The sequence below is a fragment of the Chionomys nivalis genome, chromosome 13, assembly GCF_950005125.1.
Source record: "Chionomys nivalis chromosome 13, mChiNiv1.1, whole genome shotgun sequence".
Lineage (NCBI taxonomy): Eukaryota > Metazoa > Chordata > Mammalia > Rodentia > Cricetidae > Chionomys > Chionomys nivalis.
In genome coordinates, this window is record NC_080098.1 from 75,772,017 (window position 1) to 75,916,195 (window position 144,179).

Below are 144,179 nucleotides of genomic sequence, written 5' to 3' on the forward strand. Positions count from 1 at the left end.
GCCAAGGACGGGCCAAAGAGATACACCAAGTAAATGCGGGAATGGAAGCTGATAGAGGCTGGAGAGAAAAGGAGATACAAGGTAACACCCACTCTTTCCAAGAGAAAAGGAGATACAAGGTAACACCCACTCTTTCCAATCAACAGCTGGACTATGCAGCAAGCACAGTAAACTGGCTTTGTGCTGCCTGCCTGAGCTTTGGAACTCACTGAGACAGAAATACAAAAGAGATGCCATGGCTGAGCTTAGCTTAGTCTTAGTCCATTTTCTGTTGCTGTAACAGAGTACCGGAGACCAGTAACTTATAAAGTAAACAGGTCTATCTTGCCAGCATCCACCAGAATCTGATGATAAATGCAGGGCAGAAAGGGGGAGAACCAGAGTATCACATGACGGGAAGCCATAGAACTCTGAAGAGGGCAGGCTTGTTTTATAACAGCCGCTCTCATGATAGCTAATCTATTCTTGTGAGGACTAATCAGATTTAAGAGAAATGCATCAATCCATCTTTCAAGGCCCTGCCTCCCAAACACAGCTTTTTTGGCAACTGTATCACCCAGGAGTTTTATTAGTGACAAAACACATCCAAACTATAGCACCCACTTAAGAGTTAGTGTCAGTGAAGTCAGAAATATGTGTAGGTGAATAGTTAAAGGGGCAGAACAGTGGACAACCACTCTGTTCTTTGGCATAAACACATGCCAACACACACACATGTTCATGTGGGTCATATCTGGTAAGAGAGCAAGGCAACTGATTGCAAAGGTTTGTTGGGTTGTGAAGGAGTGGGAGAGTAATTTATAGTTCGTTACACCCTCTTTAAAAGAGTACCTGTTGCCGGGCAGTGGTGACGCACACCATTAGTCCCAGCACTCAGGAGGCAGAGACAGGCGGATCTCTGTGAGTTCGAGGCCAGACTGGTCTACAAGAGCTAGTTCCAGGACAGGCTCAAAAGAGAGACCCTGTCTCAGAAAACCAACAAAAGAAGAGTACCTGTTATCTACTAAATAGGCATCAAGAAAAGCAATGAGCAAAATATTTTAAATTTTATTTTTATTTATGTGCATTGCTTGTGTCTGTGTGTGTGCATACACATGTGCAGGTGCCCACAGAGGCCAGAAGAGGGTGTTGGATTCCCTGGAACTGGAATTACAGGCAGTTGTGAGCCATCTCATATGAGTACTAGGAACCAAACTGGAGTCCTCCACAAAAGCACTACCCAGTCCCCTACATAAAACACTGCGAGTCACTGAAAAGGATACACACAGGGAGAGCAGGACCTACATGGAAATTTTTATTCCAAACCCTGCATTCCTCCTGTTACCTCCAAATCCCACCCGAATGAGCCCTGAGATGAGAAAGCACAGAGCCATGGATGAATGGATTTCATCTTTCTCTCCTTTGATCCTCTTGGTGGCAAATCTTGACTTGAAGATGTATTATGTAAATTAAAATGATCTGCTCCAATGTGAATGCGCCTGGGTTTGCACATGTGCTGTGTGGAGTAATAAATCACGATCTCTCTACCATGAGGGGAAACACGGTGCCACTGAGCCTGGTTTTCTTTTTGTTCCCCAAGCATCTAGCTGTGGTTTCTTCATCAAAGTCGGAACTCCCTAGACTCTGCATTTCTATAACCGTTTAAGTGGATCATGGTCCAGACAACAGTAAATGACCACATATTTTTCTTCTACCAAAAAAAATTATTTTACTTTATTATACTGGGTTGCATAAGGGCATTTTCATGCAAGTATATAATATACTTAGAGCATACTCTTCCATACCCGCCACCCTCTCCTTTTCACCCCTTCTCCTTCTGTAATTATTTATTTGTGTATATGTATTGGGGTGTGGATACGTGTGCAGGTGCATATGTGTGCCCATGTGTAATGTGGAGGCCAGAAGTCGGTACCGGCTATCTGCCTCGGTCTCTCTCCATCTTGTTTTCAGAGAGAGTCTCCCACTGGCCCTGGAGCTCGGCTGGCTAGCCAGTGGGTCCCAGGGATCCGCCTGCCTCCACACGCTACCCTCAGCTCTATAAGCCTTACAAACATGCTACTGTACCAGATTCTACATGGATGCTGGAAACTCAAACCCAGGTCCTCATGCTTGTACAGAAAGCACTTTACCAACTGAGCCCCCTCCTGAACGCAGCTACAAGTTTCCCCCACCCATCTAGCATCTCCGTTTCTTCCTAGAAGCCCCTGTTCTATTTCTCAGTGTTAGTATTTTTTTTTCACTCCCTGTTGAATGTGGTTCTGTGTGTTCAATGTGTAAAGCAACACAACCTCCCCTGGTTGCCTCAGTCCAAGCTGAGAGGGAAAGAAGATTGTCCCCACCTCTGTGCAGACCTGAAGTGGATTTGCTGCTCTTTTGGATGGTAAACAACCGAACACACAAAAGGCAGACAGTAGGTTGAGTGCGAATGTCCCTTCCTGAGGAAAAAAAAAAATCTGCTGTCAATAATGTGAAAATGGGCCCCTCTAACAGTTCTCTGTGTGAGGAGGCATATGGTGGGCGGGCCCAGTTTTGGGTCTCTTCCCCCATCATTACTATTTTTGGTAAGCAGTAATTCACACCATTTTTTGGAAGTTTTTTTTGACTTGGCTGTGATGTGAGACAGATGGCCTTGGGATGTTCCCACTGCGGGTGCCCCTGGGAGCTCGGGTTCCCGGGCCGCTCGACTCTCTCTCTCGGTGGGGAATCGTACAGATGCATTTCTGGAGAAACTTGGACACCTTCTGATCTTGAAGATTCTTTTCCTACAAGTACATATGCAAGACACCAGAGTAACTTAAGCAATGGCAAGGAAGGCTGCCCAGCCAGCAGGAACTACAGATGTAAAATGCAAAACAGTCCTATAGACTAATCTAGACTGGAAATGCTAGACCTGGGGGAGGATCCTCCCTGTGCCAGCAAGCAGGGCCAGAAGAAAGGCATTTGCTAGGGTATTTTCTCTGTGGCCCCAGATAGTTTCTTAAGACAGTGGGAGGTGGGCCAGTTCCTACCACTGGTCCCAGCTCCCTTTGGCCACTTCCCCAGTTCTACCCTTGTTTTTTGTTTTTGGGTTTTTTTGGGTGTTTTTTTTTTTTTGCTGTTGTTGTTGGTTTTTGTTTTGTTTGGTTGGTTTTTTGAGACAGGGTGTCTCTGTAACAGCCCTGGCTGTCCTGGAACTAGCTCTTGTAAACCAGGCTGGCCTCACACTCACAGAGATCCACCTGTCTCTGCCTCCCAAGTGCTGGGATTGAAGGTGTGCACCACCACCGCCTGGCTCTACCCTTGTTTTAAACTCTCACCTTGAGATTGTAGCATCTTTTTAATAGGTCGACTTCCCCAAGTATTTCTACATTTCGGTACAGTCAGCTAATGCCAGTCTATGCCCAAAGCGCAGCCTTTGACTCCTTACTCTGCCTTGGCCAGAGTCTCTCATCTATCCTGGCTTGTAGAACCTTCCATCCACCATTTGCTGCAAGCCCCAAACTTTTAAGCAGAGACCTAATGACCAAAGAGAGACGATGAGGTGGAAAGCTGCGTAGACACAGTCCAGCCAATAGGGAAAGGTATTCAGAGTCTCTGGCGCTTGGAAATGATGGGGAATATCATTCTAAGGTGTGATACTTTCGTTTATGCTGTGGAACATTTGTTTAACCATGCAAAGATGTGTTGCTTTTGTTGATGCTGCATTTGTTTTTTGTTTGTTTGTTTGTTTTGTTTTGTTTTGTTTTGTTTTTTTGGTTTTTCGAGACAGGGTTTCTCTGTGGCTTTGGAGCCTGTCCTGGAACTAGCTCTTGTAGACCAGGCTGGTCTCGAACTCACAGAGATTCACCTGTCTCTGCCTCCCAAGTGCTGGGATTAAAGGCGTGCGCCAACCACCGCCTGGCTTGATGCTGCATTTGTTAAACTCTGTGAAGCTGTGGTTCTTTGCCTGTCTAAAACACCTGATGGTCCTAATAAAGAGCTGAATGCCCAACAGTGAGGCAGGAGCAAGGATAGGCGGGGCTGGCAGGCCGAGAGGTTAAATAGGAGGAGGAATGAGGAAGAGGAGGAGCAACGAGAGAACAAGGGGAGGAGAATGGCAAGGGATCAAGGGCCAGCCACCCAGCCAGTCACCCAGCCACCCAGTCACCCAGCCACCCGGTCACCCAGCCACCCAGCCACCCAGTCACCCGGCCACCCGGCCACCCGGCCACCCGGCCCCCCGGCCCCCCGGCCACCCGGTCACCCAAGGAGTAAGAGTGAAAGTAAGATACACAGAAGTAAGAAAAGGAAAAAGTCGATAGGCAAAAGGTAGACCGGTTACACTAAGAGAGCCTGACCAAAACAAAACAAAAATCAAAAAACAAGCCAAGGCCAGACATAACTTAAGAATAAGCCTCTATGAGTGAATTATTTGGGAGCTGGGTGGTGGCCCCCCAAAAAGCCAAAAGAGGAAAGATCCAAAAGAGTAAAATCACCAACAATATAAAATTGGGGGACTCCAAGCAGCCAGTGCTGCTGGCAGGTCCTAGAGGAATGGGGCCTGGTGGACCAAAATGGGGCAAGAAGGAGAGAGTCTGGTTGTTTAGATAAGTTCCCCTAAAGTACTATTTCCTAAAATCTTGCTCACCAGCCCAAGGAACTATCAGGAGGTGGGAGAACCTTTCAGAGGCAGAACCTAGTAGAAGAAAGGTCGTCGGTGATGAGTACAATGGACCCCATGCATCTCCTGCCTCTCTCTGATTCCAGGCTGACAAGGTGAGCCGCTTCTTACCCACATGTTCTGTTCGTGGTGTGCTATGCCACCACAAGGGTGACGCCTTGTGTCCAGGAAGCCAAAGCAAACCTTCCTCCTCGTAAGTTGTTGGTCCCATGTTATTTGCCACGGCAACAGCTAGCGGATACAGCCATGGATCTGTTCATGCGGACAGTGAGGTGAGCTTGGCTCTCTAGTGCCTGAAGGGTGGCCATCCCTCCTACAGCTATGGTCCAGTTTCTGTGGGAAGATCTCAGTGGCAGCTGAGCAGAGGATGGATACAGAAGATAAGACGAGAGTAGGGGGGGTTTAATAGTCCAGGGATGAAAATAGAAGGTTGCAAGGAACTAGCTTCCATGAAGGCAAAGAGAAGTGAAGAAGGGTGTCTAAGGAGAATCAGGAAAAATTTTCTGGTGGAATGGGTGAAGTATAGAGTGGACTGAGGAAAGGAAGGAGAAAACCAAAATTAATTCCCAGGTCCCTGCAGGGCCAGTGGGGGAGGTCAGTGAGTAACTTGGTAAAGAATGGCAAAAAAAATACAGGCTCGGGGCTGGAGAGATGGCTCAGAGATTAAGAGCACTGACTGTTCTTCCAGAGATCCTGAGTTCAATTCCCAGCAACAACATGGTGACCCACAACCATTTGTAACAGATCTGGTGCCCTTTTCTGATATTCAGACAAAAACATTGTATACATAATAAATAAATTATAAATTAATAATAATAAAAGAAAAAATATAGGCTCTAAGAAAAGATCTTGGTCTTGGCTGAGGATGTGGGAAGTTCAGATGGACACACTATACACACTATACACACTATACACACTATACACACTGTACCTGATGGGGACACCCAGAAGGGAATTAGTTAGAAAGGGTAACTCTGGAGCTGTAAGGCAGAAGTAGAAATCTGCAAGCTGTTGGTCCACGGATGACTTTTCAATGATGATAATGAGAGAGAACGGATCAGGGCGGCCTGATGCTAAGACTCTGCCCAGTAGTCCAGCCTACGGCTGAGGGTCTCCAGGATGGACCAGATTCCCCCAAATCCCCTCTCCTATTAATCACAAGAGCTTCTTCATGCTACATTTTCCAACATGCCTTTAACTTCTTCAAAGACTTGTTTTGAAGGATTGGTTTTGAGATTCAAAGTGTAGACGAAGCCTAGCAACAACAAGCCAGCTGTAATCCTAGAAACCCAAAATGGTTCCCGGTAGCCAGAGTGATTTCCAAATCCCCCTGTCCCACACAGGAACTGTGATGGGGCCTAAGAGCAAAGCTAGCTCTCCTCAGGGAAAGAGTAGACCACCTGTCCGATCGCATAGGATACCAATGCCCAGACTTCCTGCTCTTCCTTGGAGACGTCTCTCCCCACACACCGGGCCTCAGACAGGGACTCTATATGGCAATCACAAGCCAAGCTAGCAAGGATCCCGGCTGGGAGGACGTGCTGAAAGCAGCAGAGAGAGATTGATGTGCAGCCCGGCCGTCCCAGGCATGTGTTCACCATCTGTCAGGCGGAGGGAGCCCTGCCAGCCCTACATGGTTATTCAGTACTAAAAGAATATTCTTTAGTTTGACTGACACCCTGGGCAGCCTCCACCAAGATGGTTGGGCTCTGGGATCCAGATGGGACTGAGGGGCCTCTACTCTCCTGAGGCAGATGCCTCTGGAGGGCTGGGCCACCCAGGGTACACAGAGGGGGAGGGCTCTCCAGGGCCTGCAAGGAGAGTGTGGTTTGGCTCAGGATGGGCAGGCCTAGGCCTGAGCTGGAACTTTTATGTGTGACTGGGCTTCAAAGACTGTAAGAATGTTCTTCACACGTTATCCCCGCCCCACACCCACAGAATCCTAAAGAGAACACTAATGCCAGGCCTGGGGCACCGCCCACAATGAAATAATCAACTTTAGGCTTTCTCTTGAAAAAAAAAATTATTATATAGAGTCTCATCCATTAATTTAAAGCCAGACAAGAATAGAAAGATGGACCCTTTTCAGTACCAAACCTGTTATTGTCCCTGAACATCCAGACCTGAACAGACCTCCTCCAAGAAAGGCTACGGCACATGTTCCCTTCCCACTGAACACAGCCAAGACTGCTTTGAACCACAGAATGTGCACAAATCTGAGCTACGCTATCTCCAGGCAGAAGCCATCGAAGACAACATGTGCCTGACCATGTATCTCTTCCTCTGTCACATCAAGTTCCAGGAAAGTCATTCCAGAAGGCTGGATCCCAAGCCGACTTTACCTGGAGCAGAAGAGCAACCAGCCTTCCTTCCTTCCTTCCTTCCTTCCTTCCTTCCTTCCTTCCTTCCTTCCTTCCTTCTTCCATTCCTTCCTTCCTTCCTTCCTGCCTTCCTGCCTGCCTGCCTTCCTGCCTTCCTGCCTGCCTTCCTTCCTTCTTTCCTTCCTTCCTTCCTTCCTTCCTTCCTTCCTTCCTTCCTTCTTCCCTTCCTTCCTTCCTTCCTTCCTTCCTTCCTGTCTTCCTGCCTTCCTGCCTTCCTTCCTTCCTTCCTTCCTTCCTTCCTTCTTCCCTTCCTTCCTTCCTTCCTTCTTCCCTTCCTTCCTTCCTTCCTTCTTCCCTTCCTTCCTTCCTTCCTTCTTCCCTTCCTTCCTTCCTTCCTTCCTTCCTTCCTTCCTTCCTTCCTTCCTGCCTTCCTTCCTTCCTGCCTGCCTGCCTTCCTTCTTTCCTTCCTGCCTTCCTTCCCAGCTAGCCTGGAGTTGCAATCCTCCTGTCTCTGACTCTTGAATGTTGAGATGCAGCATCTTACATTCTTGTAAATCACTGAGATTTGGGGTCTGGTTATTTATGCAGCAAATCCCAGTTTATCCTGACACACAGGTGAACCCATTCCTGTTGCCATCATGCCTTCTCACACACGTTGTGTGGTATCTGGAGGCTGGAAAAGATGCCCTTGAAGCTATAAAATTGAAAGACAACCCAGAGGATGTCTAATTCAAGCTTATTGTGATAATCGGGCTTTTACAACTAAGTGTAGCACCAGACCTGGGATCACAGAAGGTATTTAAGATGTGCTGGGTCTTGGGCAGAATTGAACAAAACCTCAAGTCCTGGACAAGAAAGTCTCAGGCTGGGGAATATGACTCAGTGTAAGAACTCTTTTACTCACGTGTCAGGACCTGAGCTCAGACCCCAAGCACTCACATGAAAAACTGGGTGTTGCTACATGTGTGCCTGTGACCTGTGAGGGGCAGAGGCAGGAGAATCGCTGGGGTTTACCGGCATCCACTAATTCTGAGTTCAGTGAGAAATTATCTCAGGAGGATAGGGTAGAGAATGCGAGAGAAAACCAAACACCCTCCTCTACACATGCACACCTTCACAGAACACACACCCCCCCGGGGGGGGGATCTCTAACCTTTCCCACCACCATGGAGGAGCCAAAGAGCTGGAGACTCAGGGCAAGATGAAGGATCAGGCAGAATGTGCTCCTAAGTTATTTAATGAATGGTTCTCAGCCTTGTACGTGACTGTTTATCATCACACTGAATCTAATCTCTCTAAAGATAGATTGCAAAAAAGCAAGTTTTCACATCTGTGCCTATCATGGTGAGTGGGAATAAAAGAATTCTGATTCACTGAGCTGTTCCAGGCTCACCTGAGTCCTCCTCACAGCAGGAGGCTGGGGATGCTGAGATGGGCCCATGCTTGGATTAGTTTCCCTTTGGCCTCCATGATGTGGTTGCTGAGAGCCCCTCTTCTTCCTAGTGAGCTTCCCTAGAGATGCCCGCCTTGGCCCTGACAACCAGATCTCACATTTTCTACCTTGTCATCAGTTACCCAGACTGCAGGTTAGCCTCATCCAAATGTGGCTCCGAGAAGCCTGTGTCTGATTTAGTGATTCACTCACCGCTCAGCATGCCCAGCAGGTTGTTCCCAGACGAGCTGGGCACACGTGCTGTTTACACAAACACACATGGTTGTGTGTATCACATGACAAATGTTCCTCCTGCCACAGGGTGGGGGTGGGGATTGTAGGGCTGCTCCAGGGTGTTCTGCATGCCTGCCCACTCTGAGGGCATTAGTGGCATAAGCTAGGGCACATGAGTGCTAAGTAGCTGGAAAGAGAAAATACTTGTTTTGCAATAAAACTCTCATTTAAGACTAATATGATGCTCGTTATCCTTCTCTCCTTCCTTCCCTTCTGATGTGAGACTCCCCTCTGCATGCTGTGAATATGTTTCATTACCATTGGTTAATAAAGAAACTGTTTTGGACTGTGGCAGGGCAGAATATAGCCAGGCTGTAAGAATATAGAAAGAGAGTAGGCGGAGTCAGGGAGACGCCATGTAGCTATCGAAGGAGAAGGAACTGGAAACTTTCTGGTAAGTCACAGCCTTGTGGCAATACACAGATTAATAGAAATGGATTAATTCAAGATGTAAGAGCTAGCTAAAAATATGCATGAGTCATTGGTTGAACAGTGTTGTAATTAATATAGTTTCTGTGTGATTATTTGGGTCTGGGCAACCAGGAAACGTAAGAGCAGTCTCTTATGTTTACGGACTTATTTACTTACTTTTTCCTCCTTCCTTCCCAATGTAAAGGTCTTAGGCCATTTTGTGTTTCCCCAACTCCTACTTTTATTTAATATACACCCCATGTAAAGTCTGGAAGATGTTGGTAAAATACGAGCATGAGAGCCCGAGTTCAGATCTTCAGCGCCTATGTAAAAAACCAGGTGAGGTAGACATAATCCCATTAGTCAAGATAAACAGACAGGCAAATCTCTGGAGTTCACTAACTAATCTAGTAAATCAACAAGCTCTAAGTTAAGTGAGAGACTTGGTCTTTAAAATAAAAAGGGGATGGGGGACATGGGGAAGCAACTGAGGAAGACACTGTTGTCAACCTCTGGCTTCTATGCTCAGACATACACACATATACACATGAATTCACACACACATATATATATATACACACACACACACACAACATGCAGGCTAGGCTCAACCACCTGAACCCTAAACTACCCCATAGTCTTGTCTTCCATGTCTCCAGGACACACACACACACACACACACACACACACACACACACACACACACACACACAAAAGGCCTAAATTTCATAGCAGACAAAAAACAGGCACTCATATCCAAAGCCCAATGCTGTCTTTAAAATTAATGACTAGCAAACATAAGAGAGGATATTATAGAGAGAAAGTGTACCCCGTCATCATGTCTTAAAATACTTAGAAGCCTTAGTAAATGATGAGATCAAGAAGGAAGTTACCTCTGAAATATTTGGAGTGTGCGTAGTTACAATCTGCAGGCAGGTTTGAAAGAGAAAATTTCCACAGGGCTGGCTATGTCTCATATCCAAAGCCTGCAGCCGGGGAGTCAACTGAAGATTTTTTTCAAAGGGTCTCCGTGGGGCTGGGAAATGTCTCAGTCAAGAATTTGCCACACAACCTTGAGGACTCAAGTTCAAACCCTAGCATCCACGTAAAAGCTGAGAATAGTAATGTATGATTGCATTCCCAGCACTGGGGAGACAGACAGGAATATACCTAGGGCTCACTGGAAAGCCCGCCCAGCCTATCCAGGGTGTACAACGACAAGTGAAAAACCCTATCTCAGAAAACAAGGAGAACACTGTCTGAGGGACAACACCCAAGATTGGCCTCTGGCCTCCACATGCGTGTGTCCACATAACCGTGAGCTGTTCTGCTCCCGAAGACGGGATAGGGCTTGAGGTATCAGGTGCGGATAAGGAAATCTTCCCTAAGCGTCACTGAGACCCGCTACACTGACCTTCAGCACGGGAAAGGCCACTCCAAATCAGAAAACCCTGGAGGACACAGCTCTGGTGGAACAGTAGAGCCCACTGTCTGGGGCTGAGAGTCAGGAATCAGAGACCAGGCTGTGTGACTTTCACCAAGTAGCATAGCTTTTCTCCTTTCTCTCTGTAGAACAGGTGAGAGTACATAACCTCTGGGCTTGGCAGGAACAGAAAACAGAGTAAGGTATGCCCCCCACCTCAGGCTTGTCACGCACACCACCGCCATTGGCCTCTAGTGTGGTAATCATTAATAATGAAGTCTTTAGTGGGCGGATGTAAGGGAGGCAGGGGAAGGAGTGGCCAGGCTTCCCTGTGGGTGCTGTGGTCAGATGGCACCAGGTAGGAGGGACCAGTACCAGCCCTCCCAAGGCCCTTGCTGAGGGAAGAATGAAGGATCCACTCACAGGAGTAAAGTCCCCGCATCTAGCTTGTTATTGAAAGAAAAAGAACACAGAATAAAAGCTATGGAGAAGACAGAGGTGGAGCTGCTCTCGTTCTGACTCTGTTCTCTTGCAGACCCACTTGAGGGTCGATGTGTGGATTAGACAAGACGGTGTACAGAGTCCCGGCACACTGGGCACTCAGCTGCTGTTTCAAGGATTAATAGTCTGTGGTGCGAGAAACTCCTTGGGAACGGGGCTAGTCAGCACCTGAAGCTCATGGCTGAGGAACCTCATGAATCCTCCCATCAGTCTTGACCTGTGATTTTTCTGCTTCTCTCTGTCTTGGGCTTTGCTCCTAGAGTTTTGTTAAATTCTTGAGATTTAATTTTTAAATAGAGGGCTGGGGAAATACATATCTATTCTCCTCTGGATATCATAGGGTTTAGGATTCCTCTTCTGCCAGCATGAAATTCCTGAAAGAATTCCAGTTTCATGAGGTCCATTGGTTCACTAGTCTGATAGTCAAAATAAAGGACACAATATCTTTTAAAAATATGTTTATCCCTAACAGACTGATTACAGTGAGAGGCCCATGGTTGGTAACATTTTTATTAGCAATGGTCAGATGCTATTCACTAAACAATATAGTATGGAGACAATTTGTAACATATTTACACGGTATTAGATATAATAAGCAATCAAGAAATGATTTAAAATATATACACAGGATGAGCTGGGCATGGTGGTTCACACTTTTAATCCCAGAACTCAGGAGGCAGAGGCAGTCAGATCTCTGTGAGTTCAAGGCCAGTCTGGTCTGTCAGAGGCCATGAGTGTTACAGCAAGTGACAACTGGTGTCCAGATGTCAATCCACCAGAGAAATGATTATCTAACTGGAGGTCAATCCTGTCCAGATGAGATCTGTAGGACCATCGACTCTGGAAACTGTTGCTCACTTTTGCTAAATCAACTTGGTGTCTCCCCAATACCTGCACTGTAGTGTGAAATCTCTTGTGATGTGTATGTGTAATCTCATGATTACATCTCAGTCTTATGGGCACATATATCTGTGGGTGCTCAGGAAGATGACTCTTCATTTGGCTACATAATTTTGATATATAGAATATATATTAGGACATGATTCATGAGATCTATTTGTCCTATGTGGACTGTAGACACTTAAAAGCCTGCTTTGTTCCTTTTTACTCAGACTAAAATAAAAAAAAATCGATTTCTTCTTAATCTAATACAAACTGCACATAATTAGCTCACTTTTACCTCAGAGCAAGTTCAAACTAGACTAAAGGCTTTTTGTAAATAGATCATAAGTTTAAAATTTTACAGCTGTGCACAAGGTCAGAGCCACAGATGTCCAACCAATGTTACTACACAAAGCGCCCTTTAAAAAGCATGCCAATTCTTTGCTTGCCAGTCTGCTGATAACAGACCTATCTCTCAAATCTGTCACTGGGCACTGTGCCCCCCATAATCTGGCCCTACTACTATAATCTTGGAACCTTGTGTTGCTATGACAATAGCTCAGCTTCCTATTGCTTGCTCTAGGAATGTGCTTTTGACCAATGAGAAGCAACTCTTGTAATTTCTTTAACACTCAAGGCTCCTGGGGGAAAAGTTTTTAGGCAGGAGGAAAGAAGTCAGGAGGAGTTAGAAGTAGGACAGGAGAATTAGAATAATAAAGAAACTGGCACAAAGAAATACGGAGTGAGAGATTCATTTCACCCTCAGATCCCAAGCCTTCCAGGGCCTGGAGATTACTCTCTGAACCCAAAACTCCACTTTGGGAACTCCAGCAAGACTGTCCAACAGGGCTGAATGCCTGTGATGTTTTCAGTTGTTTCCGCCTGATTTGAAGATGTGTCTGTCTGTGTTTCCTTACTTGCTCTGTTACTTCTGCATGCTCTCAGTCACACTGCTCTTGTCGTTCCTGATGGCTGTTTTAAACGTGTGATTCCATGAGGCAGCTATGTAGAGTTCCCTCATAACGTTTGGTCTCTATAGCCAGACAGTGAGGTAGAGTGATCACGCCAGATTTACACATCTGTGAAATGTACAAAGCGCAGTGAAGGACAGGCCATTTGTAAGTTCTGAGTCTTGGTCAGCATCTACCACAGTCTACAGCAGGGGTTCTCAACCTGTGGGTCACAAGTGGGAGGTCCTGCATCTCAGATATATATATACACACACATGATCCTTAACAGTGGCAAAGTTACAGTTACGAGGTAGTAATGAAATAATTCTATCATCACCACATTGTAAGGAACTGTTTTAAAGGATCACAGCATTAGAAAGGTTGAGAGCCACTGGTCTATAGCATCTCTCTAACCAGGACTATAGTAAGAGGCTAGGTGGACCACGTGCCCTAATGACAGTAGCAGATGCTGCCATGCTTTCTCTCACACACACACACACACAAACACACACACACCTGCTCACACTTTATAAAGAACCCTGGGCTGACTCCATGGCTCCAGGAGTGTGAACATGAGACTCTTCACATGATAGCAATGACATCATGGGGCTGGGGAGACGGCTCGGTGGCTAAGAGCAATGGCTGCTCTTCCAGAGGATCTGGATTCTATTCCTTGCACCTACATGGAAGGTCACAACTGTTTGTAACATCAGTTCTAGAGGGTGCATTGTCCCCTTCTGGCCTCCACAGGCACCAGGCACACACATGGTGCACAGACCTACATACAGCAAAACACCCATACACATAACATTTAAAGAAAACAAATTAGTTAAAATTTAAATTTTAAAAAATGACATCATGCCTGTGGGAGACGGGATATGTGACCTCATTAAGTTTTGTTTAAAGCTAGATTGAGAGAAAGGTGCTTTTCAGAGTCTTTGTTTAAAAAGTCGAGGTTAAAATCCTTTGTTTTAAGTTTGTTTCTCGCCCAAGAAAAGCAACATTCCCCTTCTTGGGTTTTGTCTAAAAGGTCCTTGAAAGAAGCCATAAGAAATGTCAAAGCTGGGAGAGAAAGCAAAGAAAATCTTTTCCCAGAAGTACCCACCCCAAATAACTTCTCATCCCAAACTGCTAGACATAGATGTTATTCGGGTCCTGGGTCAATCGTGACTGACAGGCAGGAAGAGAGGATGATGGGCTTAAAAGCCCATGCATGGCAACTTAAATTTGACTCCTGGCAGATGCCAAGTGGCAGACCAAATCTGTAACGGTGGTCTCCAGTGTGAAAGCCTCATACAGAGCTGCTAAGGCTTCTGGGCCCACCATGGGCTGTGATTTAAACCAACTTCCCAGGAAAGGAACCTGAGATACTGAAACAAAATTTCTTTACCTGCTAAAAAGCATCAAGAAAAAAAAAATTCTGATGCTTATCAGGCCAAGCCTAAGTGAAGGGAGAGATTGCTGAGATCTGAAACCCTTCTGCCCTGGAGGTGTTAACAGAACTTGGCACATGTGAGCCTCAATTTTCACAACCTTCTGGAGCATCGGGGAAGAAGATGATGATAGCTAGGGACCACCCAAGGTGAGAAATTAAACACAAGTATCCACCCAAAGGCTGTCTCACCCTCCACTCAGGAGACTGAGAGGGGAAAAAAAGCTGCAACCAAACACATCCCTGGAGATGTGGCTTCAGTTCAAAGCATTCCAGGTGGAGAGTGGCCTCAGGTGTCAGAGACACAGTAAGTACAGATGCCCTCCTAAGAATGCTACCTGGTTCCAACCCTCAGCCAATTCCCTTCTCGTGAAGAAACTTCTAAAAATAACTAGAGACACAATGAGAGCAAAATGCGGTATGGGAGTGGGGACATGGTTAGTGGTTAGAGCTCTTGCCACACAAGCAAAAGGACCAGGGTCTGGGTCCCCTGAAACCACATAAATGCCAGAGTGTGTAACAGACTGCCGGTAATCCTAGACTCAGAAAAGGCAGAGACTAGGAAATAGGCCATCCACATCTGTGAGTTCTAGCTTTAACTGAGAGACCCCACCTCGAAGAATAATATGGAAGACCAATCAGAGAAGATTCTTGATATCAACGCTGGGCCTCTACACACATATGCACCCACATACATGCCAACGGAGTACACACCACACACACATGAAAAGAAGAAAAAGGGGGGAGAGAAAGAAAGCACCCAAGATAAAGGATCTCATGAGTGGAGAGCCCTGCAAAGAATGAGCCCCACCTGCAGGCCAGGTAGGCATCTGTGATGTGTGATTCCCCTCTGTGTGCTGTGATTACCATTAATGAATAAAGAAACTGCTTTGGACCTATAGCAGGACAGAACTTAGCTAGGTGGAGAAAACTAAACTGAATGCTGAGAGAAAGGAAGTGGAGTCAAAGAGAAGCCATGGAGCCCCGCTGGAGACAGGCGCTGGGAACTTTACCTGGTAAGCCTAGCCACGGGGCAATACACAGATTACTAGAAATGGGTTAAATTAAGATGTAAGTGTTAGTCAATAAGAAGCTAGAGCTAATGGGCCAAGCAGTGTTTTAAATAATATTGTTTCTGGGTGATTATTTCGGGTCTGAGCTGCTGGGCGCCTGGGAAACAAACAAGCGGCCTCCTTATAACATATGTGACATAGGCATTGATAGTGAGAAAAACACATCCTCTGCCTTCTATGATTGGGCTGGGGGTGGAGACGTGGGTAAGTTATATCAATCATATCCAAGCCGCATAGCCGCATCCTGTGTTGCAAAAAGAAAGAAGTACAGGCTTGCCTGTCAGAGTTCCCAGCTGGTAAAAATAAAGTCAGGGGCAATCTTGCTACTATGTACAAAAAAATGGCTTAAAATAAAATAAAATAAAGCTGACCTAAAAAGAGAGTCAATAATAATAATTGGGTAAAACAGAATATGCTTAGCAAGCATGAAGCTCTGAGTCCAAACCCCAGCACCCACAAACAGTAAAAACTAGAAATAAACAACAAAAAAGAAAGAACTAGATAGGACTAGTTATGGTACAGGTATCAATCCCAGGACCATGAAGACAAGCACAACGCATCCATTTAAGCTCAGGAGGCGTGAGGTTGGTAGGATGCTTGCCTGGCCAGCACAGAGCCCTGGGTGAACCTCAGCCGTACACATAGCAAGTGTGGAGGCACACACCTGTAGTTCCATCACTTAGGCCATGGAGGTGGGAAAAACAAAAGTTCAAGGTCACCCTCAGCTGCAAGATGGCTTGAAAAGCAAAAACATCTGAAAAAATACTCATTCCTGACTACTGGGCTCGATTTCCCAGATCCAGCCCTAGTGGGTTGGTCCCCAGTCATCTCTACTGCAAAAGCTGGGTCATCTGTGTTCTTCACTCCATGGGCCAGGGTGAATAGGGGCTTCAGTAAGCCCCACAACGCTGTCTCTGACTCCTTTACCCCTCTCATTTTCCATGATGTCATTCTTTCCTGAATCATGTGTCCTGTGGCCCTGCCTCTAGACAAATGAGGGCACCTGGAAATGATGTCCTCCAGACCACCAGGGCCCATCACAGCGTCCCGGTGACATCACTGTGGTGAACCTTACCATCCTCTTGCCTATCTTGGTTCGTGTAGTTATTTGGATATGAAATGTCCCCCGTAGGCACATACGTTTGGATATTTGGTCCCCGGTTAGTGTGCTGTTTTGGAAGGCTGTGAGACCTTCAGGAGGTGAAGCCTTGCTGGAGGAAGTGGTCTTGAAGGGGTCAGGGGTTGCCTTGAGTTGGCTTGAGTTTTCTAGTCCCAACCCTCCTCCCCACTACAATGATGATATTCCCTCCAACTGTTGGGTAGAATAAATGCCCCTTCATTAAGTTGATTCTTATCAGGTATTTGGTTATAGGAAGAAGAAGAGATATAATGCAGTTAGGGTGCAGTGAGCCTTGTGTACAAATGGTTTAGCCAAGGTGTAAAAATGCTGTGCACACTGGGGAATCTGGAACTGAGAAAATTCACGTTATTGCCTCCTGGGTCACAGCTGGTCAAGGAATGGGAGGAGCAGGAGTAAAAAAAAAAAAAAATGACTGATATGGAAAGAAGAACTTTTCAGAAAATGCCAGAGCTTTGAAAGAAAGAAAACTGTGAGGTAGGAGGGAAACCATCTCCCATGACAGCCAGGAAAGAGGGTTTTTCTACGGTCACTATGCTTTGATCCAAGACCTGAATGACAAGTAGTGACTGCCGGGTGGAATTTGGGATAGGAATGTTCCAGATAGTGTAGTAAGATACAAAGGCCCTGAGGAGGAGACAAGCTGAGCAGGTCCGTGAAGCACGCAGGAGACCAGTGCCTGGGAGGGAGGAGGAGGGAGGGAGGAGCTGCAATATTCAACAGATCTGTATGTGGAAGAGTGTGGCTCAAGTGTTGGCACCCAGTGTACATTCAGATGATTGCGATTTGTCTCCTTTGTTCGGTGATGTCACACACTCCCAAGCTTCTCGTGCTGAAGTCGTAGGGGAAGTTATGTAAGTCAAAAAGCCAGCCAGGTCACACAGGGACAAGAAGACCAGGGGAAAGCAGAGAACTTCCCCTGGAGCCCATGGAAAAGCTAATGGAGTATTTTAGACAAGGGTGGCTAACCTGAAATCCATTTATCCTCCACAGGGTATGTGCATGAACACGTATGTTGATCCACAGAAGGCAGAGAGGATGTGGGATCCTCTGGAGCTGGAGTTACAGGTAGTGGTGAGCCGTCCCGCACAGGTCCTGGGAACAGGAAGTGGGTCTTCTAGAAGAACAACTTAACCTGTGAAACCTCTCTCCAACCCTCCAGAGATTTCTGTTTAGCCCTGGTGATAGTTCTGCCGTTCTTCAGAGCCTCCCACTGCCAAGGAAGGGTGAGGAACAAAAGCATAGCTGCTTACCCTGCAGGCTGTCAGAGGCCCAGACACCAAGCTCAAACTCTGGGATTTTGCTGAAAGAGAAACACAGATAAAGCCTGCAGGTCACCTCCAGCAGCCAAGGCCTCCACGCTCCCTGGGAGGGGCTGGTGCTCCCAGAGCTGAGTCAACAGAAGCCAGAACCACATGTGTTTCTCTTCAGAGGAAAGCTCCAGCTGGCCACCCACCCTGGGTCTGAGTTACCCCTCGGTGGGTTCCCCCCACCCAGAGGGAGAGCATTGTTAGTGCCCCTCTCCGAGAGGTCAGGAGGTCATGGCCAAAATGTCTCCTGAAGATTGACAGGGCTACATCTGAACAGACCTGTTGCAGAATCCCAACCTCCATGTCCAGGGCAAAGTGAACCTTAGAAGTCTGTCTAAATTTACCAGAAGTGGGCAGCTCCTACAGGGCTGGGGAAGCCTTTGATAGTAGCTTTTTATAGGGGGTAAAAACCCACAAATTCCCCAAGACTAAATTATCATTAGAATGATGTGGGCATCCCTCCAACCTGACTCCGTGTCTGTGGGCTCCACTCCAAAGACCGAACTAGCCAAGGACCAAAGCTTCTGCATTTGGGACTGTAGATGGAGCTCAGTGGGTGAGGTATGTAGTTAGCAGGCACAAACCCACAGCGTTTGACCCCCACACCATGTGAGCAGGGCATGGCTTGAACATCTGCAGTAGCAACACTCCAGAGGAAGAGTCCAGAAGATCAGAAGTTCAAGGCCGTCCTTGGATATACAGCAAGTTTGAGGCCAGGCCAGGCTTCATTGGACCCCTGTCTTCACAAACACACATGCACACGCACACACACCACTCTTTGTCAATGAATCCAAATTCCCCCTGGCCTTGCAATCTCTGAATGAACTGGAAGCAGGCTTGCTCTCAGCGTAGCTAGCGCTTGCACGGAGCCACACTGCCCTCTGGTGGTTATTAAAAGACTGAACTCACCAGTGCTGCTCACTGAACAGGTTCCCACCAGGGACCCTCACTCCTGCTGCCTCCGCTCCTAATACAATGTGGAAATTAAACTCTAGTTTCTGCCTTCCCTAAATATAGGTAGAAGGTAGATTCTGGGCATCTGGTTGGTGTTCTTACATCTTGAGTTGGAAGCTAGTCTGCAATGCTGGGTAAGTACTTAAAGGCTGTTTGAGCAGCAAAGAAGGCAAAGAATTAAAACCTGTGCTGCGTGTGACATAGGACTTTTGTAAAGGCCGCACATGTGGCAAGTGTTAATAACTACAGGACACACAGCACAACTGAGAGCAAGAGCGACTGCCTAGTTTCACCTGCGAGATGGTTTAGTGAGTAAAGGTGCTTGCAGCAAAGTCTGAATTCAATTCCCAAGACCCACATGGTAGAAGGAGAGAATTAGCTCCCAAAAGTTGCCTCTGACCTCCACATGTGCCTGGTCTACACACATACTAAATGAATAGATAAATAATAAGGAAATGGATTAAGGTGTCTTCAAAACAGAGTCCCTTCTGCTGCTCTTCAATCCGGCAGGGTCAGGCTCTGGAATCTCGCCCACCTTATTGTGCTGTTAGGCACTCAGACATCCCAGCCCCGTCTGTGTGCTGTGTGTAGCTCAAGGTCTGGGACTGGGCAGAAACCCAAGGACAGAATCTGTCCTTCAGCTGAGCCCAGGCTGGAGCTCTACAAGGTCCTTTCCAGGCTCCCCCAAGTGGCCCCTCTCCATCACAGTGCTCTCAGCTCTGTGCCTCCTGGCTTTGCTGGGCCCCCAGTTTACAGAGGCTGTGCTGTGCTCAGTGGAGTAGTCTCTGGTCTCTCCATGCCCCACATCCTGAATACCACATCTGTTCAACCCTGCTGATCTTCTGGAGTCAGTGCCTTGGGTCAGCAGCTGGCCTGAGGCTGGGCTGCGTGTGTCGTGGAGGAACTAGGAAGATGAAGAGGGTATGTGCCATCCCTTGCTTGCATGCTGACTTTATGAGCATTTCCTAAGGCAGTCATAACATTTGCATTTTCCTTGAACACAGAAACTGCAAAAGCAGTTGAAGTGGAGCCAAGCTTCATGGCCATGAAAGATGGAGCTGAGCATCGACTCTCCAAAGTGCAGTGAGCCTGTAGGAAGAGCCTCCTCAGAGAGGGCAGATGATGGCAGGACTGCCGGAAGCCCCTGGTACCTGATGGCTGTGCATAGGGTGGGCTTGCCATCCAGCTGCCCCTTGAAGGGTAGCATACTTTACTAGAACCTCGGGAGTATTTCCAACGTACCAGAGTTCAGAAGCCAGACCAGGCTTCCCTCTGGATCAAAGGTTTTCTTTCATCTAAGACCAAACCATGGAAACATTGGAACGCAGCTTGGGAATGTCAGCCTTTCTAAAATGCTGCATCCGCAAACCTTAGCTACCCAATAAATGCACAGTTCCAAAAAAGGCCCATCTAAACTCTGCTGCCACCCAGATGACTGTATGTAAATTATATGCCTTGAGGTCATTTTTCTTCTTCAGAAATAAGTCATCTCTCTGTCAGTGAAATTCTTGTCACCATCAGTCACCACACCCTCTGAGCTGCTGGCCACCAGGGAGAACAATTACAGGCTGTCCCAGGTAGAGAAAACAGCCCTACATATGGGCTTCTCCTCCAGATTATCCCCATCACTGTCCCACATCTCAGACCCAAGCTGAATGCTTCTGAATTCTGCCTCTTAAGGAAGAATCCAGCCATCATCTTAATCTCATAAATTCCAACTGTCTCTCAGCATGGTGTGTTCTCAGGGCTGGCTTCCTGTAGTACCATTGCTTTGGCATAGCAAGACCCTCAGCCACTTCTGCTGCATCCAAACTGGTTTCATCTTATGGCCGAGGGAGGAGTCAGAAGCTGGGAGATCAGTTCAGGTAAACCACTACTCTGGATGCCAGCACCCTGTCAAGTGTCAGGTTTTAATGAGTTCCTCAACTGCTGAAAGACAGGCTGGACTGGGTGCTCCTGTGACAAAATACCACAGATTGAGTGGCTTAAACAGTAATCGTGTATACATGTGATTTATAAAAATACCAGAAGAGGGGGCTGTCTGTAGAAGAAATCTAGTGCAGAGAAAGTGGCAGTGGAGGAGTGAAAAACAACACGTACGTATAACAACACGTATGTATAACAACACATAAGTATAACAACACGTATGTATAACAACACTATGTATGGCAACACGTATGTATAACAACACGTATGTATAACAACACTATGTATGGCAACACGTATGTATAACAACACGTATGTATAACAACATGTACGTATAACAACACGTATGTATAACAACACGTATGTATAACAACATGTACGTATAACAACACGTATGTATAACAACACGTATGTATAACAACACATACGTATAACAACATGTACATGTGAAAGTACCGTATGGTACCCATCACACTGCAAGCTAACAAATTAATTTTTAAAGACTTAATATTTTCTATGTGTCTATGTGTTTGCCTACATGTTTGTAAGTGCACCCTGTGTATGTCTGGTGCCTGAAGAGGTCATTGGATAACCCGGAACTTGAGTTTAAAAAGTTTGTGTAGTTGTATCAAAGAGTTCCACGACAGCCTGGAATGGAGTAGAACAAAGGTTTATTTATTTCGGGGAAATCTCACAGTAAGGGTAGTGATCCACAGTCCTCTGCATGTGCTGGGAACTGGAACCGAATCCAGCAGAAAAAGGGGCCACACATGCTTTTCATCTGCACTAATGGATGTGGGATTCCCCTCTGTGTGCTATGAATATGTTTTATTATCACTGGTTAGTAAAGAAACTGTTTTGGCTGTGGCAGGGCAGAATAGAGCCAGGATGGAAGAATATAGAGAGAGAATTAGGCAGAGTCAGGGAGACTATGTTGCTGCCAAAGGAGACAGACGCAGGAACTTTACCAATAGGCCATAGCCTCTTGGTGATACATTGATTAATAGAAATGGGTTCATTTAAGATGTAAGAGTTAGTTAATAAGACACCTGAGCTAGTAGGCCAAACAGTGTTGCGATTAATATTGTTTCTGTGTGATTATTTGGATCTGGATGGCCAGGAACAAATGAACAGTCTCTGACTACAAAATGGTGCCAATACATTTGGGGCTAACCTGTGTGGCAAGCCACACACTCTGAGTTCAAGTGCTTGTATGCCTGCTCCAGGTTAGGAGGAAGGTAACGAGAGCATGCCTGCCGCTAAGCACCCCCTCCTGGGAAAGCAGCTGGATCGCGTCTGCTAGGCATGCACAGGCAGGAAAGCATGGCTGATTCCTGCTGCCATACACAGAGACATTTCCAGGCCAGGCAGTGCACTGCATTGCGGCACATCACGCCTGTCTGTGCTGTATGTGCCCATACAGTTCATGAACTGGGCAAGGGGCTGGAGATTGAAACACACAAAGACTCACAGACAGAGACACGAGTCATCCTTGATACAGGAATGCCCCAAGAATGCCCCCTTTATTGTGTCCTGGGACAGCTTATACAGAGATAGCCACATCCCAGTCAAACGCACCAGAAACCATTCCCCTGCCATCAGGAACTCCTGAAGGTCTCGTGCTCAGAGCAGCTGTAGGCACTCAGATCAGGGGAAAGCAAGTTGTTTACAAGAAATTCAGGATCTGGGGGTTCACAGCTCCCAACACTGCATGGCAGATTCAGCTTTTTCTCAGATTTAGAAAGGGTTTATGTGCTTCACGGTACTTCCCAGAGTTGAGGTGGAGAGCACAGCTCCCACCCAGCAGTTCCAGAGCCGGCAGTAAATGTACCTCTGCCATATTGAAAGACCAAGAAGCCAGCATCCAGGGCTGCTGCAACCACACTGCTTACCATTTTAAAATGATCCTGGTCAGAAAAGGATTTCAGATACACAATAGGACAGATTCAGACATAAAAGACTTCTAAATGAGATATGGTGTATTTAAAAACGTGCATAGTCTTGGGAGAAAGAGGAAAAAGAGTATAGACAGCTTTTTTAAAAAGTAAAGTCTTTAAAGAGACAGTAAAAGTAATAAAAAAGAGTACAGACAATCATAAATTAAAGGAATAAAGAAAACTAAGCCATGTAAAGATAAAAAATACACAGAGAGTCTGGATTATGCATATTATTGTGTTTTCTTTGAATTTTTTGACTTCAGAGAGACATTTGTTTCTGGGGGCTGCTAAGTTAAACCAACATAAAGGTATCTTGACTTCAAAATTTGGGTCTAAGGCTATGTTGCTTTGGAAAAGAGGTTCTGCTTTTGTTTCCACAGAAAATGAGAACCTGTGGATTTCTTCCAGGCTAATGTGATTTGACGGAACAAGACCCCCTTAAAGTTATCTGTGAACCCTAAAAATACTTCACCCCACAAAAAGCAGAAAACAGTTTAGAGAAAACTACACCCAAATTCCCAAAATGATTGTCTATAAATGTTTGTTTTTATTTCAAAGGGATTGAGTATAAATCGTTAATGGTCACAGTCAATCTCTTATTTTAAAAAAAGGGGGGGGCGAAATATGATATAGAGATGAATACTTTACATTGGTATGGACTTTGGTCTATTGATACAGATTTAAGGTCAATTTTGTTACATTGTGTATATGTATTTCTGCTCTTGTTTAAGGTATTTGTGAAGCTCATTTAAAATGTAATATATAATGAAAATTATGGATTAATAGATAGTCATTTATAATAGCCAAACTTGTACTCACGTTAGGTTTTCTAGATATATAGAGATATATTTCAGTTGAATAATCTTCAACACTTCAAAAACCTATAGAATATGGCATTTAAAATGTTTTAAGAATTTATACTTTTCTCAACAGTGAGATGTGTCTGCTTCTGGCAGCACCAATTACTTCAAGAAGTTGATGGGCATAAAAGAGATTCCTTATGTGCTGTGGGACAGTGGTCTGTATGTACCCTGTCACTTATATTTTAAATGAACATTGATTGGCCAGAAGCCAGGCATGAAGTAGAGGCAGGGCAAGTAGGCAAGAAATAGAGACAGGGCTGTGAGAATTCTGGGAAATGGGAGGCTTCACTCTGCAGTCGTGACCCAGCTGCAGAGGAAGTAAGATGTGACTGCTTCACAAAAAAGGTACGAAGTCACATGGCCAACATAGACAAGAATTATGAACTAATGTAAGTTATAAGAATTAGTTAATAAGAAGAGCCTGGGATACTGGGACAATCAGTTTATAATTGATGTAGACCTCTGTGTGATTCTTTGGGACTGAATGACTGCAGGACCCAGCAGGACAGAAACCTAGATCAACACTTATGAAGATTGCTAGCCATTTGGGCAAGAAACTGTTCTTGCCTGGACTGCTAGATGGTATGCTATATGAACTGTACATGCAGGACCCACAGGAAAGTGACTGCTAAACTTTCTAAAAGATGGGATGGTCCTTCAGGGTTCCTGCTTCACAGAGAAAATTGTCAGACATTCTGCAGGACACAGAAGAAAGTGACTGACAAACTGCCAACATAGGCCAAACAGTCTTTGAAAGTTCTTGCTTCATGGAAAAGTCTGCTGGATACTATGGGCCTGTAGGCTGGAGATGGATGCCCCAACATTACAGAAGAACTTTGGGTGACTGTTCAGGCAGAGAGATGTCTCTGTCAATTTTAGAGTTTTGGAAGTTGCTTACAATGTACTTCCTGTTTACTTAGGTAATATTATATGCACCTGGGGTCTTTGCAGAGTTGAAGACAAATAGTTATAGTTCTCCTTAGTTATAATAAAAGATAAATTAGATTAAAACCTTAGACTCACAAAGGTAGAATAGATGGTAGAGTATTTCCATTAATTTGCCAAATACAAATAGACTAAATATTGTAACTGTAATTCTTGCTTGATAGCTGTTTTGTTATATGTAACTTTACTATGTTAAAGTTAAAACCTTCCTTTTTATTTAGACATATCCCTCTGTATGCTATGAATATGTTTTATTGCCATTGGTTAATAAAAAAAAGCTGCTTCAGCCTATGGCAGGGCAGAATATAGCCAGGATGAAAGAATATAGAAAGAGGGTAGGCAGAGTCAGGGAGATGCTATGTTGCTGCCTGTTACCAGTAGGCCATAGTCTCATGGTGATACATTGATTAATAGAAATAGGTTAATTTAAGATGTAAGAGTTAGTTAATAAGAAACCTGAGCTAGTAGGCCAAACGTTGTTGTAATTAATATTGTTTCTGTGTGATTATTTGGGTCTGGGCAACTAGGAATGAGTGAACACTTATAGTACATGAGACCACGCCCAACTGGAGCAGATCTTAAAGGCTATTGACTGAAGGAGTTCCTGCAACAGTTGTGAGCCACCATATGTGTGTTGGGAACCAAATTCCAGTCCTCTGCAAGAGCAGAAAGTGTTCTGAAGTCTGAGCCATCTCTCTAGCCCTAGAAATTAATTTTAAAAGAAAATTTCAACATTCATTGAACCTTCAAAGTACTCATACAGTCTTTCCTGACCTAGGTTAGTGGGTATGTTAGTTGAATGTAGTTGGCCCCCATAACCTCATAGGGAGTGACACTATCAGGGTGACCTTGTTGGATTGGGTATGGCCTTGTTGGAAGAAGTGTGTCACTGTGGGGGCAGGCTTTGAGGTTTCCTATGCTCAGGATACCACCCAGAGTGTCAGTCAACTTCCTGCTGCCTGCAAGATGTAGGACTTTCAGTTACTCCAGCACTGCATCTGCCTGTATGCTGCTATGCCTGCCACCATGATGATAATGGACTGGACCTGAAACTGTAAGTGAGCCACCCCAATTAAATATTTTCTTTATAAGATTTGCTGTGGTCATGGTATGTTTTCACGGCAATAAAAGCCCTAACTAAGAGTATGGACAGGGTTAGTTTTTATCCTTGAAAGCTTTTTGGGAGCGGTGATATGGCCCAGTGAATAAAGGCACTTGTCACAGAAACCTAGAAACTTGAATTCAATTCCTGGAGCCCACCTATGACAGGAGAGAACTGATTCTCCTCTGGTTTCCACAAGTGGACTGTGGCACATATCAACACACACATACACACACACACACTTTTTTAAAAGAAAAAAAAATCCCTCACTGCTAAAATGCACAGTGTTCCTGCAAAGTAGGGTAACATTGTCTTACTCCTTCATTTGCGTTCAGTTGTGACCAGATCATGGCTGCCATGTATAATAGCAATACTCTTTGCTAGATACATAATATGCACATTCAAGAGACATGCACAGATTTTTTGCAATCATTTTTTCCATTTATGCTTATTATTGAAGAGTACTTCTCTATCTCTGTGTGTCTCTCTCCCTCTCCTTCTATCTGCCTCCCTCCATCCCCTCTCAGTTTTATTGATAGTCTCATATGCCCAGCCTGGCCTGAAGCTAGCTCTGTATGTAGTGACATTTTGTTTCTGTTTTAACAAATAAAGCTTGCCTGAAGATCAGAGTGCAGAGCTAAGCCACTAGGTAAGCCACTAGAGGCCAGGCAGTGGTGGCACAGCCCTTTAATCTCAGGACTCAGGGGACAGATGGATCTCTGTTAGTTCAAGGCTACCCTGGACTACAAGAAACTGATCCAATCTAAAAGAGAAAAAGAGCTCACACAAAGGTGATCCCAGCACTTGGGATCCCATGCCTTTAATTCTAGGACTGGGGAGATGGAGACAGGAGTGATAGGGCTGGGCAAAGAGGGGAATATAAGGAAGAAAGAGACAGGATCGTCCCTTTGGTGTGAGCATTGGTAGAGGTAAGAACTCTCTAGTTACTGGCCACTCTGCTTCTGATCCTTCAACTTTCATCCCCTGATAACTGACTCTGAATTTTTATTATTAAGACCAATTAGAATTCATGCTAAAACTGTAGTCAAAATGACCTTGGACTCATGATCCTCCTGCCTCTACCTTCCAAGTCCTGGAATGACAGGTGTGTACCACAACATCTGACTTGAAATATAATTTTATCTATCAAATAAATCTTATAGAAAAAATTATTCAAAAATAAACAAGCAAAAATAGCTATGCATTTTTTTGTGATTTGGAGGCTTTTCCTTTAGCTTGCAGATGGTACTTCTTCTGTTCCCTATGTGCACAGAGTTCTGATGTCTCAGTGTGCCCTGACACTGTCTTCTCATCAGAACACCAGCCAGACGGAGCCACATCTCCCACAAAACCTCTCTGAAGACATTCTCTCTGTATGTGGTTATTCTGAAGCACTGGAGGTTAGGGCTTCAGTTTGAGAGTGACATAATGTAGCCCCAAATTCTGTCAACAAGATCTGCAGAAGAGAAAGCTCATCTTCCACATAAGGTGGACTCCGGCGCTGACTCTCTGAAGAAGACTGGTGTCTATTTGTAGCCCAGGAGAAGCTCTCACATGCCAGTGCTGCCCTCTGCCTGCAGGGAAGACACCACAGCAGTCAGCTCAGCTCAGTGACCACAATGGATTTGGGTAATTTGTAGTACTCCTCTGGAAAAGTTGCATACCTGGAGATCTTGAGAAGGATTCGTTCTTCCAGCTGGTGATGACTAGAGAGAGACCAGTGGTTCTTGGGGAGACTGAATTCAACATAGTACTGCCTGTTGGGAAAGGCAGGGGCACACACACACACACCAACCCCCACCCATCCCTGGTAGCTCATCATCCAGGTGAAGCAGGGTGGAGTCTTGTAGAATATTCCTTTACACTGTGTGAAGCTGTATCACTGTGATTGGTTTAATATCAAGCTGAATGGCCAATAACTATGCAGGAAGAGGTTAGGCAGAACTTCTGGGGAAAGAGAAGTCTCGAAGGAAGGTGGGTCACCAGCTGGACGCAGAAGAAACAGGACATGCAAGAGGAGGGGTAAAAGCTGAGAGCCATGTGACCGCACGTAGATTAATAGAAATGGGTTAAGTTATAAGAGCTAGTTAAAAACAAGCCTAAGTTTAATGATAAGTCTCTGTGTCATGATTGGGGGACTGGTGGTCAAAAAAAATCTGCTACAGACTTCATTTCCACAATTCCAGAATGTGTGACGGGGGGAAACAAGAGTGGAACACCCTGCACATCATAAGGGCCAGAATCTGTACTAGACTTGGAGTCCCTGGGATTAGAAAGAATGATCAGAGTCCTGTGGAACTTTATGTTGCTTCCCACCAGAGACTTCATAAAACTGATTACAAGTGTTTGAATAGCTGCTAACACTTACTGTGTGCTATGAACTGTGCTCATGAAGAGCTTAGGAGAGAAATACAGTGTATATGGGGGAAAAGAAATGCTCTCTGTCCACAAACCAACAATGCTTAAAAACCCTGGGAGGCCCTGGAAGCCCCTAGATCAGCCCATTGACACAGCACTGCCCACCTCTGGAAGACTGAACTTGTAGGAAATGAAGGCAAATGGCAGTCAGAGCAGACAAGAAAATTCTCACAGGCAGCAGCCAACAAGCTGGGCTGTTGGCAACCATGGCAGAGCAGTTCTTCCCAGTACTTCCAGGAAGCTACAGATGAGGGGAGATTGCCTTCCAATTGCTGCCCTAGGGAACCCTCACACTAACAGATATTCAGAGCCATCCTGGCCAATTCTTTCTCAAGCGCCTCCCAAGCAATTATTCTACTTTCTCCAGAACTTTGAAAGTTCAGCATCTGTGGTTTGAATCATGATCTGGGCTCACAGGCGTATTCCTGGGCATTTGTATATTTTAAAAGAAGGAAGTTTCATTTGTATGTTACTTGTACAAACAAATGCGCAACCTCGGTGTTTTTAAAACTGGGTCTTGGACTCTGGGTGAGAGTCTCTGGTGTCAGAGTGAAGTTTTATTGCTGAAACGGAACCTGCCCATTTCCTTTACTTCCTTGGCCTGGGCAGGAGGGGCAGTTACAAACACTGCCATTCCCTGAGCAGAGCATCGTTCTCCAGACTCACTGAAATGTCATAAATTATAATGAAAAGAATAGGGCCTGTTAAATGTAAACAACAGCTAAGCTAGTACTCCAGAGTTTATATCACTGTCCAACAAGCAAGTGCAAACTGAGCAAAAGAAAAAGAGAAAAACGTCCAGTTAACTGCCGTATAAAAACATGAGAGGGGCTGAAGAGAGGGTAAGGGAAGAGGAAAATGATATAATTATATTTTAATTTTAAATATATTAAAACAAAAAAATATAAAAACTAAAATAAATCTTAAACACAAACACACAGAATCATTAATCATTTTCTGGGAAGGAAAGAAAGAAGAAAGGAAGGGCAGAAGGAAAGAAGAAGCCACAAATCTAAGAACCCTGCACAAAATTTATACTTTGAAAACAATAAAACTTGAAAGAAACAAAAGAGATCTGAATAACTGAAGAGAGATGAGTCAGGCATATGACTTAACCTAAGGAAGACAGAAGTTCTCAAACAGATCTAGAAATTTCAACACTGTTCCAACCAGAATCCTAACAGGCCTTGTAGTCACAAACAAGCTAAATATAAAGATTGGATGAAGAAGAAAAGTAACTAAAACATCTACCCAATTCTGAGGAAGAAAGAAGTTGGAAGAATGGCATCACTGATTTTTGTTGTTGTTGTTGTTGTTGTTATTGTTTTGTTTTGTGTTTTTTGAGACAGGGTTTTTCTGTGTAACAGCCCTGGCTGCTGGAACACACTCTGTAGACCAAGTTGGATTCGAACTCACAGGGATCCACCTGCCTCTGCCTCCCAAGTGCTGGAATTAAAGGCATGCACCACCACCGCCCAGTGGCATCACTGATCTTTAAGGGTCACCATAGCAACAGGTCTACAAAAGCCAGAGTAAATGAACAAAATATTGGGAAGCAGACCTACATGGTATGCTGCAGACGCTGACAAGGTGGTGTCTCACTGAGCAAAGACAGTCTTCTTGGCAAATAGTGTTAAATAATGGAACATGAACTTCAGCTTACACTGGGCTGATTGTACAAAAAGCAACTTAAAATAGACCATAGATCCAAAGGTCAAATATAAAGCTATAAAAGAGAAAGCATTTATCCCCTAGGGTTAGGTACAGAATCTGTGGCCATGGTGCCTGTAGAAGATTGTTGAGGGGATTTTTGAAAACTCAGACGCATTTTGGTTGCTTTTAAATGCCACTGGGTTCTCATTCTAGCTTAAAGAATTCAAAGCCGGGGGGGGGGGGGGCGGGCGGAAGCTGGAGAGATGGCTCAGTGGTTAAGAGCATTGGGTGCTCTCCCAAAAGACCCGAGTTTGATTCCCAGCAACCACATGGTGGCTCACAACCATCTGTAATGAGGTCTGGTGTCCTCTTCTAGCCTGCAGGCATAGATGCAAACAGAATATTGTATCCATAATAAATAAATTTTTTAAAAAAAGAATTCAAAGCTGTGTGTCACAGCTGACACACACTGGGGGTGTGATTTAGGGAAGAAAAGCATGCTGTGGTTCCAGGTGGCGAACCCAGAAGGGAAGGAAAGGACTTGGCCCTACATCAAAAGATTTGCTAAAAGAACGCAATTTTGTATGTTTTAAGTTAAAATAAAATGTTTAACGTACCACCCTTTGACCCAGTAAATCCATTCCCAAGGATAAACCTAAAAGAAATGAAAACATATGTCCACAGAATCCTTAGGCAAGCATGTTCCTAGCAGCCTGCCCCACACTGGGGAGCCAAACACCTATCAAGAGGAGAAAAGAAAATGAGTTGGGTATAGTTGTTTATGAAATAGATTCAACAAGAAAAAGACATGAATACAATGCTGTGGACAAGTCTCACAGACGTGAAACCAAGAAAGAGAAGTCTGACATAAAATGGTCCACACTGCCTGATTTCAACTATCCAAGAAGTAAACAACTGCGGAGCATTCTGGGATAGTGGTAGTGTTTGGGGATGGCACACCTGTTCAGACATTCCCATCTAGGGATCCTTATTCTGGGGAAACAACCAGTGTAAAGTGTAGAGACGCACAGGTCACTGATAAAAAAAGAAGCAATCTCAGTGTTTAAATGTTCACCTAAAGATTCACCTAAAGCCTCTGTCATACAATTACATACAACTGAACTGAACCCGCTATGACACCTAACTCTCTCGATGCAGTGATAAGACAAGGTATCTGTGTCTACAGCACATCCCAGGTGTGGACAAAAACAGTTGCTGGCCAGCTGGAGCTCTATAGCTTCCTCCACATCTAGGATTATGCAACATTAAGTAAGCTCTGCAAACACCAGCAAGCAAATGAAATCTTTCAGAGTCTACTGACAAAAGGCAAGCAGCCTGAAGAGAGGCTGCTCAGTGTGCAAGACCCTTTCTGTACAAGCAGGAGGGATCTGAGTGCAGATCCTAGCACCCACGCTTTAAAAAAAAAAAAAAGAAGAAGAAGTTTGGCATAGCTACATGTGTCTGTGACCCAAAGCTGTACAAAGTGAAGGCAGGAGGATTTCTGTGTTTGCCAGCCTTTCTCCAGATTCAGTGAGCAACCCTGTCTCAAGGAAATAAGGTCAAGATAGCTAACCTGTCTCCTCCTCCCTCTCCCCACCCTTGCCCTTCAGAAGAGAGAAATAATGGGTATTGGTTAGGAGGTTGAAGAACTGGGCCCTTCATGTCCATGGGTGGAAATGAACCCAGCTCAGCTCATTTGAACAATGGTCTGGCAGTTACACTAAAGGCTAATTGTGGAGCTGGCCATAAGGCCCTAAAGTTCGCTGATTGGGATATATCCAACAGAAGTGAAAAACATTATTAGTCTGTTAGTGTCTATTAGTGTTCTGAGCAACTTCATTCAGAGCACTGAAATCGGGAGCAAGCTGAATGTCCATCAACTCATGAACTAAGAAGTAAAAAAGACTACATTTTGGCAACAGAGAATAGAAAGAGGTACTGGTACGTGGTTCATCATGGACAAGCCTTTAAAATACTATGCTGCGTGAAAGTATGCAATGATGAAAGCCAGTTATGTTAACTTTTCAGGGTAGCCAGTGCCATGCTGTGGAACACGCCAGTAATCACAGCACTCGGGAGGATGGATATAAATGATGACCCTGTATTTTTTTTAATAGTGTGATCAAATAAAGAAATGAAACTCATTAGTGGTTGCCTTGTTCAGGCTGTGTCAAACGAGCATGGAGTGAAAGGTGACTGCTAACAGGTGTGGCGTTTCAGTGCAGGGCCACGAAAAATGTTCTAGAACTAGTTGTGATGGTGGTTACACTACTCTGAATGCACTAGAAACACTGAATTGTATACTCTGTGTGTGCCTGCGTGGTTTACGAATGCATGCATGTTTGTGTGTGCGCTCCTGGGTGTGTTCCTGGGGAAGACAGCAGTCAATACCCATCTCGTCCTCAATTCCTCTCCATGAGTTCCAGGGACACATCGGTCTTTGCCCCCTTTTCTGGAGCTACAGATGCACACACTCAGGGTTTTGCATGGGCGCTAGGGACCTTAACTTGGGTCCACTTGCCTGCAAAGCAAGCACTTTACCCATAGAGGCATCCTCCCAGACCTTGAATCACATATTCTAAATCTGAAAAGTGTAGCGTGCAAGTTGTTAGAGTTTAGACATTAACAGCAACAAAGTGGCGTGTGTAGAAGGACAGGTCATGCTGTGTCATCCATAAAATGTTAAAGCTAAAAAGTCATCTAGATCAAAACAAGAAGATACATGGTGAGTCATAAGAGCAGGTGTTACGATCGCTGCAAAACACCTCTTGCTTAGCTGTTTGTAATCAATAATCTGATGTCATTATCTTAATGGCAAAGGTAGAGTACAAAAACCTATGCTTCAATCTGCAGACGCATGAAGGAATTAGAAAAAGCAATCGGCCGGCTGATGAGACAGCTCAGCAGGCACACATGCCTGTCACTAAGCCTGAGCACCTAAGTTCAATCTCCAGGCTCCACAGGGTGGAAGGAAAGAACTGAATTCTGCAAGATGTTGTCTAATATCCACGTAGGGGTGATGGAGGGAGAGGAGAGGGAGAATAAATAAATACAATAAAAAAAAAATAAGAAAAAGCAAGTCACCATGAGTGAAGGATGGTTAATTCTGAGAGCTGCCTCTTTTTCTCCTTTTTTCTGTAGTTTCTGTATTTCTGCCTTACCTACTTGTTTGTAACTAGGAAATTTATCTTTCAAACTTGGTTTTAAAATTTGTTTATTTTCTAAACTTACTTGAAATCTAACCAAAAAAGAAAGCTTATGAAGTCAACCTTTGCCATCAGAGAGCTCAATCCAGAGAGACTAAGAGGTTTCACTCTTACCCATTGTCAGGCTTCTCATCAGAATCTATGCCACACACACACACACACACAAACACACACAGGGTGAAATTTCTAGGGAACTAGGTAGGTGCAATCCCACAGTTTCTCCACAAGACCATTAGAGGGCAGTATAGAGCCAGGGCCCTGAAATCTACATGGAGACCTACAGGGAGACCTACAGGGAGATCTGCCTCTGGCCTCAGGGGCAGCCCAACCTGACTAAGTTCTTCTGGCCCCAGGATGACCATCAGTTAGTTTTCTCTGGCTAACACTGGCTAATTGTCTTTGAAATGAAGTTATTGGTTTCCCAAACAGGTAGGTCCAACCTGTAGCCTCGAGAACATGTGTTCCAGCATCCTTACGTTTATGTCCTAATATGCCTTACAGACCACAGCACTCTGCTGTGCTAACTCTATCACTGTGACATAATGTAATTCCTGAGATAGCCGACTAAAAAGGAGAGGCTTAACACCTGAGATAGCCCACTAAGGAGAGGCTTAACGCCTGAGATAACCCACTAAAAAGGAGAGGTTTAACGCCTGAGATAGCCTACTAAGAAGGAGAGGTTTAACGCCTGAGATAGCCCACTAAGAAGGAGAAGCTTAACAACATCTGAGATAGCCCACTAAGAAGGAGAGGCTTAACACCTGAGATAGCCCACTAAGAAGGAGAGGTTTAACACCTGAGATAGCCCACTAAGAAGGAGAGGTTTAACGCCTGAGATAGCCCACTAAGAAGGAGAAGCTTAACAACATCTGAGATAACCCACTAAGAAGGAGGGGCTTAACTCCTGAGATAGCCCACTAAGAAGGAGAGGCTTAACTCCTGAGATAGCCCACTAAGGAGAGGTTTAACGCCTGAGATAGCCCACTAAGGAGAGGCTCATTTGGGCTCATCATTCCATTCTTTCATAAAATGGCCCCATTGTTTTAGGCCTGTGACCAGGCAGAACACCACGGGGTGTGTGTGGCCAGGGAAGGAACCACACACTTTCACAGCAAAGGGAAAGGTAAGAAGAGACAAATGTCTCACAGTCACTTTAATCCACACCTCCTCCACCAAAGCCCCGCCTCCTATGGCTTCCCAACAGCATCATAGGCTGGGGACCAACTTTTTAACACATGAGTCTTTGGGAACTCTTACCTAAACCATACTATGTGTGTTTTTCTATAGCTGTGATAAAACATTGACCAAATCTTAAGGGGGATAAGGGGTTTGTTTCATCTTACAATTTCCAGGCCATACCCCAGCACTACAGGTAGCCAGGACAGGACCTGGAGGCAGGAACCTGGAGGCAGGAACTGAAGCAGTGACTATGGAGGGAAAATGCTTGCTAGCTTGTTCTTTGTGGCTTTCTCAGCCTGTCTTCTTATATAACACAAGGCTATCTATCCAGGGGTGGTATCAACCCCAGTAGGCTAGTCTCTTCCACATCAATAATTAATCAAGAAAATGTTTTACAGAAATGCACACTAACCCATATGATGGAGGCAAATCCTCAACTCAGGTGACTCTTGTGTCCAAAAACAAAAACAAAACAAAAAAAAAACCAAAACCTAACTAAATAACACAATTAACCCCTTGTCAATTTGACACACAGATGCATCACTATTAAGCCATAACCCAGGATATCTTGTTACTATCACAACACCAAAACATAATAACTCTAAAAGTCCCACAGTCTTTAAAAGACTCAGTGATTTAAAAATACAAAGTTTCTTAACCGTGGACTCTTAAAATAAAAGTAAACAAATCCAATAGTTTCTTATATAAACAGGGGAGACCAAGGGCACAGTTACAGGCAGATCAAAGCAAACCCAAAATTTAACTCTGTAAAAAGTGCAGTGTCCTACCTACGTCTGGGACTCACACACAATCTTCTGGCCTTCAAAGAGCTTGGGCAGATCCTCAATACTTCAGTTTATTTACTGAAGTAGGGTCTCCTGCTGAGCTCAGACCTCACCAGTTCTGGCTCCTATAACTGTACAGCTTCCCCGGGGATCCCCTGTCTCAGCCTCCTGAGTGTTGGAGATATGGACAGGCTACCAAGCCACCCTGGCTTTAGTGTGGGTTGTATGCATTCAAACCCCACTTTTTGTGTTTTATCCACAGACCCATCTCCCTAACCTCAGAGCGATGTCTTAAAACTTCTTTCGGCGTGTTTATCTTTACCGGCCCAGCCTTACAGAATCTACTATGAATGAAACAGATAACACCCGGTGCTCTCACAGTAAAAGGAAGGGGGTTGGGAAAGACAGGACACTGGCTTGACCCAACTGTTCCCCCACCCAGTCTCATGGACCTGCTTTTGAGAAGCCACATTTTAAAAACCATGCTCTGGACCCACTGAGGTCCTGGCAAAGATAGCAGCCCCAGGTATTGTTTGAGTTTTGAGTTCTACACAGAGTTATAAAGTGACCCTTTAGGTGAGATCCTTCTCAGTGAGACTTGGAAGTTTCTTTTCAGCACATTTATTACCTTTACAGGGTTTTTTTTTTTTTTTTTTTTTTTTTTTAGTGTTGCCTTTAATGCTAAGCCTCCCTTTTATAGAAACTATACCCTTTTATATAGGTATAAAACCACCCCCATCCCCCACTCCCTCTATCTGTTGCTGGTGTTGCACTTCAGATAATCTGAGTAGCCTTTCAGGAAAAATTTTTGGAAGGTGTCGCTGTAGAAGATTCTGGAAGGGATCAGGTTCAGCAGCATTGCCTGGAACAGAAAAATAGGAGTATCTGAGCATAGCGAAGAAATTATACCTCAGCCAGTCCTTGGAGTCAGTCATTGGAGGATGACTTTTTCTGACTACTATGAAGATCTTGCGACACTTTGCAATGGGGAACTTCTTAGACACCTGGGCTGTCCCTTTAAATGCCTTCTGAAGGACTTGTCAAATCACTCATGGGCTGACCACCCCACCACACCTCTTTGTTGCCCTATAGAGCATTGGCTATTTCTTCCTGAAACCCCATCTCCCAGGAGGCTTTTGTACTCTTTCCTTCCCTGTTTACTCATAGCTAAGGAAAAACGTCCCTTTAGAGGCTCAACTTTACTGAAACACAGAGCCAAGGGAGGCAGGGGTCGCTGCATGGAAGAGCCAGGTGTTCCTGTTTTTCCTACCCAAGAACTCCCAGGAGCCGCTAAATGGGGCCATTCTAAGTGGAGAAGTGGAGTCTCGAGGTTGTTTATAGGCTGAGGGCATCGGCCTCAGTTCTTACCACTTTCTCCTACTGCTTTCCCCGGCTGTATTACAGCTGGCTGGCCCTGTGAACTTGCTGTGAAAGAAAACGCACACCCTTCCTCCCTTGCTTCAAAAGAAGTCATTGATTACCAAGATTTCATGAGCAAGACAGCCACAGGTTTCATCCCCAATTGTGACGTATTTCAAGGACTCTTTAACAAACTCATCCGCAGTCTTGATCACCATGTTGGTATTTAGATGCTTTGTCATTGGGGTTGAGACAGCATAGGGGGTCAGCACCTGCAGAGAAAGATGAAGAACAGTACACAGCACTGTAAAGGCCATCCGAGACTGAGGTGTGAACGTACACTTCACCATCCATCCCCAGCTCCTTCTGCCTGTGAAACGCTCCAAGGTCCTTGATAAAAGATGCAAAGTTGGCACGAAACTGGAGAGCAGGAGGTTTGGTTGCTCAAGATGAGGCCTAAACTGCTCATCTCAAGGGGCTCAAATGCCCTTCAGAGCACACACGGCAACTGGGAGACTCATTAAACAAAGTGCAAGGAAGCAGTTAAAGCTGAAGTTCAGGACTGGGGATAAGCTCGGAAGCAGAGCGCCCGCATGAGGCCCAGAGTTCGCGTCCCAGCACTGCACACACAAATAAAAGGAACTCAGAATTGAAGTCCAGACAAACGTAAATCACTCAACATAATTTTGTCCCAAGTATTGCATTGAATGGACTTACAGTAGACAGTCAATCAGTCAGAAGTGGCGGCACAGACCTTTAGTCTAAGGCTGAGCGATGGAATTGGAAGTCCAAGGCCAACTAGGCTACTAGTAAAACTCTGTCTTGACAGACAGATTTATTCACGTTCCTTTGGAAATCAAATTTAATTACATACCCGATCACACACGTACATACCTGCTCACATATGTACATGCCGGCTCACAACATACATACCTGCTCACACAACATACATACCACGCAGCAAAGGGTCCACAGCATGTTTCCCCAGACAGCTCAGGCTAACCTTACACTTTCCGTGTAGTAAGGATCAGCCGGAACTCCTGATCCTCCTGCTTCCACCTGCTGAATGCTGAGGTCACAGGCATGCACCACCATACCCATTTTTATGCAGCGCCTTAGATAAAACTCGGGGCTCTGTGTGTGCTAGGCAGGCACTCAACCAACTGAGCTACATCCCCAGCTCCCACAGCATCTTTGAGCAAACACATCCATATGCAATTCCCCTCCTCAACCAACACCAGCACGAAGGGAGGCCAACAGAAGCAGAAATCTCAGCAGTGGGGGGGGGGGCGTGTAGAGACAGCACTTGGCCTGGTCTTGGTCAGGGGAACCCAGCAGAATCACTAGACCATCTTCACATGTACAACCTGCATTGCAAGGAATGATGGACCACCAGCCAGCATTGCAAGGGATGATGGACCACCAGCCAGCATTGCAAGGGATGAGAGACCACCAGCCAGCATTGCAAGGGATGATGGACCACCAGCCAGCATTGCAAGGGATGATGGGCAACCAGCTAGCATTGCAAGGGATGAGAGACCACCAGCCAGTATTGCAAGGGATGAGGGACCACCAGCCAGCATTGCAAGGGATGATGGACCACCAGCCAGGATTGCAAGGGATGAGAGACCACCAGCCAGCATTGCAAGGGATGATAGACCACCAGTCAGCATTGCAAGGGATGATGGACCACCAGCCAGCATTGCAAGGGATGATGGACCACCAGCCAGCATTGCAAGGGATGATGGACCACCAGTCAGCCAACTGGTTCCCACTTGGGAGTTCCCACACTGTCCGCCTCACCTGAATAATGATTCCTTTAGCTCTGTATTCCACATTCAGGGCCTTGGAGAACGTATACACGAAAGTCTGCAGTAAGAGAGAAAACACCTCAGGTCCTGCAGTTTGCTTCCTCCTGCCCTTATAGACGGGCCCCTCAGGTTCCCGAGAGTATCACAGACACTTCCTGCTTGGAGGAAGAGGAAGATACCCCGATGGCTTGTCACTCACCTTGGAAGCCGAGTACAGGGCATACAGAGGCCAGGGACAAAGGGCTGCCCCAGAAGAAATGTTCAAGATGAGGCCTTTCCGCCTGTAAGGCAAAGGAGCAAAGGCAGCACTGTTGGTTGCCCCATCCCACTGCAGCAAACACACCTGAGGGCTGGAGCTGTCAGAACCCACCCTCTAGGCTTCCGTGGCTCACAAGGGCTGGTTTTGCAAGAACTGTGAGGAAACATCCCCCAGGATCTCAAGGAGGACACTGCACAGTGACGTCACTCTGCAGTCATGTAGGGCTTGGTCTCCAAACAGGACCTCTGCTAGGGCAATCGTTTCCCTGCCAAGCTACGAAAACCCAAACTGGCTCAGACAGGAAAGGAGGAAGGGACTCTCCAGTCTCCACGGGACCACATGCCCTGGAACCCTTTGGGCTCATAGGGATGGTGTCATGTGATGGGATCCATCTTAAACGGGTTGTGCTCACTCCAACATCCCTGGGCTCTTCAGGGCTCTTGCTTATACTTCTTGAAATTTAGTTGGTTTTGTTTATTTCATTTATTGAGACATATTTATGTTGCAATATCATCCAGGCTAGCCTCGGCCTTACTACGGAACCCAGATTGGTCTTGAATTTGTGATGATCCTCCAACCCCAGCCTCCCTATTGCTGGAAGAAATTCGATTATCTTTAATATTCCCAGTTAGATGCCTGAAGTGGGGTGGCAAGAAACCGCAATACAAAGCTACCCCCTTCTTACTCTAGAAAAAATAAACTATCAACTATTTGCTCTTAATGAATAATGGGTGATGAAAACCAGCCCCTCGTGAGTGTTGTACTAGGGTGCCCCAAATATGGACTATTAGAGAGACTGGGGGCGGGCAGTTTCCAGAGGAATGGGGTACTCATTCCGACAGAAGATGGAATTCACAATAAAAAAGGACATGGTCTTGATCTGAGGCCAACTTGCGTCTTTTATGTTCAACATGAGTTAATTTTCTTTGAAAGCCAATGTGTTTTCAAACAGCTGTTCTCAATCTCCTTCTAAAACATGTTACACTTGACCTTCACATACACACATGTATGTGAAATGCTGGCCTGGCCTTCCCCCCGTAATCACTGTGTTCTCTCTTCATAGGTTTTAGCCAACCAACTGAAGCAGCAGCTTGATGTGCTCCCTCCACCACCACCAAGACTCCAAGCAAGGTGGATGCCAGGACAGGAAGCCACCTTGCTCTCTGCTTCTCCTGTGACAGGCCTTACCTTGACTCCATGTGCTTGAGAACAAGCTGTGTCATCTATAAGAGAAGGCCAGGGTTAAGCCTTGAAAAGGAAACTAAGCAGCAACCAACAGGGTCCTTGGAGGAAGTTGGGGAAGCTTAATCTTTCCAGAAGACCTTGAAAGTTATTGGCCACCTTAGAGGCTATACTGGCAACCTGAGAATCTGGCTAGAAGCCACAGCAAGCAACCTAGGCAGATGGCAAACCTAGACTATTCTCTAGGCTCTTTCTTAAAGTAGACAATCTTCCTTCTAGCATTCTGGAAACATGACTGACCCAAGATAACTAAACCACAAATAACAAGAGATTATCGGGCTGGAGTCCGCCCTCAGAGGTTAAGAGCCTGCACTGCTCCTCCAAAACCCATGTCAGGCAGCTCACAACCGTAACTCCAGCTGGAGCTGACACATATGGCATTCAGTGCACCTAACCACATGCAGGAAAACATATACACACATAATTTAAAAATAGTAAAATAATCAATTAAATGTTTTTTTTTAAAAAGAGCCTAATCCATAGATAACTTTGAGCTCAATTCAAAAAATACGGAACAACAAACACCTAGAAAACCCAGCCCTCTATCATCTTTTCTGACATAATAAACGTCCTTCTCTTAGAGACTACTAAACATTTATTAAAATATTAACTTTTAGGGAATTGCTTTGAAATCCTGAGGAAATATTAGTATCTTCAGGCCTAGTGCATTCTGAATGCAAAAATAGGGTTTATATACTGGAGAGAATGAACCTGTCTCTATGTTTTCCAGATGAGAGCAGAGGCAGACTGTGGCTAAGAGCAGTTTAGTTTCAGTTCGAGAAATGTTTCAGCCTCTGTGTTTTGGTGTGTTAGCACACATGTTCATCACGTACCTTGACTACAGAGGTGATGTTGCAGTGGATGAGACTCTGCAATAGATAATCACAGACAGAAGTCAGTCCAGTCCTCGGAGAATTGTCCTGGGAATAAGTTGGCGCTAACCAAGCACTGAATGCGCAAAAGCTGAGTCCCCGTAACCCCGTTACATGCTCAAGCTGCATTCTGGCTCCTAGCTGAGGCTCTGTGGCATTGTTCTGCCGTCCTGCCCGTATGTGAGCCGTGGCAGAAGGAGAGCAGCCTTGAAAACTCAGGATGGAATAGAATCATAGGTGGTTAGGAAGTTTTTGATGAGCAGAGATGAAAAGGCACATCCTTTGTGTAGAGTTCTAGGGTGAGGAGAAAAATATCAAGACAGCCACCAAGCAGCAGAGTCTGCCCTGACCTGGCTCTTGTCTCTCTTCCCTGAATCCTGGTGATCAAACCAGGGGTCCATACCTGTCTGAGAGACAAAAGCAGACACAAAAGGGAAAAGCTCACCTGGATCTCACCAGGAGTGTTCAGGAAACGGCTTGGGAGCAGGCTGGGGAGCATTCCAACATTGTTGACTGACAGAGAGAGGTAAAGGACATCAGAGCAGATGGGAAATCTTTCTACAGAAACATGCACAAAATGATTTCTGTGTATGGGTGCTCATTGCAACATGATTTAATAACAACAAGGGAATGCAGGTCAGGGAGGTGACCTAACGAACAAAGTGACGGCTACACAAACACCAGGACCTTAATTAAAATAGAAAAGAAAGAAAGGGGCCTGGGGAGATGACTCAGTGGTTAAGAGTACTGACTGCTCTTCCAGAGGACCTGAGTTCAATTCCCAGCAACCATGTGGTGACTCATAATCATCTATAATGAGATTTGGTGCCCTCTTCTGGTGTGCAGGCATACATGCAGACAGAACACTGCATACATAATAAATAAATAAATCTTTTTTAAAAAGAAAAGAAAGAAGAAAGAGAGGGAGAAAGGGAGGAAAAAAAGGAGGGAAGGACTCAAAATATAAGAATGAGAATAATAGAAGATATCTGACATTGACCAGTGGCCTCCATATGTACACAGACAGACAGATACACACACACACACGTCCATTTAGAATGTAAAAACATTAAAACTTGTGATAGGAGAGTTTTTTTTTTTTTCTAGAGACAGGGTTTCTCTGTAGCTTTGGAGCCTGTCCTGGAGCTAGCTCTTGTAGACCAGGCTGGCCTCGAATCCACAGAGATCCGCCTGCCTCTGCCTCCCGAGTGCTGGGATTAAAGGTGTGCGCCACCACTGCCCGGCGATACGAGAGTTTTTAACCATGCACCTGAGGGTAAGAACTTCCGATCTCTTTCCTCCACCTCCTGAGGGTTTGGATTACAGGTGTGCACTAACATGCACATGATATGTAAGGTGCTGGAGATGGAACAACTTGAAGAACTCAGTTATTGCCATCCACAAATGGATCACTAGGTTTGAACTCAGGTCATCAGACTTGATGACAAGTGTCTTTATGCATCAAGCCATCACACCAGGTCACTCCCAAAAGGGGCTTTAATAAATAGTCACTGAGGTGATTATCATATTTACATGGAAAATCAAGATTTGCATTTTTAATATACTTACCTAGAATTCCAATTTCTAAACCTTTAAGTTTTTCTTTAATATGGTCATAGATGTCTTCTTTGGTAAAATCTGCTTGCACAATCTTCACATGGCTTCCAGTGGTCCCCTCTGTATGAGAGACCACAGGTGTTTCTAGTAAGCCTGAGTACAATCATCCTTCTTGACCATAAAGTCCACAGCAATACAATAGATTTTGTAGGACTGGAGAGATGGTTCAACAGTTAAGAGTACTTTCTGTTTTTATGGAAGACCCCAGGCTGGTTTCCAGCACAAACATTAGGTGGCTCACAACTCCTGTAACTCTGGCTTCAGGGAATCTGATAGGCACTTGCACACACTAGCACAGACATACACACATAAACACAATTAAAAATTACAATGAAATATCTAAAAGAGAGTTGGGACTGTGTTTCTCAAAGTCATATCAAAATCATCAGGAATCTTGTTAGAGACCCAGATCTGCCTCTACCCCAGACCTACTGGTTCAGACATACTGGCCTGAGTCAGACTGGCCTACATAAGCCACCAGGTGATTGACACAAACTCAGGTTTGAGCCCCTGGAGGAGGGCTGTGCACACCCTCGGATGCTTTCATAGCTCAGCAGACTCAGGTCCCCTCAGCATAGACACAGGAGTCCTATGCTCCAGAATCCACGTACATGGCATCTTGTCCCCCACAATCCTGAGGGAGCAGACACTCTTCTTCCCATTTTCCAGAGCAGCAAATTGAGGACAAGTTAATGGACTAACTTGTCCACAGAACCTATTCTTCACTCCAAGTTCAGCGCCTTCTCTGTGGTTTTACGCTCACTTGCCTGGGGAAGGCCTTTATAGGCAGTGATAACAGCTGCAGGTAGAGGTGTCCCAGTCTCTCTCAGAAGAGCCTTGACTTTGAGTCTAGACCCAGCTCCTCTGATCAAGCAATCAAGAGACCTAACGTAAGAGTCAAGGATCCTTTAATATAAAAGGCATGACTTGCTTTCCAATAACATGACAAAAAGCACTTTTAACACCATAAGACACTCAAGGATGTCTTGGTCCTAATCAGAGTGACTTCTAATATCCAGATGCCAAACAAAAGCCAAATTCACCCGTTCAAGGGCAGGGAGCCTCCACAGTTTGATCGCACAGCCCCCACCCCCACAACCTTCTTCTATTCTGAACCTCCCCCAAAGAAACAAGGCTGGCCCAGGACAGCCTGCTGTGGTTTAAAAAGCCTTCAAAATTAAAGATTCATACCTTTACCTTGATACTTTAGTTAATTATTAACTATGTAATTATTAAAATTTAATATCTAAAAATAAGGATTATGAGCATAGAAACAAATAACAGACACTATTTCTGGCTTCGAAGGAAGGGACGGAAGAGGCAGCTAGGGCTCTGACTGAGCAGGGCTGATTCTGAGGGTAAAGGCCCAGAGAAAACTCTTCCTTTATCCAGGCCACAGAGTTCAGGGTGACAGCCTATGCCTTATACCTTGTCCTTCCCTTTGTACACTGGGCCCTTCTGTATACAGCGGACAGGTGGCAGCCCAGGCTTCCGGCAGCAGACGTGGCATGAACAGGCAGGACAGTGCCATGTTTGACCAGTTCCATGCATACACACCCCCCTTGCTGTGTGGGATCACTCACCAATCTCCTCTGCAATGGCCTGTAGCTTTTCCAGTGTTCGGCTGATAAGTACAACGTTGAGTCCATGTTTGGCCAGCTGCAGACAGGAATGGAAAAACAGAAAGATGCTAAGCAGACGGGAGGCCTTCGTGGTGTAGGAGGTCCTTCTGTCCCTGGCTGCACCATGAGTCTCCTGCTTCCCCTGGACTTCTATGTGATGGAGGTTCCCATGCTGTGAGTGAAACAGCCATTGTGGGTAAGGCTGAAGCCAACACTGTAGCTGTTGTAAGTGTTGCTGTGTGCCCATTGTATGGCAAGAGTCACTGTGAGAAGTCTTGACAGGGGCCGTCATCTGAGAGAACCTGTTTGGAACTGGTGGGGCTCCCTGTAGCCAACTGTGAAGTCTGGGGGCTGCAATCCTTACTTTTTGATAGAGACTCTAACTGGACTGGGACTTATTCACTAGGCTTAACTTGTTGGCAGGCAAGCCCCAAAGGTTTACTTGAGTGCTGGGATCACAAGCGGGCATCAGATCACTTGACTTTTCATGTGTGTGCTGGAATTCAATCTCAGCTCCTTCATGGCAAATACTTTTATGTCTGGGCTATCCCTCCATACTTTTGAAGTGTTACTGGGAGACCATCAGGGTAGCAGGGTTTACAGGCAATGCCAGGCTGCCCGACGCTGTGAGCTCTGGTTCCCCTCTGACAAAGCATCTCCTAGATCTACATGGCACCCAGAGACTCAAGGTGTGCATCAGAGACTAACCAGACTCTGGATATTTTCACTAATAGTACGCACTCATTTCCTTACCCTCTTTGGGTTCCATGGCCCCTGCTACACTTTCTGCAGTTCCACCAGGTTGAGTTCTACTCCCTTGCAATAAACCAATTCCTCAGTCACTCAGCCTGAGCCCCCTCCTCCTTTCTTCTTTGGAACTCTGATGGAAAACTATCCAAATCTATTTTCGCAAACTGCAATTCATAAAAGCCTGATAAAAATCCTTTGACTTTTGCAGCTTTTCATCCATACTTGTCTCAAAGGTGTTTACCTGGTATTGGTGAAACCAAATGTGAGTGTGTTTTCAAAAACCTTTTCATCTTCCTTACGTCTTCCTCATGTAGTAAGTTAGTTATGAGGGTGGATGTTTCAAGAGAGGTGCTAAAAGAGATATCACTGGCACTAGCAGGATGCTCAAGTGTTTGTCACATAAACATGAAGACCCGAGTTCAAGCCTCAGTGCCCATGTAAAAATCCAGATGCAGCGCTGGGCGGTGGTGGCGCACGTCTTTAATTCCAGCACTCGGGAGGCAGAGGCAGGTGGATCTCTGTGAGTTTGAGACCAGCCTGGTCTACAAGAGCTCCAAAGCCACAGAGAAACCCTATCTCAAAAAACAAACAAACAAACAACAACAACAACAAAAGCCAGACGCAGCATGACCAATAAACTCAGTGCAGGGGAGATGGAAATAGAACTATTCCAAGAGATAACATGGTTAGTCAGTTAGTGAGTTTCATGTTCAGCAAGAAGAGACCCTGTCTCCAAAATAAAACAGGTGGATAAAGGATACACTCAGCATAAGTCTCTGGCTTACACACACACGTGCATACACACGAGTAGCACATTCACCTGAATACACACAAAAGAACACAAACACACTAAGATGTAATAGACAGCAGATCATAAGATGATTTGAGAAAGAGAAAAAAGCCAATATTTGTGCTATTGTGGTACAAATTATACATTCACTTCTTGTACCTAGCTAGCACTGAGCTTCCAGGCCTTGCAACTTCCTGCACATTGGGAATGATACGAGTCTCTTTCCCATGCAGGAGAGGATAAGAGCATCATTCCACATGAGACAAAAACTCCAGGAACATCTGCTCCTTCTTCTGTCTTGGTCCCTCATTCCTAACCCCCTGAGAGTCCTGGAATATTCTAAATACTAGGTGTCTCTCCGCATGCCAATGACTCAGCTGCTGTCTGGAGACCCTAGAGAGCTTCAGGGTTCAGGATAGAAAATTGCCTAACTTTGGAGTGTTTGTGTTATAACAACAAGAGCAAATGAAAGCAATAAAGACCAACCAAAAGAAAAAGACAGCTCTAGTAAGTCCATCAAAATCAGCATTAAAGCAATTAAATATTGTTAGAAACAGACATCGTGAAAGGCTGACTCCTACTGGAGACACACCAGTCCTTGTCCTAGTTACCTAGATGAAAAGCTTTACACGGAAGAGGTAACACAACAGGGGGTAAAAATACACCAGCTCAGCTGGAGATTTTAATTGTTGGACGAAGCAATAGACATTTGGTAAGGAAACAGAGTATAGAAACCACACAAATAATAAGCTTCCTCTTATGAATCCATACCAATATGAAGCAAGAGTTCATCCTCTGACCGCTGTCTCTGAAAATCCTGGTAAGAGCTGAAGGAAAGACTCAAATGTTAGAAGCACTTGCTGCTCTTCCAGAAAACCTGAGTTTTCCCTCCAGCTCTAGGGGATTGTCTGCAGGCACCTGTACTCAGGTGCACACACCCTTTCCCGGGCACATAAACATAATTTAGAACTTTAACTTAAAAGTTTATACTATACATGTTTTATATACATAGACTTATATATAGTTAACATATTCCTTTTTAATTGGCACATAGTAATTTTAATGTGACATTTCAGTGTGTGTGCACAGTGTGTGTGTGCACAGTGTGTAAGGATCACTTTGTGGGCCTGGCATATCTGGCATCTCAGACACAGATCACTCATTTGTGTTTGAATATTCAAAATCCTCTCTCCTGTTTCGAAATAACCAATGAAGTTGTTATCTAAGCCCCTGAACATTTTAAACTCTCAGGCCACACCAGCACCACAGCTGGGGCAAAGAAGCCAGATAAAGAGTACTGGGTCCTAGCTTTTCCTAAAGTCATTAGCCCAAGTGCCCTTCTCTCCCTTAGAACTGAGTGCATGCAGGGCATGTGTACAAAGAGGAGATGAGCCTTAACAGCCGAAACCAGGCAGGAAGTGAGGAAAGACTCCAAAACACCTCTCCTCCAAAGAGCACAAGGACCTGCACAACAGTATGCAGGGCAGACTCCTCAGCCCTAAACAGCTGACCCGGGAACATCTGTGGGAGGCAGCAAACCTGCCAGGCAGAGGATCCAGCAAAGGGGAAAGAGACCAGCAGGGAAGAGAGGCTGCCATCCTCAGAGGATTGAGAGAAAACCAGAAAGGCTGTTTCTTAAAGCTGTGTTAAGTGTGTGCAAGTGCACGCGCATGCGCGCGCACACACGCACACACACACACACAAAGTGTTCTCAGAAAGGGAAGGTATTCTTGATTTCTTTGGAAAGGGGCAGGCAATTAGACAGTTCTAGCCAGGTGTGGTGCATATGCCTGCAAATCCCAGCACGTGAGAGAGCAGGAGGGGTTGCTGCAAGTGTGGAGCTAGGCTGAGCTGTGTAGCAAAACCCTGCCTTAATTAAAGTATACCCTGGGCTATACAACAAGAACCTGTCCCCTTGTTTTAGTTATTTTTAATTTTTACATCAAAAAAGAACATAGTAAAATAAAACAGGGCTGAAAAGACGGTGCAATGGGTAAAACCATTGCCCTGCAAGCATGGGAACCTGGGTTTGGATCAGTAGAAACGTGCGAAGCCAGACCAGGCAGCACACATCTCTAATGTTGCTCCCACAGCAAAGTGGAGATGGGTGGTGGAGAAAGGCAAAGCCCAGAAGCTCACAGGCCAGCTAGGCTGCCATATGGAGCAGGAGATAGCAATAGACCCTGTTTCAAAAGAAGAAGAAAAAAAAAAAAACCCGAGTGTTAATAATAAGGCAATAAAGATTAAAAACAAGTGATTTAAACCGTCCCACAGAAAGAATTCCAGGAACAAATTATCTTCTGGGTAAATTCTACCAAACATTTAAAAAAAAAAAAAAAAACCCAATCAAATTCCAAAATTGCATAATCCTTTAAAAGAATAAAAAGGAGGTCAAGTTCTCTCTTTTCATGCAGTGCCTATAACCTTGACACCTCAGATTCTCTAGAAGACAAACACCGTCATTTAGTCCAGCTGTCAAGCACGGGTGTCTGTGGACTGAGGAAAGCGTGGCTACATTGGGACCCAGGGGATGCTACAGTAGAGTGATAACGGGACACCATTTCCTGCAGCCACCAGGAACATTGCCTCCAGAATGGTACTGTTCTCATCTGCCACACTGTGGGGGGAGTAGCCCCCAACTGTTCAGATAAAGAGGAATAAAACAAATGACTTTGCATAGTGTTTTTTGTTTCTGGGATTCTCTGGCCATTAACAACCAAAATATGCATCAGTGTGACCACAAGCCAACTCTATACTATTTAAGGCTATAGTTCAGTGAATAGGGTCCTCGCTTATCTTGGGTACTGTCAGATCATATCAGTCTCATAAGAACAAGTTGGCAGTGGAGTCCAATACTGAAGTTCAATACCAGCCTAGCTGGCAGGCTTCCTGATAAGGTACACTTGGCCAACACTGTAACACAGACACACAAACATACATAGACACACACACATGCATGCACCCCACCACAAAAACAACTAAAGTACTTAATGGCCATCCCTGAAGGCTGGCACCAGACATGAGACTTCCTTGAGATAATCCACCCTGAGAACTGTTATGGAGAGCAGGGCTGTCCGAATATCTGTGCTGGAATCACAGCCTCCAAAGAGAGAATAGTCAAATATCCCATGTAAATATTCATAGATGAAACATAGGATGCCAGGCAGAGGCTTTTCTTGTGACACGCCCAAACAGATTGCAATGCGACTCTAGCCCAGGGGGACCACGATGACTGGTACCTGGGAGATTCTCATCTGTATCACCTCAAATATATTGACAACCAGGAATATGCATCTCCTGTACCACCTCCCTTCTCCTCAGAGGTCCAGTCCCTATCTCCTTTTGCCCTACATAGAGTCCAGCCATTTTGCCCTCTTGTGAGTCTCACACATGCATGGCTTAGGATAGTTTGAAATCTGTGTCCTTTTGCATGTTATCTGTCTACCTCTGCCAACTCACTGACTGAAATACCCAGCCTTCTGAAGGAAACAAGTCCTCAAGTTGAGCCAGGCAGTGGTGGCTCACGCCTTTAATCTCAGCACTAAGGAGGCAGAAGTAGGCAAATCTCCACGTTGGAAGCCAGCCTGGTCTACAGAGTGAGTTTCAGGACAACCAGGACTACACAGAGAAACCCTGTCTCAAAAACACAAACAGCAACACCCCCAATAAAGGGAAGTTGAGAGCAGGATTTAGAGACAGAGAGCCCTCACCGTTGCTCAATGGGCAGAAGCTAAATTACAAGGTAAATTCAGACACTAGCAGCCCTAATAATGCTAGATCCCCCTTCTGGGCATAGGATTAGACAGAAAGTCGCAGTCTTCTCTGCCCAAGAAAAGATGAGCATGTGCAGTGGTTTCTCTCCTTTTCCCTTTACCCAGAGCAGACTACCCGTGAGGACCGGAAGATAGAATTCTACCCGGGAAAGCACCCATCACTGAGAGCCCTCTGAACGTTATCAAGGCCCTTTCCTACTGCCAGCCATATTCTCAACATCTGCATCTACACATAACTAAGAGTTTTCATTTTAAAAAAGATTTATTCATTTTTATTTAATGTGTTTGAGTTTTTCCTATTGTTTCCTTTATATCTCTTTAGACCAAAAACACCCAGAATCATTACCACCCCTCTGGGAAATGCAATTTAAAGTAAGATTTTACCAACCAGTTTTAGCTATAAATATAAATATATAAAATATATTAACAAAAATAAAATATTAATTAGGGGGGAAAAACCCAAAACCCAGAGTGGTGGCAATTCTGGGCTGAGGATGCCGTGGAGTCCCCACCCCCGCCAGAATCTGTCACGAATGTGACTTAAGAATGAAGGACTTTTGTCTCCCCCGTTCACTTCATCAGCTTCCTGGAGGGGAAGTTGTCCATTAAATGGAAAACAATTTGCATTTCCAGCACAAAGGGTGCTCTTTGCCTGTGGGCTCCAGCCTCTCCTTGGTGGCGCCTTTTTCTGGAGAGAGTTTCCAGGCGGCATGTGAAGTGGTCTGGGCCAAAGTCTGGGCAGCATTGTCCCCTTTGTGTGCTCAAGCAGGACTCAATCTTATTTTGAGAAAGTCGGGGCTGACAGGCCCCGTATGCGGGTCTTCAGCCCCTTTTCAGAGAGTTAAGCCCCCAGCAAGGCCTTTCCCATAATGCACTGCCCACCGGTCCCGGATCTCTGCCGCAACTGCAGGACTGAATGGGAGCCTGGGTCAAGGAAGGTACTTGTGGCTGCTAATCTACACGCGGGGGTGGGAATAAAACAGGGCTGCTTCTGTGTGGGAGAGAATAGAAGACAGGGCTGGAATTCAGGTGCAGACAGAGAGCCACAGAGGTGGAAGCCCACCCTCTGCCTCCCAGCCCAGCCCCTTCCAAAAGTATTTTTTGTTTTGTTTTGTTTTGTTTCCCACCTGCTTTGGTTGATACTTGAAATTCCTTGGACAGGAGGCAAAGCCTCCCCTACCACTTTAAAGGTGAATGCGGATTAAACTTAAATGAGCACAGAATAGGCTTCCGGAAAGCCGGAGAAGCGCGTTCCCCCGTTCCTGCCTTTAAGCACTCCCTTGAAACTTCCAGTTCTTTAATTAAGATGGAGCAGCGGATAAATCAGAAATGTGAACCAAATCCCAAGGAAGCTCACTTTCTCTGATTAAAGGATCAGAAGAGGGGACGTCTAAGGACAGAGTATGTAGGCAAGGCTGGAAGAATGTAAGGTGCCTGGCTGTGCAAGCCCAGGGACCTGAATACCCAACCCCAGGCCGCATGACGACAGCGATGTACATCTGTAACCCGCGAGCTGGGGAGGCAGAGACAGTTGAATCTTCAGGACTAGCTAGGTAGCTCCAGGTGCAAAGGGAGACCTTGCCTCAAACGAATAAATAAACAGACAAGTAACATTTTACTTATTTCAGGGACACCATTAGAGGAGACACAGTTATCAAGGTCAGAGAGTCTTCGGGAAGGAAAAATAACACTTCATAACAGAGCTGGAATGCAACATTTCAGATTCCAACTGCTTTTTGCTAGAGTAATAATAATTGTCAATGTATCATCAAACCCAGTTTCTTTGATTTAATTTTTGTATTTTATTTTATGTGCATGGGTGTTTCCTGTCTATAAGTGCATCATATGCATAGGGTACCCATAGAGCCAGAGGGAGGTGAGATCCCTTGCAGATGGAGTTACAGTTGTGAGCCACCATGTGGGTGCTGTGAGCAGCCAGTGCTCTTAACCACTGAGCTCTCTCTCCGGCCCCAAGCCTGTTATTCCTATGCTATATTTTGACATCCAAACATGCCAAGATCAACACCAATATATGGTGTAAAGAAACAAAAGTAATGACATGTATGGTAATAGAGGAAGACAATGATACCAACCTCTAACCTCCACGCATACTCACATGTGTCAGCACATTCATGTACACATACACACACCCCACACACAGGTAATAACTGTTATGATTAGGCCACAATATGGCTGACACATCTGGGTTCCATGGCCACCAGGCTTGTCCCACAGGCAACATGGTTGCATCACCTACGTATGATGCAACTGTGTGAGCTCTTGCCCACATGCGTGAGCTCTGTCATCTGCATATGATGTAACATGTCATCCCCTGTGCGCCTGCACTAGGCAGCCCTTAAAGGCTGGAAGTGCCATCTTCAGCGCTCTCTCTCTCTCTCTCTCTCTCTCTCTCTCTCTCTCTCTCTCTTTCCTCCCTTCCCCTCCCCCCTCTCTCCTCTCTCTCTCTCTCCCCCCCTTCCCTTCTCTCTCTCCTCTCTCTCTTTCTCTCTCTCTCTCTCTCTCTCCACCCCTCCATGAATAAACTCCTAAGCGGGTTTGTTGCGTGTTCCATGTTTCCTTCTCACTCACTCCAGGTAATTTCAATAACTACTCTATCTCAAGTACACACCTTAGAAAAAGTACTATGACCTCAGCCAAAAACAAAAGGTTTAGTGGAGATGAAACACATCTGGTTAGGTGACTTAATATGTAGCTCTAACTGGCAAACCCCCAGCAGTAGCAAGGAGACAGAGGCCTTAGTGGGGGCCAAGTAGAAAACCTGGGTCCCTTCCCCAGCTGCTAATGTGCCGTCAGTATAAATCACATGAACAGATTTAAGTAAGACCCAAAGTCTCATGACATTTTACCAGAAATGTCCAGGACATAGTTTAAAAAAAAAAATTTACCCAACATACAAAGAAGTTTAAGTAAGAAAAAAGATACTTAGATGCCAATATTTTAGAGTTCTCTGACAAGATTTTATGGGATTTTTCTTTTGTTTTATGTTGTTGTTTTGTTTTTTGAGATAAGATTTCTTTGTGTACCCCTGGCTGTCCTGGAATGCTCTCTGTAGACCAGGCTGGCCTCAAACTCAGAGATCTGCCTGCCTCTGCCTCCCTACTGCTGGGATTAAAGGCATGCGCCACCACTACCCACTTTTTTTTTCTTTTTTCTTTTCTTTTCTTTGTGGTTCTCTGACAAGATTTTGAAGGATAAGAATATTTCACAAGGGAACTGGAGAGATAATTTTAAAAATTCTGAATTCAGTTCCCAATACCACACACTAAGCAATTCACAACTGTGACTCCAGGGGATCTGACCCCTCTTTTGGCCTCCTCGGGTACCCACACTTGTGCAGTGCTTACAAACACACGTGTGGCGTGCATACATACACAACTAAAAATAAATCTTTTTAAAAGTGCCTTAAAGAGTCCTTGTGGGCACAAGAAAAACAAAATTTCCAGGGGAAAAGTCCTATCTGTTTGGTGGAGCGGGGGCAGGGTCATGTGTAGCCCAGGCTGGCCTCACACTCAAAATGATGTTCTTGAATTCCTGCTCCTCCTGCCTCCACTTCCAGGACAGTAGAATTACAAACACGACCGCTATACCACTACTTCTGCATAAGCCACATTTCACTCAGTGGATGAGCTTCGAAGAATGAGGGCTTTTCTGGCTGGTTTTGACTGTCAGCTGACACAAGCTAGAGTCATCAGAGAGGAAGGAGCCTCGTTTAGGAACTGTCTCCATGAGATTCAGCTGTAAAGCATTTTCTTAATTAGTGATCAGTGTGAGGGGCCCAGTCCATGGTGGGTGGTGTCATCCCTGGGTTCTATAAGAAATTACGCTGAGCAGGCCATGGGGAAGCAAGCCAGCCAATAAGCAGCATCCCTCCATGACCTCTGCATCAGCTTCTGCCTCCAGGATCCTTCTCAACTTGACTTGCCAGACTTTGTTAATGCCCCATGGGAGGCCTTCCCCTCTCTGAGGAGTAGACAGGAGGTGGGGGGGGAATGGGAGGAGCAGGAAGAGGGAGGGAGGGAGGGGAAACTGGGATTGGTATGTAAAATGAAAAAAAAGTTTTTAAATTTTAAAAAGATAATTTAAAATAAACTTTAAAAGTAAAAAATAAAAACAAAAATAAAAAAGAAGAGACCAACAGCCAGGCACCTTTAATCCCAGCACTCAGGGGACAGAGGCAGGTGGATATCTGTGAGTTCTAGGCCAGCCTGGTCTACAAAATAAGTTCCAGAACAGCCTGTTACACAGAAAAACCCCGTCAGAAGAAGATGGAGGGGGGAGGGGAAGGGGGCAGTGATGGTCAGAGGCAAGCTCCAGATACCCACGTATCTGGCCAGTTCTCAGCCATGGAGTCCTGACCACCCGAGACTGAACCCCTTTCTTTGGAGCAGCTGTCAGCAGGAGAGAATAGACTCTGGAACGGAGAAAAGCCTGCATGAAGAAAAGTTACAAGCCTAGGAAAAAAAATTTTTATTAACTTTTTAAAAGAACACAAGGGGGGGCTGGAGAGATGGCTCAGAAGTTAAGAGCATTGCCTGCTCTTCCAAAGGTCCTGAGTTCAATTCCCAGCAACCACATGGTGGCTGACAACCATTCGTAATGGGGTCTGGTGCCCTCTTCTGGCCTGCAGGCATACACACAGACAGAATATTGTATACATAATAAATAAATATTAAAAAAAAAAAGAACACAAGGAAATATTAAAAAGTGTGTACAGCAGAAAAAAACAAGGATTAGTCAAGGACAGAACAGAATGTCAGGACCCAAGGCTCACAGTAGAACTCTCTGGTGCTGGCAGTGACTCAGAAGCCCCAGGAGGATGCATCCCTTGGTCAGAATCGAAAGATCCTGTCGGAGTGAGGATTTCCAACCCCACCCAGCCCACCCAGCCCCCAGTTCGTGAACCTTTCTTTAAAAGATGGTAAAGAAATGAGTAGCTAAGGCAGCGCTTGACTTGGGATCTCCTCTAAGTACCAAGAAACGAAGTCAGGTCTGTGCAGAGTTAAGGAAAGAAGTCTGAAAGAATCCCAGTAGCTCAGAGTTTTAAGCCACTGTTGTGGTTTGAAATGGACCCCACAAGCCCACAGGAGTGACACTATTAGGAGATGTGACCCTGTTGGAGGAAGTGGTCACCGGGGAGGGCTTTGAGATCTCAGATGCTCAAGCCACACCCAGTGTGGCAATCACTTCCTGCTGCCGGTGCATCCAGATGTAGAACTCTCAGCTCCTTCTCCGACACCATGTTTGCCTGCGTGCTGCCATGCGATAATGGCCAGAACCTCTAAACTGTAAGCCAGCCCCAATTAAAGGTTTTCCTTTATAAGAGCTGTCATGGTCACAGTGTCTCTTCACAGCAAGAGAACCCTGTGACAGTCACAGACCTCAGTCAGTTTTCCGTCACTGTGACAAACAACTTAAAAGGCAGCGGGGTTTATTTGGACCCAAGGTTACTGAAGTTCCTGTCGGTGGCCATGACCCCTCTGTTATGGACCCTCAGTGACTGAACTCAGCAGGGGAAAGCTGCTCCCTTCAGGGTAGCCGGGAATTATGAACACACCTCAGAAGCCTAGCTCCCTTCTAGAGGCTCCACAGCCTCCCAGCACCACCACAAGCTGTAAATGGGCCTTGAAGGGAAAGTCAGGCTCCAGATTGTAGCAGTGAGAAGGCATCCTTTATATTGGGGGTGGAGGGGTGGTGTGGGATGTATGTGTTGTGGTATGGTATGGTGTGCGGGGAAGCAGGGAAGGGTTCGTGCGTGTGTGCACGCATGCATGCGTGCGTGTGTGTGTGTGTGTGTGTGTGTGTGTGTGTGTGAGAGAGAGAGAGAGAGAGAGAGAGAGAGAGAGGGAGAGCATGTGTGAAGATCATTGAAGAACCTGCTGGAGTTGGTTCTTTCCTTCTATCACAGTAAGATTGAACTCAGATTTTCAGGCTTGGCCGCTGAGCCATCTTGCCAGCCCTGTCTTCCCCAGTTTTTGATAGCAAAAGATATACCGCTTTCGAAAGCAATTGCTGAGCCCTCTTCCTATTCTCCACACTCAAATGTGATCACTCATCATCTATCAAGGGCCAGCCAATGCTTGTGAGGACATCCTTATATATGAACTAGGGTAAGAACGAAGAACTCTTCACATCTGATCAAACAGACCTGGGCAGACAACCAGAGGTCACACATTTTCCGCTAGGCACAGAGGCTTGAACTATGAGTTCAAGGCCAGCCTGGTCTACAAAGTAGGTTCTAGGACAGTCAGGGCTATCTAGTGAGACCCTGTCTCAAAATAAAACAAAACAAAAAACCCTTTAGCTGGGCAGCGGTGGCTCACGTCTTTAATCCCAGCATTTGGGAGGCAGAGGCAGGTGTGAGTCTGAGGCTAGCCTGGTCTACAAAACTAGTTCTAGGACAGGCAAGCTACACAGAGAAACCCTGTCTTGGGAAATAAATAAATAAATAAAAAAGGAAACAAACAAACGAACAAAATCTTAACCCTTACTGTGAAAACAGCCAAAGGTGTAATTTTCAGCATGTAATGTACAACATGCTGTAGACTGGTTCCTGAGGGTGGAGCCCATGTTGTGGGGTTAGTGCCCTGAGATATGCCCAGAGAGCTTGTTTCTGGGGACCCACTGAGACGCTCTTTGTCTGTAAACCAGCATGAGGACTGAGCACTCAGCATGTGGCCTTCGAGCCTCTAGAGCTGTGAGGAATGTGTTGTCTGGGCTACCCAGCCTATGGCAACATTTGTGTGATGGCTGGGATCAGCTAGGACTTCAGAGTTTAATATAAATCTCTACAATTCACTGAGACCGTGGGAGCCTTTACTGTGCCCACAGTCTCCACAGTCACTGAGAGAGGTGTTTCCAAGTTTATAGAGAATGAAGAAAAATTAGGAGGTAACCTAAACCTTTTTAGTGAGAAAAACATGGCTGAACTACAGGCCTTCATTTGAGAGAGTATTACACTGCCACTTCCAGATAATGTTGTGGAGGGCTGGGCAGATGGCTCAGTGAGTAAAGACTTGGCAGCAAGCTTGATGACTTGAGTTCAATCTGCAGGACCCATTTGGTGGAGGAGAAAATTGACTCTGCAGTTGTCCTCTGACCTCTACATGCCTGCCATGGCGTGCACACATGTGAACACAGGCGCACACACACACACACACGTGAAAAAATAAGTAAATAAAATTTAAGGCAGTATTTTTATAAAAGAAAATGCTAATAACTATCACATTTTAAAAATTATATGTATAACCTGAAATTTGAAAGAAATTTATGAGAAACTGAAAAGTCTGAGTATCTTTCTGTCTCCCTTGTTCAGGAGGACTCGTTCCTCTCATTGGAGGTTTATAATATTCTCTATAAAGATTTGCATACTGTTTCTTGTGCATGTGTGATATGTGTGAGTATTTAAATATGCATGGGCTCACCTGTGTGTCAGGCTAGCATGTTTTTGGGGGGCTTAAGTTTACATGGGGTGTCTTCCGCAATCATTCACTTTATTTATTGGGAGAGCATCTCTTGCTGAACCCAACCCCCACTGATTGTCTGGTCTAGTTAGTCAGCTTGTCCAGGGGAATTCCCTGTCTCTGCCTACCCAGTGCTTTGAAACAGAAGCTATACATGATGCATCTAGCCCACACAATAATCTTTGAATCGGCATGTTACCTCTTTGTATGGGATAAATAAAAGGGATTATTTGTTTATTTATTTATTTATTTATTTATTTATTTATTTATTTATTTATTTATAGACAGGGTCTCACTATGTAGCCCTGGCTATCCTGGAACTTCTTCTGTAGCTCAGGCTAGCCTCCTGCCTCTGCCTCCCAAGCGTTAGGATTAAAGACCTGCACCATCACACCAGGCTGAGTTTACATTTTTAAAGGTACATTTAAATATCTAAACACCATGGCACAATTGCAACCCTAAAACGTTGAATGCCCCATAAATCCCTAAAGTCTAAATGAAGGCACAGCCACTGGTCTGCTTGTTTTAGAGAAGAGACTGGAGAGATGGCTCAGCACTTGCTGCCCTTCCAGAAGACCAGAGTTTGGTTCCCAACACCACACTGATGGGTCAGAACCACCTGTAACACCGACTCCTCATCTGCACACACAAATGCACATAAAACTATTTTAAGTTTCTAAAGAGTGAGATTTTTTTTTTTTTTTTTTTTTTGGGTTTTTTGAGACAGGGTTTCTCTGTAGCTTTGGTGCCAGTCCCGGAACTAGCTCTTGTAGACCAGGCTGGCCTCGAACTCCCAGAGATCCGCCTGCCTCTGCCTCCCGAGTGCTGGGATTACAGGCGTGCGCCACCACCTCCCAGCTGAGAATTTTTTTATTGGGCTCTGACAGTAAAGACAGTATAGTTCTTAAATAAATGTCTATGACTTTTGTACTCAGGAAAGTGACGAGTGGGGTGGGTGTCCCATGACAACAAAGGAGAAAGCTTCAAAACTAGGCTGGTGGAACTTGCCTGAGTCCTAGCTATTTAGAAAACCAACGCAGGAGATCCATTTGAGATCAGCCAGTGAGACATAGTAAGACCTAATCTCCAAAATCCAAACCACAAAAAAAAAAAAAAAAAAAAAAGCGGCTACATCACCTCAAATGCATAGGCTTTCCCGATGCCATCTCCTGCTCCGGTGATCACTGCAAGAAACAGCGACAGACTTGAAGCAACAGAACGGTGCCTCTCTCTCTCTCTCTCTCTCTCTCTCTCTCTCTCTCTCTCTCTCTCTCTCTCTCTCTCTGCTACAGTCTCCTGTACAACTCAGTCTAGACCTCACACAACCACAAAGCCACGTTTCCCCACTCCAGCTTTGGTCCCCCCCCCTTACAGAACTCTTGATGTGAAGGGTTTTTCTGTCTGTTTGGGGTGTGAGGGGTTGTGTGTGTCATTTTCAGAGGGATCTGTGTATCTAAGAAAACACACTCTGAAATGCAGCAAAGTCTAAATCAATAAGTATTTTATCCAGGTTTCTTAAGGTTTGGGGTAGTAGCACAAGCCTTAGCACCTCCAGGGCAAGCAAGTGAACCGTTATTGCTTCACCCTGCCCAGTGGTTACCCTAAGAACATCTCAGTGTTCTGTCTGAGAAGTGAAGTCTGGACCCTCCCTTCCTTCACCCTACAGGACAGCAGCCCTCAATGCCTGGGGAAGATATGAAACCTAGCAAAAAGGACACAGGAATGAGGGGTGCAGAAACCCAAGGACTTTAGACAGCTCATCCTCAATACCACTATCTGTTAGTACCCAACAATCTCAAAGGCCTTTACATCCTTCCTTCCTAAAATTGGAGAGAGAATGCCACAATTCACTACACATACACCTGCGACTGACCTTGGCACTAGCAATTGAAGGGCACACTTTAAAAAATGCCAACAAAAAAAAAATCTTTTAAGTTTATTGAGCATGGATCTCATGATATTCTCTCTGTGTGTTTTCCAGCCTTATAACTGGGTTTTTTGTACCCTCCTTGAAATATTTTCCCCCGCTGGCTTGTCTGTGCCTGAAGACATTACATATTTGTTCATGATAACATTATGCATTCTTGACTCCCAAACAAGCTAAGATTATATTTTTCACTTTGAAGCCACAGAGTCTCTGGCTCCATTTTAACTGCTTTTGGGGGAGGGTTCTTAGAGGGTCTACATGGGCAGCGCTTGTTGAGATGTCTGGTAGCTCCAGGCACATGGGCATTTGATTGTGCACAGCAGGATATTCGGATCTAGAGCACACAAGCCCAGGCAGCTTAGTAAGGTTACTAGAGGCAGCAAACACATGTGCATACATGTATAAGAAGCATCAATTAGAAACTCATGGGTTCATCCTAAACAATTTCCCATATAGTCATTTTAACAAACACCTATGACAAAGTTTGCAAAGTTGACAAGTTTAGTGAAGAAGGGCATGGGATGTATAAAAAATAAATTAACATTTGCACTTCAAATTTTTTGAAATACCCTTTAGCAAATGGATGCACACCAGTCCAGGGTTTAGAAATCTGTAGATGAAGAGACAGGTATTTCTGCCTCATTTATTATTTGTATTACCAGAAAAATTCCAATAAGAAGAAAATCTAGAAAAGTAGCAGACACATGGGTGAGAACTGAGGGGCAGTCTCCCTCCACCATCTCCTGACCCATGCCTTGGTGTTCAGATAGTTCTAATTCCACTCGGGCTGTCTAGCCACACCATTGCATTTATGTGAAGTCTCAGATGCATTCTGAGACATAAGAATAAAAAATAGGAGCAACCAAATCAGTATGGCTTAGGGGTCTTCTTACCTGCCCATTGTCCCATTGATAGCAGAAAAGACCTTGGTAAAACCTTCCAGAAGCTCAGCAAGAGGTATCGGGAAAGCCTCACACACTTCAGAAGGCAGAGCAGGCACACAAGCAGCCCCACAAAAACAAAGAGCTGCTCCATGGTCTTTCCGTGGCTGTCTTGCTGGAGATGCTGGCTCTTGCCCCCTGTGTACCTCCCAGGACAGGCGGCCTGGGGACTTGCCAGATCTCCTTCCGGGAGGCACTGGGTGTGTTCCTCAAGATTAGAGTAACTTCTCTATGTAACCTTGTGATTCGCAAGCTTTTGAATCAAGTATTCTTCATAATATCTTTACAGTATGCTTGGGCTTTTGTGACAGTGGAGTTTTTTTTGTTTTGTTTTGTTTTTTTTGTTTTTGTTTTTTCGAGAGAGGGTTTCTCTGTGGTTTTGGTGCCTGTCCTGGAACTAGCTCTTGTAGACCAGGCTGGTCTCAAACTCACAGAGTTCTGCCTGCCTCTGCCTCCCAAGTGCTGGGATTAAAGGCGTGCGCCACCACTGCCCAGTTACAGTGGAGTTTCTGAGTGAAAGAGACAGTAGACTTGCATAAAAGCAAAACCCAGAGAAAGGTAACATGGCAGGGATACTAGGGTCTGAAGTCTCCAAAGAGCCTTGGTCTTATGAGTTGGTCTCCAAGGGTCTCTGTATTAAAAGCCTGATCCCCATGGTGTTAGTGATGTGGGGGATGATGGAACTTTTAAGAAATGGGGCCCATACTTTGGAGATAAATGTGGCAGTTTCTTAGAAAATTGGGAATCGATCTACCTCAAGACCCAGCTATACCACTCTTGGTCATACACCCAAAGAATTCTCAATCATATCACAAGGACACTTGCTCAACTACGTTCATAGCAGTTTTGTTCATAATAGCCAGAACCTGGAAACAACCTAGATATCCCTCAACTGAAGAATGGATAAAGAAAATGTGGTACATTTACACAATGAAGTATTCCTCAGCTGTTAAAAACAATGACATCAAGAAAACTGAAGGCAAATGAATGGAACTAGGAAAAAATTATTCTGGATGAGGTAACCCAGACCCAGAAAGACAAACATGGTGTATACTCACTTATAAGCTGATATTAACTGTAAAGTGAAGAAAGGCCATGGTACAATCCATTGACCCAGAGAGGCTGGGTAACAAGGAGGGTCCAAGTGGGGGAGACACATGGTTCTCCCTGGGAAGGGGAAATAGAGAGATCTCATGGGCGTACTGGGGGCAGGTGGGGATAGGAACATGAGGGCTTGGGTTGGAAGGTGGAGGGGAGAGAACTGAAAGAGATGACTGGAAAGAGGAGGCAGAAACCTGGCACAAGGAAAACTCCTAGCAATCTGTAAGAATGACCCCAGCAATAGTAAATACATAGCCTGAACTGACCATCTGCTGTGACCCAGCAAGACTTCCAGTGGAGGGATTGGAACACCAGCTGAGCCACACAACCTTTAACCCACAGTCTGTCCTGCCTATAGGATGTGTAGGGGAGAGGGGTCCAGGATAAGGGTGGCTCAGAGATTGTGGGAAATGACTGGTCCAGCCTGAGACCACAAGAGTGAACCCACCCCGCCACGACCTGGAGTGCTACGATCTAGAGACCTAGAATAGAACCAAAGACGATTGGAGGAAAAAATGCCAACATAATGACACCTAACAATATTCTGCTGTACTCATAGATTAGTGACTACCCCAATTGTCATCAGAAGCTCAAGGTTGTCACTGGCTACATTGTGAATTCAAGAGAAGTCTGGGTTACTTAAAACTGTCTGAAAAGAAAAAGATAAAATAAAATGAAAGGAAGGAATAAAAAGAGGGAAGAAGGAAGGGAGGAGGGAGAGAAGGAAGAGGAAGAAAGGAAGGAAGCTACAAGAACACAACTCAGGATCTTACTGAGATCACCAACTTAGTGAGCAGAGCAGACATCCTTTCTGGTCACAGGTTCAGGAGAAACCAGTCCATTTTCCCCATTTGGTATAAAAGTAACTGCTGGCTTTTCACAGACAGGTGTTATCATGGGGAGATTCGATTCTACTGTTGCTAATTACTTCAGAGTTTTCAATCATGAAGGATGCTGAATTTTGTCAAAACCTTTTTTATATCCATTGAGATGATTATGTAACTTGTCTTTATTCTGCTCTTTAGGCTCTATTACATTAACTCATTTGCTATTCCAGCATCCCTAGAGTGAAACCACCTTACTCCTGAGGTTTTAGCTTTTTCTTCTGTTATTTAACTTGAGTTGCTGGTGTTTTACTGAGGATTTTTGCATCTGTGTTTATCAAGGAAATGTCTGTAGCTCTCTGTGTGTGTGATATCATCACCCAGTTCTGCCATCAGAGTGACTGTAGCTTCCTTCCTTCCCTTCCAGTTTTGTGGGATAGTATGAGAAAGTCTTAGCTCTTCATTGGAGAGCTGGTACAATTCAGCAATTAATCTGCCAAGTACTTTGATTGTCTTTATTGGGAGACTGTTGCTCCTCCAGTTTCAAGGCTCACTATAATTTTGGAGTTGCTTATATTCTCTTGATTCACATGTGTCAAAAAAATATCCATTTTTCCTAGGTTTTACAATTTATCAGGATATACATTTTTAATAATCCTCTGGATTTCAGTGGTATCTATTAATATTCTTACTTTATGTCTAATTTTTAAAAATTGAGGTCTTCTCTCTTTTGTTTAACTTGCCTAAAAGTTTTCCAATTTTATCTTTTCAAAGAATTGTTTCTCTGATATTCTGTATTGTCTTTTAACCTCTGGAACAGCTGGAATTATAGGCATGCACACGAACATGGCTCCTGCTTTTCACTGTGCCTTATGGTATTAAACGGCCCCTCCATCTCTAATCTCCAAGTGACTTTCCTATTTCTTTTTTATTTATCTTTTTTAAAAAAACTTTTTTGAGCCGGGCGGTGGTGGCGCACGCCTTTAATCCCAGCACTTGGGAGGCAGAGGCAGGCGGATCTCTGTGAGTTCGAGACCAGCCTGGTCTACAAGAGCTAGTTCCAGGACAGGCTCCAAAACCACAGAGAAACCCTGTCTCAAAAAACCAAAAAAAAAAAAAAAAAAAAACTTTTTTGATTCTTTGTGGATTTCATATCATGCATTTCGATTCTACTTTATCTCCCCACCCTCTGCCCTTACAACCTCTCGATCAAAATCAGACTCAGAAGAAAAATCAAAAACTAAACCAAACAAAAGATGAATCTTGTCATGGAAGCTGTGAATCACACAATTCACCCTTTAGTCCATTCGTCTTTACTTGCAAGGGTTCATTGTCTTGGGTCATGGAACTGGCTAGAGGTCTCTGATTTCGCTACATCATCAATGATGGGCTCTCATTAGAGCTTCTCTTGATATCCTGCTGTGCCCCGTGTCAGGGAGATCCTGCTGTTTTGTATCTGTAGGCTTTTCCCCTCACATGCTTCATTGCTCCACATGCTTCACGGTTCATAGATTTAGAGGATGTTGGGGTGGACCAACTCATAGCCCTGGTTCTGGGCCCTGGTGGTAGCTGAGTTGGCAGCTCACCAGCTTTTCCTCATCATCACTACCTGGGTGAGCTCTTCAGCCTTGGCTAGCTCACCCAATGCAGCCTGCAGCAAGAAGCAAGGCTAGTTTTCCTGCTCTCTGGTCCTCTGTAGATCCGGGTCCCCGCCACTCACATCATCAGGGCTAGCGCTACTGATTTGCACAGGAGAGAGGCAGGGTCCTCCCTCCCAATTACTGTAGGAGGCATATGAGGGTGAGCAGAGCCACCTCTCCTGCTCTCAGCCCCATAGGGCCAGCCACCTGCATCCCAGCTACAGGGTCAGCTCTAAGGTGCTGCCCAGGTGAGGTCCATGCCTATAGTGTGAGGGATGGGGCCAACTCTGCTGCTGCAGTATCCAGTGAGGACAAATTAAAATCAGTCAAAGGGAGAAAGGCATAAAACAAACTCGAGAGAAACATCAAATGAAATGGCCCATTGTCTCCCCAGTGTGGAGTCTGTCTCCGTGCTCAGTACCTTTGGTTTGATTGACTGTCCGTGGGCTGACCTCAGTCCCCAGCAGGCTTAGTTTGAAATAGTGAGCAAGAGTTACACGTCAGTAAGGCATACTGATCAAGCAGGATCCTGCTCACCCTCCATCCACCATTGTCTGGGCTCTAGTCTGCCCTGCAAGGTGATCTAACTATCAGAGGCTACCACTCTGCCCAGCGCTCAGAACAACGTCTCAGAGAACTTTCCCGCATACGTTTGAAATCTTCCTGGAAAACAAGCTCCGGCCTTTTCCTTCCCCAACATGTGATTCCTGGGGGACTTCAATTCCTCAGAGACCATTGTTTTAATAGCCTGATGTCCAAAAGAAAGGGCCCAAGTGTCTCTGGGGACAGTGCGGTATCTATGCCCACACAGAGGTCAGAAGACCACTTTTAGGAGTCAGTTTGCTCCTTCTCCTGTGGGTTCTGGGGATCAGAAAATGCCTCGCAGAAGTGGCCACAGATCACTTCGATAGAGGCCACTGAGGTTCATCTTCACGGGTGTCTAGTTGGTACCACCTCATGCACCCAACACCCCACCTAACCTTAATTCAGAACCTTGACTGGCGCTCTCATCTGCTACAGGCCTCCCTAGAGTGAAAAGGGCTAAGGGCCATCCTGATACAAATGCTGTTCTTAGGGTGCCCTCTGCTGGCCATATGTGGAAGACGAGGCAAAGTCTTAAAATCATTTCTGAACGAAATCCAAAAATAAAACTTCAAGATAAGGAGAACAGTGCTGAAAGACAGCAAAGCTGTTTTCACTTATTTGATGAGTGAGTGATTTCTGGTCTCTGACTTCAGAAGGGATGCCAGAGGTTTCTCTAACAACAGTCTGGAAGCCCCTATGTCATAGTCTCGAAGCCTTAAAAAGTAAGCAGGAGCAGGGATGAGTGCAGTTCAGTTGGAAGAGCGCCTGGATAACACTTGAAATCTGGTTTTGATAGCACCACAGAAGCCAGGCTCGGTGTACATAACTGTAATCCAGCACCACACAAGCCAGGCTCAGTGTCCATAACCGTAACCCCAACACCACAGAAGCCAGGCTCGGTGGTCCATAACCGTAATTCCAGCTTGAGTGATGGAAGCAGAAGGATCATAAATTTAACTATCCTTGATTACAGGAGACCTTGTCTCAAAACAAAAAACAAACAAAACAAAGAAATAAAAGAAACAACATTATTAAGAAATGGAAAGCTAGGCCTGGCAGTGCACTCCTTTAATCTCAGAACAAGGGAGTCAAAGGCAGCCAGATCTTTGAGTCCGTCTGGGTCCACATAAAGAAACCGAAGAAAAGACAAACAAAAACTGTCCCTTAAATAAAGTAAAACACACATACACACACACACACACAATCAAACAGGCAAAGGAAATGGTTCAAGACTCGAAAACTGAGCTGGGCGGTGGTGGTGCACACCTTTAATTCCAGCACTCAGGAGGCAGAGGCAGGCAGATCTCTGTGAGTTCGAGGCTAGCCTGGTGTACAAGAACTAGTTCCAGGACAGCTAAGACTGTTACACAGAGAAACTCTGTCTTGAAAATCCCCCGCTCTCCCCCCCCAAAAAAAAAACTTGAAAATTTAAACAGAAGCAATAAAGAAAACATAAACCGAATTCTGGAAATGGAAAATCTGGGTAAGTGAACAAGAACTACAGACGCAAGCATTACCAATGGAATACAAGAAATGGAAGAGAGGATCTCAGACATTGAAGATATGATTGAGGAATAAATTCATTAGTCAAAGAAACTGCTAAATCCAAAAAATTTCTAACACAAAACATCCAGGAAATCTGAGATACCATGAAAAGACCAAATATAAGAATAACAGAGATAGAAGAAGAATACCAACTCAAAGGCACAGAAAATGTATTCAACAAAATTATAGAAGAAAGCTTTCTCAACCTAAAGAAGGACATGCCCGTAAAGCTACAAGAAGCTTACAGAACACCACAAAGACTGGATCCCCCCCCCCAAAAAAAATGTCCCCTTGCTACATAATAATCAAAACATTTAACATACAAAATAAAGAATAGCAAAGTAAAAAGGCCTAGTAACGTATAAAGACAGATCTATTACACCTGACTTCTCAGTGGAGATTCTAAAAGCCAGAAGGTCTTGGACAGTACTCTTTCAAACTCTAAAAGACACAGATGCCAGCCCAGACTACTATACCCAGCAAAACTTTCAATCACCATAGATGTAGAAAACAAGATATTTCATAACAAAGTCAAATTTAAACACTATCTATTCACAAATATAGCCCTACAGAAGGTAATAGAAGGACAACTCCAATTCAAGGAGGTTGGCTACACCCACGAAAACACAAACAATAGATAATCTCACAACACCAAATACCAAGGAAGAGAACCCCCTTCTCTCTTTTTCTCTCTTCCCGTCCCCAACAAAAACAACAACAAAATAACAGGAATTAATAATCACTGGTCAGTAATATATCTCGTTTTCAATGAGCTCTGTCAACCAATAAAAAGAGACAGGCTAACAGAATAGATACAAGAAACACACCTCAACATCAAACATAGACATTACCCCAGAGTAAAGGGTTGGAAAAATATTTTCCAATAAAACAAACCTAAGAAGCAACCTGGTATAGCTATCCTAGAATCTAACAAAATAAACTTCAACCCAAAATATATCAAAAGAGGTAGAGAAGGACACTTCAAACTCATCAAAGGAAAAATCTATCAAGATGATGTCTCACTTTTGAACATCTGTGCCCCAAATACAAGGGCATCCACATTTGTTATCTAGTAATATATATATATTATATAGAGCTTAATATAGCTCTATATAGCACATCAAACCCCACACATTAATAGTGAAAGACTTCAATGCCCCACTGTCACCAGAAAGAAACTAAAAAGAGAAATGATGGAACTCACAGACATTATGACTCAAATGAACCTAACAGGTATCTACATTTTATCCAAACACAAAATAATATACCTTCTTCTCAGCACCTCATGGAACCTTCCCCAAAATTGATCATATACTCGGTCACAAAGCAAGTCTCAACAGATGCAAAATATTTGGAATAATCCCCTGTATCTTATCAAATCACGATGGGTTAAAATTAGAGTTCAATAACAACACAAACTACAGAAAGCCTACAAATTCATGGAAACTAAACAACTCTCAACTGAATTACCACTGGGTCAAAGAAGAAATTAAGAGAGCCGGGCGGTGGTGGCGCATGCCTTTAATCCCAGCACTCGGAAGGCAGAGGTAGGCGGATCTCTGTGAGTTCGAGACCAGCCTGATCTATAAGAGCTAGTTCCAGGACAGGTTCCAAAACCACAGAGAAGCCCTGTCTCGAAAAACAAACAAAAAAAAAAAAAAGAAGAAGAAGAAGAAGAAATTAAGAAATTAAAGACGTCCTAGAATTCAATGAAAATGAAGGCACGACATACCAAGACTTCTGGGATACAACGAAAGAAGTGGTAAGAGGAAAGTTCATAGCACTAAGTGCCTGAATAAAGAAAGATCTCACACTAGTGACTTAACAGCACCCCGGAAAGCTCTAGAACAAAAGGAAGAAAAAGCACCCTAGAGGAGAGGACAGCAAGAAATAAACTCAGGACTGAAATCGATAAAATAGAAACAAGGAGAACAACACAAAGAATGAATGGATCAGAGTTGGTTCTTTGAGAAAGTCAACAAGATAGACAAAACCCTTATCCAAACTAACTAAAAGACAGAGAGATCTCAGGCACTGAAGATATGATCAAGGAATAAATTCATTAGTCAAAAAAACTGCTAAATCCAAAAAAATTCTAACACAAAACATCCAGGAAATGTCCAGAGAGAATACCCAAATAAACAAAATCAGAAACAAAAAGGGGTACATGACAGATATTTATTGTATCTTTGGGATGAAACCTACTTGATCATGGTGGGTGACCTTTTTGGTGTGTTCTTGGATTTGGTTTGCTAGTATTTTATTGAGTATTTTAGCATCAATGTTCATGAGGGAAATTGGTTTACAATTATCTTTGTTGCGTCTTTGTATGGTTTGAGTATCAGGGTGACTCATAAAAATAATTTAGCAGTGCTCCTTCTGTTTCTATTGTGAGGAACCATTTGAGGAATAAAGGTATTAGCTCTTCATCAAAATTCTGGTAGAATTCTACCCTGAAACCATCTGGCCCTGGGCTTTTCTTTTTGGTTGGGAGCCCTTTAATGACTGGTTCCTTTTCCTTAGGGTTTATAAGTCTATTTATGTTTATCTGATCTTGATTTAATTTTGGTATGTGGTACCTATTAAGAAAGTTGTCCATTTCTTTAGATTTTTCAATTTTGTGAAGTAAAGATTTTTGAAGTATGACCTAATGATTCTGCTTTGTTGACACCCATGGGAGGCCTGCTCCTTCCTGAACAGAAACAGAAGAATTAGGGCATTAAAGGTCCAAGTCAAAAATCCATCAGGATGGTTACTACTGAAAAACAAAGCCAAAATGTGTTTTGTGAAAGATGAGAAACTTCACAGTAACTGTGAAAAGAGTACAATGTATCATCAGATCCTAAAAAATTAAAACTAGAGCTGGGCCTGGTGACACACACCTTTAATCCCAGGACTCAGGAGGTTGAGGCAGGCAGTTCTCTGAGTTTGAGGCTAGCCTAGACCACAGTATGAATTCCGGGACAACCAGAGCTATACAGAGAAACCTTGTCTTGAAAACAAATTAACTAGAATTCCACTACTGTGTATAAATCCAAACATAATTGAAAACGTGGCCTTCTACTTTTTGAGGCAGGGTGTTGCTGTGCCCCCAGGCTGGCCTCAACCTCCAGAGTGCTGTGATTATGAATGTGCACCTGAGATCAGGGTTTTGAAGACGTATTTGTACTTCTGTATTTAGAGTGTCACCAATCACCAAAATCCTAAAGATATAAACACCCCAAGGGGATCAATGGCTGAGAGAATAGGCAAATGGGGCATTGTGACAGTCAACACCGTCAACTTGACAAGATCTAGAACCGTCTGGGACAAGCTTCTGAGCATGCCTGTGGGGTCATCTAGATTAGGTTAATTAATTTGGGGAGACCCACTCTGAATGCGGGTGATAATTCCATGGGCTGGGGTGCCAGACTTTGTAAAAAGGAGAAAGCCTCCCTCCACGACTTTCTGCCCCTTGACTATAGGTCCATGACCAACTCAACTCTTGTCATCAAGACTTGCCCATCATCTGTAAGCCAAACAAACCCTTTCTCCATGAAATTGCTTCTGCCAGGGTGTTTTTCACTCCAACGGGACCAGACTACACAGTGAGATCCTGTCCTTGGGCTGACAAGAGGGCAATGGGAGAAGGCACTTGATCCAAGTTCAATCCTTAGAACCCACAGGAAAGTGAATGGCTTTTAAAGCTAGCTCCACAAAGTTGTCTTCTGATGCCCACAGTCATGGCACATGTATATACACACCTACCACAACAATTGTATTTAGTAGTTGGAAGCATATTCCCTCAGTTGCTACTACCTCTGGCTCCGCTTCTATAAACTTAGTTGTTGCCAGTGGGGCTGGGGAGTTAATTCAGTAAAGTCACACACATTGTAACTTTCAAATTCCCTTGAATTGTAGTGATATATTATTTGTGTTTTAGTACATGAAGCTTGCCTGAAGATCAGAGGGCAAAGCAGCTATACTAGTCAGCCATACAGGCCAGGGAGTGGTGGCACATACCTTTAATCCCAGGACTCAGGAGACAGAGGCAGATGGATCTCTGTGAGTTCAAGGCTACCCTGGACTACACGAGATTGAATCTGTCTGAAAGAGAAACAGAGCTCACACCAAGGTGATCCCAGCACTTGGTATCACACACCTTTACTCCCAGCACCAGGAAGGTGGAGACAGGAGCGATATGGCTGGGCAGAAAGAGAAACATAAAGGGGAAGAGATAGGAACTCAGTGGAGTGTGTAATTTGAGTATTTGTGGAGACAGAATCTTGCCCTTTTGGTCTGAAGATTTGGCAGAGGTAAAAGGTCCCTCTCGTGGCTGGCTGCTTTGCTTTTTGCTTTTCTGATCTTCAGGTTGAACCCCAATAGCTGTCTCTGGGTTTTTATTATTTGTACTATATTGAATACACCTGGGGGAAGCACTGGGCAGAACGAGACAGATTAGCCACTTGCATCAGCCCCTTCTTTGTTGTTTTGATTAAAAAACAAACAACAAGACCCAAACAACAACAGAAACACGACTAAGGCAACTAATAGAAGAAAAAGTTTACTTGGGCCTTCAGTTCCAGAGAGGTCATCACAGCAGGGAACCATGATAGCAGGCAGCAGACATGATGGCAGGAACAGCTGAGAGCTCATCACACTGCAAACAGGAAGCTCAGAGAGCAAACCTGAAATGGCCGGAGCCTTTGAAACCTCAAAGCCCACCCTAGTGACACACTTCCTCCAGTAAGGCCACCCAACTGGGGACCATACATTCAAACGTCCAAGAATAAGGGGATGTACTGAGGACTTTTTTGGTTTTTGCCAAGTTTTCCCAACATTTGTCCTAAAGGGAGTATTTCCTTGTTCCTTCAAGGTGGAGTAATGCATACGTAGGGAGGGATAAATGTGTGTGGACATGTTGTGCACACATGTACATGTGTGTATGGAGACACGAGCGTGATGATGGGTGTCTTCCTCACCCGTTCTCCACCTTACGTTTTGAGACTCTCTCTCTCTCTCTCTCTCTCTCTCTCTCTCTCTCTCTCTCTCTCTCTCTCTCGACCGGCTGGCCATAGTCCCAGGATATGCATAACCCTGTCTTCCCAGAGCTGAGGCAGACATAGGTATGCGCCATGCCTGGCTTTCTATATGGGTGCGAGAGATCAAGCTCAGAGTCTCACTGGGCCATCACCTCCACCCCAGGAGTCTTCCTAGGCATTGAACAATTGACTGTATTATCTACCATAATACAATCACACTGTGAGGCATAAATAGAAATGGCTTTTTATTTCACTTTGATGACTTGGAAGACAACATACCAGCATCGTTTAAATCAAAACTGATTTATTTTTATGAAAATAAAGAGATGTTTCAACAACAACAAAAAAAGTTCTCCCTGGCACTTGCTTTGGCTGGGACCTTTGAAATTAAGGCCAAGGTGCTGATAAGCAAAGTCACCCTTGAAACATCCCCCTCAGCACACAGTGTAGGGCCCCGTGGCTGGATTTGCTTCACTTAGTTGGGGAAGGTTCTGTGCTGTGTGTCTTGGGATCCTTTGGCTCGTTGTGCAGAGACACATGAGGTAGCTTTCTTTGTGTTTTGCAGACAATCCTGTTTGTGCTCCGACCAAGCAGGTGACTGTCCCCGGTGTGGGATCTCCGGGTTGTCCACTCTTGCTGGGGCTGACCTCTCCTGCCTAGGCCTGCAACTCTGCCTTCCAGCCTAGCTCTTCAGATCCAGAGGGACGCTTTCTTCATCCATGGGTTGTTTAGGTTTTAATTGGCTGTTCAGTGTTAAAAAGGAGTATCTTAAACCTCCTGCCATGCTGAAGAGAGAGGAGGAGAAGGTGAAAAATCCCATAGATGCTGTCAATGTTTTTAGAATTGCAATCAGCTTAATTTGCACACAACTATTAAGATTTCTGTGTTTTTTCCCTCACAGGGCTGTGGATTGAGAATTTCTTCTCTACAAACGTTTGGAACAGAAGAAGAAAGTAAGTGCTCAATTTTTATTAAATAAAGTATATATGCAATGATTCTGTATATGATACCCATGTCCAGAACCCAAAACTGTGTTAAAAAGCATCACAGTCCAGCCGGCATCCTCAGGATACAGCATTTCAAAGGCCACCAGATAACGAGACCCACACGGCAGGAGGAAATGCGTGAACTGAATTAGACCTCGGTCCTGAGGTTCTTTGTGACAAGTGTCCCCCAGAAACCACAGGAAAACAATGCCTACAAACACAAAGAGCCTAGAGCAGGGGTGTGGCTTGGGGGCAGAGCACTTACTTGACTGGCACACACGTGGCTCTGGTTCCATCCCCAGCGTGACAAACAGAACCTTTCTCTTTGCTTTTTCACTTATTTATATACCTGGTAATCATGTTAAGTCCATTACTTTACTGTGAGTTCACTTACCAAATATTTAACCCTATAAAGTTTAGGAGAGAGAAAATGTAGTCTCCACCAACCAACATCCCAATGTAGGCAACCGATACATTCTGCAAAGAAAGGGGGCTCATCACTGAAAGGAACTTCAGCGGAAATGCAGACGTGCGAAACCTGAAGCCAGACACTCAGGTTACTTTGTACAGAGGCTTGCGTGGAAGCCCTAATGACTTACAGCTTTAGGAATAGATGAAGTCAACTAAAATGTAATAACCGAAAACTCATCCCTTCTGCACTCCAGGCAAAACGCCATTCCAGCTGGGAGAGTGGCATTGTAGTCTGCATGCCAGCTCCCATCTTTATACCATCACTGCACCAGATATCTTATTCCCATCATCCCCAACCTGAACAGGGCAGTCAGCTAAATACGAAGCAGAACTCAGTGCAAGCTATTTGAGGAAGTCACTGGATGAAGTAGGTAAGATTTGCTCACTTACTCTAGGAGCCTGTGTGAATAGGAAAGTGTGGACTGGAATTCAGACAATTGTCTATTCAAGAGCGTGTGTTTCCAAATGCACACAAGCATACACAGACACCTTTGCGCCAATCTAACAGTCCAAGTTCATTGCTTTATCAAGGAGCAAAGGCGTCACTGAAAACTTCCTTCGGGAGAGTTTGTCTTCTCAGAGGGCAGGTTCCCCCAGCCAACCAAATTCCAGACAACAAAGTGATCACGGGTATTTGGATTATTTTTCTTTCCAGTTATTACTTGTTTTTCTCCAAAGTATGCCCTCACCTGATTCCAATTTTAAAGCAATAGTCTCTTACCTTTTTGACTTAGCAACCTCACTCACATGCCAGATCAGCAGAGGGATCACATAGACCCCCTGAGGGAATCACAAGCCTCCACACTTGCTACATCTCTGTCCACAGCACAAACAGCTTTCCACAGACAGCTTCCATCTGGTCCCACCCAAATGTCCAGTGCATGGCTCCATCACTTACCTTGATAGCTCCAACCACTGCTGTGGTCAGAGCTGAGTTGTAATAGCTGCACAGAACTGTGGCGTACATCAGCAGAAACCTGAGGGCGGGAGAAAAACAGCTTGAGTGCTGACCTTTTCCGGCTGTCGTGACGGTTCTAGAACCTGCATCTCGACATCCATCATTAGGGTTTTTTTCACAATAGGCTCAGGTGTGCATAAGCCAAACCTGATTAGGCGCCCTACATTTCTCATCCGTGTGTCCACAAGAGAGGGGAAGAAAAGAATTTATCAAGATGTATCAATTCCACGTTTCATTATGACATATTCATACAGTATACAGCGTATTTTGATCATATTCCGCTCCCACTACCCCCTTCTCAGTTATTCCCCTTTCTATTGTCAAGAGGCTTTTTTTTTTTTTTTTTTTTTTGGTTGGGGGAAGTCTTTTGTCTTTGTTTTTGCTGACCCACTGAATTTTTATGTATTTTATTTTTATTTATTTATTTATTTAGAGACAGAGCAGGTCTTGCTATGTAGCCCCAGCTGGCGTGGAACTCACTGGGTAGACAAGGCTGGCCTTAAATTCAGAGAGATCCTCCCTCTGTTTTCCAAGTACTTAGATTAAGGGCATGCAACACCATGCCTATAAAAATGTCATTTTGATAGAAATGTTATTAGTTTTGTCAGGCCACTCTAGAAAACACCTTGGCCCGCCTGCTGACTCAGTAGATGGAGACCCGAGATGCCATTACCCATCTGCCAGGAGTCTGGGCAGCCAGGACATTCACTCATCGCTTCACTGAGCTAGAGGCGGGATCTCTGGCTAACAAACTGCAGTTGCTGGTAACGAACCCCAATCCTTCCTAACAGGGTTAGAGAGGCTGCACTTCTCAATAAACCCACTAGGCGGGGATCTCTGGATAACAAACTCCAGTTGCTGGTAATGAACCCTAGTCCTTCCTAACAGTTAGAGAGGCTGCACTTCTCAATATGCCCACTAGATGTCCTCAGAGAAGGAGAATTTTGTTTCCTTTTTGTTTTTCAAAACAGGGTTTCTCTGTGTAGCTCTAGCTGTCCTGGAACTCGCTCCATAGACCAGGCTGGCCTTGGCCTTGAACTCACAGAGGTCCCACTTGCCTCTGCCACCTGAGTGCTAGGATTGAAGGTGTGTGCTACCACCGCCCAGTTTTGGTTTTTTGTTTGTTTGCTTGCTTTAGAAATTATTTTTAAATAGGGCTCAGCTTGTAAAGTGTTTTCTAGGCAAGGATGAGGTCTTGTGTTGTGATATTGAGCATACATGTTAAAAAAAAAAAATCCAGGTGGAACGGTTCACGCATGTAATCCCAGGACTAGGAGACGGAAAGAGGGTCTTTGGGCTTGCTGGTCACCCAGTATAGCCAAATCAGGGAACTCTAGGTTCAGTGGGAGACCCTTTGTCAACAAGCAAGGTGGAGAGAGATGGAGGAGATACCTGATGTCAACCACTGGCTTCAGACACACGTACACACATGAGCATATCTACACAGACACACACACACACTATAAATTATTTTTAAAGAAACATTTCTAGGGCATTGGAAAAGACCAAGCCCTTGATCTAAAAGAGCCTTAATTAATTCCTACATGGTGATTTACTTAGAGTTATTATTGCTGTGATGAAACACCATGACCAGAGATACTTGGGGAGGAAAGGGTTTATTCAGCTCACACTTCCACAGCTCTGTTCATCACTGAAAGAAGTCAGGACAGGAACACAAACAGGACAGGAACTCGGAGGCAGGAGCTGATCCAGACACCATGGAGGAGTGTTGCTTACTGGCTTGCTCAACCTGCTTTCTTATTGAACCCAGGACCGCCAGCCCAGGGATGGCACCGCCCACAATGAGCTGGGACCTCCCCCATCAATCACTAGTTAAGAAAATGCCCTACAGCCAGATCTCACAGAAGCATTTTCTCAATTGAGGTCCCTCCATTCAGATAACTGTAGCTTGTGTCGGGTTGGATAAAACTATCCAGCACACATAGCAAATCACATCACTTGCTTTCTGCTTGTATTTATTTATCTACTTATTTCTGAGTTCCATACAACACAAGCCGCACATACACCAGTGTGGTGCGCATGTTTAGACCATAAAGGCCAATTTACACAGCTGCAGGTGGATGTAATGGTGTTGTGGGGATCGATCCTGTCAATATGACTAAACTTAAGATCAACACAGAAGGTGCTACCGGACATTTCTGTGAGGGAATTTCCAGAAAGGTTTAACTTTAATGGAAGGGAAGACCCGCCCTGGATGTGAGCAGCACAATCCCTTAGGCTTCAGTCCCAGACTGAATATAAAGAAGCAGGGCCATCATCTGTAGTCATCTCTCTCTGCTTTACTACAGGCGCCGTGTGACAGCCGTCTTGCTCTCCTGCCACCAACAGCGAGTAACAGCAGGGAGAAGAGTGTCTCCTCATCTTTGATTCCATGCTCAATACCCACGGTCACAAGTAGGTCATAGAAACCAGAATCTCTCCTCCTCCTCTCCTGAGAGGAGGCTTATACTTCCATCTTTCTCCTCCTTCTCTCTTGGAGCTGACCCTAAAGAAACTCTCTGACTTGTCTGGGATCATAAGAACCCCATTTCTGAAGGGGGGTCCCACACCTAGAAGAAAGGAAGCTCCAGACAGAGTGTGGGGAACATCTGAACAGAAAGGCTTTTCCAGACGTGGCTTGTCTGTCAACTGTATTTCCACACCACGGTGCACATTTCAATCCTGCCTGTGCCGTGGCAACCGAGCACTTGGGGATTTACAAAAAGGGAAGCAAGGATGAACCCTGCATTCACCAGGTGAGTGGCGTACCCCACCTCCACGGTTGACCCTCCCAAGTCTCTCTGCATTCACTAGGAGAGTGCTGTACCCCACCTCCATGGTTGACACTCCTAAGTCTCTCTGCATTTTCCCCTCTATCTGCTCATCTGTATCCTTTAAACTATCCTTTATAACAAGCTTCAGGGTATCTGGTGTTTTCTTTATGACTTTTGAGAGCTGTTCTAGCAAATGGCTTGGGCACGAAGGTGTTAAGAGAACCCCAGTTTTAGCCAATGCTCTGGAAGTCCTGGACTTACGGGCTGGAAGACAACTCAGTTGGTACAGTGCTCAAGGACCTGGGTCCTATCTCTAAAACTTGTGTGGGGGTGTGGGGGGAATCTGGGCTTGGTAGTGTACTTATAACCTCAGCACTGAAAAAGGGGTGGATCCCTAGGGCTTGATGGCCAGCCAGTCTAGCTGGGTCAGTGACTTCCAGGCCAATAAGAGACCCTGTCTCTAAGGAACAAGGTGAACAACTTTGGTAAATGTACATCCTGGAATGGTTCTGACCTTTGTATTTGGGCCACACACACGGTTGGGGGACAGCACACACAATGTGGAGCGGGGAAGACAGGAAGGGGGGGAGGAGAGGGGGGAGGAGAAAGAGAGGGAGAGAGAGAGAGAGAGGGAGAGAGAGAAGTGCTGGACTCCAACTGGTCCTGAGTGGTCCAGGATCTGGCACTACCTCTAGGTAGATCTGTCAGAACTGAACTGAACCGGAGGACACCAGCTGGGTATCCTCTGCAGAACAACTTACACGCTTGTGAGGAGAAATCCCTTGGGCTTCCTAGGTTGCAGAAGCGACCTGTGTGGTGAGTGTGTGGTAGGGAAAGCTAGGTTTGAATTTGGTTTTTCTACTGGGAACCTAAGTGCATTATTCTCTGCAGTTCAAAGAATTTCAAATAATCCCGGCTACTCCTGCTCTGGGAAGACTCTAAAATGTGCTAAAGAGACCAAGGGAACAGGCTGACCATGGTGTGCCTTTCTGAAGCTTTGATGTTCTATTAAGGTCTGCTTATTGGGTCACGGGAGAAGGGAGGAGGAGAGAGGGAGGAAACGAGGGGAGCAGAAGAAAATGTATAGCTCAATAGAAACAATAATAGGTAGGTAGGTAGGAAGGAAGGAAGGAAGGAAGGAAGGAAGGAAGGAAGGAAGGAAGGAAGGAAGAAAGAAAGAAAGAAAGAAAGAAAGAAAGAAAGAAAGAAAGAAAGAATAAAAAAAGATTTGCCTCATCAGCCTCGTGGTGGTGCCACACGCCTTTAATCCCAGCACTCAGGAGGCAGAGGCAGGTGGATATATCTGTGAGTTTGAGGCCAGCCTGATCTACAGAGCGAGTTCCAGGACAGCCAGGTTTACACAGAGAAACCCTGTCTCGAAAAACAAAAACAAAACAAAAGAAAAAAATCTGCCTTATCAAGAGACCATGCAGATACCTGTGTCCTGTGTGCAAGCTGTCCTCAGAACCCATCCTTCTGAGCTGCCTCTTTAGAAGTACATGCTGAAAATTCAAAAAGCAGAAGTGTGTGAGAGAGAGGCAGGGGGAGGAGCCAAACAACTCTGGGCACTCTGAGTAGGGAAGTCTGATGCCTTTGTCTTTCTATTATAGAGCATATTGTTCCTCAGGGAGATCAAAGGTCCTGTGACAGTTTAGAAATGGATTAGGGTAATCCATTTGAACCACAGGAAACCGGTACCCGCGGCTAAAGGAATGAAGTGAAACTGTAATCTCTTGGCAGAGTGGCCTTTTTTTTTTTTTTTTTTTTTTTTTTTTTTTTGGTTTTTCGAGACAGGGTTTCTCTGTAGCTTTGGAGCCTGTCCTGGAACTAGCTCTTGTAGACCAGGCTGGCCTCGAACTCCCAGAGATCCGCCTGCCTCTGCCTCCCGAGTGCTGGGATTAAAGGCGTGCGCCACCACCGCCCGGCCAGAGTGGCCTTTTTCAGATTGAGGCTGCCAACCTGTGACTCAGCCTGCATGCACTGATTATTTGAGCTCCCATGGTCCATCTCACCTTCCACACTCAGCCCTCACAGCCTATGAGAAAACCTCACCATAACTCAAAGGGAAATCAAACACCTACCCTTTCAACATTCTACTGGCTTTGTAACAAGCTTATTCAAAATGTTGTAAAGTCCAGTGAGACAGCTCAGCAGGTAAAGGCCCTTGCCTCCAAGCCTGACAGCCTATGTTCAATCCCTGGGATGGATATGGTGAAAGAAGAGAATAAATTCCACGTTCATACGAAGGCAGCATGTGGGTATGTGCACACACTTACACACACTAACACAGACAGACACACACACAGACACACATACGCACAGGCATACACACACACTGAATAAGTAAATGTTAAATTGTAAAGTAAATTTTAATGTAATATTTTTTAATTATAAGTTCAATAAAGGTCTGGTGGTTGAGAAAAAGAAGTTTGGAAAACAGACTTGATTTTTTTTGTTTTTGTTTTTTTTTGTTTGTTTTTTTTTTTAAATATTTTATTTATTTATTATGTATACAACATTCTGTCTGTGTATATGCCTGCAGGCCAGAAGAGGGCACCAGACCCTCACCACAGATGGTTGAGAGCCACCACGTGGTCGCTGGGAACTGAACCCGGAACCCCTGGAAGAGCAGGCAATGCTCTTAACCACTGAGCCAACTCTCCAGCCTGGAAAACAGACTTGAAAGTGGTGAAATCAACCAAGACGCTGGAGCTGGCTCTCTGGGTCCCCCTGGGATGTACCTGACACTGAACCTGAGATGCCTACTGCGTGCACAGCCCTAGTCAGTGGCCAGTGGTCTGAACAGTCACTTTTGAGGTTCTGGAGAAGCAAAACAGCTGATTGTGACAACTTTTAACTAAGCATCCTCAAGGAAGCAGAAATTCGAAAATCTAATATGCCAAAGCTGGAGCTTTCTTCTAGCAGTTTTGGAATGAAAACTTAACAAAAGAGGGCAAAGTACATGAAAGAGTAGAAAAACCATGACAATCTGGGGAAAGCAGACAACCAAACTCAGCAATTTCAACAGAAGAGCATGGTGGTGAGATCCTGTGATCCCAACACTCAGGAGGTGGAATCAGGACAGCCAGAACACAAGCCTGGGATAACATAAGACCCGCTCTCAAAAAAAAAGGCCAAAACGAAACCAAGAAAGGGATATTAGCAACCACAAGAGTGTTTCTTTTCTTTTTTGTTTTCTTCCCCTCCTTCTAGCTCAGTCTGGCCATAAGCTCTGAGAATCTCCGGCCACCGCCTCTCAGGTGATGGAACTATAGGCACACCCACAGGGCACAGTTTAGCATTTCATACTGAGTCCTTTCTGTGTGTTTAGCAAGTCCTAAGTCTGCTTTATAATTAAATCTTGCAGTATGCGCATCCTAGCCTCATGAAAAGACAAGGCTAAGCAGCTTATCCAGAGCTAGTAAATGGCAAATCCAGGACTGAACTTCCACAGTGGGTATATGGACACTTACATACACACATACAAACACATAATAATAATAATAATAATAATAATAATAATAATAATAATAATAATAATAAATTAAGAATTCCATCAACAGAATAACTACTAAATCCAATAAAGTTAAAGAAAGAGTTAACGGAAGCTAGAGATGGCTCACTGGTTAAGAGCACTGGCTGCTCTTACAGAGGACCTGGGTTCAGGTCTTACTATCCATGCGGGGACTCACAATGCCTGTACCTCCAGTCCCAGGGGACCTAGCACTCTGTCTGACCTCCATTAATAGCTATGACATTGAAATGTTTGGACCAACAAGAATATGAAGTCTGTACTTCCAGCACAAACACATTTTTTTAAAACATCTTCTACCCATGTGTGTGCAGTGGGGTTGGGTGCACTGTCCAGAGAAAGTCAAGAGAAACACAGGAAACAGGGTTCTGGCAGAGCAGGCAGACAGACAGAGGACATATTTAGATCTGACTTGTCAAGAGATACTATTGACCAACTCTTCTGCTCATGTATAGCATCTTACCCCAAAAGACAGGAAAGAAGAAACTGAATGATAAATAAGACGTTCTTCCAGTGGCTGAATTCAGTAGCCTGGAATGAAAGATTCATGGTGAGATTAGTGACAGCTCAGTTCAAACCCAGTTGGCACAGTTTTACCTTCGATGCAGCTGATATATTATTAATAATTACCCACTTCTCCTAGGAAAGAGACATGCACTGAATATCGAAAACTATCCAAATTTTTGTATATGTTGAACGTTTCCATTATAAAAAGATTTTATTTTTACTTACAAAGTGGTTCTCTGATTTCCTATGTGTACCAGGGCATGAGTGCACACTCACACATACACACACACATATACAAATAATAATAATAATAAATGTGATAAATTAAAAACCAGAATCTAGAAGTATTTATGTAAACAGTAAATAAAAATTATTTACTCCTGACATCACAAACCCAGGGGCAGTTATTTAGTAATATTCCTTAATATATAGATTCTCCACCAACCTACACTTTAATATATGTTAGTTTTATATTATTTTCTTTAAGAGTGAATCTCTACTGGTGACATTTAAAGAAACAGCATTTACAAAGCATTCTAGATTATGAATCTTTTTGGTTTTTCACTTTTTGGGGTTTTTAACCAGAAGAAAGTCCATTTTTAAATTCCTCTTCATCAGTTGCAACACATTATGTGTATTTTGGCCCTACTGTACAGAAGGCCAAAGGAGTCTCTTCCAAGGACCTGGTTTATTAACACAAGGGCTTTTGTCTCTGACTTTATTTCCCAGAAGCAGAATCAAAGCACAGTTAATAATCTACTAACTATATAAGTCCGAAGTCCAGGACTCACTTCCCAGAACAGTGAGTCACCAAAAACTTTGGCCTTTCAATCTCTCTCAGTCTGCTTCCTCCTTCTTCCTCCAGTAAAGGGGAGTAAAGATTTCACTCCGTGCTATCCGTCAGCTTTAATGTATTTAACTCAAACTTTATACCGATGTGCATGAATTCCCTTCTTTATTGTATTCGGTTCAAATTCTAAAACTGATTCAGCCATGGCCCCAAGTGACCGGCTGAACAATCTTAGTACAGTACAGTGGACATTGCAACCGTCACAGAGTAAAAACAGGTCATCTCTTCTTTTAGATGTTCATTACTAATTACAGTCTACATCCTGCATCTCTGATCATCTCTGGTCATACAATACTTAAGGTGTACTCATATTTCATTTTAAGTCTCCTAGTACATGTGTTTGTGTGTGGTGTGGGTGTAGGGCAGACACACAGCACATGGATGGTAGTTAGGGGATAATAACCAGCGTCAGCTCTCTCCGTCTGTAATGTGGGTCCTGGGGTGACTCAGGGCATCAGGCTTGGCAACAGTTCCTTCACCTGCTAAACTATCTCACCAACCCAAAAGAGTTGTATTTTAACATTATAGCTTTAGCATTTTATCACTTTAGAGAGAATCTCTCAATTCCCCCTTCCCTCTGTAGCAGTGAAGATCAAACCCATAGCTTTATGCATGCTAGCCAATGACTACCACTGAGCTATATCCCCAGCTCTAGACATTGTTCTTATGACTTTAAATATATTTTTCTGATTATGCTTGTCATCTTAATAAGAATTCTACAAAGGTCTTTGGTCCATCTGCAGTTTCAAGGTCTGGCAATTGCTCAGTTCAAAGAGTTCTGTCTAAGTCTCCAGAATCTGAAACGGAAGAGGCCAGACAGGGCAAACAATGGGCATTCCAGCACCACACCAGCAGACCATGGTCTCCTAGACCATAAGGACTTAATAAACTACAGATATCTCTTCACCAGCAATAGGGTTACCTCTCAATTAGCCTATAGAGTGAAAACACAATAATGTCAAAGATGCCTTGAGCACACTCACCCTGGCAGACGTCATAGCTCAGCCTCCCCTACCTTAACCATGTTCTTCACATGGGCCATACTCACCTGCTGGAAGTCTCCAGTAGAGACGCTAATAATGACAGTCGGAATGATCATGAAACAGGCATTGTAGAAAAGCACTCCGTATTTCCCCAGCTCCTATAAGGATAAGAAAACTGCACTCAGCCGGGCGGTGGTGGCGCACGCCTTTAATCCCAGCACTCGGGGGGCAGAGGCAGGCGGATCTCTATGAGTTCGAGACCAGCCTGGTCTACAAGAGCTAGTTCCAGGACAGGTCCCAAAACCACAGAGAAACCCTGTCTCGAAAAAACCAAAAAAAAAAAAAAGAAAGAAAGAAAAGAAAACTGCACTCAACTTCAACTTTAGAAATACAAAGCATCATATCCCCTGGGCCAGTTTGTCTATTTATGCAAATTTCTAATGTGTATCAGGCTGGCTCTGTGTTGGGAGACGTTTGGCCAATGTCTGGTAAAATGTAACATTGTACTGTGTTGTAACTTCATAATAAACATTCTTTCCACACCAACTACATATGTAACGGGTGGAAACAGAACGCCTCCGATGTTCTACTCATCTCTAACACTCCGCTCTTAAGCCCGTTATTCAAAATAGGAAATCTGAAATGAGATAATGGAAATTTAAAATGCTAACCAACTCCTTCCCAACATCTGCTCCATCCATTAAAGAATGGCAGCCTTCCGTGTTGGCTTCCACTAAAGTGGCCACCCACTTCTCTGCCAAAAACAGGGTGACATATTGTATTTTCAAGAAGGCAAAGAACCCGTCGTTGTAAAACTGTCACCATTCAAGGGAACAAATGGGCATACAGATTTTAAAAATAGCTCACAGAAAAGCACCCATCAGTCAGAGAGAACTCCCTCACAAAGCACAAAGAGCTCAGAACAAAGACCCATATGCCTGACCCACCCCAGACCGCTTCCAGTCACAGCTGGGGCTTGGTGAGAGCTGGGGGCAGCACAACAGGCAGCCCCTTCAGCTTGCAATCAGAAGAGGTGACTGCCATTGGAGGACATAACAAATGATCATCCGGCCATCTCACTTCTTGATGAGGAAACAGGTTTGAAGAAATGAAGGCTTAAAGGTGGAATGGCCTGATATCATGGCACCAACCCCCTCTTCTGAATTTGTCATAGTCATTAATGATGCTGTTTTAAAAAATGAATTTGTTTTTCCAAATATATATATTCATGTATTATGTATGTACATGTGTACATGTATGTATGTATGTAAATACGTATGTATATGTGTATGTCTATGTATATGTGTGTATGTATGTATGTGTATGCATGTGTGTATGTATGTGTATGTGCATGTGTGTATGTATGTATGTGCATATTTACATGCATGTATGTGTGTATATTCTGATTGTACATCTAAACTAGTAACATCTTTTTTCTCCCTATCTAATTTTCAACCAAACTTTTACAGTACCGAGACTAACAAGATTAATAATAACACACAAGATAAGTAAGGAGAGCCGGGCGGTGGTGGCGCACGCCTTTAATCCCAGCACTTGGGAGGCAGAGGCAGGCGGATCTCTGTGAGTTCGAGGCCAGCCTGGTCTACAAAGGGAGTTCCAGGACAGGCTCCAAAGCTACAGAGAAACCTTGTCTCGAAAAACAAAAAAAAAAAACAAAAAACAAAAACAAACAAACAAACAAAAAAAGATAAGTAAGGAGAAATTAGTAGTTTCTAGATCGCAGGGTATGCATCAAGTTGCATGCCAACTGAACATGTTCATTTTCATTTTTCATGTCATTTCAGGAGCCAGATGGCACAGGCAAAAAGCTGCAGGAGGGAAGTCTGGTACCTTCGGGTCCATTTTCTGTTTGGTATAAACTCCATTTGCTGCTGTGAAGATATCATTCAAGAACACAAAAATGTAGCCTTCCAAGTTGAATGCAAGGTCAGAGCTGGCAGGGAGAACAGGAAGGGGAGGCTGTTATAAGACACTTTCACCATGGCCTCAGAGCCTGCCTGTTTGTCCTTCGTCTGGTTAGATCTGTGTGCGGTGCTGGTACCATCTTTTCTGGGGAAACTACTCCCCCACCACACACACACACACACACACACACACTAGTAGTGCGTTGTTACCGCCTCTGATTCCTCCCAGAGGAGAGAGAATGGGACAACTCATCAGCTGACCTCCGTTGTAATTACACTTCACTCAGGACCAGGGACCTGAACTGTCTTAACTGCAAAATCCTTTATTTGCTAGCTGACAGGTTGGCACAATAACTAGTGAGCCGTGACTGCCTGAGGGCACACTTCGCCCACCCACCAGAATCCCTGCTTATTATAAGCAGGGCCATCCCCAGGGTACAGCTCATGTCGGACAGCTGGGGAATGGCACCTCCACCTGGTGCCTAGACAGTGCCTTGTCTGTCAAAAGGTGAAGCAAGGACCTGTGTGCCTACGCAAGCCTTCCAAGGCTCCTTTCTTCCAGAACCTCAGCAATTCCCATAAATAAATAGCATCAACATAAAAACATGAGGGGATATGACCTACGGATGAGGAGGACAACTATAACGGATACGTGATGTGATTCACCCACCTGCACTTCCTTCCTGCCCTAGACCCAGGTCATAATTCATGCTCTAAACTGTCAGAACTCAAGCCTTTCATATACCCTCTTAGGATGAATACTTGGAGCTTATGAATTTAGTTAACTTGCTAGCTGGTTACTTAGTTAACAATATTTCACTACATTTGCCCTGGAGGGTCTGCGACTCAGACAATACCCCTTTGTGGTAGATAATACCAGAGGTCAGTAACATTGCTTCTCATGGTTGTGAACTGCTAATGGAATGGACAAGTGAAAAAGAACACAAACTGTGTTACTATTTTTCATGCACAGTAATTCACAGAAAAATGAAACTCAAAGCAGTTGGATACTGAGATTTATGTAACATTTTAGCAAAGGACAAAAAGGTTTCAATGTCCAGAGCCAAACCATGACCTAGCAGGAAACACAGGAGAAAGCAGTGGCAGGGCGAGGTTATTTTAGAGTTGAATTATGCAGACTTAATCTCAGTGTCAACTGTCTGTGTCCAGCAGTAGAAGTGGCTGCTCTTGCTGGTCATTCCCACAGAGAGAGACTATACCCAGCTGTCGGGGACAAAGGACAGCAAAACCTCCTTGCATTTCTTGGTTCTCAATTACCTCTAACTTCAGAACAACCCTGATGTCAAAGCAGCATGTTTTGGCTAATCATTTTGGCTATGTCACTTTGGCAGCTTCCTGTTCATAAATGCTTCCTGTAGGAATTGCTGGAGGGAGTTGAGTCTATGCTGGTTCTGTGGGCTACTAGATTTGCAAAAGATTCCACTGGGCAACAGAACTATTAAATTCAACTTGTCTATAGGTTTTTCTTTGGGGGCTGGACAGGTAGTTCTATGGGCAAAAAACATTTGTCAGACAAACACAAGGACCCTAATTCAACCTCAGAATCCACATTAAAAACCCTGTTGATTATACTCTTATTGCTGAGAAGGGGAGACAAGTGGATCTCTAGGACTTGCTGGCCAACCTAAATGAATCAGCAAATTCCAAGTCAGTGAGGAAATCTGTCTCAAGAAATGAAACGGACAACTCTTGAGGAACAATGTTGACCTCTGGGCTGTACACACACAAGTGAACATACACACGCCCACACACATATGAATACATCACATATGTACAAAATATTTTAATGAAACAACTAAACTCTAATTTTGAATGAGCAAGAAAAGCCAGGCTTCTAGAGGCATGAGGAAAAGGCACTTCCTGGGAGAGCTTTAGATTGCAGAGTCCTGTCTCCTCTAGGGGGCAAGAATGCCCAATAGTGGCACGCATACTCCCTGAAGCATGGACCACCCCACTCTTACCCACCCTTACTGAACCAGTAATAAGAACAAAGTGTATGAGGAATGCAAATGCCTACAAAATAAAGCATATTCAGGGTCAGCTGAATGTGGCTGTCATTTGATCCATTCCTAGACATTCTCTTTCAACACTTTCCAGCCATGTGGCTTCCCTGGGTGAGTGAGATACAAGAAAGGGAATTGACGTCACTTTTGGGCAAAAGTTTTATGAACCAGTGCAGAAATACCCCCCTTTCCTTCCTAGATCTCCAAGGAAGCCTGAGGTAGTGACCTCGTGGCTGGGTTCCTGGGTTCAGTGAACAGAACCCACTCAAAAGCACTGTCAGGGAAGTGTATAGCTGATGTTTAGAAACAGTGAACTGTTGGGCCTGCTTATTACAGCAGGTGAACCTAGCTCATCCCAACTACATCTGAGGGACTATTGGCACAGGAGTTGGCTAGCTTCAGTAGACAGGAAGTTGTGTCTGGAAAGGATTAACCAACAGGCACCAAAAACAGGACACATGGAACGATAGTTGGGTCTGCTCGGGGACCTGAAACAGAATGTAGGATAACAGTGGTGGTTGGCTGATGGTTACGACATGAAGATACTGGTAATGGCCAACCCCAGACAGACAGCTATGGTCCCCAAAGCAGGATATAAATGACAATGGGTGGTAGCAGGCAAACGAGATTGGTCAAATAGAAGTTATCTCGGGAACTTCCTCACCACTTCCTCACCAAGAAGCATGCAGAGTGCTGGTACCCTTTCCTCCAGTAAACTTGTCACCTTTGGGGGTGAAAACCCCATACATACTCTTGCAACTTTCTGTATTAAAAATTTTTATATGAGTATTTTGCTTGTATGTATGTATGTGTACCATGTGTGTCCCTGGTACCCAAAGAGAGGGCATCAGGTCCTCTGGAACTGGAGTTATGGATAGTTGTGCACCACCATGTAGGTGCTGGGAACTGAACCTGGGTCTGCTTGGCCACCGGGCTATCTTTCTCTACTTTTGCATCTTATTCATCTACTTGTAACAGACTGAATTCTGGATAAGTTGGGCTTCCGAGAAAAGCATGCCCCTTCTTGGAAGGGCTCACCCTGGGGTAGACACAAGGAAAGTACAGGGAGAAGCCATCGATCTGCTAGGAGGAGTACAGCCTGATTTCTCACTTGCTCTAATTAAACTATTAAGTGCTTGATCTGCCACTGTATCCTATTTAATTCTCTTTCCAGAGCACAAAAACAGGCAAAGCTGGTGTGGGGGGCAGAGGAAACTTCACTAGGAGGGCAGAAGTTGGCGTCACAGGTGTCCTGTGGCCTCAGGAAGGCATCCATCTGGTGAGTGCCCGAGGAAGGGAAAGTCAGGATTGCTGCTCCAAGCTGCCTCTTGGGTAAAAAGTAAGATGATATTAGAAACAATTATCAATGTGTTCAAAATCAGCTGGACTCACTGAGGTTCTATGCTGGCCACTCCTCATCAAAGACTTAAGAATGCATGTGCACACAAGTGTGTGCTGACACACATGCACGTATGTACGCTGGTGTGTGTGGAGGCCAGAGGCTGATGTCATTCATATGTCTTCCTTGGTCACGTTCCACCTCAGTTTTTGAAACAGGGTCCCTTCACTGAACCTTATACTTGCCATTTTGGATACATTAGCTGGCCAAGTGAGTCTCAGAGACTGCCTGTCCCTACAGGTCAGTACTGGGATACAGGCGTATGTTACCACTTCCGGCTTCTTTTTTTTTTTAACATGGTGTGGGATTACACACCTAGAAGGACAGACAGAGTCATCTCCTCCTGCTCCGTCTCTACATATTAATGATGAATGATGAATTAGTTCAGGTAGGAAATCTGAACTAATTAGCATTGACCTGTTCTGAAATATATCAGCATATGTAATGACCACAGTCTATCAGTCATCACAGAACAATAAAACAGCAATAACTGGGTTTATAAACCTGTTGGCTTGTTTTAGGCGTGTGTGTGTGTGTGTGTATTGGGCACTGTGGAATGAACATAGGCCCTAGTATACACTAAGTACACATTCTACCACTGAGTTATACCTCAAGCCCAAATCTGTTATTTTAAACCAAAATCCTAAGAACACTTCAAATAACACTTTCAAACTGAGGGCATTCAATGACAGAAGTAAACTCCCCTTTGTCAAGTGTAGCTCTGTTAAAACCCAGTGATGCTTAGTTATAACAGGACATTGTCATTTACAGAATTTACACTCAAGACCCACACAATTGAGTTACAAAGGAAAAAAGTCACCAAAAAGTCTCATGATAGTTTAAGTTGTATTGGGCCATACCCCAATGGGCCACAGTTAAACATGCCTGCATGAGTCCTCAGAAGCATTTCCGGACAACGTGGGACCCACTTTCTGATAAGGGACACATGGGGACACCACTAACTCAACAGATTTGTCTCTTAGCTGCCCAACCCAGCTGCAGTCAGATGGAAAAGGAAAATCTCTCGTACAGGGCTGCCTACTGTCAAAGACACAGAGAGGCCACCGAGTGGCAGGGAATGCCAAGTCTCACCCAGCTGCTATGAAAGCTCCAAGCACAATAGCCAAAACGCTGAGGATGATGTTCAAGGAAAACTGTTTCCTGTGGTCAAGAAAGAAGAAAAGGGGTGGGGAGAAAGAATTAAAATATGGATTTTATGTTTAAAAAAAACAGAAAACAGCCGGGCGGTGGTGGTGCACGCCTTTAATCCCAGCACTCGGGAGGCAGAGGCAGGCGGATCTCTAGGAGTTCGAGACCAGCCTGGTCTACAGAGCTAGTTCCAGGACAGGCTCCAAAACCACAGAGAAACCCTGTCTCGAAAAACCAAAAAAAAAAAAAAAAACAAAAAAAAAAAAAAAACAAAAAACAAAAAACAACATGAAAACAAATTTAGTGACTCTGTGGCTAAAACTTAACATCTTCATACAGAGAAGGTGCTGGAAGTTTAAGTCAGGCCAAATTTACTTATTTCTTAAGCTGTTTTCTTTACCTAATCATGTGATTTTTCTGTTCTCCCTGGAAGGATGCTGGGGTGAAATAAAGAAGAGGGGCTGCTGTGCATCTAGTTTACAGGAGCATCTACGGCACATTCAAAGATTAGGTCCATAGCAAGGCTCACAACATTGTAACGTAACTAAACTTCACTGCCGTACAGTCTTTACTGCAAAATCAAAGTTTGCATTTCCATGGGTCAGCCTGGGTATCCTCATGAGAAAGATCTATATCAACATTTGTAAAGTTTAATTTATTCTGACCTCATGTCATGGAGCATCAGAACCCTGTCCCTTGCTCTCCTGCCTGCCCTCCCTGTCTGGGGGGGTGGGGGGGTTCATTGTCACTATTCATTCCCTCCAGTTCAGCACACAGGTTCATATCTGCTTAAGCGTCATTGCTAATTCTGTTATAACTCTCTACTACAAGCATGCTATTAGTCCGCTGCAAAAATAAACATTTAAATAGCCTTCGTTAATATTTTAGGGAATCGTGGGTACAGTTGACTCCTTTTAAATGAACAAATAATAGTTCCTTAAGTTGCTGAAAGCAGTAATTCTAATCAGTTACTCAGAAAGAGGACCTCAAGGTGGAGGGACTGGGGAGATGGCTCAGTGGGTGAAGTCTTGTCAAACAAGCATCAAGCCTGACAATCTGAGTTCAGAGGTCCAGGACTCGTGAAAATCCAGGCAGAATAGCACAAGCCTAGGTGGCAGAGACAGGCAGATCTGGGAGCTTGCTGGCCAGCCCACCTAGTCAGTAGGTGAACTCCAAGGCCAGTGAGAGACCCTGTCTCAAACAATAGCAGAGAGCAATAGAGAAAAATACAGGTGGGGCTGGAGAGGTGGCTCAGTGGTTAAGAGCTCTGACTGCCCTTCCAAAGGTCCTGAGTTCAGTTCCCAGCAACTACATGGTGTCTCACAACCATCTGTAATGAGACCTGGTGCCCTCTTCTGGTGTGCAGGCAGACACAATACTGTATACATAGTAAATAAATAAATCTTTAAAAAGAAAAAAAAAAGAAAAAGAAAAATACAGGACATCAACCCATGTCTTCCACATGCACACACATAGCCTCGCACACCCACATGTCATATATGTGAACATGTTACCCACTCACACGAATAAACACAGTACATCGGAAACATAATGAAGGAATGAAGGAAAAGCAGACTCACCCGAGGATGACGGCTTCCAGAAGTAAAGTCAGTGGAATTGTGAATTTCCTGAGCACAGTGAACATTGGCAAGCTGTCAGAAAAGATCCAACCCTAACGTCAGGCACATAGTGTCAGCTGCTATTTTTGTTTTAAACATGGTAAACGTTTTTAATTAAGGTCATTTTCCAAATTAAATATAATGAGTTAACATTCATTGTAATATTTACCATTAACAAATCATATTAAGTCATAAAACAGGGATTGAATAATTTCCTGCCACTTTAGCAAGCTGATTCAACACAAAAATCTGTCAAATCTTATCTGGCTTTTTTTTTTCCTGCAGAAACTGGCAAGTTAATTCCAAAATAAATATAGAAATTCAAGGGCCCCAGAGAGCCAAACCATGTTGAAGGATAACAAAGTCAAAGGGGCTAGAGAGATGGCTCAGTGGTTAAGAACACTTGCTGCTCTTGCAGAGAACACAATTTCAGTTCCCAACACCCACATGGAGGCTCACAACCACCTGTAACTCCAGTTCCAGGGGATCTGACACTCTCTTTTGTTCTTCATGGGCATGTGCACTCACACACACAAACTCATGCACACACACACACACACGTACACACATAATTAAAAATAAAATCAATTATTTTAAAATATATACTATAAAATATAACCAAGTTAGGGGGCTGGTGAGACAGCTTGGCTGGTAAAGACGTCTTCTGCTAAGCCTAATAACCTGAGTTTAATCTCATGACACAGATTAGCCGAAGAAGAGAACCAGTTCCTAAAAGTTGTCTTCTGATCTCCATGTGCGGGGGGGGGGGGGGTGTGTGTGTGAATGTTTTAAAAATAAAGTTAGCAAAGTAGGTACACTCACATTTCCCAACTTCAAGATTTACTACAAACCTACATAAACCAAGACTACCTATTACTGATTTAATAATATATGTAATTAATGGAATAGAATTGAAGGACAGAAAATAAAGGCTTGCATTAAGGTCAATTGCTTATCTTTTATCTTGTTTCTTTTTATTGTCTTTGTTGCACACTCATCCCTATAATCGATTTCAGAAGCTCCATTCCCCCAAGCAGGATCTTAGAATCTGCTCAACAGTAATTCCTTATCCCTTAGCTCCAAACTACTGGTTATCTATCCTGTGCCCCATCTTTGGAAACTTGCAAGTGAAGCAGACAAATGTAGTCCAGGCTGGCACAGAACTTGTGGTCTCCTGCCTCCTGCCTCTGCCTCCTAAATAGTACAATTACAAGCATGCAACACCTCGCCCAGATCAATAGATTGATTTTACCAAGGATTGTAAGATAACACAATGGAAGAAAGATACAACTTTCCAAAGGACAGTGCTAGGACATCTATAACTCCCATGAAAGAATGAAACTGAATTCCTACACACATCACACTACACACACACACACAGGACATCAACCTTATATATTTATTATCTGACATGAAATATAACAAGGACTTAAGTGCAGGAACTAAAGCTGTATAAGAGAGAATGCTCATGATCCTGGATCAAGCAAGCCTTCTCAGATACAATACTAACAACATAGTCAGAAAAGAAAGGATGCACTAGGGATGTAGCTCAGTGGTAGAGCACCTCTGTAGCATATGTAAGGCCAGGAGTCCAACCCCCAGAACTACAAAAGTAAAAACAATATAGAAACAATATCTAAAGTAGAAATAATTAAAATTTAAAACTTTGATGTTTTATGTTTATCAGCAGGATGCACATATAAATGGACTATAATTCAACTTTTAAAAGAAATGGAAATCGGATGCACTCTACAATGGATGAACTCTGAAGACACCATGCTATGGAAATAATCCATATCCTCACCCCCCAAAACTGGACAATTGTTTGTATTTACCCAGAGACGGTAAAGCTACAGGTGCAGAACATAAAGCAGAGATTACCAGTAGCTGGGGGCTAAGGAGATTGCTCAGTGAGCAAGAGAGCCCTTGCTGTACTATCATGAGAACCTGAGTTCAAATCCTCGGTATCTACATATGAAGTTAAGCATGTCTTTATGTGTCTGTAACCATGGCATTGGGAGGGAGAGACCAGTAGATGCCAGAAGCTTACTAGTCAACTAGCCTCACCAACAAGGTGAGCTTCCAATTCAGTAAGAGACCTTGTCTCAAGGGAATAAGATGGAGAGTAACAGAGGAAACCCAACATCCCCCTCTGGCCTCCTCGTGGGCACACATACCACATGCAAACTCACATGCATGCAACACATAAGAGAGGGAGAGGGAGGGGAGGAGGGACAGAGAGGGAAAGAGAAAGGGAGAGAACCAGAGACTGTGGGTGGAGGCTGCTTGTTCGTTCCCAGCTTCCCAGACCCTAAATAATCACAGAAACTGTATTAATTACAACACTGTTTGGCCAATAGCTTAAGTGTATTTCTAGCTAGCTCTTACAACTTAAATTAACCCATTTCTATTATTTTGTATTTTACTACAAGGCTCATGGTTTACCAGTAAGGTTCTCTGGCATCTGTCTCTTCTGACAGCTACATGGCATCTCTCTAACTCTGCTCTCTCTCTATATATATACATATATATATATATATATACATATATATATACAAATATATATATTTTCCAGCTTGGCTATATTCTGCCCTGCTATAGGCCAAAGCAGCTTTGTATATTAACCAATGGTAGTAAAACATATTCACAGCATACAGAGGGGAATCCCACATCAAGAGACTGAGAAATTGAGACTAGCTAAGAGGATATTGTTTAGTAGACTCAGAGTTTCTGTTTGGGATGATGAAAAAGATTCTGAAATAAATAATGGTGATGGCTACACTGTGCATATACTTTTTTTGAGATAGAGTCTAGCCTCAAAATCATTATGTAGCAAATCTGGTCTGGAAGGCTCAGCAATTGTGCTTCAGATGCTGGGATTACACACACATGTAAATATAATTAATGCACTTGAATTGTACACTTAAAACAGATATAGCGATAAACTCTGTATTATATATATATATATATATATATATATATATACTTTATTTAAATTAGAAAGACTTTAAAATTTTGGTGTTTTGCCGGGTGGTGGTGGTGCACGCCTTTAATCCCAGCACTCTGTGAGTTCGAGACCAGCCTGGTCTACAAGAGCTAGTTCCAGGACAGGCTCCAAAAAAACCACAGAGAAACCCTGTCTCAAAAACACCAAAAAAAAAATTTTTGGTGTTTCAAAGTATACTGTCTGCCATAAAAACATAAGGTCCCCCGTCTGGTTCTCTAGCATGCCCAGGTATGGGCATCTATAAGCACAGCACTAGGGACAGGGACAGGAGGATCCCTGGGACTTGCTCGCCAGCTGGTCTGGCCAATCAGTGACCTTTAGACTCAGGGAAAGATCCTATCTCCAAAAATAAGACAAAGAGTGATAGAGGAAAACACATCTCTCCCGTGTAGTGTTTTTTCCCTGCTGCTGCAAAAAAGACCTTTACAAAAGCAACTTAAGGAAGGAGGGGTTGCTTCTGGCTCACAGTTCAAGAGCACAGTCCATCACGACAGGAAGTCAAAGTGGCAGATCGTATGATTTTCATTTTCCACAGTAGCTTTTAATAAGATTAATCAAAGCATGGTGAAATAAACACAGATGCAAACTTGTCAAGTATAGACGATACTTAAACCTATTGTCTGTCATTCATTTTTTCTTACCCCAAACGTGATCTGTGCCAAGTCTGAAAGGATATTCCTGTTTCTATACAACTACGATGAAAAGTTACCATGGTCATATGTGTATAAACAAACCCACCCCAGACGATCACCTTTTCTCTACCTAACACAAACTTCATACTTATGTTGAGACATAACCATCAAGAAAAGCATAAGCTTTTTAAACTTTCCTAAAGACGTTTCTAATTAAACTCAAAACTATCCTTTCTCACATTGTTAAATACTAATGTTTCCCACGTGATACCTGCGATTGGGAAGAGGGACTGAGTGAGGAACTGCCTCCATCAGAAGGCCTTGTGGGGAAGGCTGTGTGGCATTTTCATGATTGTTAATGGATGTAGGACCCAGTTCAGCCTGGGCAGTGCTCTGCAAGCCAGAGGAAGTGGGGAAGCGTGCGAGTAAGCAGCATCACCCTGTGGTCTCTGCTCCAGTTTCTGCCCTGCCTTCCATCAACAGAAGGTAACCTGGAAGCTAAAATAAACCCTTTCCTGCCCACACTAGTTTGGGCCATAGCGTTTATCACAGAAACAGAGAGCAGACTAGGACATCACCCAAGCAAAAGCTAGAAAACCAAACTCAGCGTTTGCACCACCAGAGGTGATGGCTAACCCTCCCCACTGTCATCTTGAACTGTACCTTAATTTACTGGTGCTTGATAGGCCACTGATATGGTTTCCAACATAGAGAAGAGGCAGAGGAAAGAGCTTCAATAAAAGGAAAAAGATGCCGTTAGAACTTCATTTGCATGCTTTCCTTATATGTGTGTGTATGTATGTATGTATGTGTGTGTGTATGTATGTATGTGTGTATGTATGTATGTATGTATGTATGTGAGAGTTCTTAGACAGCAAGAGACAGATGGGTGGCCACCTCCCACCTGCACTAACCACCCTCCTAACTAACACAGTTCTCCTTGTGTCCGCAAGGAAAGGAGGGCCTTAAGTCAAAACTGCCTGGCCAAGCCTTCTGAAGACTCCTCAATCAGTATGACAGACAATAAAAAGATTACTGTTTTGAGCCATTACATTATACAGCAAAGAGTAAATGGCACGGCCCCCTAAAGCCCACGGAGCCCTGCTTCACGATGAAATACTTAAGCCCTTACTTTGAGACCAAAGATGCCATTTCTATCAACATGAGCTACACAGCAAAGAAGGTAAAAGACATGAAAAATAGCTTCTCGGGGAGTAATTTTGATTGGATAACTTGAACCTACATACAAAAAAAAAAAAAGACAAAAAAAACACACGTCTAATAAAGCATCATTAACGCTCCTTATTGTATACACTGTGGACTGAAGTTTCCAAAAGGGTTGGGAAAGGTAGGGAGATGGAGACGGAGGGAGGTGGGAGAGGAAAACAGGAGAAGCTTCACTTGTGTGGAAGATTCTAGAAGGACAAATAGAGAAACTTCAAAATTATGGAGCATTAAAATGCAAGAGACAAATTATATTGGGCAATATTTAGTCCCTTTGAAAGCCATCTACCTCCCAGCCCTGTATCTGACCTAATATCCTATCATTATTAACTGTCAACATATACGAAGAAGCTATCCAAGGGTTTCTTAAGAAACACCAGTTAAACTTCTTAATCCAAACACTACCGTTAGCTACTTCATATCATCCATCAAAGTGTTACTCTAAGAATTTAATGTCTGTCTCAAGCCTGGCCCCCTGCAACCAGTTGTTAAAAATTACTTCCACTCCATATTCCCAGTAGGAAGACAGATCTTTCAATGTGGCTTCCATGTGTACTTCTACATTTATTCAGTGTATCAAATTGTATTCTTAACTCATAGCTTATATCAGGTTAAAGTGAAAATGCAAGTCGGGAGTGTTGTCAAACACCGTTAGTCCCAACATTAGGGTGACAGAGACAGGTGGATCTCTGTGATTTCAAGGCCAGCCTGGTCTACAAATCAAGCCAGAGCTCTGTTACACAGTAAACTGTGTCAAAAAAAAAAAAAAGTGAAATCTGAAAACATAAGTCAGTAAGCTAGGACCCAGGGCAAATCTGGCCCATGCTTATTTATATAAAGCTTTATCATAACAGGGCTTCTTTCATGGTACAATAAACAGTGAGCCCAGCCCTTGGTCAAAGAGTTCGCAAAACACCGGCTTTAAAAACTAAGAGCATTTGTGTTGTTAAACACCTACGTTCACATTTTTCTCTGCCTCCTACCTCAATGCAGCCATGCTGAGGTAAGGCTTTACACAGGTGCAAGGGAACCAAGCTCAGGTCTCACACTTCCTCAGCAAGCACTTTACACACTTACAGATCTCACAAACCCAGCTGAGCCATATCTGTATCTTCATTGAGTTATACAAATAGATATTTATGTATAAAATACTTATTAAGAACTTTCTCATTCAGGAGGTAATGTAACACACCTTTAGTCCAGCACTCGGGAGGCAGAGGCAGGCAGATCTGTGAGTTCAAGGCCAGCCTGGTCTACAGAGCAAGTTCCAGGACAGCAGGGCTACACAGAGAAACTCAGGCTCAAAAACCAAAAATTAAAAAAGTAAAATAACAAATTTTTCTTCCAGCACTGAGGAGGCTGAAGAAAAGGATTTCGAGTTCAAATCTGACCTGGGATGATACATAAGAGCCAATCTCAAAGAAGAAAAATAAAGAAAACCAACTTTCTACTGAGTGTAAGGGAAAAGGAAGATCCACAGTGTATGAAATGGATCCCTGCTTTACTCTAATTGGATTTTTTGTGTGTTTGCTTGCTTTTCATTTTTTAGTTTGTTTGTTTTTTATCTTTCAAACATACCTTTCCAGGAATTTTCTTATCAAAATCAGGGAAGTGGATTATTTTATTTAGCTTGGATACATACAGTATCATTATGGTGGTGGCCATCTAGAATGAAAAAGAAACAGCAAAATACCACTTGGAAAGACAGTGTGAGGTTTACTGATACAATGGTGTAATCAGAGCATATTTATCAGAAACAGAACCCAAAGATCTACTTTTCAGGCTGAAGGGAGGGATCTTGTGGAAGCTAAGATTCTCACCCATGGATGAGAAGTTGTTCCAATCAGAACGGGTAAAATGTATCATTGAGTGGACTCACCTGGATACATTGTCTCAGGGGCTCTAGAAACGGCCATGGAGGAAACAAAGGATGCCTCTGAGAGTAACCAAACTGACCAGATGGCCCTGGACCACACTTCCACAAACGGAATGGTCAGTTGACTTCCCTTAAAGGCCAGGGAGAGGAAACAATTTTTAAAAAGGAAAAACTCCTAGACAGGCATGGTGACACTCACATTTCATCCCAGGAGAGACAGGCAGATTTCTGTGCGTTTGAGGCTAGAATTCCGGGACAACAACAGCTACATAGAGAGACCCTGTCTCAAAAGGGTGTGAGAAGGTACCGACTCCTTGCACCCATTGAGAGAGAATGAAAATAGACCGAAACTTTTTGAAAGAAGTTGAGAGAGGGTGTATTGGGGGTGAATATGATTAAAAGCCATTATACACACTGAAAATATCATGAGACTCATTATTTTGTACAATAAATACAAGTTAATAAAAATGTCCTAAGAAAAGTCAGAGTGTATTTTTTGAGAAGTTTAGAATTAAGATTTTTCCTCTCAGGGCCTGGAAAGATGGAGCAGCACCTGCTGCTCTGGGGGACCTGAGTTTAGTGCTCAGCACCCATGTCCCCACTTCACACAGCTCATAACTCCCTGGAACCCTAACTCTAGGGGATACTGTGACCTCTGGTCTTTGGGTTCTTGTGTTCACACTTATATACCCACACATGAACACACACTAACATACATAGTTAAAAATAAAATAAATCTCAGCCTGGCGGAGTGCCACACAGCTTTAATCCCAGCACTCTGGAGTCAGAGGCAGGCTGATCTCTAAGAGTTCAAGACCAGCCAGGGATACACTGTAAGATCTTGTCTCAAAAATAAGTAAATAGCCTTGCGGGTGTGGAGCACATCTTTAATCCCAGTGTTAATGCGAGTTAAGACTGGGTTTTTTTTTTCAACTTACCTGCCCAATTCCAAGAACAATTGGTGAGGGAAAACTGCAAGAAATATAAAATAATGAATCAGTTTAGCAACATAAAAAAGGCTGAAGAGAATATGTAGACCATAATGATGTAAAGAGCTGTTACAGTCATTAGACAATGGAAACTTCAAAAAATTGTGTCCGTTTCTTTTTCATTTTTTTTTTTTTTAAAAACTGATGGTTGCTGCTGGGTGGTAGAGCACACCTTTAATACCAGCACTCAGGAGGCAGAAGCAGGTAGATCTCTGTGAGTTCAAGGCCAGCCTAGGCTACAGAGCAAGTTTCAACACTACACAGAGAAACCCTCTCTCAAAAAACAGAAACAACAACAAAAAATGATGGTTGCTAAACTTGCCAGCTTTCCTTTGTTCTGTGAAGGTAAACTAGTCATAATTGTGTATAATGGAAAGAAATAGAGTGATACAATAAATAAAATTAATAAAATAAAATTTAAAATGCCATATACAAGAAGACCCCGTGTGCTGGTTTGAATGAGAATGGCCCCACAGGTTCATATATTTGAATGCTTGGTCACCAGGGAGTGGCTCTATGTGAAAGAATTAGAAGGATTAGGGGGTGTGGCCTTGTTGGAGGAAATGTGTCACTGGGTGGGCTTTGAGGGTTCAAAAGTCCATGCCAGGCCCAATCTCTGTCTCTCTCTGCCTATGGTTCAGGGTGTAAAACTCTCAGTTACTTCTCCAGCACCATGTTTACCTGTGTGCTGCCATGTTCCCCACCATGATGATAATGGACTAAACTTCCGAAACTGTAAGCAAGCTCCAATTAAATTCTTTCCTTTATAAGAGTTGACATTTTACAGCAATGGAACCTGACTAAGACACCTCTACATAGAAAACTAAATCAAAGTTAAAAGTCAAAGAAGAATCAAGTCTGTTGGTACAGGCAGGCCTGTTACCTGGCTAACTGCAAGGTTAGGTAAAAGTAACTCAAGTTCAAGGCCAACCTGAACAAGTAAGTGAGACCCTTCTCCAAAGAAAGAAAAACATGTGACTAAAGACAAGGCTCAGTGGTTAAAAGCTCTTTCTGCTCTTCTCGGGGACCCAAGTTCAGTTCCCAACACCCATGTGGGCAGCTCACCGGCTCCTATGACTCCATCTCCAGAGCCATAACACATGTACACAGACACATACATAGACACATATTTAGAGCCAGACCAAAAAAAAAAACCAACCAAACAAACAAAAAAAAAAAAAAAACCTTTAGACAAAGTAGGCAGGAAGATAAACAGGTAACCCTCAAAAAGTTAAATAAGATGCCCCCAATTCTAATGCACCCATGCCTGTAATCTCAGGATTCCTGGAGTTTGTTGGTCAGCAGCAATAGCCAATCAGCCAGCTCCAATGAGATCCTGTCTGAGAGGGTGGAGATTGATTGAAGATACTCTTTGGTGAATCATAAAGCAAATACACACAGCAAGTTCTGAACAAATATTTGTTGAACTGGAATAAAACAAATTTGATTTTTTTTTTAAGACAAGGGCACCCTCTATAGTTCAGATGGTCCTCAAACTTAGCGACCGTCCTGCCTCACCTCCTGAGTGCTGATATCATGGATGTACCCAGCTTTAGGATTCAATATGTTTTAATAAGATGTCATTAATAAATTTTCATGTCCTAGAGAAGAGTATTCATGGGAAACACAAAAGTGGTCTGCTTGTACAGCCCTTATAATCACAACGGTGGCCAGTTGACCAGACTATTAAAACACAAACTCCTAGACGGGCCTCTTTTTGTTCTAGCCCTTGAAAGCCACTGAGTTCAGATGCTCACAGAATCCCTTTCCTGCCAAGTAAATCTAGCATTAGAATTGCCCTGGCTTCTCTAGGTGCTAAGCCACAGATGCTCACCACAAACCTGGGAAACTCTCACACATTACCAAGTTCATCTGTTAATCCAAGGTACAATCTTGGGCCCCTCTGGACCACAGCTTCTGCATGCTGGCCTTAAGGAAATACTTCCCAGATTATTCTTCAGTGATGCTGGTCTCTTCTTAATCATAGCTGATTCTTCATCCCCAGATGGCCAGTACTGACTGTCCCAGCAGAGCAAGGGTTTCGAGCTAGCGGGTGTGGTCTGTTGTTAACCACAGCTGATTCTCTGGTCAGCTAGAGCTGACCAGAAAAACACAGATTTTTTTTTCAGATTCTTAATTAAAAATATCACATAAACGGCCCAGACAGAGTCTTTGCTTCTCCCTGAAACTTCACAAACTAGACACTCGTGGCCTGCATTGTTCCCAACGTCTTATCCTCCAAGCTTCCACAGAACAGCCTACTGAGAGCTCTGAGCACTCAAAGGAATTTCCAGCACAAAGTTCAAATGCCACAACCCTCTCCAAAACACATGGTCAGGTCTGTCACAGCAATGCCCTATGGCCTGATACAAATTTCTGCCTTAGTTAAGGTTTCTATTGCTGTGATAAAACACTGTGAGCAAAAGCAGCTTGGGGAAGGAAGGGTTTATTTCATCTTACACTGAAGTCAGGGCAGGAAGTAAAGCAGAAGCCATGGAAGGACCTTGCTTAGTGACTTGCTCCCTATGGCTTGCTCAGCCTAGTTTCTTTTTAAAAAAAAAAAAACATTTTTTTTAATATTTATTTATTATGTGTACAATATTCTGTCTGTGTGTATGTCTGCAGGCCAGAAGAGGGCACCAGACCTCATTACAAATGGTTGTGAGCCACCATGTGGTTGCTGGGAATTGAACTCAGAACCTTTGGAAGAGCAGGCAATGCTCTTAACCACTGAGCCATCTCTCCAGCCCCTCAGCCTAGTTTCTTATACACCCCAGGACCACCTGCCAGAAGTGGCACCACCACAATGGGTGGGCCGAGACTGGGGTTGTAAATCTAATCACTTACTAAGGAATGCTATTTCCAGTCTGCATTCTCTGTGAGAAAGACACTGATGCACAGCCTGTCATTTTACGCCACAATCTCCTGACAAGTCACTTAATGAGAGCAGCTGGTGTCTGCTTATCTTGGTCATTCTCTCGCTAGTTATAAACACAAATTCAACAGTTTAAAAATAACCATGTTATATTTTAATTTTTAAAATTTATTACCATAAAATTAACAAAATATGCCTATATTAATTCCTAAAGCCAGCATTTTTCATATTAAAAAAGAATATCCCAATACCCTAGAGGCCAATCTTACGGAGACATTTTCTCAGTTATGATTTATGATAGCACTTCTAACTTGTGTCAATAAAGTAGCCACTAAAAGCATGAACTTAAACTAACAAGAAGCTAAGACCACACACAACAAGGCTTGTACCCCAACCAGAAAGAATCTGTTCAAAATGGAACAGAAGAAGTCCCCTGAGCTCCCTCTACACCCACAGTCTTGTCAGAGAACTGTCAAAAAGCAAAACAAGCCGGGCAGTGGTGGCGCATGCCTTTAATCCCAGCACTCGGGAGGCAGAGGCAGGTGGATCTCTGTGAGTTCAAGGCCAGCCTGGTCTACAAGAGCTAGTTCTAGGACAGGAACCAAAAGCTACGGAGAAACCCTGTCTCGGGAAAAAAAAAAAAAAAGCTCTTCCTTCTGGCCTCCAGAATACACTCTGCTCAAACAGCTATTGCTGGGGTCAGGTTGCTATGGTTCATTGTAACTAAATCACCCCAATCCCCTTCTCAACAATGTGTGCTTCAGGAATCTTGAAATGAGAGAATGAATGTTATTTCAACAGAGCCCGGATGTATAATATTACACATTATTATACATGGGGTGTATTCATAAGGAGTGTAAGTGCTTTAGCTTTCCAAGGTAAGAACTTCAGTCATAGAAATCTTTCCCACCACTCACTCAGTCATACTTATGAAAGTTATGAAACTCCAGACTCAAGTGGTAGTCGATCACTTAGGCTACATACACACCCCCTAGTCTGGAACTCAAAATCTTAAAAACGAAAGGGCCAGTGTCTGAGATCTCTCAATAATTAGACACCCATTGTCTTCAGAGCAGTGGCCAGTGTTCATCGCTCCTGCTGAAAACAAGAATGTGTTTCTTAGAGGCATTAAAATCACAGCCAGTCATAAGCCCACAAACTCCAACGCAAAACAGATTTATCCTCAGCCTTTGGCTGACATAACCACGTTACTCCTAAATATGCCCATGACATCCTCATGTTTTCTTTTTTTCTTTTTTTTTTTTAAATATTTATTTATTATGTATACAATATTCTGTCTGTGTGTATGCCTGCTGGCCAGAAGAGGGCACCAGACCTCATTACAGATGGTTGTGAGCCACCATGTGGTTGCTGGGAATTGAACTCAGGACCTTTGGTAGAGCAGGCAATGCTCTTAACCTCTGAGCCATCTCTCCAGCCCCATCATGTTTTCAACTGTAAATATTGATGTTTTATTTATTTGTTGGTTTTTTTGTTTGTTTTGTTTTTCGAGACAGGGTTTCTCTGTGGTTTTGGAGCCTGTGCTGGAACTAGTTCTTGTAGACCAGGCTGGTCTCGAACTCACAGAGATCCACCTGCCTCTGCCTCCTGAGTGCTGGGATTAAAGGCGTGCGCCACCAACGCCCGGCTGTAGGTTTTTTTTTTTTTTTAAGATTTTTATTTATTATGTATATAGGTTTCTTCCTTCATGTATCCTGCAGTACAGAAGAGGACACCAGATCTTATTACACATGGTTGTGAGCCACCATGTGGTTGCTGGGAATTGAACTCAGGACCTCTGGAAGAGCAGCCAGTGCTCTATTCCTCTGAGCCATCTCTCCAGCCACCTGTAGGGTTTTTTTTTTTAATTTATTTTTATTTATGTATTTGTGAATGTATATCATTCACTGAAGAGGCCAGACTCCCTGGAGTCGTCAGACCCCCCTGGAGTTGAAGTTACAGGTAGTTGCCAGCCACACCATGTGAGTGCTAGGCTGGCAAGATGGTTTGGTGGGTAAATGAACCGCTGCCAGACCTAACAAGCTGAGTTTCATCCCTGGGACCCACACAGTGGAGGAAAAAAACTGACTCCTGAAAGTTGTCTTCTGACCTACACACACACACACACACACACACACACACACTTTAAATGTTGCTAGTGGGGCTGGAGAGATGGCTCAGCTATTAAGAGCACTGCCTGCTCTTCCAAAGGTCCTGAGTTCAATTCCCAGCAACCACATGGTGGCTCACAACCATCTGTAATGAGATCTGGTGCCCTCTTCTGGCATACATACAGACAGAATATTGTATACATAATAAATAAATAAATATAAAAAAATAAATGTTGCTAGTTTATTATTGGCAAACTAGGGTATGAGATTAAGGGTTTTTACCTCTTCTCTTCACATAGGTAACTTCACCTATGTGCTTGAGACCAAGGTTGGCACACGCTGGGCACACAGTGTCACTGGGTGAATGCATGAAGGCTCTGACCCCTGCTGCTCCTATAAAGCTCTACTGAGCTCTCCTATCATGTGGCACCTGCTCAATCCAGCCCGGCTGACATTCTGCTACTCCCGGAGGTCACGGTATTGCCGCTCTCTTTGGCCTGATGTCCTGGCACCGACCTCTCACTTCTCTCCGATCACAGGTGATGTTGTATCTGTTTTTTTTTTTTTTTAATGATTTACTTAACTTTATTTTATGTGCATTGGTGTGAAGGTGTCAGATCTTGTGGAACTGCATTTTTCAGACAGTTGTGAGCTGCCATGTGGGTGCTGGAAATTGAACCCGGGTCCTCTGGAAGAGCAGTCAGTGCTCTTAACCACTGAGCCATCTCTTCAGCCCCCTCATATCTGTTCTTGAACCTGTTTGTTTACTCTCTACCCTTGAAGATGTCTCACACGGTCTGTACCATTTTTCCAGTGTCCACCGTGGGCGTGTAACAGATGCTCAATATTTGTAGTCCTTACAGCCTATGTTCCTGATGGGGGTGTGAGTTTTCCCAGATATAAAACAAAAAGGCAGTCCTATAGTTTACAAAGAGCCCCAACTTGTGGCATGTTAGGCAAAGCCCTGCGAGGTCAGTACCAGGTTTGCAGCCAGCTAGGTTTTGCATCTAAGGAAAATGCTAAGTATGGACTAGTGCCAGGGGGCAGAGCACTCACCCCTGGGGCTCGATTTAAGCCCACAGTTCTCTCGGGGTTTCTAACACACAGTAAAATTAAATAGGACATTGTAGTCTTTATAATAAATTCAAAGAAGCATAGAGTTGCTGGTGTGCTCAACTCTAATCCAAAACTCAGCTTGTAAACTTCTGTTTGTTCTGGTTCTCCAGAAATGCAATGGTTATTTGAGAATGGATGATCAACCCATATAAACGGATGATCACAAGTCCAGATTGTAGTCTGTGGAACATTTTTGTTTTGTTTGTTTTGCTTGCGGCTGGCTGGAGATGTTAGAGAGAAAAGTCTTGACTGCTTCCCTACACGGTCTGAAACAGGTGTGGTGTTATGCGGCGGAGGTGGGGACAGGAAAGCTGCTAGGGAGTCCCGAAGTTAGCCCGGGATGCAGGAAACCTTGTGTCAAAAACACCACAAAGATTAAAAAGTAATAATTTGCTCAAAATACTCATGTTTATGCTGCTGCACACCTGTAATGCCAACACTAAGGAGGCTCAGCCAGGAGGATTTGAGCTCAAGGCCAGCGTGAGCTACCTGATGAATGCCTGTCTCAAAATTAAGTTTTCTCAGTTGGTGTATTTATTTAAAGCCTGCGACGGCGGCTTTCCAAGTTCAGCTGGTGTGTGCTGTGCCCCTGATTGCAAGTGGACTTTGTTGTGTTGTGACTTGGTGAAGGCAAACCAGAGACGACGGTTCCAGGCCCCGGCCACCCTGCGTCCCACATAACCAGCCTCACCCGTAGGTGGTCAGCAGAGCCTTGTTGACCAGCACGATGAGGAAGGAGCACGTCCCGTAGAAGAGCGCCGACAGCAGCCTGGCCAGGCGAGAGGGCAGGCGCGCCGCGTCAGGCTCCTCCATCTCCGCCAGCCGCCGCCCCGCCGCCACTGAGCCCGCGGTCCCCGCCCCTAGCCGCCTGGGAAGAGGGTGCGGCAGGAACAGGAGGAGCCGGGGCGCGAACCCCCGATACGGCCCGCGCCCCTAGTGCGCTCTCGCCTCGTAGGCGCCCAGCACCAGGTACTGCTGAAAAGCCGGCCTTAGCCTGCGGTCCAGTGGACCGCCCTCAGGCCACACCTCCGGCAAGGCTGAGATTTGCTTCCGCTTTTTTTTTTTTTTTTTGGTTTGTTTAAAAAAAAAAAAGTATAATTTACATCCTACAGGACGCGCCTGAATTGCTAATTTGAGATGCGTATTTGACAAATGAATACATCCAAGTATACCACGAAAATCCAAGTTCAACCTCCCCTTAAAGCGTGAGAGTTCCCCTAGGCCCTTCCGAACGGAGCTCTGGAACTCTCTCTGCTATAGCACTGCATTAGACCTTCTTTTGGATGGTTTGGTGCTTGAAAGCACCCCCAACTACATGGGTCCATTTGCCAATGAGGGAATTTTTGTCGTTTCCAATGTACAATTACTAAAAACACTTCTAGGCACATTTGAAGGGCAAGCGCTTGTGTGGAACGCTGTTTCCCGTTCATAAATGCCTAGGACTGGAGCGGAAGAGCAGGGGTAGTCAAGTATTCGGCTTCTCTTCTGGATGCTTCAGGTCTCCCTCACCCAAGGTCCACTTCTACCTAGGACAACAGTGCAGGATCACTGGTTCTTGGGAATCAAGGCTGGGAACTGCAGAACGGCTGTAGTGTTATTTCCAATGAAGTGTCCCATATTTTTAATTCTATTTAAAAAATCTGAAATTTGAGCCTTTTAGAAATGCTTAAGATTCCCTTTTAAATAAAGCTAAAATCCAACTGTATAAAGGCTCGAACTGTCTGTCAACAGCTGGATTAGAAGCTGAGTGGAACTTTTGAGAAGTGGTCTACCTCTGAAAATTTTGGCTAGATTACCCAAGGCGGGGGAGGGAGGGCATGCAAGATTTTAAAATCTGAATTATGGAGGAGCAGGGGTTAGGACCTCTAGTTGTTCTTGTTGAGAACCCAGGCTGTTCTAGCACATAGACCAGGCAGCTCAAAACTGCCTATAACCCGCCGGGCGGTGGTGGCACACGCCTTTAATCCCAGCACTCGGGAGGCAGAGGCAGGCGGATCTCTGTGAGTTCGAGACCAGCCTGGTCTACGAAGCTAGTTCCAGGACAGGCTCCAAAGCCACAGAGAAACCCTGTCTCAAAAAACCAAAAAAAAAAAAAAAAAAAAAAAAACTGCCTATAACCCTAGATCCGTGCAGATCCGAGCCTCATAGCCAGAATTAACAATAAAACAAATCATAAAAGAAAACTATGAATATAGTCACTTGGGCTGATTTCCTCCAAAAGATCTGTTGTTTCTGGTCACTCTCCACATAGTCACATTTACAATCCTGCAGACATGAAGTACTAATCCCAGCACGTTACTAATCCCGTCCCATCTCCCACCCCCACACACAAAAGGGCAGGCTCACTGCCTTCCCTATTACTATAATTTAAGACCTTAGGATAGGGCTGGCAATAATTAATACTTAACTACACTAGAGCCTTTGAGATAGGAAAGAAGATAAAAACGCATGCCTGATGACCCAAGTCTGGTCCCCAGAATCATGTTAGAGAGAGCCCATTCCAAGTTATCCCCTGGCCTCCACACATAAACCCAGGGCAATGCACCTCCCCCACCCACCCACCCACTGCCACCCATGTTTTGTTTTTCTAAAAATTAACTACACCAATATAATTGAATGAGAAATAAAAAAAGATGACTGTCCCTAGGTATGGTGGAAGAGGCTTATTGTGATAAAAGGGAAAATATGGCCAGAGGCAGAGGCATCTGGAGGAGTCCAGAGTGAACAAAACCCTGAGCCTGGCTGTATGAGGAGAGTGGAGAAGGAAGAGGGGAGAGACAGGAGACCAAGAGACCAAAAGGACAAAAGGGCCAGCATGGCCAAAGTGGCTTATTATATAGGGGGAAGCAGCTGGCGGAAGTGTAGTGATATTTTGCTTGTGTTTTAACAAATTAAGGTTGCCTGAAGATCAGAGTGCAGAGCTAAGTCACTGAAGGCCAGGGAGTAATGGCTCATACCTTAAGTCCCAGGAGGAAAACAAAGGCAGAGCTGTTAGCTCAAAGCCACCCTCAGTTATTCCCTCCAAAAGAAAAATAAAGGTTATCTCAGCAGTTGGGATCCCACAACAGGGAGGTAGAGACAGGATTGATATGGCTGGGTAGAGAGAGGAATATAAAGTGGGAGGAGACAGGAGCTCAGTGTAGTCTGAGGTTTGTTGGAGACAGTTGCAGTCTGAGGACAGGATTGTCCTTGTGGTCTGAGCACTGGTAGACAAAGGTCTCTCTAGTGGCTGGCTGCAAGGCTTCTCTGATCTTCCAGCTTTTGCTCCGGGTTTTTATCATTGAGAACAGTTAGAATTTGTGCTACAGGGAAGGGCCCAGTCCCTGGGTAGAGAGTTCAGGGTAGGCGGTGGGGTGTGCCTGCCAGGAGAACCTTGTAACAGGTGAGGATTGAGTGATGCTGGAAGAACCTGGTGACCACCTTGGTCAGCCATTTGTCCCAGGTTTGAGTCCCAACATCAGTATATGTATGCCCACACATACATGTATAGAGATGTACCCACTCATCCCAGCACATGTGGAGGCTAGAGATTGACACTGGGATTTTTGTGTGTGTGGATGTTTTTAGAGACAGGATTTCTCTGTGTAGTCTTTGCTGCCTTGGAAATACATCTGGTCCTGAACTCAGAGATCCGCCTGCCTCTGCCCCCCAAATGCTGGGACTAAAGGTTTGTGCCACTTCTGGGCGGAATGCTGGGATCTTCCCTCAATTTCTCCTTGCCCTATTTTAGCAGGAACTGGAGCCTGCCATTTCGGGTAGGTTGGCTGATAGGCAAGAGAGCCCCTGTGATCTACTGGAGCTGGAGGCCTCACCACCCTGCCCAGCTTTTATGTGGGTGCTGGGGATCGAACTCCAGTCCTCATGTTTGTGCAGCATGCACTGGGCCATCTCCCCAGCCCCAGCATAATTTTAGCACTGTGATAATGAATGAGGTGAGGAAATTAACATCAACACACCAAGCCAATATCGATACGGTAATAAGCTTTTAATCCCAGCATTCAAGAGGCACAGACACACAGATCTACAGAGTGAAATCCACATCAGTCAGGGCTACAAAGTGAGACCCTGTCTCAAAACAGTTTTAAAGAAACAGTAATTTGCCGGGCGGTGGTGGCGCACGCCTTTAATCCCAGCACTTGGGAGGCAGAGGCAGGTGAATCTCTGTGAGTTCGAGACCAGCCTGGTCTACAAGAGCTAGTTCCAGGATAGGCTCCAAAGCCACAGAGAAACCCTATCTCGAAAAACCAAAAAAAAAAAAAAAAAAGAAAGAAAAGAAAAGAAAGAAACAGTAATTCAGACTATGTGTGTGTGTGTGTGTGTGTGTGTGGTGCTGAAGGCTGGATATATGATGTAGTTCAGTGGTAGGATGCTTGCCTTTTTTTTTTTTTTTTTTTTTTAAGGCCCTGAACCTTAGAAAAGCTATCTGAGAGAGCTAAGGTAATGGATGTCAGGTTATGGATTGTTTCTATTTTTTTAGGGTTTGTTTTTATAGCAGTTATTTAATTTTGATAGAGAAATAAATTATAAAAGCTGCAAGAATGACCCATGTCCTTTAAGCTTTAAATTAAAATAAAATTTTATTCAAAGCATCTTTTAAAATACAGCATGTTTATTAATATGCTGTTAACTCTGCCAAACTACAACTTAGCCATATGAAGCATAAAACACTTCAAAAATCTGAATGTAACCACATTTTTAAAACAAAAAGCAGTCATAACACACCTCAAATTTTAGATGTCAATGTATTTTGTCCAAGTACATAGCATATATATACCCTTTAAAACATGGCCAATGGTAAGCAGTTGGAATAATTTCTTAAACTGTCCAATCATACAAATAAAAATACTTGGGAACATAACTACATGGGTGACAAAGTCAGCTGGAGAAACAAAGTCCTTTTATCATCCGTGAACTGGCTAACTGCATTTTTCAAACTGTACTGCTGATCAGATTCTAAACTTCCCAGTACTGATGAGTGCTGTACTTTGATCCACATACTCCCATTCATCTGAGGGAAAGTTCTAGAGACAATGTTGAACCCCAAACCAAGAAAATTCAGATGCTATGGTCTCTTACCAAACTTATAAGTGCTCCAAGTTAAAAGTCTACATACCAGACTACAAATAAAATTCTTAGACCATTACAAATATAAATTCTGTCATTACAAAAAGCCCCTAAAGATCTGCAATTGACTGTACAGAGGACTCCATTTTTACAGTGTGTCCTCGTCACACACATTATTGTAACTACCACTTCAGTTTCACACCAGTGCTACCTCCCCTCCTCCCTCTCCAGGCCGCACAGTCTAACTACTGGTGTAATCTAAACTTGTCGGGTACTCTCTCAACTCAGAGAAAAGGCACTGAGGAGCCCATCTTCCCTGTTACTTTGAAGTCTTCAGTTAAGGGGTCTATAAATCACTGTGTTCTGTATCTAATTTCATTCCCCCTTTGAACAAAAGCTCAAGTGACAGAGATTCCTGGCTCCATAAAAGAGGTGGCTGCCTGGCCCTGGGATTCTGTTCATTCCTAAATACAGAGTGTGTGTTCAATAACTTCATCTATTTGGAGAAAATGGTTTTGAACCACCAGATAACACACTTACACAGTTAAAACTATCTCAGAAGCCTGCACACTAGAGTAGTGAATATTTACTCAAGTGTTTAACTGATAGCTCAATTTAGTGAACACAAAATAGCTTGGCATGTTATTCTGAAGTGAAGCAGAAAGGTGGGAATATGCACTGAAATATAAATATGGAGGCTCCCATTTGCTAGTAATGCTAAACAAGCAGTACAATTAAAATTTAGTGTTTACTATCAAAAGACCTAAAACATTCCACTACGAAACAGCCCTGCAGATGTCCCTTTTATTAATATAAACACAAGTGCCAATCTCATTACAGGGCCCATAAAGATCTCTCTGGTGTACACACACACATACACACACACACACACGCACCAGTTGCTGGGTTACCTAGACTTTGCAAGATTAATCACTCAGGCCCAGCAGCTGAGCAATGTGCAAAAGTCCCCAGGCCACAAGCTGGGTGAGGAGCGCTTTCTAGGCATCAGCACTAAAGCCCAGAAAGATGGGATAAGACTCATTTTTCACCAATTTAAAAAACTCTCAACTACTGCCCCATACCAAGATCCTCAAATACCTATTTTCTTCCAAGTCTATAACTTATAGCATCTTTACAAATAGTTGGCCTCCCATTTCTCTAGCCTTAATGGGCATGTGATTTTACAATTTAAAAAATATGTATCTTATACACATGTCTCACACTGCCCTGTTTCAGTGTTTACAGTACTGTCACACATACTAAAACTGTTTAAAATGATCTTATAAATAATCTATTTCAACCTTCTTTGGCTATTTGTACCAATCTGTTTTTTCATACAAATGTCTTATTCACAAAGTGCTTCCTGTGAGAACTGCTTTCAATGAATGCATTAAACTTGCAAAACCTAGCTTCCCACAACATGTAGCTTCTACCCTGTAACTGCAGTTCATATTTACAAAATATTTTAAACTTTACATCAAATCCATTTCTGTATAAAAAAAAAGTGCAATTCTCTCTCACCCCATGTCTGAGGCAACAACATTCTTCATAAGTTTCTACAGAATAGCAGCCTATGATAAGCAAATAAGGTGCTTAGCTTATGCCCAAGGATCTACTTTTTAAGTATGCTGGGCAGTACTTTTGTACAGTGAAGAGTCAGAGTCGGGGCTATTGGCGGAGTGGCGCCCCTGTTAGGTTGGCCAGCTCAATGAGCGCCAGGGCCCCATGCAGCCGCTCTCGCTGCTCCTGTAGTCGGCGCTGAGCGCCGCTCTTCTCATCGTCCTCGCCATCAGATTGGAGGTACTCCAGCGGGTCCTGCTGCTCCTGATCAGCCTTCGGAACTAGCTTGCCTTTCAGGGTGGGCGTGCGCTGCTCTCTCATCTCCCAGTACCTGTGTGAAAGGCAGGCAGATTATTTACATGGTAGATATCAGGTTGTCAAATATTTTCTTAGTGGGTCTGGAGAGATGGCTCAGCAGTTAAGAGCACTAGCTCCTCTCCCAGAAGACCTGGGTTAGGTCCCCAGCACCTACATGACAGCTCACAACCTCCAGTTCCAGGGAATCTGATGCCCTTTTCAGGCCCTCATGAACTCCTGCACAAACATACATGTAGGAGCACACACACAAAATAAATGCTATTAAAAAGTAGTTCTCAAAAGATGAAGCAAAAACAGTAAATAAACATGTTAAAAAAATTCAACATCTTTAACTATCAGGAAAATTAAAATTACAGTGAGATCCTATCTTGCCTCAATCAGACCTATTACATACTGATAGGAATAGAAATAGCTCAGCCACTTCAGCTATGCCATAGGATCCGTGTACTGTAGGCTTACTCCAGCACTATTCACAGTAGCCACATTATGGATCAGCCTAGGTCTGAGTAGATGAACAAATGAGGAAAACGTTGTAGATGCACATTGTCTGAGCACTTGTGAGTGTCAGTGCTGCCCCCGTGCACTTTCCTCATGTGGCTCCTCTTAGCCTTCAGGGTATAAACTGTCTGATGCTCTAAATAAGTTGTCTATTGCAAGAGACTGTAGTCAGCCTCATTGGTCAGCTCCATTCTCCCAGGTTCCACCACCTTTACAACAGTAAATCACATATAATGGATTTTATTCAGCCATAAAGAACAAAATTATGTAGACATAGAAAGACACAAATAGCATGTTTTTGCTCATTTGTGGATCTCAGATTTTATATAGTTTCATTAAATCGTTTATGTGTAAAGTAGAAACAAGAATGTCCAAGGGAATAAAGGTGACTAGAAGAAAAGGATATAGAGGGATTACTGTGATCATATTACCTGATAGACTTTTATGTATTTAATGAAGTCTATTACAATATCCAGTGAAGATATATTAATAAAAATGGAATGTTGTTAAGCAGTTCTTTAGTAACTGTTGTTCTGTGACTATTCAGAGGTAGCACAGGGACATGAAATTCAGGAGAAGACTCCTCCCTCAGGCATCTACAGTCAGTCCTTGCTGTTTCAGCCCTCATACTCCATGCTCTATCACGTGTTCACCATTACACCATGTGGTGCCGTGTCTGTAGCTCAGCTCAAAGGTAGAACATTTGCTAACATGTATCAAGGCCCTGAGTTCAATCCCCAACACCAGGAAAAAACAAACAAACCCCCTACCTCTATGATTATATATGAATGAGCCTTAGACACCATCTTTCTTATTTTCTAACTCCGGAGATCTAACTGCCTCTGCCTCACAAGTGCTGGGATTAAAGACATGTGTCACCACTGCTCAGCCTTTTTGAGAGGGTGGGGGCGAGACAATGGTTAACTTTTGGCAGAATTAAACACTGAACCTATGAAATATGACCAATAGCTGGGCGTGGTGGCACACGGTCTTTAATCCCAGCACTTGTGAGGGATTTAATCCCAGCATGTGTAAAGCAGAGGCAGGCACAGCTCTGTCAGCTCAAGGCCAGCCTGGGCTACAGAGCGAGTTCCAGGATGAGCAGACCAACTAAAGGAAGAAGGGAGTGCTCCAGTCAAGAGCAGAGGCCCCAAACAACAGTCACTAGGCTGCTAAAAATAAAAAACAACCCACTCTGGCTGGGGGAGGCGGAGCCACAGCAGCACTGCCAAGAAGCTGTAAGGATGTTTGCAACAGACAAGTCTTTAAGTCAAATATCCTAAGAGAAAGATTTTTATACTGACCTCCTTGTTGCCATGACATGCAAATTCATGAGTGTTCCATATTTTTCAACAGTGAAACAAAGCAAATGAGACACTATTCTTGAGGCAGCACACAAACTATTATATTTCATTTCTATCACACATAGATCCCAAGAACCATTAACAACTCTATAGGAAATAAAGGGTTATCTGAACTATTTTATAAAGTATGTATAAAAGTAATTTATTTAAAATGAGAGGAGAATTCTCAAAATGTAATATGAACCCAAGCCCCAAAGGCACCTTTCTGGGAGACAACACACGCAGCCTTACTTTGCCAGCCACTCGGCAGCAGCTTTGTTGTCTGCAGACTGATGCTTGCTGAGTGTATCTGTTGGCTCTTCTCTCTTCAGCCTGGCATAGGGGTGCTTTGGACAGTGGCGGTTTGCATGGGTGAATCTGCTTAGGCAGCCTTTAAAACACAGAAGAAATGCTCACTAGAAACTGGACATTCAGACATACTAAACACGCTCAGCTTCAATACATTCTATAATCAAACAAACATCCATAGTCTCCTCCATGGGATCCAATGCCCTCCCTCTGACCTCTGTAGACACCAAGAACACATACAGTATGCATATATGCATGCAGATAAACACATGCTCATAAAATAAAATAAATTTAAAAAATTAAGCTTTCTATCATGTCAGCTGTGGTTTTACACACCTTTGATTCCAGCACTCAGGAGACAGAGGCAGATGGATTTCTTTGAGTTTGAAGCCAGCTTGGTCTACAGAGTGAGTTCCAGGCCCTGCAATGCTACATGTGAGACCCTGTCTCAGAAAGAAAAAGAAGTTTCCTCTCATATGTGGAAACTAAAAATAAATACCCTGTAAACATTTATAAGATGTAGGCAAATTATCAAGAAAACCACCAAAAAAGGACAGAACTATACTGAAATATAACTGAAAATTTATGCACTTTTAAAATGTTTTTTTTTTTTTTTTTTGGACACTGTGATTTAAAAAATACTTCAAGGGCCAGCAAGATGGCTCAATGGGTAAAGGCAATTGCATCCAAGCCTGATAACCTAAGTTTGATCCCTAGAATCCAAGTAGTCTCCCGACCACACACACGAATAGATGGATGTAAAAATAGATCACTTTAGAAAAGATATACAATGGGGCTGGAGAGATGGCTCAGCAGTTAAGAGCACTGGCTGCTCTTTCAGAGGTCCTGGGTTCAATTCCCAGCAACCACATGGCAGCTCTCAACCATCTATGATGGGGTCTGATGCCCTCTTGTGGCATACAGACATGCATGCAGATAGAGCACTCATACTCATAAAATATATACTTAAATAAAAATTTAAAAAGAAAAAGATATATCTACTCCAGTTAATACAGTACCTGTCTAGCATGTGCCAAGATCTGAGCTTAATCCATAGCATGGGGGTAGATTTATGTTTTATAAAAGCTTTTCAACAATTCTCTCTTCTCAAAAAATCTAAGTAAAACTACCCTTACTCTAACTACTCTAAAATATCACTTCTAACACCGTACCATTTTCTGAACAGACAAAAGGCTTCTCTCCGGTGTGAAGACGTTGATGTGTTTTCAGCTGTCCACTCTGAACAAAGGCTTTTCCACAATCAGGATAGTCACACAGATATGGTCTCTCACCTAAGAAGACAGACATCATATCAGACCTGAGGCAGAAAGGCAAGAGGAGGAAGGGACAGGAGGACAATCCTCTTTACAGGGGTCAGAACTCCAGTGAGCAATGCCCCACACACCAGAGCAGCCCTCCTCCACAGAGCACACTGCTTCCTCTAGGTCTTGAGGACTTAGAAACCCAGGTATAGTCCTTGATAGCAACATCTTCAGCTTCTGTATACTTTTCTCCTCAACACTCCAGCTATGAGGCTTTCCTGATTGATACACTACTTCCAATTCTGCTGTCTGTGGCTATTTCCTGGGTCTCGCTCACCAGAGGGGATGCTGTAATAGTCTGCTAGCTGATCTCCAGTCTCCATACACTGCCTCAAGCTGGACGCACCAGCACAGAACACTGCTTTTGTGTTTGTAGTATCAGTAATTCCTCAGACCATCCCAAGCCCTGCTGAGCTCCTTAGACAACTCAAAGTGGCCTGCTGATTTTTAAACGGTTCCTAATATCTTCTCTGCAGGCAATGTCACCAATTCATTAGCTACTTGGAGAAGGGTCTTTATTTTCCTTCAGAAGAGACATTCCAGCCAGGAGGCAATGCTTTTTTATCTGTTTCTTATCCTTAAAAATACTGGTGATAGTGGAGCACACCTTTAAATCCCAGCACTCAGGAAGCAGAGGCCAGCCTGGTCTACAGAGCTAGTTCCAGGAAACCAAGGCTATACAAAGAAACTCTGTCTCAAAAACAAAACAAAACAACAACAACAACAAAAAACAACAAAGAAAAAAACCCATAAACAAACAAACCCACACCATCCTCCCTGCCCTTTCAAATCCTCACACAGGCTCTCAGCAGCACTTTGTACCCCCCATGAAGTGTCCTGTGGTATTTATTTACCTCAGGAGTCTCCTGCAGAAATTCTTACTTTCTGCATCATTTAAATTTCTACATACAACATAATGAAAGCTAGATAAGATGCTCAAAAATATCAATTTTAATTATTGTATTATTTATTGCAAATGACAAACTTTAACCAATCACAAGTCTTTCAATATGACTCAAAACAGTGACACATCCCTTAACATCACATTACTTACAGACACATTTACAGTCATGATAGCTATATATGCAACCAGGCAATGGTGGCGCAGGCATTTAATCCCAGCAGTCAGGAGGCAGAGGCAGGCAGATCTCTGTGAGTTCGAGCCCCCAACTAACCAAGTATTACTTCTAGCCATTTCTACAATGTTGTTGTCATCTTACCTGTATGAGTCCTTTTGTGAGCCTGGAGTGATTTCTCCCTTGGAAACACCCTGTTACAGATGTTACAGCGGATCCTGCTGGACGAATGTTCTCCTTCATTTATTAAGTCCCGGACAGTGTCTGCTCTGGGTCTACCACGTCGGATTCCATCCTGTTGACATTTTATAGACTTTAATATAATTTCCTATAATCAAAGCAGTATACAGGATGGTCGAGTTGGGGGAAGGATGAAATGGGAGAACAATGAAAGGGAGATCTTGACAGAGCCATTATGGGGTTAAGGAGAAACCTGGTGCCAGGGAAATTCCCAGGAATCCATCAGAATGACCCCAGTAAGACTCCTAGCAATAGAGAAGAGGGTACCTGAATTGGCCTTCCCTGTAATCAGATTCACGAATACCCTGAATGTCATCATAGAACCTTCATTCAGTCATTGAAGGAACCAGAAGCAGAGATCCACAACCAAATTCCAGGCCAAGCTCCAGGAATTCAGTCAAAGAGAGGGAGTAGGGAATATATGAACAAGGGAGGTCAAGATCATGAAGGGGAAATCTACAGAGACAGCTGAATCAAGTTTGTAGGAACTCATGAACTCTAAACCAACAGCTGTGGAGCCTCCATGGGACCGAACTAGGCCCCTGCATGTGAGAGACAGTTGTGTAGCTTGGTCTATCTGAGGGGCCCCTGGCAGAAGGACCAGGATCTGTCTCTGGTGTATGAGCTAGCTTGCTGGAGCCCATTACCTATGGTGGGATGCCCTGCTCAACCATAATGCAGGGGAGGGAGGGGCCTGGTTCTGCCACCTCAACTTAATGGGCCAGGCTTTTTTGACTCACCAAGGAAGGACTTACCCTTTGGGAGAAATGGATGGGGAGTGGGCTGGGGGAAGGTGAGGGAGGGTGGGAGGAGGGGTGGGAAGGAGAAATGGGGTTGGAATGTAAAATGAAATTTTATATATATTATTATATATTAAAATAAAAAAGATAAAAACTACTTAAAAAAAAAGTAATAAAAAAAGCCGGGCGGTGGTGGCGCACGCCTTTAATCCCAGCACTTGGGAGGCAGAGGCAGGTGGATCTCTGTGAGTTCGAGACCAGCCTGGTCTACAAGAGCTAGTTCCAGGACAGGCTCCAAAACCACAGAGAAACCCTGTTTCGAAAAACTTAAAAAAAAAAAAAAAAAAAAAAAAAAGTAATAAAAAAAAGATAAAAACTGAGTAGCATCAGCAAGAATGGGCTCCAATAGCCCACCTCTCCACAGATAACAGAAAACTAGAATCAGTGGTCACAGACCTAGTATAGTCTACCAGCAACCATCTCATCAAATACTAAATCAACAAACATCCTTACAGCATTTTCACTTACCCATTCTTTCTTTACCCAGTAACAACTTTCATTCAAAATGTCTATATTCTTAGTGTGTGACCCTTGTCCCCACTTGCAAACGGCAGACCAGACCCTATTCTGCATGAACTGTCTGCTGTGACTTGGACTGGGCATTTGATGAACTGACTGACACAAGGCACTTGTTTTTGCCTCACCTAACTCGGATATCTGTCAGGATTTAAGACTAACTATTGAGAGGGCATTGCTCATAAACCTTGTAAAACAACCTGCTGTTCTCTGGACCAAAATATTGGTTTCAGCTAAAGCAAGCAGACACAGGAAAAGCCTGGGAGAAAAAAATCAGGGAGAAAGTTTTTTTTTTTTTGTAAAGTTAGGACACCAAAAAACACAGAAAATTGAGCATACTCCCAGAAAACCCTGAACTCAGTCAGAAGCTCTATCTGGGGCTGATCAAGCTCAACACACAAGAACGTGAAAGCTGTAGCAGCTGTAAACAGGTGGGTGAGCAAAACGTATTCACAGTTGAGAATGTGGCTCGGGGTAGAGGCACTTGCTTACGCCGGAAGCCCTGAGCTTAATCTCAGTCCTCTGCCCTAGAAAGAGATACCATAAACGAAAACGGCACAGGTGCAGTTTTAATAGGCTACTGAAACTAAGGTAATGTGGATTCAAAATAAATTATTATACATTTAAAAAGTGAATTAATAATTTCAGGACAATCACCAGGAAGTTTAAAAAAGAAATTAAAATGGTGTATGAGGGAAAGTCAGCTCAACATACAAGGCATCAATAAAGAAATTGAGAAACAGACCAAGTTGAATGAACATTAAAAAAAAAAAAAAACAAAAACAGAAGTCCTTCCTCATCAGTAACTTTGAAAACGAGGAGGGCAAAGTCTCCCATTAAAATGCTAAGACTGAGATTTTCAATGACAACTACATGCTTCCCACAAGATCTAATTTAGATAAAACATGACTATATTAGTAAAAGGACATAAAAAGATAATTACAGATACTTCACACCAAATAGACTCCCTAATATGCACAATTAAAAATGACATAAGTAATGGAAGAAATAGTTCAAAATAATCTGGAGACTTCAATAGTGTGTAAGGCAAATAAGCAGGACCACAAAGAAAGAGGACAGACAGGGTGAAACACATCTCAATGTATCCTAGGCCCCTTTCCTGGACACAAAGAATGAAGCTGTAAGTTAACAACACATGGAAAAACGGGGAAAAAAAAAAAACTTAGAGAATTAAATACTCAAAAGCTGTACAAGACAAAAGAGAAAACATTTTGATATAACTGAAAACAGATTACAACTCCTGAGTCAGGAATCTGAAGGTCTAAAGACATCAGTACAAGCCAAGACAAGCTCCCAAATTGGAAAGGGTCATTCTGTGTGTGCTGGGAAATGAGGCTCTAGAATCACTATTCAGTGAATGCGGGGATGCAGGGATGCAGTGGATGCAGGGACAGTGATGAAGTTTTGAAAGTTGTACAACAGTCAATATCCTAAATGTCAGAATTATACACTTCATAATGTTAATAATTTAATGTCATACAGTTTTACCTTAATTTAAAAAAAAGTTCAAGTCTTTAATCCCAGCACTTGGCAGAGGCAGATGGATTTTTATGAGTTCAAGGCCAACCAAGACTACATAAGCCTCAAAAAGAAAAAAAATAAAATTTAAAAAAAAAAAAATCAAGGGGCTGGAGAGATGGCTCAGTGGTTAAGAGCATTGCCTGCTCTTCCAAAGGTCCTGAGTTCAATTCCCAGCAACCACATGGAGGCTCACAACCATCTAAAATGAGATCTGATGTCCTCTTCTGGCCTGCAGGCAGACACACAGACAGAATATTTTATACATAATAAATAAATAAATAAATAAATATGTTTTTAAAAATTAAAAAAAAAAGACACTATAATGGGACATACCTGTAATCCCTGCACTCAGGAGTCGAGGCAGGATGATTACAAGTGAGTCTAAGGCCTGCCTGGGCTACAAATGAAACTCTATCTCAAAACCAACCAACAAACAAAAGACAATTGAAATAGCTGATAGCATTCCAGCGTGTCACAAATGTATTACAGTAACAACATAGCAACAACACAGAATTGAATAATGTTATGGGAAGTCTGTACTATCTCCTCTAATCTAAAACGACATGTTTTTCTTTAAGAATTCATTTTATTTTCCAGGTAAGTTGTCACATCCATAGGTTACATGAAAACCGAACAGTGCTAGAAGTATCATGCACAGCTACAAGCACTGTAAAGATGTTGTCACTGCTTTTCTTGTAAAAACCTACAGGTTTCCAAAGCATAAATCTTAGCCTCAAACCTAGAATGAAAATTTGGCTCTAACCAAATTTCTTTCAGTCAATTTTCACTTTGAAAGAGAAACTCACAACAGGCATGGTGGCACACACCTTTAATTCCAATACTCTAGATCTGTGAGTTCAAGGCCAGCCTGGTGTACAGAGCTAGTTCCAGACAGCCAGGACTACACAGAAAACCCGTCTCAAATAACCAAAAAGAAAAAGAATTAATTAAAGAACCCACTACTATTTTCTTTACTACTAGAGAAAAATAAGACATGTTCAGTTGTAAGGGGCGCACAAATACAACATATTTGCCATGTACAGGTAATAGCTCAATAAATGTATTCTCTTAATAAAGGAAGCAATCATCTAATGTCCCAAATAAATGAGCAGTATCTACTAGCCACACATACATGCATGCATGCCTGTGTGTGCACATCTGGGAACCAGAGGCCAGTGTCAAGTGTCCTCTATCCCTCTCCACCTTATTTTTGGAGACAGGGTCTCTAGCTGAACCTGAAACTCACCATTTCTACTAGGCTACCCGGCCAGAGGCCCCGGGATCTGTCTGTCTTTCTACATCCATCACTGTGGACATAGATAGATGTGCTTCACCTAGCTTTTACGTGGGTGCTAGGGATCTGAACACAGGTCATCATGCTTATGCAGCAAGCATTTTGCACCCTGAGCAGCCTCCCCAGCCCCAACCATATATTAAAATAACCAGCATTATTTAAACAGTCCATTTTCATTTTTGTCTTAATAAGAAAACCATGTTTCTAGGCAAGTTTATCAGTAACCAATTGTATCCGTAGCCTGAAGGACAAATCTTGTCAAGATTATTGGTGATTCAAAGAAAAAGCAATGCCAGCCTGGTTGTTTACTCCTGACACTACAAAGTGTCCACTTCATGTCATGTAACAAATGGTAGCTACTATGCTAAAAATAGGTTTTTAGATGATGATCAAAAATTACTATATACAAATCAACTATGTATAAGACTACACAGACTTGGGGGCTGGAGAGATGGCTCAGTGGTTAAGAGCACCGCCTGCTCTTCCAAAGGTCCCGAGTTCAATTCCCAGCAACCACATGGTGGCTCACAGCCATCTGCAATGAGATCTGTGCCCTCTTCTGGCCTGCAGGCAGAGTACTGAGAATACTGTATACATAATAAATAAATAAATCTTTAAAAAAAAAAAAAAGACTACACAGACTCTAGATGTTTGGATATTAAAAATGAATACAGTTCAGGCAGGGGCAGGAGTGAATGGTATCAGAGAAGCAGACCCCTTGGGTCCCAAAGCATCCATCATGAGCATGGCTGGGGAATATACTATACTGGAAAACAAGAATGCCACACCTGTCCTTTCCCTCCTAAAGTATAACCACCAGGTGATGATGGTAACAGTTACACCAATAGTGCTAAGTGATCTTGTAATGAGGAACCAAAACAAGCAGGCAGGTAACATATTCTTTATCCACTCAGGAAGACAGAGTAGGTAGGGACACACAAAACAGCAACAGAAAGCTGATACAGAGTTTGCATAACTCAGATGTTAACACCTCCCCTAGGAGTCATAGCAACAAACAAAGTAAACACTGCTCACAGCCATTCAGTGCCAAGAGCTGCTGACAGGGCTACCCACAGACTCGGGCAAGCGTCATGACTCACTCAGAGATCATCACTGTAACATAAGGGGCACTGAACTCCCTTTTAAACCAACACCTTGACCAGAAACCAGACAAGGTCCCTTTCTCAAATAAAAGCATATTCCAGCATTTTCTCTGGAATATTTAGGTTTAGAATCCTAAATAAATTTCTGGAGCTGCACTTGGATCCCTTCACTAATGAAAATAAAAAAGACAGAATCTGTCATCAAATTACTTCTGAAAATTACAAATATTCTGTGAGAAGAAAAAAATACATATGTAACAGCCTTTTCACTTCCACATTACTTCTGGTATATTTTCCTCTAAAAGAGGTGAAGATGCAGAAATAAAACTCAAGTTTATGCACTGTGACAACATTTACACAGATCTGTGTAAAGATAAGTCTGACTCAAGTAAAAAAGAACACAGTTATGATTTTACTTATTTACAACAGTGGTTCTCAGCTCATGGGTAGTGGCCCTTGGGGGGGAGGGTCAAATAACGCTTTCACAGGAGTTGCCTAAGACCATCAGAAAATACAGATATTCAAACATTACAATTTCTCCTAGTAGAAATTACAAATATGAAGTAGCAATGAAATAATTTTATAGCTGGGGTCACCACAACATGAGCAACTGTATTAAAGGGTCACAGCATTAGAAGGGTTAAGAACCGTTGATTTACAACATCATTTTTCTTTGATAATCCAAAAACATATTGAGTTAAAGCTACGATTAAGCCATGGGAGGAATGGGTAGAGAGATAGCTCAGTGGTTAAGAGCACTTTTCCAGAAGACTCAAGCTAGATTTCCAGAACCCACATGGTGGCTCATAACTGTCTATGACTCCAGTTCCAGGCATGCACATGTGTAGACATACATGCAACAAAAGCATCCATACACATAATAAAATTAAAAATTAAAGTCATAAATACAAAACCTCCCACAAGTATTTGTGCATGTAAGCCATTACACTGCTTAACCTTACAAGGCATGTTCTAAGAAAGACTAAAACATTAACGCAAAAATTACAGCTACTTGCCGGGCAGTAGTGGCGCACGCCTTTAATCCCAGCACTCGGGAGGCAGAGGCAGAGGCAGAGGCAGAGGCAGGTGGATCTCTGTGAGTTCGAGACCAGCCTGGTCTACAAGAGCTAGTTCCAGGACAGGCTCCAAAACCACAGAGAAACCCTGTCTCGAAAAACAAAAAAACAAAATACAGACAAACAAAAAAAATTACAGCTACCTAAGGCACCTAAGATGTTATCCTAAGAGACTACCTAAAGCCGGCAACAGCAGCTGTTCCCTACACCAACACAGGTACCAACACCTCGACTGCTTTCAGATATGTATGCACTGACGTGCAGTCTCAGTACTCGAAGTGTGCCAAAGCAGTCTTACAACTTAACTGCTCTCCAATAATAATGCCACAGGTAAAGACTGATTTCCTCCACCAAAACAATTTCAACATTTTAGTTAAAAACCGTAATGGGATCAAACTTGTTTCAATTTATAAACAAACTATCCCTTTATCCACTAGGTGATACATCTGTAGCTAGGTGATTTGCTCACTACATCTATAGCAAACCTATGTTATTCAGGCACCCAACCAATAGAACTTGGATATCTATCTTGTATTATCAATACTTATTCCACACACAAATTTACCGGCACCTTTATAGAGCGCTGACGACTGTAAAGTATTAAAGTCTAGCTCCACAGACACAGTACCGGGTCCATCCAAGCAGTCACCCTGTACCAACACTCAAGCAAGGCTCCCCACAAAATCTTGACCAGCACTCCCAGTAGCCAACTATGCGATCTTAATGAAGACGGTTCAACAAACTCTGAAGCCTCAGCTGTTCCGGATAGAAAGTATATATTGGGCATGGTGGCGCTAGCCTAGAATCTCAGCACTCGGAAGGTAAAGGAGGGTGGAACTCTGAGAGATCGGGGCCAGCCCAGTCTACTTAGGGAGTCCCCGGCCAGCCAGGGCTACACTGATACCTCGACCCCTACCACCATAGAGGCTGGAGCCGGGAGCTCACAACCTTTCTTCCCAGATCTAGAAGCCTGAGATGCGGGGTGTCTGGACCACGGACACGGTCAGCCTCCCTCATCACCCCGCTGCACCTGCTGCCCTCGGCCCAGCCTTAGCTCCGCGCCCGTCACGTGACCACCCCGCCCCCAGGGGTCCGGTTTTGGCGCGCGGCAGTGACGTCAGCGTCCTGTCAGCCACCGCCTCCGCCGCCCCGCTTCTCCTCCCCGGCCCCGCCCCGCCCCGCGGCCGAGCCGCACCGTTAACGGGCCCAGGCTGCCCCGCGCCCCGGCCGCCTGCCCTCCCGCGCCGCTCACCTTGAGGTGGCCGCTGTCTGGGCTGCTCGCCTCCTCTTCGTCCTCCCCGCCCGACGCCCCGGTCACCGAGGCGGTGGATGGCGGCGCACCCCGCAGCGTCGGGAGCTCAGCGGCCGCTGGCAGCCCAGCCGACACGACGCCGCCCGCCGCCGCCCCTGGGCTGAGCGTCACGTTATGCGCGTTCTCCCCCCAGCGCCACGGGTACACCATGAAGTCGCTGAAACCGGGGCTGGTGGGGACGAGCGGCGGCGGCTGCTCGGGCTCCCCCACGCCGCCGCTGCTGCTGCCGCTGCTGCTGCTACTGCACGGAGGCGTTGCCGGCGTGGTCCTGATGACTGACACCAGCACGCGCTTCGGGGAGTCGTGGCAGAAGATGACCGGCGGCGGCTCCGCCATGGGTGCCGGGGCGCCGCGGATCATGCCGGCCGGCCCGTCTGCAGCCCTCGCGCTCTCAGCTCGAGCTTCGGATTGCTTGCCCGCGCTGCTCCGCCTCGGCGCCTCACAGCCCCAGGCTCATGGCAGGCGGCGCTGACCAGAGTCCCCGAGAATAACAACCTGCCGCCGCGGTCCCCCCGCTCCGGCTTTTCCCGCGTTACATTTCGCGCCTGGGCGGAACCAGTCACCGCGAGGACCCTGCGGCTGGCCGCCGCGATGAGCGACAGGTCTCGCGGGCCAATAGCAGGGCCCAGGCTGTGTTTCGTGCGGAGGGGGCGGAACCAAGTCCGAGCGCGGGTCCTTACTGCCACGTCATTGGCCGCCGCTCTCATATTTTTTTTCCTCTCTCTCTTTTTTTTTTTTTTTTTTGTCTTGAGGGCCAACAGCGTTCGAAAAGTCGGTCGGAGCGCGCTTCTCCTCCGGACACACCCGTCGGAAGCTCCGCCCCCTTCGGTGTGCCCTGCAAAAGGAGGCTGATGATTGGAGCGCTGCGGGGAAGGGGGGGGGGCAGAGCACCCTAGGCCCCGCCCACACCAGTAAAGGTCGCTGCTGGGCAGGAAGGGCTCCCCACCTCCCCACCCTACCGAACCCCGCCCGCCTGGGGCCCGCCTGTGTCTGTTGGGCGGTGGTTTCCCGCGCGTAGCCTGTTTAAAGGGCCGTGGCCATGCCGGGCCCTGGCCCTACCCCGAGCTCAGCGACAGCAGGGCACAGGTTTTTCTATTCGAGACGAGTCACCCGAGTCTCTCGACATAGCCCTAGCTGACCCGGAACTCACTGTATACCAGGCTGGCCTCGAACTCACATTCCCCTGCCTCTAGCTTGCTAGGACTAAGGCGAGCGCCAGCATGCCCGCCTAATGGAGTCCTGGGACCAGCGTCGCTAAGAATGAGTCCTGCAGCCCTCCCCCTCCCCCCGCCGCCGGGAGCTTGCTACCAAACTCGGGACCGCGGTGGGGTGCAGGAACGACCGCGCACTCATAAGGCTGCTCCCGCCGTCTGCTCCCTTCCTATCTCGGCACCCTACGCCCGAACAGTGGCAAATCGAAGGCCCAACCTCTTCACTGGAAGGTGCAAGCGTGGCTCCGGCTCACTTGCTTGCCGTGTTTTCCAGGCAGTCCGACGCTAGTAGCGGTTCAAAGACTTGAATCGACAAATAAATTATTAAGTAGTTAAAGGATAGAACTGGTAACTGTATTTTCCAGACAGCCTGATCCTAGTAGCGGTTCAGTAAAGATTTATATTTATATATATATATATATATATATATATATATATATATATATATATATATATATATATATTGAATGAATATGCAGTGGTCAAGCGATAGAACTGGTAACTCCATCATGTGTGCAAAATAACACGTTAACTAAACCTGCTAATGCAAAGCTATGCATAAGTTAATTTAGCCACAATGTTTTGTTTTGCTTTAAAGGGAATTTCCCAAGTTAACAAATCAAAGCAGCCAATAGTGTGTGTCTTATGTTTTATTTTTTTTTCCAGTGGAGAAATCACATTTTATTTTGCCATAAACAAAATATGGCAAGATACAGAAATCAAATCTGATTTCATGGAGAGAAAGTAACTTGGGAACAGAAGTGAAAATATTTCAAGGGGATACACTGAATAATGTGTATCTTTGAAGTGGGACAAGTGAAAATATCCTTTCAAAAATAAGGAACTGGGCAGACAGACAGATGGCTCCGTGGTTAAGAGCACTCGCTGCTCTTCAGGAACCTGCCTTCTAGCACCCATGGTAGCAGCATGTAATTCCCTCTTCTGGTTTCCTAGGACAATGTATGCATATGATATACACGAAGGAAGCATAACAACTTAAAATTGTAAATATGTATTCTTTTTTTCCTGGAGGCTGGCTACTAGAGCTGGTATCTACTGTATGTGTAGGGCAAATCCAGATGAGATTTTAATAGTCAATCTGGAAACTGAAAGCTCAGCTTTTGTTTCCCTTAATGTAATAAAATTGTGAAACAAAAAAGTTTACAATTTAAAAACAAAAAACCTTACTACAATTTTTGGAATCCCCTGAAAGGGAATTATAAGTCATCTATCTGACAATTGATAGTGAAAGGAAAAAGAGGGATGGTCACAGGAACACTCGAATTCTGGGCTGGCAAGAGTCAACGGTTAAACACTGGCCGATAGTTCCTGTGTAGCATTCACAACATGCCCATATGCAGGATGAATCACAGAGCAAGCAGTACACTGACTTAATGCTTCTAAAAATTACCCCTGAGCAAGGGTAACCGGGAAATTCCACTGGCTTCCAGCCTCAAGAGAATGAAAAACATATCAGGAATGTGGGGATTCACCTGAGTGTGATGCTGGGAGAATTGAAGTCACTTTGAGAGCTGCTTCTGGTTCCACTTCTGTGCTCCCAGGGGGCTATATGAAGTGTGGTTATATTCTGGAAATCTATGTTCTGTCCTGGATATAATTAACAAACAGTCTAATGATGTGTAATAACTCTGAAGACAGACTAAAACCCATCTCAAGCCGGATGGTGGTAACACGTGCCTTTAGTTCAGACACTCAGGAGGCAGCAGCAGATGAATTTCTAAGTTCAATGCCAGCCTGAGCTACACAGTGAGTTCCAGGACAACCAGGGCTACACAAAAAACTGTCTCGAAAAAGAAAAACAAACAAAAATCTCAGAAAACAGATTACATTATTTTATTTGACTAATTGTTCAAATTGTAGTCCCTAGGGGCTTGGGAGTGTGGTTTATTGGCACACCTAGGAATATGTAAGGTTTTGGACTCAATCCTCAGCACCCACTATGGAAAAAAAGTCTGATAAAAGTCTTTTAAAATGTATCTTTTTTTAAAAAAATATAGACATTCTTGGTTCTTTTTAAAAAATATTTATTTATTTATTTATTTATTTATTTATTTATTATGTATACAATATTCTGTCTGTGTGTGTTTGCAGACCAGAAGAGGGCAGCAGACCTCGTTACAGATGGTTGTGAGCCACCATGTAGTTGCCGGGAATTGAACTCATGACCTTTGGAAGAGCAGGCAATGCTCTTAACGACTGAGCCATCTCTCCAGCCCCTTAAAATGTATCTTAAAGTCTCAAAATGGAATTAAAAAAGGTTTTTCAATTTGAACATGTAGTGTATAAAGAAGCACGAGTCTACTTTATTGCTAATTAATACAATTTTTTTTTTTAAGTTTTTGACACTAAATTTCTGGGTGTTATTGTAGTTGTTGTTTGTTGTTTTTGTCCTTTTTCCAGACAGAGTTTCTCTGTGTAACCCTGGCTGTTCTGGGACTCACTATGTAGCTCAGGCTGGCCTCGAACTTAAGAGATCCATCTGCCTCTGCCTCCCAAGTGCTGGGACTAAAGGCATGCACCATCACTGACTGGCTACATAATAATTTTTTTTTTTTTTTTTTTTTTTTGGTTTTTCGAGACAGGGTTTCTCTGTGGTTTTGGAGCCTGTCCTGGAACTAGCTCTTGTAGACCAGGCTGGTCTTGAACTCACAGAGATCCACCTGCCTCTGCCTCCCGAGTGCTGGGATTAAAGGCGTGCGCCACCACCGCCCGGCCATAATAATTTTTTAAATACATAAAGTTATTTGCTGTCATGGAAAATATATATGAAGCAGCTTTGAAAATGGAAGCTGGGAGGCTGGAGAGATGGCTGGGTTATATTTGACACTCTTGCAGAGGACCTTGGTTTGTTTCCCAGTGTGCATGTCTGGTGGATCACAACTCCAGTTCCAGGGCATCTGACATCCTCTTCCGGACTTGGGGTCATCAGCATATACAATAAATATATACGCCTTTGATTCATTGAGTCCCCAGTTTACAAACACTCCTCTTGTTTTCATTAATCCTGAATAATTTTATTTGATCCTTACCAGATTCTAATCAAATTCCTAGATTAAAAGACCTATTTTAAAGCAATTTTCTAGTCTTCTGCTCTGAAGTCAACAGTTCATATCGTTGCTATTTAGAGGCATCATTCAATAAAGGCTAACAAAGCACCACCATATCTGTGAGCTATTTAGTAAAATAGAAATTATAAACTTACAGCTACAGGATCATTGCCTTCTGTCTAGAGTATGACCTACCTTAGCCAAGAGTCTTTGAAGAATAAGCAAGCACTGGTCCAATATAGTTAAAGAAGCATCCAGTAAGAGTCACAGGCTCCCACAGCTGTCCCTTAAAAAAGGAAAAAGAAAAAAAGAGAAAAAAAAGTTACAGGCTATCAGCAGGATTACTTTGTTTCCTTGGAAGATCTGAGAGATCACAGTGTGAAAGCAAAGGATAGAGAAAGGTAGGTGGGAGAAGGAAGATAAAAGAACTAAAGTTATTTACTCTAATTAGCTTTAACTATCAACATGACACAGCCTAGAATCACCTGAGAAGGGAGACTCAGTTGAAAGATTGTCCAGATCAGATTGCCTGGGGTAATTCTGTGAGAAATTGTCTAGATTAACTGATGTAGGAGGGCTCAGCCCACTGTGGGCAGCACCATTCCCTTGGCAGGTGTTCTCAGGCTGTGTAGAAAGGCTTGCCAAACATGAGTCTCTGAGTGAGCCAACAAGCAGCATTCCTCCATGTCTCTTGCTTCCAGGTTCCTGCCTTGAATTCACACCCTTAGTTCTCTCAGTGATGGACTGTGACCTGGGAATATCAGAGGAAAGAAACCTTTTCCTCCCCTAAGTTTTTTCTTATCAAAGTGTTTTATTACAATAACAGGAAGGAATCTTAAACACTGTTCATATTACAACACCTACTAAATAATGTCAAGGCAGATTCCATTGATCAAGAAAAAGCTTTTTTTTTAAAAGATTTATTTATTGTGTATATAGTATTCTGCCTGCATGCATGCCTGCAGGCCAGATGAAAACACCAGATCTCATTGCAGATGGTTATAAGCCACCATGTGGTTGCTGGGAATTGAACTCAGGACCTTTAGAAAAGCAGGCAGTGCTCTTAACCACCAAGCCATCTCTCCAGCCCCAAAAGCTTTTTTTTTAAAAAAAAAAAAATTTATTTTGCCTGACAGTAGTGGCACATGCCTTTAACCCCAGTACTTGGTAGGCAAAGTCAGGAAGATCTCTGTTAGTTCGAGGCCAACCTGGTCTACAAAGCAAGTTCCAAAGAAGCCAGAGTTGTTACACAGAGAAGCTCTACCTCAAAAACCAAAACCAAAAACAACAAAAATATATTTATTTTTATATGCATTGATATCTGTGTGAGGGTGCCAGATCCTCTAGAACTGGAATTACAGACCATTGTGAGCTGCCATGTGGGGGCTGGGAATGAAACCCAGATCCTCTGGAAAAGAAGTCAATGCTCTTAACCACTGAGCCAACTCTGCAGCCGCAAGAAGCAGCTTTTACATTATGAAGAAGTATCCTATAGTATACTGTAGTCAGTATTCCAGCCCCAATCCTTGGGATATTATTCTAATTTAGATGGACTAACTCATACTTGAGGATTTAAACGGCTCCAGGAAAAATTAGATCGTAAAAAAAATCACGATCCTGTGTGTAGGAAACAGGCTTATGTAAAGAATGACAGAGATGGATGGAAGATACCTGTATGGCAGGGTTAATTAGGAAGTCCTTTCATAGTAAAGTGTAACCCATGACAGGGAAGCAAAGAATCATAGCAAGAAAAGAGTTCCTGATTCAGGAAAGGTGACCTAAACCTGTAATTCCAGCACTCAAGACTGGCAGCAAGAGGATCTGAAGAGGAAGCCCATCTTTGACTGTAAACTAGTTTGAGGCCACCTGGGCTATATAAGGCACTGGTTTGGTTTTTGTTTGTCTGTTTTTAAAGATTTTTTATTATGTATACAGTGTTCTACCTGCATGTATGACTGCACACTGGAATAGGGCACTAGAGATAGTTGTGAGCCACCGTGTGATTACTCAGGACCTCTGGAAGAGCAGCCAGTGCTCTTAACCTCCGAGCCATCTCACCAGCCCTACAATGCCCTGTTCTAAGAAAGGAAGAGTGGAGGAGTAGAATGAGGGGCAGAGGAGAGGAGGAGAGAGGAAGAAAGCCACTGTTTGTGGAAGTGTTGGTTAGGGTTTCTACTGTTGTGAAGAGGCACGATGACCATGGCAATTTGGCAGTTCCTTTTTGAGACAGAATTTCTCTGTAACTTTGGAACTTGTCTAGGAACTATCCCTTGTAAGCCAGGCTGGCCTCGAACTCAAAGAGATCCACCTGCCTCTGCCTCCCAGGTGCTGGGATTAAAGTTGTGTGCCACCACCGCCCGGCAACCATGGCAATTCTTACAAAGGAAAAGATTTAATTGGGGGTGGATAACAGTTTCAGAGGTTTAGTCCATTATCACATGGCAGCACGCAGGCAGACAAGGTGCTGGAGAAGGAGCTGAGAGTTCTACATCTAGATCAGCAGGCAGAAGGAGTCTGTCTCACTGGGCATGGCTTGAGCATGTATTTGACCTCAAAGCCCACCTCCACAGTGACACACTTCCCATGATAAGACTACACCTCTTAATAGTGCCACTCCCTATGGTTAAGCATTCAAACACATAAGTCCAGTTTCAGTAATCTCACCTGGGACTTCAAGTTCTTTCGTGCAGTTAGTCCAACCACTTGGTAAAGTCTGGTACACTCTGAGGGGTGTGTTCTACTACAGTCTGTGAGGAATGAAGACAATAGAAGACTGGCCGGCACCTTGTTCACACCTTCCAGGGCTGGTGTGGCTGAAATTGTAGAAGTTCCACATGACAGCCAGCAGGAAAAATAAAGCAAACAAATAAACAGAGGCAATAGAACCTGGGAGACATTCTTGAACAACTCAGAAAGATTTAAAAATCCGATTGCTACCTATGAATAGAGATGGGATCAGCAAGATGGATCAGCCAGTAAGGACCTATGCCATCAACCTGATGTTCAATACCTGGACTCACAGCAGGAAAGGAAAGAACTGAGTCTAGCAACTTGTCCTCAGACCACATTCTCACTGTGGCATGCAAGGCCCCTCCCTACTAAAATATAGTAATAATAAATGTGAGCTATATAGAGATAGACACTTAGAATTACTTACATGTATGACATTGTCCATGTACAACAGTTGAAAAAATAGGTTAGTGAGTGAATCACCTTTTTTTGCTAAGCTCAAATCAGGTCATCTTTCTCATGTAGGTTTAATATAATATAATAACACTACTTATACATGAGGACACTCTGGTGATGTGAATGAGAAGAGCCCCCACAGGCTCATAGATTTGGATGCTTGGTCAGCAGGGAGTGGCACTACTAGGAAGGATTAGGAGGTATGGCCTTTGTTGGAGCGTATGTGTTCCTAGGGGTGGGCTTTGAGGTTTTCAGAGGCCCAAGCTCGGGCCAGTGGCTCTCTCTCCCTACTGCCTGTGGGTCAGGATGTAGAACTCTCAACTACCTCTCCAGCACCATGTGTGCCTGTGTACCACCATGCTTCCCACTGTGACGACAGAATAAACCTCCTGAAACTATAAGCAAGCCCCAATTAAATGCTTTTTTTTTCTTTTTAGAGAAAAAGGCATGCTGTGGTCATGGTGTCTAAGACACACACGAGAACACTAAGACAGATACTGTGAGGGCTCCACAAAAGCAATAAAAATATTTAACAAAATCACACACTTATCAATTAATAGAGCTAGAACACAAAATTAGTGGTTGCCTTGTGCTAAAGGTAGAAAGAGGGTTGACTGATTAGCCAGAGGTATCTTCTGAAGTGGAGGGAAAAAGCTTAAAAACTAGATTGTAACAATGGTGCACAAAGCTTTAAGTTTATTAAGTGGAATTTTGCATTTACAACAGGAGACTTGAGGGATGGAGCATTGACTCTGGGGTTAAGAGCACTTGTTGTCCTTGAAGCAGATCCTGGTTCAGTATTCAGCACCCACATAATGTCTCACGACTACCACAACTCTAGTTCTGAGGGATCCTGCACCCTCTTTGGATTCCACCAGTACCAAGCACTCACATGATGCACACACATTCAAACAGGCAAAAACTCATACACACAAAATATTTAAATCTGAAAAAAATAAACAGGAGGCTTTTGTAATATGTAAATACCACCCTTTGGAAACCACTAATTTACTTTCTGTCTGTATGAACTTTATAATTGATATTTTCCATAAGTGGAATCCTATTGCCTTTGGCATATTGTGTCTGGCTTCTTTTATTTAGTATGATGTATAGAAATGCAGCTGGAAAAATAGTTCTATAATTAAGAGTGCTAACTGTTCTTGCAGAAGACCAGAACTTGATTTCCAGGACCCACACCAGGTGGCTCACAACAGCCTGTAACTCCAGTTCCAAAGGATACACACACACACACACACACAGAGAGAGAGAGAGAGAGAGAGAGAGAGAGAGAGAGAGAGAGAGAGAGAGAGAGAAATAAAAAATAAAAAGTTAACATCCTTAAAAAGTTCTTTCAGCCATCAGCTGATAAGCACTAGGTAGCTTCCAAATTTGGGCTATTGTTTTTGTTAATAATGCCAGTGTCATTTGTGTATAGTTTCTTGTTGAAGTGAGCTGCGGGCCTCTTCCCACAGCCCGGCTCATGACTGCCTGGCTAGCTTATGCCCCGAAATAACAACACATAAACTGTATTCTTTTAAACACTGCTTGGCCCATTTCTTTCATGTGTGTAGCACCTTGAGGTGCGCTTACCAGGAAGCTTCTAGCCTACGTCCATCCTGGGTCGGAGCTTCATTGCGTCTGCTGGGGAGAGGGGAGCATGGCATCTGCTCCAGAGAGCAGAGCTGTTGAGTCTGAGCTCATTTCCTCTTCCTCCCAGCATTCTGTTCTGTTTACTCCACCCACCTATGTTTTAACCTATGAGGGCCAAGCAGTTTCTTTATTACTTAACCAATGAAATCAAGAGATTGATATATGACACTCCCACATCAGTTTCTGTTTGGGTGTGTGTTTCAAATCTACTTATACATATCTCACAGTTACAAATGTCTTCATTTCTGAATCCTTTTCTGCCTGATTCTATTTAATTTCTAAATCATCAAAATCCACACTCCAACCTGTCTACATGAAGCAGAAGCCCATTTAGAACCTCTGAAGTTTAATTTTTTAAAGACTTGCCCTGCTCTTTCTTCCAGTGCTCACACTGAAAGTCCAAACCTCTTCACATCCTCCTAATGTATATTGTTTTCCTTTAAAAATTACAGCCATGCCAGGAGACTCCCCTAACCAAGCCGGCTAGGGAGACTAGCAACATCGGCAAGCTCTGGGTTTGACTGAGGCACTCTACTTCAATAAATAAGGTGGGAGAGGAAATGAGAATAATTCCTAATATCAACCTCAGACCTACCACCACAAGCACTTGCACACAGGTGCACACACATCCATACATACGTGCTCAAACCCATGTAAACATGCATACCACACACACACGTGAAAATGGGAAAAAATACAATGGAATAATAGAAATGCCAGTTATCAGAGAAAATGTGCCAGACTGTCACAGGTAGCTTTTATTTCCATTTTCCTTAACAGCTAAATTTGATGAAGTGTGACTTGCTTGTGCCTTTGATGTCATATGTACAAAAAAGTGATCACCTTCCCACAGCTTCTTGTCTCTAAAATCAATCATCAGTAATAGGAATCAAGTCTCTTTGGAGAAATGGCTGATGCCAAGACCAGTCCAGGAAATGTACAAGAGCTTCCAGGAGTAAATAATCATCTTTACTTCCAGAAAGTATGGGAGCACTATCATTATGTATCTCAAAGCAACACAGGAGTCAATGAGAAAGGTCCTGTGTCTAAAGCTGCACTGACATGGGCAACAAAATGAATAATATAAGCCAGTGGTGGTGCCACAATGCCTTTAAGTCCAGCACTTGAGAGGCAGACACAGGTGGATCTCTGAGTTTGAGGCCACTTTGGTCCAAAGAGTAAGTTCCAGGACAGCCAGGGCTACACAGAGAAATCTGTCTCAAAAAACCAAAACACAACAACAAAATGTAGTTCAGGATTGTGTAGACAGAAGTTTCTGTCCCACCCAGTCCCACAGCCATTCAGTCCCAAATAAACACACAGAGGCTTATATTAATTATAAACTGTTTGGCCTATTGCTCAGGCTTATTGCTAACTAGCTCTTATTACTTAAACCCACCCATAATTCTTGTCTATAGTTAGCCATGTGGCTTGGTACCTTTTCTCAGTAAGGCATTCTCATCTTGCTCCCTCTGCATATGGCTGGTGACTGACTTTTCTCTTTCCAGAATTCTCCTACTCTGGTTGCCCCACCTATACTTCCTGCCTGGCTACTGGCCAATCACCTCTGTATTAAAACAACATAAGTGACAAATCTTTACAGTGTGCAAGACCACACAGAATAAACTAAATGCCATGAATCTACACCACATAACAAATCATTGAATACGTTAGTTTCTAGAAAAGAAGGCATTCCAATTAAATTCCTAACCTGCTTTCTGTTTCAAGTGATACAGCAGGAATATTGAAATGCCCCTGTGGGGTCATGGTTTAAACACGTGTTCTTCAGCTGGTAGTGTTATCTGGGGAGACTCTGGAGTCTTTAGGAGAGAGCGCCTGGATGGATGAGTCCCTGGAGGATAAATTACCCCTGCCTGGTTCCTCTTTTGCTCTCGATTTTTTGGTCCATCATGATGAGAACAGCCTCCACCCCAGACTCCCAACATGAACTGAATGTTTTCCCATGCCTTCCTTGCCGTGATGAACTGAACACCTCTGATACTAGGCACCAAAACAAATCTGTCTAGTGTGCTATTGTGGATGCAGTGAGGCAAAGGTAACTAAACCATGTGGATTTACCCATTCCTGACATGACCTGACCCTTTGCACAATGTTTCAAAGTTCATCTGCACTGCAGAGTGTACCAACACTTGTTCTTTTTCTGCCCAGAATACAAGCTGCTGCTGTGGCACACTTCATTGAGTTGCCTCTGCCTTCTGGTCACTATGATAGCACCTCTGAGAATAATATACGTTTTCATTTCAATAACTGTTTTCAATTTTTGCTAGAAAATGCAGGCATTATTCTTTAATTCAAAAAAGGAAATGACCAGCTTCTTAAAATCTCTAGTCAATTCAACATGTAGTTACTGAGAATCTATCAGCTGCCTGAATGGCAAGCCTGGGGAATTACAACTTAAGACAAAAATCACTTTCGACTTCTTTGCACAGGAAAGTAGAATAGCAGTAAAACTCAGACCTTTTAACGCGTGGGTTTAACTATTTCTTTTACATGTGAACAGAAGGCAGGGGTGGGGCATGGAGAAGTGAGGGAAGGGAACAATTCTGAAGAAAGCATAATGGCATATATATGCATATATACACATTTATAAACACATCTACCATAGAACCATTAGTTGTATGATAACTTACAGAGTTAATTTTCAGGACAGGAGAGATGGCTCAAGAAGTAAAGACACTTGCCAGCAAGCCTGACACCTAGTTTGGAATTTGAGTACCAGAAACCAGGCCTTAACTGAATGTCTCAAAAGCAAACAACCACTATCTAAACCTCACCCTGTCCGCGCCTGCACGCATCACCACATCACAGTGGGTCGCAGGGTTGTTTCTTTGGTTTGCTCTTCTGCCCCTGTCACCTCTGTCAGAAGCTCAAGTCTCTGCAAGCCTGACTGGCTCAGTTCCCAGCAATACCTCCATCTCCTGAGAACTCTGACTCTCCTCTAAGCACTTTCACTCATTCTACAGCCATCCCCGAACACGCAGCCCCTGAAGGACTAGTGACCAGGTCACCTAGGTGAAGCGCAGCGACGCGCCACCGGATTCCCTCCAGGCAGTGATGCGCAAACGCGAGCTGCCTCCGCGGTGCCTCCCGTGGTAGCTCCGCCCCAGTCCCGCACCACCACGCCCACAGGCCATGGGGGGGGGAGGGGAGGATAAGGTGGGGCGTGACGTCACAGACAGCGGCTGCCCATTGGGTCGTCGTGCGCGCCGGGGCCGGGGGGCGTGTCTGCTAACGCTGATTGGCTGGCGCGCGCCGGCGGGGCGGAGCCCACCGCGGGCCGGGAGCGCGGCGGCGGCGGCAGCATGGGTCCTCGCCCGCGGCTTCCCTGAGCCTCGCTGGCCTAGGCTGCCCGCGGCGCCCGCAGCGGCGGCGGCATGAAGGGGGCCCTGGGGAGCCCGGTGGCCGCCGCGGGCGCCGCGATGCAGGAGACGTTCGGCTGCGTCGTGGCCAACCGCTTCCACCAGCTGCTGGACGACGAGTCGGACCCGTTCGACATCCTGCGCGAGGCCGAGCACCGGCGCCAGCAGCAGCTGCAGCGCAAGCGGCGCGACGAGGCGGCGGCGGCCAGCGGGGTCGGGCACCGCGGCGGCCGGAGCCCGGCTGTGGCCTCAGGACACAGACCCGGCGCGGCCGGCCGCAGGGAGTCGCAGAAAGAGCGTAAGAGCCTCGCGGCAGCGAGCGCACAACAGCCGGACAACCCTGGGGGCCCACAGCCGTCAGGTACGCCGTGGGCACCCAGCTCACCCCCTCCGCCGCTGGCCTCTGGTCGCGGGGATAGGTCCCGCGTGGGCGAGTCAAGTTCAGAGCTGGGAGTCCTGATGGGCGCAGGGCCCGGTGTCACCCTTCTGGCAGCCACCCTCCAGAGTAATCACCCTAATAACCCTCCCGTGGGGTATTATAATATCCTACCCTTCAGGGTCACCCTCTCAGAGTCAAATTTCCCGGAGTCAGTCTCTCGCAAGATTATGACTCTCCAGGGCCACTCTCCTAGGTTGTCACTTTTCCAGGTCACCCTGTCTTGGTATAGAGGCCAGGGTCTTAATCCCGGTGGGCTCATCACAGTTGGGGTAGAGTAAGCAGGGCAGTGAATCTTGATGGACCGAGGATCCTTGGTTACTCTCCCAGGATCCCTATCCTCGAGAAGGGGTCAGGGAGTCATCCTCCCGGGTGGGGTGTGGGGGGGTCTTGTCCCTATGGACTCGTTCCGCGTCGGGGATGGAGTGGACCGAGCTGGAGGTTCTTGATGGACGAGAAGGCCCGGGGTCCAGGTTCGGTGGAGGGGCCGGGGACTGACAGGCTGAGGGTTGCGAAGCTAAAATCCCGACATCTGCCCCTGGCTGCATCCTTCATTCCTTCACCCACCCCCCCACCCCCACCGCGGGCCTCTGCGGGATTCAGCTCCGTAGGCGACGCGCAGTTGAAACCTTCAGGAATTTCTGGGCCTCGAGATTCAGGGAGGCCTGGGCACCCGAGGGTGCAGGAGCCCCGGAACGGCAGACCCTGAGCTTGGGGTCCCGGCTTCTCTGCGCCTTATCCCTTTTCTTTATCTCCGTCTCGTAGCTTCTGTGGCATCGATTGCAGGTGGAACAAATAGCGTAGGTGAGGAGTGTTAACTGTAATTGATTCAGTACTGTTTCTGGAGAGCCGGCTTTAACCTTTGCAGTCAGAATGTTCAAAGTTACCCTTTCTGGTTAGCAGAAGGGCCAACCCTCCGCTGGGTGTGCTTGTGTGCCCAGCAGGCTCCTTCAGACTTCAGGGCTGTCACCTGAACTGCGTCAAGGCTTTTGCAGCCACGCTCTTGCCGCCTGCTTGCCCCGTTTTCCCCGTGATAACACTAGGACCGTATGTAGGGTTGGCAAGAAGGGGTATTGAGACTGGAGTGCAGTTTGACCACGGGTAGGCAGGTATTCCTGTGAGCATTATTGCTTTGTCCTTGCTTGAGAAAAACGGTCTGTTCCACCTCTAGCTTTACGGTTGAGGCTTCGGCTAGGTATATGTTTACCGTAAAGTTTACTATAAAGTTAATTTGAGACATTGCTTGAGAATCAGAAAATTATTACAACGAAGATGGATACCTCAGTGGGTGTAGGATTTCTTTTAAAATTGAAATGCATTAAACTGTACATTTTGTATTATGTGTTTCTCTTAAACGCATTTATAAAAATGGAAGGGAAAGATTAGAGAAAGGCTGTTTTGCCTATTTACTTCTGTTTTGTTTGTTTTTTGAGACAGCGTTTCTCTGTAGCTTTGGAGTCTGACCTGGAACTTGCTCGTAGACCAAGCTGGCCTCAAACTCAGAGATCTGCCTGTCTCTGCCTCCCAAGTGCTGGGATTAAAGAAGTGCCATCCTCCCTTCATCCCCCCCTCTATTTACTTCTTAATCAAGTGAAAATATACTAGCCTTTGAAGAGTACCAGTTAAATTTTTGATTTGTTATTGTTGTTGTTTGTTTTTTGAGACAGGGTTTCTCTGTATAACAGCCCTGGCTGTCCTGCAACTGGCTTTGTAGACCAGTCTGGCCTTGAACTCAAAGAGATATATGCCTGCCTCTGCCTCCCTAGTGCTGAGATTAAAGACACGTACCACTACGCCTGGCTAAAATGTCGATTTTTTTTTTAGCCCTTTAAAAATTAGAAATATTTTTGTTATGATGACCCAGTGTTTGATGCATGATGAGCAGGTGATCCACCCCCCTCAAGCAATCTCAGAAATGTAGAAGCTAGCAAATGGGTCCCTTATTTTTTATTATGAGTAGCACTGTGCATTATATACATATATTTATGTAATGAAAGCACAGTGTGGGTCGAAAACATGAGTACCTCATGTTCAATCCCTAATCTGAATCCATGAGCCCCAGAGAGAGGCCTGGTCTCAGAGGGTATGAACCAGGGTTTACTCTGGCTTCTGGATCCATGTGTGCTACTGGCACACGCGTGCACACAGTACATTGCTGTTTCTGTTTTTGCAATCTACTCTCTCTTGGAACCGTAAGCTAGTATACTTAGAACTTTCTTCTGTCAGTCCACAGTCTAGGGGTTCTGGCTTTAGAAACCTAGTTGATGCTTTTAGAATGGAAATTTTGAAATGAGGGTTCTTTTTCCAAGTGTGCATGATTACCATGCCTGTAGCTCCTGTTCTAAATGTATCTGATGGACCGCAGAGAGTGACTGTAGGTGTTAGTGCTGACGTGAAAGACCATGGTTCACTGTACTCAAAAAAAATTTTTTTTTAATTTAGCTGGGCAGTGGTGGCACATGCCTTTAATCCCAGCACTGAGGAGGCAGAGGCAAGCCAGTCTCTGTGAGTTCCTGGCCAGCCTGGTCTACAGAGCTAGTTCTAAGACAGCCAAGGCTACATAAAGAAACCAAGGAAAAAAAGAAAAAGAAAAAAAAATGCAAACTTTAAAGTCCTGAGTGAATGTGTAGTGAGCACAAATACTCAGCACATTTGCTGTGTAACAGAACAGTTGCTGATCTCAACGATGTAGAACTCATTATTTTTCCCATGGAAATACAGATTTCTAGTGTTCTTGCCTGTCTAATGATAACCCTTGGATGAGCCTTGTCCAATAAATTCATTCTTCAATCATTGGTTGTTCCATTCTTGTTTTCATAGACTTTCAGGGTTCTGGTGGATAAGCCCACATTCAGTTTTGTCTTTTAGGAAGTCTTATTGTAGATTTTACTATATTCTGTTTACCCTACAGGCTTTGGTTTAGATAAATATCCAGACCAGGACTGGAGAGATGGCTCAGAGGTTAAGAGCATTGCCTGCTCTTCCAAAGGTCCTGAGTTCAATTCCCAGCAACCACATGGTGGCTCACAACTCTCTGTAATGAGGTCTGGTGCCATCTTCTGGCCTGCAGGCATACACACAGACAGAATATTGTATACATAATAAATAAATAAATAAATAAATAAATATTTTAAATAAATAAATAAATATCCAGATCATATGCCCAGCTCCTTATTGAAAGGGCTGGGGAAATGCAGCATCTGCAACTGCCCTGCTGATTCAGCACAGAGAAACAAGCTAGGTCCAGTTGCATCTGGATCTCCTAGAACCAAGTTGTGGGGGAACACGGAAATCTCTCTGGTTACCTTTATTTTGGGATTTTAGAGAACTGTAATGTTTGCTAGGTATTCAATTATTATAATAAATGACATTTAATAGTTTCAGTTTATATACAGGGACACTGGAAGGCACTTAATTGATACAATTAGAAATAACTGAGAAGCAGAAAGTGAGAATAAGCACTTCAGCAATTCTGTAGCTGAACGGAGATACATAGTTAAAAATATGAGTGGCAAGTGGAAAATCAGAAGCTGATTAAAAATAATAGTTCTTTTCTTGAAAAGATCTTTTTTGTTTTTTATGTGTGAGCATATTTGCCTTCATGTGTGTATATATACAGTGTATATGCATTTCAATGTCCACAGAGGCCAGAAGAGGGTGTCAGATCCCCAGAACTGGAGTTACAGATGACTGTGAGCCACCATGTGATTGCTGGGAATTGAACTCAGGACCTCTGGAAGAGCAGTCAGTGCTCTTAACCTCTGAGCCATCTCTCCAGCCCTCACCTTATTTTCTTGAGACAGGGTCTTTTAAAAAAATTTAATGACTTATTTTATTTTATGTACATTGGTATTTTGCTTGCATATATGTCTGTGTGAGGGTGTCGGATCCCTTGAAACTGGAGTTACCAACAGTTGTGAGCTGCCATGTGGGTGCTGGGAAGTGAACCCAGGACCTCTGGAAGAGCAGTCAGTGATCCCAACAGCTGAGCCATCTCTTCAGCCCCCTAGAGACATAGTTTTCTTTCCTTTCCCTTTCTCTCTCTCTTTCATTCTTTTTTCTTTTTCTGAGCCCAGATTTCTCTGTGTAACCTTGACTGTCCTGGGACTCTCTCTGTAGACCAGGCTGTCCTTGAACTCAGAGATCCATCTTCTTCCCAAGTGCTGGGAGTAAAGGCCTTTGCCACCACTGCCTGAGACATGGTCTTTCAATAAAGCCAGAACTCTACTGTGTATCTGTACTAGCTGACTAAGGCTAGTCTGCCTCCCCAGTGTTGGTGTTACAGGCATTCTTCATCACCCTTGGCTTTTCTCTAGGTTCTGGGTGTCTGAACTCTGGTCCTCATAATTTGCACAACAAGCACTTTGCCCACTGAGCCATCTCTCCAGCACCCAATTTTGATTTCTTGGTAATGTAAATTTTTGCAATAAAAGCTCTATTTATATCTCTCGATGTTCTAAGCATACCACAAACACCTATCTTCATGCCAGAAGATAGACCCTAGTTGCCCTTGGTTTGTTTGCAGCTAGGATTCTTTTTTGTTTTGTTTTGTTTTTGTTTAGTTTTTCAAGACAGGGTTTCTCTGTGTAGTCCTGGCTGTCCTGGAACTCTCAGAGATTCACCTGCCTCTGCCTCCTGAGTGCCGGGATTAAAGGCATGGGCCACCAAGCCCAGCTGCAGATGGGATTCTAAAAGTATTGTGTGAGGTACAGGGTTTTTAATCCTTAATTTTCTTAGATGAGTCTTTCTCACTATGGCTTGGTAAAGGTGTATTTGTGAAATGCCATCCATCCAGTAAAAGACACCTGACAGCATTCACAGAGGCGCTGAAAGAATGTCAAACTAGCCAAGCATGGTAGCACACCCGAGGCAAGATGGTCATCAGTTCAAGACTGGCCTGGGCTCCCTATGAACATCCTGTAAATCTGTAGTTGGTATGGGATAACCCTGGCATTTCCAGGACTTGGTGCAGTTTTCTAATTAGCAGACGCGGCACTGGGAGGCAATAACCGTGGTGCTGTGGATGCTGTGCTCCAGCTTTGCTTTGGTTCCCCGCAGGCCAGAAGCGGACTCCCAGAAGAGGGGAGCAGCAAGGATGGAATGACAACCGGGGAACAGACGCGCTTGATAGAGCAGAGCGAAGGTCCTACAGGGAATATCGGCTCTATGACACTGAGAGACAGGCAGACTTGGCAGCGGAGAAGTTTACAGATGAAAAGTATGTACCTTAGTCCTCGGTTAGGGTGGCCGGGGCCCCAGAGATTTCCAGATAACTACTAGGCTTTGTGACATTTCTGTGGTGGCAATCCTACGAATAATTTGCCAAGGTAAGTCTCAAGTCATGTTACCTTCAATAGAACATAAAGGATCTCCCATTTACCTATACCTTAGTATATAGGAAATGATTATACAATTAAAAATTAATTGTGGCCAGGTGATGGTTCACGCCTTTAATCCCAGTACTTGAGAGGCAGAGGCAGGCAGATCTCTGAGTTCAAGGCCAGCCTGGTCTACAGAGGGAGTTCCAGGACAGCCAGGGCTGTGCAGAGAAACCCTGTCTTGAAAAACAAAACAAAACAAAAAAAATTGTGAGTTTGGGGTGCAGCTCAGTGGTTGAGCATTTGCCTACCATGCATAAAGCTCAAAGAACAGAAGGTTCATACAAAAAGCATTTAAAAAAACTTATTTTATGTTTGTGGGACTCCGCCTATGTGTATGTATGTGTACCACATCTGTGCCTGGTGTTCATGGAGGCCAGAGGGGTATCAGATCCCCCAGAAGCAGAGTTACAAATGGTTATAAGCCACTATGTGGATACTGGAATCAAACTCAGGTCATTTTTAAGATCTCTTAACTGCCAGCACTCTTAACCTCTGAACCATTTCTCCAACTCCTGAAAAGCCCTCATGTTATAAAACAAAACAAAACAAAAATAACCAACAAAACACACACACACAAAAGTATATTGAAGAGGTTAAAAATTCTTCTGAAGTTAGATTAGGAAACTAATTTTGGACTTAGGGATATAATTACTATGAGAATTAGCAGTTGTCCCATGACCTCCTCATGTAAACTATTGTACATGTGTGTTCATGCACACACAATAAACAAACACATGTGAAATCACAAAACCAATCAACATTTTTCCATCTATTAATCTACTGAGGTAGTAAAGTGACATAATAGTTATTTTTCTTTTTAAAAATTTTACTTTTAAAAAAATTTATTTATTTGTATTTTATGTACATTGGTGTTTTGCCTGCATCTGTGTCTGTGTGATGATGTTTGATCCCCTGGAACAGGAGTTACGGACAGTTGTGAGCCGCCATGTGGGTGCTGGGAATTGAATCCAGATGCTCTGGAAGAGCAGCCAGTGCTCATAATCACTATACCATTTCTCCAGCCCCATTAGTTCTTTTTCTTTTTCTTTTTCTTTTTTTTTTTGGGTTTTTCGAGACAGGGTTTCTCTGTGGCTTTGGAGCCTGTCCTGGAACTAGCTCTTGTAGACCAGGCTGGTCTCGAACTCACAGAGATTCACCTGCCTCTGCCTCCCAAGTGCTGGGATTAAAGGTGTGTGCCACCACCGCCCGGCAGTTATTTTTCTATTGCTGTGACAAGATATCATGATCAAGGCAACTTATGAGAAAAGAAAGCATTTAATTGGGGCCTTAAAACTTCAGTGGGTGAGTCTTTAACCATCATGCCAGGGAGCATGGCAGCAGGCAGGCAGGCAGGATGGTTCTGGAGCAGCAGCTGAGAGCTCGCTTCTCATCTATAACCACGAGGTAGAAATCAAGCTAACTGAGACAGCAGTGGGCTAGTGAGAGCTTTTGAAACCTCAAAGCCCACCCCCCATGACACACCTCCTTCATCAAGCCCACACCTTCTAATCCTTCCCACACCTCTGGTCCTTCCAACACAGTTCACCAACTAAGAGGCAAACATTCAAACATGTGATCCTATGGGGCCATTCTCACTGAAACCACCACCAATGGTAATGCACACACCTGACCACTCTATTCCTTCATTCTTCTTGACACACACGAGGGTTTCCCATGTGATCAGCAGCGTTTGCTCTGTGTTTTTGGTTGTGTGCTAACTGCACACGATGCGTTAACTGTACACTCAGTGGTTAATTATGTACTCAGTGACCCATTATTTGGGTATCTCATACCTCACCACTTGCTCAGTGCTAATGGGCCTGTGCTTGGCTCAGCATCAGGCTTTTTAATGACGCATGGGAGCAGAAGCAGCTTTCGCTCTGTGTCAGGCATTTCCTCAGTAGAGTCCTGGAATTAGAAGCCAGGTGAGGTTGTAACCTACATCTGCTTTAGTACAAAGTTAGGTGGGTAGAGATGGTATAAAAACAGATAAAATTGGGATGGGGGAGGCTTGTCGACCCACAGTGACAAACCACTGTCACAGCTACCTACCAGGTCGCTTTGTCACTTATCTGGGATAGCATCTCCCACAGCATAGTCTGCAAACTGGGCTGTAATCCAGGTTGGTTTTTGCTTATTTGAATTAAAGTGCACTTACTTTGAATTTTTTTTGTGATAAACCTTATCAATATGTAATTTAATGAAAGAATTTTTTTTATTTTATTTTTTTTATTGAAAAAAAATTTTCCGCCTCCTCCCCGCCTTCGAATTTCTTGATACACGTTACTAGACAAAATTATAAATTTTTTGTTATCTTAAAAGAGTCTAAATTCAGCCCTTAGAGATGGAAAACAGAGACCTAGAGTTGGAGTGACTCGGATCTCAGTTAGTTGACAAGGATGTTGACTCTATACAGGCAGAACACGTGTTTTCCTTCAGAAGTGATGTCCTTTGTGTGAGGAGTTGACTGAGCCCAGGATCAGATGCAGAGAACAGTCATGTTGGTGTATGTGGATCTGGGATGCAAATATTCCTTTCAGTGAAGCAGGAGCTTTTCCTTAGGCCTCTTAATGAACTTAGTCAAACCCTCTGAACATAGGCTTTTTAGGTTTGGCAGGCGAGCACCTGCTGTTCTTCCAGAGGAACTGAGTTTGGTTTACAGCACACTTACGTACCAGGCAGCTCACAACTGCCTGTAATTCCAGCTCTAGGGGATCCAATGCCCTGCTCTGGCCTCCAAGGGCACACACAGAGATGTTTGCTTACATATAGATTGACACAGGCATACACATAAATAAAAATAAAGTAAGTCACTGGGTGGTGGTGGCACATTCCTTTAATTCCAGCACTTGGGAGACAGAGAGACACAGGTGGATCTCTGTGAGTTTGAGGCCAGCCTGGTCTAGAGCTAGTTTCAGGACAGACAAGGCTGTTATACAGTGGAACCTTGTCTCAAAAAACAAAATAAATAAATTAAATTAATCTTAAGAATCACTAGTCTTCCCTGTCTTTGGTCACAGAGTAGAAGAAAGTTCAGTATGTTAAAGATTTCAGCTCTAAATATCACCTTCTGGGTATATGTTTAGAAGAGAGATTTGGAGGGATAATTTTTAAAGATGAAGCATTTTTCTTACACAGACCATTTCAAATTAAGTGTTTAATACCAAGACAAGAAAGAACCTTTACGTGTAACTAACACAGTCATGGTATATAAACAAGGAAACTTAATTTACAAGTGAAAGCCAGTTGAGAACAAGGACCTGTGCTCTCTACCTGATACCATGTGACCTGGGGCAGATCCCTTTCTGTGCTGCTTCAGGTTCTCATCTCTTTACAGAAGTTCTGTGTACTAAACGTGGCTGTGAGCATTAAAGTGCTGTGTGTATAGTGCCCAGAGAAGTGCCAGGTAATGTGTTCAGTGGTGAACTGTTAGTTTAGTCAAGCCACCATGCTTTCTGACTTATTATAACCATAGCTGCCTTCTAGAGTTGGTATGTTCTTCTCAAAAAGGCTTCAGACCTTTTAAGTCCAGTTCACCACTTCTCATCATTCC

At 44.2% G+C, this 144,179-nt stretch overlaps 4 protein-coding genes across 7 annotated transcripts in view; 1 reads left to right on the forward strand and 3 right to left on the reverse strand.

Moving 5' to 3' along the window:
* Positions 1–35,525: 35,525 nt before the first annotated feature.
* Hsd17b3 (hydroxysteroid 17-beta dehydrogenase 3) lies at positions 35,526–59,312 on the reverse strand. Its single transcript, XM_057788086.1, has 11 exons — positions 59,171–59,312; positions 57,488–57,534; positions 43,518–43,593; positions 41,887–41,994; positions 40,763–40,830; positions 40,279–40,314; positions 39,392–39,426; positions 38,144–38,225; positions 37,937–38,002; positions 36,256–36,405; positions 35,526–35,636 (listed from the first exon to the last, which is right to left on the reverse strand). Exons 1-11 carry the CDS (start codon positions 59,310–59,312, stop codon positions 35,526–35,528), a joined length of 921 nt encoding a protein of 306 aa, XP_057644069.1.
* Positions 59,313–70,225: 10,913 nt separating this feature from the next.
* On the reverse strand, positions 70,226–103,899 carry Slc35d2 (solute carrier family 35 member D2). Its single transcript, XM_057787711.1, has 12 exons — positions 103,633–103,899; positions 96,789–96,822; positions 95,553–95,639; positions 93,414–93,481; positions 89,073–89,144; positions 87,436–87,504; positions 82,847–82,949; positions 81,061–81,153; positions 79,119–79,186; positions 72,290–72,368; positions 71,315–71,397; positions 70,226–70,719 (listed from the first exon to the last, which is right to left on the reverse strand). Exons 1-12 carry the CDS (start codon positions 103,752–103,754, stop codon positions 70,617–70,619), a joined length of 981 nt encoding a protein of 326 aa, XP_057643694.1. The 5' UTR covers positions 103,755–103,899; the 3' UTR covers positions 70,226–70,616.
* A 3,564-nt stretch (positions 103,900–107,463) lies between these two features.
* Znf367 (zinc finger protein 367) lies at positions 107,464–122,903 on the reverse strand. 4 transcript variants are annotated; one of them, XM_057788149.1, is made up of 5 exons: positions 122,255–122,903; positions 114,576–114,726; positions 113,206–113,325; positions 111,977–112,115; positions 107,464–109,896 (listed from the first exon to the last, which is right to left on the reverse strand). In XM_057788149.1, the coding sequence occupies exons 1-5, from the start codon at positions 122,672–122,674 to the stop codon at positions 109,674–109,676; spliced, it is 1,053 nt and encodes a 350-aa protein (XP_057644132.1). In that variant the 5' UTR covers positions 122,675–122,903; the 3' UTR covers positions 107,464–109,673. The 4 variants fall into 4 exon arrangements, with proteins under 4 accessions (XP_057644132.1, XP_057644135.1, XP_057644133.1 ...); XM_057788152.1 differs by lacking the exon at positions 122,255–122,903 and adding an exon at positions 121,951–122,020 and having other exon boundaries at positions 107,475–109,896; XM_057788150.1 differs by lacking the exon at positions 122,255–122,903 and adding an exon at positions 115,940–116,070 and having other exon boundaries at positions 107,475–109,896.
* Positions 122,904–134,726: 11,823 nt separating this feature from the next.
* Positions 134,727–144,179, forward strand: part of Habp4 (hyaluronan binding protein 4) — a 23,865-nt gene continuing 14,412 nt past the window's right edge. The window contains exons 1-2 of the mRNA XM_057788039.1: positions 134,727–135,170; positions 140,304–140,463. Of these exons, the coding sequence (XP_057644022.1) occupies positions 134,825–135,170; positions 140,304–140,463 (506 nt within the window). The 5' untranslated portion in view covers positions 134,727–134,824. The remainder of the gene's footprint in view (positions 135,171–140,303; positions 140,464–144,179) is intronic.

Excerpts from the sequence above, each read along its gene's own strand:
- Znf367 (XM_057788149.1), bottom strand. The coding sequence starts at position 122,674 with ATGATCCGCGGCGCCCCGGCACCCATGGCGGAGCCGCCGCCGGTCATC. Across the intron at positions 112,116-113,205 it reads TTTTGTCTGTTCAGAAAATG|GCTGCCTAAGCAGATTCACC; the intron begins GTACGGTGTTAG and ends TGTGTTTTAAAG. Across the intron at positions 109,897-111,976 it reads GCTGCCGAGTGGCTGGCAAA|GTACTGGGAGATGAGAGAGC; the intron begins GTAAGGCTGCGT and ends CCTTTCACACAG.
- Hsd17b3 (XM_057788086.1), bottom strand. The coding sequence starts at position 59,312 with ATGGAGCAGCTCTTTGTTTTTGTGGGGCTGCTTGTGTGCCTGCTCTGC. Across the intron at positions 41,995-43,517 it reads GGCCATTGCAGAGGAGATTG|AGGGGACCACTGGAAGCCAT; the intron begins GTGAGTGATCCC and ends TCTCTCATACAG. Across the intron at positions 38,003-38,143 it reads CCCTGTACTCGGCTTCCAAG|ACTTTCGTGTATACGTTCTC; the intron begins GTGAGTGACAAG and ends CTCTTACTGCAG.
- Slc35d2 (XM_057787711.1), bottom strand. The coding sequence starts at position 103,754 with ATGGAGGAGCCTGACGCGGCGCGCCTGCCCTCTCGCCTGGCCAGGCTG. Across the intron at positions 89,145-93,413 it reads TCAAGCACCAGTAAATTAAG|CTTGCCAATGTTCACTGTGC; the intron begins GTACAGTTCAAG and ends CTTTTCTGACAG. Across the intron at positions 70,720-71,314 it reads TTTATAGGGTTAAATATTTG|CATGGCAGGAGGTTTAAGAT; the intron begins GTAAGTGAACTC and ends CTCTCTCTTCAG.